The sequence below is a fragment of the Tenrec ecaudatus genome, chromosome 18 (assembly GCF_050624435.1).
Source record: "Tenrec ecaudatus isolate mTenEca1 chromosome 18, mTenEca1.hap1, whole genome shotgun sequence".
Lineage (NCBI taxonomy): Eukaryota > Metazoa > Chordata > Mammalia > Afrosoricida > Tenrecidae > Tenrec > Tenrec ecaudatus.
The window spans coordinates 18,847,612-18,985,440 of record NC_134547.1 but is presented as its reverse complement, the minus strand read 5'-3'; the positions used below and the strand labels follow the sequence as shown (position 1 = coordinate 18,985,440).

At 58.0% G+C, this 137,829-nt stretch overlaps 6 protein-coding genes and 1 non-coding gene across 11 annotated transcripts; 2 read left to right on the top strand and 5 right to left on the bottom strand.

The window, feature by feature from the left end:
- Nucleotides 1–427: 427 nt before the first annotated feature.
- On the bottom strand, nt 428–41,312 carry AKT2 (AKT serine/threonine kinase 2). 2 transcript variants are annotated; one of them, XM_075537944.1, is made up of 14 exons: nt 41,153–41,312; nt 19,820–19,952; nt 16,416–16,544; nt 15,099–15,210; nt 6,961–7,114; nt 6,561–6,692; nt 5,337–5,402; nt 4,563–4,631; nt 3,830–3,952; nt 3,376–3,504; nt 3,046–3,260; nt 2,669–2,756; nt 2,480–2,582; nt 428–1,785 (listed from the first exon to the last, which is right to left on the bottom strand). In XM_075537944.1, the coding sequence occupies exons 2-14, from the start codon at nt 19,863–19,865 to the stop codon at nt 1,706–1,708; spliced, it is 1,446 nt and encodes a 481-aa protein (XP_075394059.1). In that variant the 5' UTR covers nt 19,866–19,952; nt 41,153–41,312; the 3' UTR covers nt 428–1,705. The 2 variants fall into 2 exon arrangements, with proteins under 2 accessions (XP_075394059.1, XP_075394060.1); XM_075537945.1 differs by lacking the exon at nt 41,153–41,312 and adding an exon at nt 31,639–31,786.
- On the top strand, nt 39,010–39,139 carry LOC142432948 (small Cajal body-specific RNA 24). Its single transcript, XR_012781025.1, has one exon.
- Nucleotides 41,313–54,659: 13,347 nt separating the features above from the next.
- C18H19orf47 (chromosome 18 C19orf47 homolog) lies at nt 54,660–72,594 on the bottom strand. 2 transcript variants are annotated; one of them, XM_075537296.1, is made up of 10 exons: nt 72,508–72,594; nt 68,069–68,120; nt 66,407–66,494; nt 66,192–66,306; nt 64,617–64,698; nt 61,118–61,255; nt 59,456–59,608; nt 57,470–57,540; nt 55,412–55,751; nt 54,660–54,918 (listed from the first exon to the last, which is right to left on the bottom strand). In XM_075537296.1, the coding sequence occupies exons 2-10, from the start codon at nt 68,085–68,087 to the stop codon at nt 54,821–54,823; spliced, it is 1,104 nt and encodes a 367-aa protein (XP_075393411.1). In that variant the 5' UTR covers nt 68,088–68,120; nt 72,508–72,594; the 3' UTR covers nt 54,660–54,820. The 2 variants fall into 2 exon arrangements, with proteins under 2 accessions (XP_075393411.1, XP_075393410.1); XM_075537295.1 differs by having other exon boundaries at nt 54,660–55,751.
- Nucleotides 72,595–72,888: 294 nt separating this feature from the next.
- PLD3 (phospholipase D family member 3) lies at nt 72,889–95,721 on the top strand. Of its 2 annotated transcripts, none has more exons than XM_075536785.1 (12): nt 72,889–72,907; nt 83,728–83,854; nt 83,952–84,026; nt 84,102–84,244; nt 85,189–85,372; nt 87,346–87,466; nt 87,557–87,684; nt 90,566–90,766; nt 93,604–93,743; nt 94,333–94,498; nt 95,035–95,134; nt 95,245–95,721. In XM_075536785.1, the coding sequence occupies exons 2-12, from the start codon at nt 83,825–83,827 to the stop codon at nt 95,430–95,432; spliced, it is 1,476 nt and encodes a 491-aa protein (XP_075392900.1). In that variant the 5' UTR covers nt 72,889–72,907; nt 83,728–83,824; the 3' UTR covers nt 95,433–95,721. The 2 variants fall into 2 exon arrangements, with proteins under 2 accessions (XP_075392900.1, XP_075392899.1); XM_075536784.1 differs by lacking the exon at nt 72,889–72,907 and adding an exon at nt 83,123–83,226.
- A 975-nt stretch (nt 95,722–96,696) lies between these two features.
- On the bottom strand, nt 96,697–103,427 carry HIPK4 (homeodomain interacting protein kinase 4). Its single transcript, XM_075537947.1, has 4 exons — nt 102,963–103,427; nt 100,497–100,853; nt 98,001–98,858; nt 96,697–96,858 (listed from the first exon to the last, which is right to left on the bottom strand). Exons 1-4 carry the CDS (start codon nt 103,425–103,427, stop codon nt 96,697–96,699), a joined length of 1,842 nt encoding a protein of 613 aa, XP_075394062.1.
- A 2,942-nt stretch (nt 103,428–106,369) lies between these two features.
- On the bottom strand, nt 106,370–123,725 carry PRX (periaxin). Its single transcript, XM_075537241.1, has 7 exons — nt 123,683–123,725; nt 117,466–117,509; nt 117,272–117,370; nt 117,062–117,187; nt 113,795–113,951; nt 110,711–110,907; nt 106,370–110,153 (listed from the first exon to the last, which is right to left on the bottom strand). The coding sequence occupies exons 1-7, from the start codon at nt 123,723–123,725 to the stop codon at nt 106,503–106,505; spliced, it is 4,317 nt and encodes a 1,438-aa protein (XP_075393356.1). The 3' UTR covers nt 106,370–106,502.
- SERTAD1 (SERTA domain containing 1) lies at nt 117,304–137,592 on the bottom strand. Of its 2 annotated transcripts, XR_012780868.1 has the most exons (4): nt 137,454–137,592; nt 134,462–135,519; nt 117,466–117,509; nt 117,304–117,370 (listed from the first exon to the last, which is right to left on the bottom strand). XR_012780868.1 is itself a non-coding variant. In XM_075537242.1 (2 exons), exon 2 carries the CDS (start codon nt 135,517–135,519, stop codon nt 134,806–134,808), a length of 714 nt encoding a protein of 237 aa, XP_075393357.1. In that variant the 5' UTR covers nt 137,454–137,592; the 3' UTR covers nt 134,458–134,805. The 2 variants fall into 2 exon arrangements, 1 of the variants encoding a protein (XP_075393357.1); XM_075537242.1 differs by lacking the exons at nt 117,304–117,370; nt 117,466–117,509 and having other exon boundaries at nt 134,458–135,519.
- Nucleotides 137,593–137,829: the final 237 nt, after the last annotated feature.

Sequence of the window (137,829 nt, the reverse complement as noted above, 5' to 3'; positions counted from 1 at the left end):
TGCTGCAGCACCACACACAACCGCGCCCATCAATAGGCGACGGGCTAGGCGAAGCGCTGAGCATACGCCACTCGCCGGATGCCACGCAACCTGGACGACAGCACGCAGTCTGAGCGGGGCTGCAAGATGAATGGCCGGAACACCAGTCTGCCGGACGTATTTTTGCAAAATTAATCCCAAACTGTCGGGTTTCCCTCGCTGAAACAGACAGGCAAAGGCCGCGGCAGCGATGCTCACAGTCTGAGCGGTTCCCGGGGGCCGGAGGGAGTGGGACCTCCCTGGGAAGTAGTCACGTTTGGATCACGTGATGGGAAAATTAGCACCAGCTTGACTCATGCCGCTATCGTCACTAGGCTGTACCCCCCAAAGCCGCCCAGGTCCAGAGGCCCACCCCCACACCCCCTCCCCGCCCCCAGCAGACGGGAGGAGCTGTGCGCAGGGACTGGGCCCTGGTCTTTATTGCTTGTACCGTACAAATACAAGAGGAAATGCAGAAAGGCCAGAGGGCAGGGGAGGTGTCCGAGAGAAGACACACGCAGAAAGGGCAAAGACCCCACCCCACCCAGCCCATGCCCACCTCATGATGGCCTCTGTGAGTGGGTGGTACAGGAGGGGGTGGGTAGATCCACAGAAATGAAATTCCACACACCTGGCCAGGTTGGGTGAGCGGGGAAGCCAAAGAAGGGGAGTTGTGGGTGTGGTGGGCGTGGCTCCTCCCACTCGGTCAGCACCTCCCCACCCGCCACCCCACGGGATGAAATGCTTGGGCCAGGGATGGGGGCCCAAACACACACACTCACACACATACACACACTCGAAGGCCTGGGCACACTTGTACACACGTGTCCCTGACACGCACTCTGGGCACCATGTGCCCTTGGAACAGCAGCGCACACGCACGCACTTTCGCTCACCTTAAGGCTGCAGGACGTGGGGCCCGGGAGAGGGGGCATGGCAGATCACCTGTCCCAGCCCAGCCCCTGCCTGCCCCTCATCCTGCCTACTAGGCCCAATACTGTCTTGGTGGGAGATGTGTAACAGCCAAGGCAGGCACCCCCAACCCTGCCCTCGGATGGGGCCAGGGCCGGGCCCAGGTCCAGGGTTCAGCAGGAAGGCAGGCCCCCTGGAAGTAAGGCACAGGTGTGGGTGGAGGCAGCCCCAGAATGTTCTTCCTGTCTCATCCCCAAAGTCAGGATAACAGGTGGAGGGGCTGGGGGAGCCCTCAAAGGCAGGCCTGGAAGCAGTGCCCTGGAGGCATAGCTAGGGACACAGTGGCATCCACCTGAGGGAGCCCTAAGCCCTCACACCCCAGAGTCCCAGGCCCCTGTGGGCTCAGCCATTATTGCTTTTCTGACCCTGGGGGCACAGCGTGGCACAGGCCGGGTGTCCTCTGTCGAGCAGCAGCGCACAGGCGGGTGGCTGCACTGCACGCACACCCCTCGTCCGTCCGAGCTTGTGTGGATTAAAACCATCGCCTCTGGCTGCCCTGAGGACAGGCCAGGAGTGAGAGTCTCCCAGTACTAGTCTGGGCACACGGGTGGGGAGAGGTACTCCCTGGAGGCCAGGGCGGCTGGGAATGAGGAGGGGGAGGGGGTGTTGAAGAGAGCTGGGCATGGGGCTAGGAGGTGAGGGGTGGGAACACAAACAAACAAGCCAAATGACACCGCTGTAAACAGCCACCAGTGCGTGCCTCCTGCCAGGCCGCTCACTCCCGGATGCTGGCCGAGTAGGAGAACTGCGGGAAGTGCGTTCGCTGGTCCAGCTCTAGAGAGCCCAGGCGGTCGTCTGTGGGGTGTAGAGATGGGTTGGGGGGCCAGCCTTCAGAGGGCCCGGGCTCAGGAAGGGCTGCAGGCTGGCAGTGCCAGGGGAACGGGTCCACCTCATGTGGACCCTCCCCCAATAATGCTGCTGCTCTGCCCTGGCCTCTGGCTACTTGAATCCACCCCCACAGGGCAGCGTCCTCTGCGCACAGCCCTCCAGGAGCTAAGGAAATGGTCCCCCATCTCACAGTGGTGCTCAGCTCCTGCCTCTGACCCCCAATTTGGGGCACTGCACCTCTGCATCGCCAGGGACCTCCAGTCCCCAGGCTGGACCAGGTATTTCTCCTGCAGAATATCGGGCCCTGGAGAGTGGGGTGCCTATCCAGAGGCTGACAGGGTACATGCAGGCCCCTCACCCATGTGGGGTGAGGGCCCACCAGACAGACCTAGGCGGCCATGGTGGTCACTGCTACCGCCATCACTGGGTCAGTCCCACCCTGGGGACCTAGGCACTTGAGGACAACAGGAACTTGTCACCTGCAGCCATGCCTCAAGCAGTCTCCCACCTCCCCAACCTGACACCTCCTGGGTCCCACCAGCCCTCACCCACCACGTCGAGGACCAATGAAAGGCCACTTGAGCTGACTCAGGACAGAACACAAAGCACAGGTGAGGCCAAAAGCCTCCAGCCCAGCCACCAAGCCAGGGGTGACACTCACAGCGGTCCGGGGGTGTGATTGTGATGGACTGGGCCGTGAACTCGTCATCGAAGTACCTTGTGTCAATCTCAGATGTGACCTGAGGTTTGAAGGGTGGCAGGAGCTACGGAGCAGAGAAGGGCAGCCTCAGAGCCCAGTGCAGGGAGGGCTGGGCCCAGGTCCCCTGGAGCAGGTCAGGCCTGGGCTCACCTTCTTCTGTACCACGTCCTGCCAGTTGATGCTGATGAAGAACCTGTGCTCCATCACCTCCTGGGCATCGCTGGGCCCCCCACCAAGCCTGGGCAGAGACGGCATCAGTGCCCACTCTAGGAGAGCCGGGTTCTGGAGACAGCCCTCGGAGCAGCCTTTCCGGAACCCGTCCGGCCACCTCCACCCCATCACAGAAAAGGACACCAGGGCCGGGGGAGGGGCGCTCACATGCCCGGAGGCAGAGCAGGAAGCCAGCTCCCCAGCCCAGGCCAGAGTCCAGGATGGGGTGGGGCATGCTTCGCTCTAACACCCCCAAGAGGGGCCTACCCGGGACTCGAACTTGGCTGAAGGCTGTGTGGGCGCGAACCGGCCCTCACCTCTGCTTGGGGTCCTTCTTGAGCAGACCGGCGAGCAGGGACTTGGCCTCGGGGCCGAGCGTGCGAGGGAAGCGGATCTCTTCCATGAGAATGAGCTCAAAGAGGCGCTCGTGGTCCTGGTTGTAGAAGGGCAGGCGGCCACACATCATCTCGTACATGACCACGCCCAGCCCCCACCAGTCCACGGCACGCCCGTAGTCATTGTCCTCCAGCACCTGAGGTGGGTGGGTGGGCAGCAGTGGATGGTGAGGTCCAAGCAGGGCTGGCCTGGGGCCACCGTTCTGCCCTGGGCAGCCCTGGCCTGCCCCACCCGGCCCGCAGCCCAGACACCTCGGGCGCCAGGTACTCCGGAGTCCCACAGAAGGTCTTCATGGTGGCCCCGTCGCTGACGCCCTCTTTGCACAGGCCGAAGTCGGTGATCTTGATGTGGCCATCTTTGTCCAGCATGAGGTTTTCCAGCTACAGCAAAGGCGAGGGGTTGAGGCATGTCCCTCCAGGGCTTCCTGCCACCCTCCAAGACCTCACCCCCTGAAGGGCCAGTCACCATCAGCTCCCCTGTGCAGCCGCAGCCCAGGGAAGCCAAGCAGGGAGTGAGCCAGGGAAGCAGCTTCCCCACTGACCAGCTCCCCAACTGGACCAGAGGAGCACCACCTTGCACTAGACAAACACAGTCCTTCAACAAAGGCTGGGGTTAGAGGGCCCTCTGCGAGGCCCCGAGGACCCTGGTCACAGTCGTTCACCAGTCTTCCAACCTCTGCTTCGGCGCCTGCGTCTCCGGGCTCACCTTGATGTCGCGGTACACCACGTCTCGAGAGTGCAGGTACTCGAGGGCTGAGACGATCTCGGCGCCGTAGAAGCGGGCCCGCTCTTCCGTGAAGACCCGCTCTCGGGACAGGTGGAAGAAGAGCTGGGGGCAGAAGGGGGGGTGGGGTGCAGGAGGTCAGGCCTCCAGCTCACCCACCTGCCTCCCCTTCCAGGCACTGGCACCCAGCCTGGTGCCCCCAAGAGCTGCTTCAGAAACCAGCAAGTGCCAGCGGGCGGGACAGAGGGTGGGGGCACAGGGAAGGGCTCACCTGAGGGGTAGAAAGAGGCGACGGGAGGGGCACTAGGAGGGACAAGAGGAGATGACAACCAAGCAAAGAGGAACAGAACGTATGAGCTAGTGGCAGTGAACGGAGAGCTCGGCCCATGAGTCCCATCTGAGGACACAGCGGGGGTGGGGGGCCTGTTGGGCAAGCGAGAGAGACTCTGTCTGACAGGGCGTGTCAATTACCTGTGCAGGACGACCCGGGAGACCAGAGCCCGGAGAGCTTCCAGACTGTGTGCTTTCTCTGGGACCTATACAAGCTACCTGTCAGCTACCCTCTCTCCCTACTGGCTCCTCCCACCCCGGGACCTGGGCTGACGGGGCCCCAGCATGTGCCTGGGAAGGAGGCAGTGAGATGACAGCCAGCAAGTCTCAACTCCTCCTGGACCCCCACCCACCACAGTCCTCTCTCGCCCCTCGGCTGGCTGACCTCACCACCGTTGGCGTACTCCATCACAAAGCACAGGCGGTCGTGGGTCTGGAAGGCATACTTCAGCGCCTGCAGCAGGGACAGGGAGAGGGGAGGCTTCTGTCGAGGCCAGCAGTGGTGGGGGCTGACTGCAACACCCCCACACTGGCCTCACCGTGGGGCAGAGGGGTGGCTGGGCGGGGAAGACGCTGTGGGTTGTCGAGATCCCCTCCCTCTTGTGCTCAAGCAATGAGATGCAGTGCTGCCACGCACGCATGACACGTGGCGATGGCCCCACAGGAGGGCAGACAAGCTCCCAGTCCTCAGGCCACTCCAAGGAACTTGAGGCAGCAACTCAGGTGACCTGCCCACCAAGGACACCCCACCGACACCCATAGCAAGGGAGGTTCTGGGGAGCCCCGCCTGAAGTAAGGGCTGTGGCTCCAACACAAGGGGCGACCCCATCGTCAGCCTGGGCCACCGAGGTGTCTGTCCACTTGGCCTGAGTGGCATGCCCAGTGAAGGCCCAGCTGCTGCTCATATCTGACCTTAAAACCGGTTCCCATCGAGCCCGGCCATGTGCTCAGTGGGCCCCTTGCCAGAGCACTGTCTCTGAGGAGGCTGTTCCCGGGGGTGGGGGTGGTGATGTGTGTGTGTGTGTGTGTGTGTGTGTGTGTGTGTGTGTGTGTGTGTGTGTCTGTGTGTCCTGCAGCCCACTGTGCTTGACAACGGCTGGGGTTCCGCTCCATCCCGGGTCTGATGCAGACCCCCGGCAGGGGCGTGGGGCTCGCTCACCGTGAGGAAGGGGTGCCTGGTGTTCTGGAGGACTCGGCTCTCGGTCACCGTGTGGGCGACTTCATCCTGCAGCCAGAGGGGGAGAGGCCCAGATGCAGACCCGATTCATGGACTCCCCAGCAAGGGGCTCCCAGTCCCAGGAGGTCGAAAGCCAGTGGGAGTTTGACAAACAAGGACCAGACTGCCACCACCTGATTCCAGAGACTGATCGTAACAACCCTCTGAGGGGGCCCAGGGCATGGGGATGACCACCACCTGCAAAGTGTCCCCTCAAGGACCAAGACATACAGTCCCCACACCTGCAGCCTTGACTTTGCCTGAGAATGTGTGGGCCTACCACTCCAACTCAATGATATCCACGGGGGGGGGGGGGGGGTTGGCAGGTCTCCCACTGAGGGGGTTCAGCCCTGTCCGCCATTGATGCCCACTGGGGGGGCCCAGCCCTGTCTCCCATACCCTCCAAATGATGTGGGCTAACATCTGATCACACACCCGAGGCTCAGACCCTTGGCTCCTCTCCATTGGGGTGGCCCTGGCCCTGTGGGTCAACATCTGTGATGGTCACCATGGGGGAGGGATGTGAGCAGAGGCCACAGTGTGCCGAGGTCGAGATGCCCTGAGCAGGCCCTGGGTATCGGGGTGGCTGCTAACTGGGTCTGAAAACCAATTAACTAAGCAATTGCCAACAACTCGATTCTGACACGCACGCACGCACGCACACACGCACGCGGGGACCCCGAATCTCAGTGCAGAGCTGGGCTCTCAGGGTTACTGGCAGCTAGAGTCAAGCAGAGGCAGACTGCCAGGTCTTTCTTCCAAGTGCAGCCGAGTGTCATGAATATTTGCAGCCCCAGGACTCGGGGGCTCATGATCTAAGTACACAGGGGTGAAATTATATGATGTCCACACTATGCTGTAAGAACACCTTTTTAAGGTGGGGGTGAGGAGGGGTTGGGGTGGAGCTAACAAACAAAAGTGGCCAAATGTTGGTGATTACTAAAACTGGACGATAATTACGTGGGAAATTCCTTGTGCTTAGTTTTTGTTTTACTCTTTTGGTCTAAGTCTGGAGTTTTCCACTATAAGGAAAGAAAACAATAGAACTCCATCCCCAGCGCAGGCCTCCTGGGACGCACAGGGCTGAGCCCGAGCCTCCTTTATTATCTGGGAGGCCTCCTGGAGGGCAGCTCGGAGGCTGAGTTGAGGAGGTGCGGGGCGCCCCACCTTGGCGATGATGACCTCCTTCCGCAGGATCTTCATGGCGTAGTAGCAGCCAGTGGCCTTCTCGCGCACCAGGATGACTTTGCCGAAAGTGCCCTTGCCCAGGAGTTTGAGATAGTCGAAGTCACTCATGGTCTGCCCGGAGGGAGAGGCAGGGGGGCAGGGTCAGCACTTGGTACGGCTGAGGGAGGCCTCTGGGCAGCACGTGTGTCCTGAGTGGCTGTCAGCCCTGGCCTCAGTGCTGCCCACATGGCGACCTGCCAGGGTGGGCCTGGAGCTGAGGCAGAGGGCTGGGCAGGGCTGGGCAGTGGCTCCATGGACTGCCGGGCAGCCCCCAGGGTCTCTGCGCTGGGCCACAGGATGCTCTGTATGGGGGCGCACCTCCGCAAGCCCCAACACTTACCACCTTGGCCCGCGCCTTGCTGACGGCCACCTCCATCTCCTCAGTCACGGAGGAGTCGCTGGGGGAGCCGCACTTGTAGTCCATGGAGTCCTGGCCCGAGCCCCGCTGCTTGAGGCTGTTGGCCACCATCTGGATGGCCTGCATCCATTCCTCCCTGAGGGGACACATGTGCGCACAGGCCCTGAGTGCCGAGGTCAAACAAAGCCTAGTCCGGTCCTCGGGACGAGCCCCCCAGCCACCATCCCCCAGGCTTCCTGAGGCAGAGAGCCAGGCTGCGATGGGCAGGAAGGGCCAAAGCAGCAGACGAAAGCCACCCACCACACACACACACCACCATCACCACCTCCCCAAGCTGGCCCTCCCCAGAGTTTCCCCCACAATCAGCAACCACAGGCCTGTAAACCCCACGTTTAAGAAAGCAAGCCAGGAACAAGCGTGGTTCGTGACCACAGTTGCCAACGAGCTCCTCTCCTGAGGCTGAGCTGGCTGCCAGGTTCCTCTCAAGGCTGGTACCAGGAGGGGAGGTGGGGGGGGCAGGGTCCTGGGGGCAAAGGGGGGGCTGGTCTGAAGAACTGTTCCTGGGTCAGACGTGACTTGAGCATGGCCGCTCGTGGCACTGGCAGAGACAAGACGACAAGTGCCAGTGTACCTACCGTCCCTGCGCTGGGCCTGGCACACAGCGTGTCTAGGTGGGTCTACTCACTCCGGCTGACTTCCCAGAGCCATTATCTTTTGTCTAAAGGACCCTACCACTACATGAGCAGTGGGGAAAACACACAGCTCTCTCCAATGAGGGCTGTGAGGCACCCTGCCACCCCACCCCTCGACCAACCCTATCACGATGGAGCCATGGAGCCTCAAGGCCCCAGAGACCGGTATCCTGGGTTCTGGTCTTCGTGAGGCAGCTGACACCTCTCCCCGAGGCTGCAAGGGGCACTCGGAAAGGACTGAGCCTGGAGCATTTGTGAAGCTGTCATCTGGGCGGAGCCACAGCCACAGCTGTCTCTTGGGGAGAGACTGGTGGGCTGGAACCGCCAGCCTTTTGGTGATCAGCCGAGTGCCTAAGCCTCTGTGCCAGCAAGGAACCAAAACTCCAAAAGGAAACGCGTAGCTACCAGGTTGCTCCTGATGGAGCTGCTCCGCACACACAGCTGCCCTCTGCCTGGGCACAGGTGCAGCCAGGCCCTCGGAAGGTGTGGTCATGCAGCCAGGCTGGGGGCCAGGACAGCCCGCTCCCTTTGGATCGGGCCCACCCTCACCCCAGCTCCAACAGAACTCAAGATTCCTGCTTCTCCAAGAGAAAGGCTCACATGAGAGCCTTTACCAGCCTCTCCGGTCCTTGCAGACCTTTGGGGCTCAGAGGGGTCAACACTCCCCCCACACCCCCAAAAAAAACACACAGCCACTGGGTCAGTTCTGACTGGCAGTGACCCTCGGGGGTGGAGCGGAGCAGAACTGCTCCCAACAGGTGCAGACAGCCTCGTCTCTCTTCCGGGGAGGGGGGCCGGCGGGTGGGTTTAACGGTCCAGCACTGAACGCACTGTGCCACCAGAATTCCTCAGAGAAACCGTGGGTCTCCCTGAAGGTACGGCGACCAGCGCATTAAAGAGAGAAAGTGGGGACGACGCTACGGGCTGTTGGGACGAGAGGTCTTGTGTGATTGTCCCGAGAGACAGAGGCGCTCCCGGCCACAGGAGGATGGCGAGGGAAGGGCATGCACTGCTCACCCAGAGGCCTGCCCGGTCAACGAGGGCCTGTCCCCATGTGCAGCGCATAGGGCCACGCCGCAGGGGACCAGCACGGGCCTGGCTCACCCACCAGGACACAGGAGGAGGTGCACAGGCCTAACCGGGGCTGGCTCTTGGCCTCCTTACAGCCCCTGGACCCTGTTCCGACTGGACCGGGGTTGCCGGGTTGCAGCACTTGGCTTCCAGAGGAAAAGCCGGGACCTCTGTGTAGGCCACGCAGGGTTGGCGCCAGGGTATCTAGGGCACAGGGGACAGAGGCTGCGGCCGAAGGGCCTACAAACCTCCAAAGGAACACCCTCGGGGCGTCAGCCTTGAGACATGCTCTTCCAGCACCCAGCTGTGGAAACTGAGGCACATGGAGGTGGGGTCACCTGTAAGAGACGCGGCCAGGCCGTGGTGGAGCTGAGACGCACTTCCAGGGACATGCTGCTCTTCCTAGGCACCCAGGCGGGCTGAGGCAGAGCCCAGGGAAGCAAAGGCTTCCACGCCCATTCCCAGACCAGGCCCAGGAAGGTCAAGCAGGACACTCTCTCAGGACACAAAGGACACCTGGCTCGGGAGCCCTGGAGCAGTCTGCTGTCCTGGACCACCCTTCAGGGAGGGATGCCCCACCATCTTCTGCATGACATCCTCCTCCTCCACTACTACCACCACCGCCACCACCACCACCGTGCCCCGCCCCCCAATGGGAGGGAACTCTAGGGGATGCAGAAACTACTAGGCCAAAGTGAATGGTTCAAGTCCAAGTAGCGAGCCTGGTGATCTGCTGCCCAAAGTTCACAGTCGTGCTCTGAGAGTTGGAACTCACACAGAACTGACCACTCACAGGGGCTTGTCCAATTCAGCGCTCTGTGAAGGATCTCCTTCAAGCTGACCCCCACCTAGTGAGGTAGGTGCTTGTCTGTACGTGGGCCAGGCACTGGGGGCCAGACACCTGCCCATTACAGTCAGCTGGCAGAAGCTCAGATGCAAACTCAAGTCTCCTTCTGTACCTCAAAGGCATTACCTGGGGGGACTGGCTTTCATAAACCTTCCCATCCCTCACCTGGGTTCAAGGGCAAGGCATGGAGGTGACATGGCTGCCTGAGTCCCCCAAGTAGGGCACTGGGCCCCAGGAAGGATAAGCCAGGAGCACTGGGAATTGCCTGCACTGTGGGATGCCCCTCACTGATCTCCGCTCCTCAGGCCTGCCTCCCACATGGCTGAGTGGGCAACACTGGGCAAGCACTTGACTGCCCTGAGCCTCAGACAAGAGGCTCACACTTAGTGGGTCAAGCAAGGGGGGTGGGGAGAGAAGGGAGACAAGGAACTTGAAATACAGCACTGAGAGCAGGACCCGGCTCAGCAAGCGCCCCAGAGGGCTTCTGTTGGAATCCACTCACCCACTCCTACCCACCCATGCCCCCACCCCTGTTCCCGCAGTAAGGAAGTGTGAGAGCCTCTGGCTGCTAGTCCTGCATGGACACTGGCAAGCAGGAGGGACACGCACCACGGTGCCCCTCACAGCCTGATAGAGAAGGCAGCTGAGCAAGCCCACAGCCAGGAGCACAGCAGACACTGGGCTCAGAGGGCCACCAGGGAGGCCTAGGTGGGACATGTCACTGAACTGGGGGCCATGCTGGCACCGGTCTAGGAAACGATCAACGGTCCTATGGAGCCCAAGAGCAGGATGTGGGCGGGCCGCACAGAGGCAGCCTGCAGCCCCCCTCTGGGATGCGAGGAGCCAGGAGGGAGCTGGGTCCTAATCCTGATATCATGGGTGAGGTTTGCTGTGGGGCGGAGGGGAAGAATCCGTGAGTGCTATATGGGGCACAGATTGGGGTGGCAAGAGGGCACAAGAGAGCAGTCAGGGGTACCCTGCAGACCTCCAGGCATGAGGTGTGGGCAGGGTGGGGCCGAGGCACCAGCATCGCCTCTGCTTCCCCAAGACCACTCAGGAGGCAACCCCTCACCCCTCAGGCTCCAGACACTGTACCCCAACTGGAAAGTGGTAGCCCTCATTCACTAAGGCAAGAAAGGCCAACAGTAGTTGCCCAGAGTCCACCAGACTCCAAGAGCTGATGGCAGAGACGGGCACAGCGGCGTTCCCACGCCACTTTCCTACCGCCCGGCACCAGCAACGCCAGACGGCCTGATGAGCCTACAAACAGGGCATCCCTCAACCTCAAGAGGCCGTGTTCCTGCGCAAGCTTGGACCTGGGTGGGCCCTGCAAACACCATGTGGGGGGAGATGGCCAGTCACCGGGGACCAATGCCACACTCGCCCAAGGGAAGAGGCAGGCTGGGGTACCCCGGGTGCTTTCTTGCTTTCTTTCCAAGGGCTTCCTGGGGGTACCAGGTGCAGGCAGGATCGGAGTCCCAGCCAGACACAGGGTGTCTGTGAATGGAAAGGCCTGTCACTGAAGGGCACGTCCTCCAAGCACGGCGGACTTGGCCAATATCGTGTCAGGAGTGAAGGGGCTCCTGAAAGTTCCAAGAGAAACGGAATGGCGTTTCCCACCCCCTTTCTGAGGCGCGCGCGCGCGCGCGTGTGTGTGTGTCCCACACAGAGCAACGAACTCCAAGCATTCAGGCCGCGACCAGAGCCAGGAGGCGTTTCCTTCCCTGTAACTGCAGGACAACAAATGCGGCTGGCTCTGCAGGCGACTAGGGCTCGGTGGCAGGGATCCAGCCCCGCAGGGCAGGGGGAGCAGGGGCACACAATTCAGCTGGCGGCTTCCCTCCTGTTTCCGGAAAGCAGGCACCCTGGGCGGGCCGCGGGAACAAAGCGAAGGTCACCATGAGACAGCCATGTGACAGGCCGGGGACCAGAGCCCCAGCCAAGCTCCTCCGGGGAGAGAGAAGGCAACTCCAACAAGGACGGAGCCCCCGTTCCCAGGCAAGTTCAGAGGCGGCAAGAACAAGGGTGGGAAGAGACCAGGGGACAGACGTGGGAAACGGTGTTTGGTGCCAGAGTCGGTTCCGCCTGGCCCACATCACCCTCACCATCGCCATCCTGGGCGCCCCTGTTCAGCCACAGGGGCCATTCACCTCCTGGAGCACCGACTTCCCACGACCCAGCACCCATACTCGGTCTCTACCCTGGAGAGGTAGGAATAGAGACCCCCATGCTGCCGTGTTCACAGCACACACACACGGACACCATCAGGCAGCCAGCCCGGCCACGGCAGGACGATGAGCACCAGCATATCCAACGTTAAAGACCCAGGGGAGCTGCCAAACACGGCAGGGCCGGGGTGCAGCTGGAAGGCATTTTGTGGGGTGACACTGGTCTGCCACCAAAGGACAACCACGGAATGAGACTGCGACTGCAGAAAGTCCAGGAGACCCTTTCCATGGTACACGAGGAGTTGCGGGGACTCGTGTTCCCTTGGGTGAAGGCTCTATGAAATACGTGAACCAGCCACACGTACAGCAACATACCACACGAGGGAGGGACTGCTGGAGGCAGGGAAGCCACGGAGAGGTGTGCAAGAGTGAAGGCAGCCAAGGCACAGCTGTGACACACACCAGCCTGTGACGAGCGTGCTCTGCTAGTGGCTACATGCAGAGCCACGCAGGTGGAACGGGGCTGGGATGGAACGTGGGTGTGGCCTACCGGGGTGAATGTATGGAAACACCGTAGTCAGAACCAAACACCTGGAGGGAATGAGTCGCTGGGCTTAGTCTCAGGGGACACCAAGGCCGATGGCCTTCCACAGTCCACAGAAACAATGGTCTCAGAAGCCCGTCAACAACCCTGTAGGGATCAACTGTCGGTCTCTCCCCGTGCAGAGCGAAGAACAGTAATGCAAATCAAAGACACGTGGGACCACGTGAACATCACATCAGACGGCTGCCTAGTCTCGGGTGCAAACGCCTCCCTGGGGTGAGGGTCCATCTCCTGGAGACCAGGGAAGCAGGCAGTGTGCAGCTACCACGACCAACTGCCCTGGTGGGATGACATCAAAGGTCTTGAGCAGCAGGAGAGACACACGGACAATTGACAGTCATAAGAGAGAGCCAGCGTACTGGTCAGGCAGAGTCAGGTCTGGAGCTGAACCCGCCGAGCACAGGGAAGAACAACGCACGGCTGGGGCCCCTAGAATGATCAGCCTTGGAGATGGGGAGGATGAAGGTCAGAAATTAGGAGGAGGAGGGACGGAAACAGGAAACACAGGGAGGATGTGGGATAAGCACAGGAGGGCGATGGCAATTGATGACATGGGAAACAGATCTGCCCTGCACCCCATCACCAGATTCACAGAAGGGTGAAAAGCAAGCACTGGGAGGACAGCAGGGGAACTTCAGGTGAGTGAGCAGACACTGTAATCATCTCAGGTGTGACCCAGTCTGTCAGAGCAAGTCTTGATGCTCAAGAGCCGCCCGCTGAGGCAGGAGGACAGGTGACAAGAAGCCCCCGAGGTGCAGCAGAAGGTCAGCTCTGAGGCACGAGGCATTCAAGGGCTTGCACACTGGACTCGTCTTTCAACATTTCTGAACAAGTTGGTGGGGTGGGCACAGGGCACAGGCAGGTGGCACTGTGGCATCCAGGCCCTGGCCAAAATCACCATCTCCCCCGACCCAGGCTCTGGAGCAGCCAGAGACCAGGCTGGGGGACCTGATGACAGCACTGGGCAGTCATAGCACAATGGCCACCCCTCAGCTAGGTTCCTGGTTGACATCTGGGGCGGGGTGGGGAGGGGAGGGGGGCAGTGAGGGCAGGAGCCTGGGGCAGGCTTATAAAGTGGGAAGGGGCTCTCCAGCCCTCCTCCACATGAATGAGGGACAATCCTTCCCACGCTGACGAGCACAGCACTAGATGGGCAGGCTCCCGGGTTCCCACTGGCCCCCTTTCAGACTGTGAACCGACAGGCTGCCAGGTACTGGGAAGCAGGCTTCCTGTTTATCAGCCCCGGAATCTCCAAGCAACTCTGTGACAACCCCGACTTATTATCTGCCTGCCAAGCCCTGTGGGAATCGCCATCTGGAGCCCAAGGCCTCCCTGGGCTCCCAGCTCCTCCTCGGTGGCCCCTCCCCCAGGACCCTGCACCCCATGTCTCCCCCCAGCCGCAGACACAGCTCCTTCAAACTGTATTCAATCTGTTTTCATGATGCAGGTCTTCCTGGGGGCTGCTTGCTTTTCCCACCTGGGGGCCGCCTACTCCCGCTGCAAAACTCAGCCGAGCACTGGCCCTGGTACCCCCATCCCCGAATCGCGGGCCCCAGGGCTGTCAGAGAGGGTGGATTTATTTCTTCAGCAGACCACTACCAGGCCTTCTTGCAAGGTTCCCCTGGGGGGGATGTGAACATCTCAAGCGGGACTGTCTGCAATGCCCAGGGACTCCCTGTGCACCCACCAGGCTTCCGAGTGCTCCCACTGAGGCAGGGGAGTCTGTTCCCCTGGGTGGAAGGTGTGAAACAACTAGAGTACAGGTGCTGTAACAAGTGTTGTCCTCGGGGCGTGGTGACGTCAGCTCATCACTGAGGATGGAAACGCCTGCTCCTTGGTCCCACGAGCCACACTTCAAGTGCTCGGCAGCCCACGAGGCTAGGGCCACTATGGGGGCCGGCACCGATCTAGGGCGTTTCCACCACACAAAGTCCCCTGGATGACACTGCTCTTCCTGCTGCAGGGTCAGCTGAAGTCCTGGCCCATGTGCCCACAGTGACCCCAACAGGGCAAAGTGGGGGACACTGGTCACTCGTCTCCAGGGCTTCTCCTCTTGCAAGGGGGCATCAAAAAGTGGGGGAAATTCCATGATTCTGGAACTTTTGTTTTTCTACTTTTTACTGTGAATTAGGTGAAGGCTTACAGGGGAAAAATATCATTTTTGTACCTGGCAACCTATCAAACCTCCCAGCGGGTGGTCATGTTTTTATCATTTTTTGCCCATTTCTCGTTGGGTGTTATTTTTTTTCTCTGTCTCCCAAGTTAATCACCGCCAACCCTCAGCCTGTGACCTCTCCTGCCCTCCAGGAACTTTGTGAAGGCCCCTCATACACAGAGTCCCCAAAAACAAGAGCGCACGCCACTCCATAGGAAAAGAGACAAATCTCTCTCTCTCACACACACCCTCCCCCTCTTTCAACCATTTGATTTGTTAACTAGGCAGACATAGATCCACTCCAAACAATAATTCCCCCACACTCAAGCCAGATCTCTGGGCCTCCACCACCAGCCCTCACCCTCCGAGCACTCAGATGACCAGGACCTGGCTCGGGGTCGAGGCTGTCCTGCTGACAACTCCTCAGAGGGCCTGAGAACGTGGAGCACCCTGCATCTTCCGACTCGGCACCCACCCAGCTCTTCTCAACTCTAGCCGGGGTGACACTCTGATGGAAAACCCTGTGAGGGGTCATCCCAGCAGGCCTGGCTTTCTCCCTGGATGGCCCGAGGGCCGGGCTCACCTCTCATCTGGAGAGTCAACATGGAAGGTCCTCTCGATGACCGTAGTCCACTGCAGGCAGCGGATGACAAATGTGTTGGGCCGGGGTCTCTCCCTCTTCATGAGCTGGCATTCTGGGGCAGAAGGATGAGGGGCAGTGTGAGCCACAACCCAGCCAGCCTGCAACCTAACTCCCCTGACTCCCCCAGGTGTCCCACACTCCCCACACCTCTCCTAGGTGTCCAGTCCAGCCCTGAGCCAGCTCAGGGTGTGGACCCTTCAGTGATGGAGACAGCCCTCATGGAGCCTGAGGTCAGGGAGCAAGCAGACCTGTCACCTGGGGGTAGGGAGGGCTTCCTGGAGGAAGGAGTGTGCCTGAACTGAGCCCTGAGGAAAAGGTCCTCCTGGGAAAGTGGGACAGCGGGGCACGGAGCACAGAGGTCTAGAGGGGTGGGCTCCTCGGGCGGAGGGAGAGCCGGCCCAGGCTGGCCTCAGGAAGGCAGTGTGGAGCCCGGGCTTTGTCCAAGGGCAGCAGGAGCTATGGAGGGGCATGGACAATGTCGACAGATCTCTCTGCCTGCCACGGAGCTGCTGAGATGGTAACCTGGGAGCCCAAGAGCCCGGGGAAGAGGCTGGGACAGGGACCCAGCAAGAGAGGGTGGGGCAGGGCCAGCAGTGGCCACAGGACAGAAGGGGAGGCAGATAGGCCACAGGGGAGGTCTCTGATCTGGAGCTGGGCAGGGAAGGAGGGACTAGAGATGGGGAGGAAGAGAAGGTTGGGGGAGGCCAGTTTAACCACAAGGTCAGCAGTTTGAATCCACCAGCTGTTCCTGGCGAGAAAAGTGAGGATTTTTACTCCCATGGAGTGCTATGGTCTGGGAAACCCATGGGAGCAATCCTGTCCCGCCCTATGGGGTCGCCGTAACTGAGTTGGGTTCAGGACTTGTGGAGAGTAGCTGAGTGGGAAGCCCAGACACAGCAGACACTCACTGGGAGTTGCCCAGGCAGAGGGCATGCTGCACCAGAGGGCAGCTTGAGTGGGCACCAGGGAGAGGGTCCCAGAGTCTAGGAGCCGGAGGCATGTGCCACCAGCTAGAGCCATGGAGGCAGGCTGGAAGAATCTGCTGCCACGGGATGTTGAGGAGAAACCTGTCTTTCCCCTTTCCAATCACAGAGCCCAGTGGGGCCCCAGGGCCGAGCAAGGCAAGAACTGAGGGCAAGGGCAGACAAGTCCTGGACGGGCCCCCGACTCTTCAAGACTGGTCGAGTCCCGGAACCGCTACATCTGCCAGGCCATTCTCTGAGCACCCGACCTCGCCGCCCTTGTCCTGAGACATACCTGCAACTGAGAAGTTGTTTAAGGGTGGTAAGGACTGGTCGGGGGCCTCGGGCCTCTCCTTGTACCCGATGAAGGAGCCATCACTCTTCAGCAGGAAGTAGCGGGGTCTCCAGGTCTTGATGTACTCGCCTGGAACCGGTGCAAGGGGACAGAGTCAGGTTGAGGCTGGACTGGGCCCCAGGTGGACAGGTTGCCGAGGGTGACACAGATTCTGAGGGGATCAGGGTAGGAGGGTGGGCCAGACAGCACCTTTCCCAGAACACCCTCAAGGCAGCCCCTGCGGGTGCAGGGCCCCAGATCTCAGGAGGTGGCCAGCAGGAAGCTGTCCTTGCCAGCACATGGCCCAGTCCCCAGGGAGGGCCAGGCTTCCAAACACACACACCCTGTGACCCTGTCAAAGTAAACCCTGGGGCGGGGAGCAGACGGGAAGCTGAGGAGACCAGAAAAGCTCGGGCCGGGATTCAGACACTCAGTTCCTAACTAGGTGTCCCAGTGCCAAGCCTCACAGCAGGGCCGGCCTATAGGGCGCAGCTGTGCAGGAACTCAAATGTCAGGACACTGAGTGCCAGGCCAGGCCCTCCCTGGACCAGCAGGCCACCAGGATGGAAGCAGTGTCACTCTGAGCACACATGTATTGGGGGAGCAGGGTGGCACGCATGCATGCACACACACTGTACATTGCCCCACACCTCAAAGTGCTGTTAAGGGTTAAAACAAAGTGGTCAAACTACTGGTCTCCACTCACACGAAGCAGGAGAGAACAGAGGAAATCGAGCCTGGTCCAGAGGCCGCAGAGCGCGCACAGACAAACTGCAGCCTTCTCTACCTGAACCTATAAGAGCCGATGGTGCCCAGCCACCCGAGCGACCACTCTAGCCAGGGACCCAAAAGAAGGTCCTGGGCAGAGTGGGACATAAAAATATGGAACAAACTCAAATTCCGAAAAAAGGCCAGCCCTACTGGACTGAGAGAGACCAGAGGATTCCCTGAAACCATCCCCCTCAGAGAGGTGTTGACCTTGGAATTGAAGCCATCCAGCTTCTCAGCCAAATTAGAAGAGAGGGGCTCACAAACCACACGGCGTCCATCCCCCGGGATTAAACCTGAGACCCCACTTACTCAGAGGCCGAGACGGCAAGAGGGCAAGGGGAGCTCGGCTGACAGCAACGGAACCACGGGGCGTGCAGCCAGGCGGGCACCTGGTGAAAACCACAACCAGGGTGCCGGGCCATCTGGAGATACACTGTTAAAGGACCCTAATCTGCTGTGTAAACTCACCTAAAATCCAATCGGGTTTGGGGGCTTTGTTTAATGAGGTGAATCATGCAACTCAAACCCTTGGACCTCAACACCCCCAGATTTGTCATGTGAGACACCCAATTTTTGTGGGGTGTTCAAACAAGGCCAGCCCATGGGGACAGAATGGAGATTAATGGTTGCTTAGTGCTGAGGGAGATGGGGGGACGGGGTGGGGCTGGGGTTGCAGGGTTTCTTTGAGGGGGAACGACAGTGAAATGGTCACAACTCTGCGATACTGAAAACCATGGAATGAACCATCCATTTCCAATGAACTGTGCGCTCGGTGACTCTTATCTCCATAGAGAGAGACGGTGACAAAGGTCCCAGAAGCAGACAGCTCCCTCATGATGCAGAATGTAATGATGCCACTGAGCCACCTGTGCAGTGGTCACCCTGGCCACAGACGGAGGTGGCATGCCCTGGCTTGGCCACTCCACAGCCCAGGCCATCCTCATCTGAATCCCTGAGAGGGCTGAGACCCATCCCACACCATCTGCTAGGCTCACCTGGAGAGCAAGCCTGGCCTGGTGACCCAGGGGTCTTGGGGAATGCCGGGGGAGGGCCTGGAACCTAGGGACCTTGTAACCCCAACACCATCCGCCCACCCAATCCTGCTCCCTCATTCCACCAGCCTCTGTGGAGTCAAGCCCTTTTCCAGGCCCTGGGCAACACAGTGAACAAGCCAGTCGACAGCTTCTCCTGATGGCAGCACTGCGAGAAGTCTGCCGGGTACAACCATCCTACAGCTGGGAACCCGGATACTAGGCCTCTGGGGTGATAGGGTGCGCCGGGGGAAACCAAGGCAGAGCCAGGACTCCACTGACAGCCCCTGGTCCCAAGGAGTCACTCCCCCACCCCTTTGTTGCTACTGGGGATGTTCTGGGTGGGCAGGACCCTGAGTGCTCCCCCAGTTATCCTTTGCTTTCTTCGGAGCCTCCTCAGTGAAGGTTCGGACACCCACATTTGATATTGGCCCCCTGCCCCCACTCCTCAGGCTGACTGGTCTCCATAGCACCCCACTGGCACCCCCCTCCCAGTGAGAGTTCTCTGCCCTCCCTGCCAGGACACAAGGGCAACTGGGGGCTCCTGTCTGGGTCACCGCTGTGTCCCCAAGGCCCAGAGAGCCCAGAGCCCCCGAGGCGCTCCTTCAGTGTTGCTGGATGAATGGAAGGGTACAGAGTGGCCCCCTCCACCTAGGGGGAAGGGCCCGGAAGCCAGCAGGCACAATGCCGGCTGTCAGCCCAGGCTCCTGCTATCTGCCTACTGACGTCACCTTCGAGGGACAGGCTGCCCTGGGGCTTTGAACCTCTTCCTGGGATCTGAATTTCCTCCTCCATGCAATCAAACACGTCACAGCCTGGTTGGTGGCGTCCCCGGGCTGCACTACACACAGAGCATCAGAGCCAGGGTCCTTTGGGGCCTGTAGGACATGGCCCAGGGGATGCCCCTGTGTGGCCCTCGCAGCCTTGCCCTCCTCTTGCCCTCGTTCACTCTGCAACTTGCCATTCCTGGAGTACGCGTGGCACCCTCCCACAGCGGGTCCTTTGTCCTTGCTGTCCCTTCTCCCGAGGACGGCCTTGCCCAGCCATCTGGCTGGCTGGCTCCCTCACCTGCTCCAGGCCTCTGCTCAATGTCACCTCCCCTGACCCCCCTTTCTCCTCAGCTCTGATCTGCCCACCCAATGTCCTGTCTCCCTCTTTATCTCGGGGTCCCCTCCATCCTCTCAGGGCACTGCTGGGTTCTCAGCACCGCAGCAGGCCTGACCCACCACCCACCCTCTCTCAGTGACTTCTGGGTCTGCACCTGGATCTCTATCTAGCCTGGGGTCCTGAGTTCGCTCATGTGGAAGCAAGACCTACAGTCTGGTCTCAGGGGAGGGGGTGCAGACACAGCTCCCCTGCCCTGGGGTCTCAGAAAGGTCCCAGGAAATAGGCTGACCATGAGCTACCAGCCTGAGGGCATCCAGAGGGGCTGCCGTATGCCCATCTCATGAGCCCACTGGCACAGTCACTTCATCTCACGGCCGATGAAGCTCCCGCAACCCTGCCTCTTAGACCACCGGCGGGAGAACCGGGGTGGAGGGGTGGGACAAAGCAGCCCCTTACCACGCTTGTGAAGCCAGCCTTCTTTGATGACAGACACTTCGTTCATCGTGGCAGCGTGACACGCTGGCACCTAGCTCAGGACAGCTCGGGGCAGAAGGACATGCAGGAAGCGTCGTGGACAGAGCAGCAGGGTCTGCAAGAGAGGAGAGGAGGCCATCAGAGTGGGAGAGGGGCCCCCTGCCTACACAGAGCGATGTCAGTGAAGGTGGGGGGAAGCACTGCTCCTTGGGGGATGTGCAGGCCAGGCCCTGAAATGCTGGTGGTATGGTGGGGGATGGTCCCTCCACGCACCCCATTTCCTACTGAGTGGGCATCAAGGTGGCTCCGGCCCCGCCCCCTGCGTCATTCACTCCCATGCCCCAGCGCTGAGGTAACCAGGATGAATCAGACAGCCTGGGGCACCCAAGGGAGGTGCTGAGAGATACCCACATCTACTTACTGTTGTGCCCCCTGCCCCCAACCTTTTCTCTTTCCCAGACCAGGGAAAGCAGCCCATCTGCCACCTTTAACAAATGGAGGCCCCTCCCAGGTCACTCCCGCAGCCAGCTCCCTCCTCTCGCCCCACCAGATGACAGCAGAGACGCGTGCCTGGGGCGAGCACACGGGCATCCGGCCAGAAATCAACCTACTGTGTACGCACTGGTCTGAGGCCTAGTCACCAGTCCTGGGGGCTCCCCCACTGCCCGGCCCTTCCATGAAACCTCTGCTTCCGTCCTCGGGGACCAGCAACTGACTGACGGACGCCAAGGCCGAGGCTTCGTCTCAGGTTCCCGGATCGGGGAGAGAAGGACACCAGGCAACTGCCAGCTGGGCCCCCACCTGGAGCCACAGGCCTGGCTGGTGGCCAAGGAGCCCAGGGCACCCTGGGCTGCCCGGCTCTGGGTTATTTGCAGACAGCAGGTCAGGAGCCCCACTGGCCCCCAGAGAAGCGGCAGCTGGCTCCAGGGACACTGTGGGCATCAGCTTTCTCTCGTGCCCCAGGGGAGCTGGTGGGCCGGACACGCTACTGCCTGGCATGTGATGGTGGCAAGCTGCCCGGCTGGGCAGAGGGAAGGGAGGTAAGTGGGAGGAAGTGGGAGGGAAGACAAGATGGACAGTGCTGGGAAGTCACTGGACTGAGAGCTAGCAGTGACTGTGCCAGGGTCCCCTACCATCAGAACCCTGGATCCAAAACAGTCAGCCTCCCGAACCCAGGGAGCACACACACACACACACACACCATTCCTGTCTGGCCTGCCTGCTTCTGCTACCTACACACACACACACACACACACACACACACACACACACACACACACCATATTCCTGTCTGGCCTGCCTGCTTCTGCTACCTACACACACACACACACACACACACACACACACACACACACACACACACACACACACACACCATATTCCTGTCTGGCCTGCCTGCTTCTGCTCCTTCCCCACAGCTGATGGCTCAATGTCCCTCTGGGGCTGGCTCTGCTGATCTTCCCGCAGGCCTTCTCCAGCAACCTCTGGCCTGGTCACCCTGCACTGCCCTTTTCCCGTCTGACCCCATCTTAGACGGCCAGCCTCTGCCCCACCTCTCTGGTCTACATCTTAATCTAGCCCATCCTTACTGGTCAAGTCCCTTCCAGGGTCCCCCACCCAGAGCTCTTGCAGCACAGAATCAAGCCCTTCCTGCTGCCCAGGGGCTGAGTGGGGCCACACACCGAACAGCAAAGCTTGTGGCTTCCAGAAACCCCCGCCCCATAATAAGCCCTTTAGGCAGGAGGCCACCCCTACTGCCTGTGCTTCTGTGGCCCCTCCTCTCTTGCCCTGGGGTCGCTGCTGAACCAGCCACCTCTCAGGGAGCCTTCCTGACCAGAGGCTACAAGGGCATGCCCTCCCCAGGCATGCTCCCCACACCCCACCTTCCAATGCAGATTCAGTGGGCTGATTCCATGACTTCCATGACCCGGGAGGTGGGGGGCAGGGGAGTTTCTGCTGAGGACAGGAAGGCCACCCAGGTGCCCAGCTCAGGAGCAGGCGCAGCAGCCACAGAAACCTAGCTTTCCCGGGGCTCCAGGCCCTGTCATGGGTGCAGGGGCCGAGCGGCCACCAGGACACAGCCCCAGCCTGCCAGAAGCTCCCCTCCGGCCGTGAGGGCAACAAGACACCAGTCCCACCGGGTCACGTCAGGTGGAAAGGGACTGAGAAGAAAATGAAGCAGGGGAAGAGATGGCCGAGAGGGGGCGCCTGCTATAGTCCAGTTGTCTGGGGGCATCTGAGCAGTCCAGTGGGTAGGAATTGGGTGGGGAGGGGCCTGCAGCCATGTGGGGAAGCAGATTCTAGTCAGACGTCCAATGCAAAGATCCTAAGGCAGGAAGGACCTGGCGAGTCACGGTCGCAGAGTCCAGTGTGGATCCTGGGATCGGGAGAGGGGCTAGGGGACAGGAGTGAGGGGACTCCTCCTCAGACATAGCAGCTGACACCAAGGTCGCCCCGGATTTCAGAGGAGCGCTAGGCCTTCGAGGTCCATCAGCCCAGGGCATACGGAAGTTGGAACAGCTCAGTGAGGCTGGTCGTCCGTCACATGCTTGTCTTACAAGATCCAAGCCCACTACCATCTAGTCGATTTCAGCTCCTCGTGGCCCTACAGGACACAGCAGCACTAGCCCTGAGTTTCCAACGCTGTCAATCTTGACAGGAGTAGAAAGCCTCGTTTCCTCCAGTGGAGCAACTTGTGGGTCTGAACTGCTGCCCTTGTGATCAGCCGCCCAATGCATACCCCACCACGCCACCTGGGCCCCTAGCGCTGCTCGGAAGACACGGTGGACCATGTAAAGCATTAAAGAAGCACTCACGGAAAAAAAAAATTTAAAAAAAGAAGCACTCACGGGTACACTAATACGTCTGCAACGTAGCCACGATCAGAACGTGCTGAGATGCCTTGAAAGTACCAGGCACCAGGAGGTTCTGACAGACTGGGTTTGCTTGCTAATTCTGGGTTGTGCGGGTCTGCCTGTGCTTCTCCAAGGGCAGGGAGGAGCCAGGTATGGAGCCGGAATGGAGCAGAGCCTGGTGTCCACCCAGCCCACCCACCCCTCACTGGCCCAGTAGTTATCACCCCCGACTCTTGGGCTTTGCGTGGCACCAGAACTATCAGCAGTGCCTAGCTGCACACCGTGAGCATAGGGCTCGGCCTTAGACCTGGCACCAGGTAACACCTACTGCTATCATCACAGACACAGGACGGCACAGTGTGGTTGAGAGCAGTCACGGCTCCAGAGACAGGAGACCCGGGCTAGCTGGGCGGCCTCAAGCAGCGTGCTGTTTGCCCCAGTTCCCCATTCCCTCCTACGGGTGGCTCCCCGCCCCTCCAGAGAAACACTGGCTCAGAGAGGGGCAGCTGTTTACCTGGGGTTGCCCGGCTGGGGTGTGGCGGAAGCCTGACCACAGCAGCTGGAAGCACCGGGGTTACTTTTTACGCTCGGGTCAACGACAGACTGGCCAGCGGCAGCTGAACAGAGGGCAGGAGGAGGAACTTGAAGATGCCCATGTCCCGCCTGGATCCAGCCCTGTCCTCCCTGAGGGTGGCGCCTCTGACGAGGTGGCTGTGACGCAGTCCTAGGATGAGGAAACAGCAGCACTACAGCCAAGAGGCGGCTGCCCCAGGGAGCAGCCTCTGGAGCCTGGGCGCCAGCCTGCAAGCCTGTCCCTGGGGCAGTGCTGAGGCAGCCAGGCCCGTGTGCAGAGGGCCCCCAGCCTGGGCTGCACCTGGGGGCAAGGACGCAGCCACCTGACCGGATTCCTCACCCTACTGCCCTCCAGCTGACTCTGCAGGGCACATGGACGTTCCCCGAGGAGTAGGGCTGCTGGGTCTGGACCACTGTACTCCAGGTAATGCACATTCAACCAGCCAACCAAGAGTGTAAGCAGAAAGCAAGCCTCGGAGCGGCTGGGGAACTTGAATTGCTGACCTTGAGGGTAGCAGCCCAACATGTTACCCACGACGCCACCAGGGCTCCCTCACAGGTATGGCTAAATTTTCAAACAGACAATGCCATGTGTTGACAAGGACAAGAAAGAAGGAAGCAGCACTGTTATCCTGGGGGCAGCAGTATCAGTAGTCACGCTGACCGGGAACGAAAGCCACCACTCTCGGAACCACAAGTGGGAATGACCTCTAGCCCACCAGAAACCTGAACATCTGTCTACCAGGAGACACATGCCAGGATGGCCACCAGGCGGCAGACAACAAGGCCAAGCAAGAAAGAAACAGGGTGAATGGATGGGGTAAACGAACTGTGCTGAACCCCCAAAGCACAATGCTCCTCAGCCCAAAAGGACAGAACACGTGAGGGGCGGGGGCGGGTGAGAGCCAGAGCAGGACTTGCGAGAATGCAGCCAATGTGAAGTAACAGGTGAAAGACGCATCTGCCTGTGGGCACGGTCAGGTGGGTGGTGAAATTTGGGAGGGAGTGCTGAGGGGCCCTCAGAGGGGCAGGTGCTACTGGGGCTGACCTCTTCTAGCCTGTGTCTCCAGCGGTGGCTGTCCACGGCTTGGCTTTATCACCAGCTAGTTGATACAAAATAGATGGGCTTCTCCGTGTTTTATGAGAGAAGGAAAATCGAAACCCACCAAGATCATGTCGACTCCCACCCCTAACACCCAAGAAACCCCCTGCCACCGAGTCAATGCTGACTCAAAGCAACCCTGCTGGCCAGAGGGGCACTGCTCCGCAGGTGTCTGATGTGTATGCCTTGACAGGGGCAGAGCCCCTCGTCGTTCTGCCCGAGAGGCTGGCGAGACTGACTGCGGACCTCCCGGCGCAGCCCAGCATCACCCTACAGGACCGAGGAAAAGCCCTTCCTTCACAGGGTTTCCGAGATTGAAAACTCTGAAGGGCAGCTATGAGCTTGAGCACCCACCTCGCAGTCAGCAGCCTAACTCCTGGCACCCAGAAAACGAAAACCCCAAACAGCACAGACGAAAGGTTGCTCCAATGCGCTTGGCATTGGGGACTTCCTGTGAATGTCCTTGCTGACTGGCCCACTGTCTACCACTCGCCCACTAGAGCAGGGACTACTCATCTGTCCTGGTCACGGGTGGATCTCCAGTCTTGAACACCACCCAGGTATATAGCAGGGGCTTACTAATAAGCAGCTGTGAATAAATGTGTAAATGGAGCAGCTGGGCCCAGATTCGAGGTCCTATCCCAGCCACCCGCTCCCAGTACCCTGGTCCCCACATAGACAGAGCGGGTGAGGAGGGGGTCAGGTGGAGCAGGGGACCGGAAGAGGGTGGGGCTTCCTTCCTGGAACAGCTGAGGTGCACCAAGGTGGTGGCAGGAACCTCTTACCCTGCCCTTTACTCCCTGCCTCCCAGAGAAGCAGCTGTTCAGGAATCTCTTGTGGGCCCAGGGCCCACTGATGGGGACTTGAAGAGCAGAGTGGAGGGGCCTGCGGCCCTCCCTGCCCAGTGCTTTCCCAACTTGAGCCTTGCAACCAGGGAGGAGAGGGGCACTGGTGCCCTCCCTCTAAGAAGGCCCCAACGCTGGGCTGGCTCAACCAGGCAGCTGGCCCCAGTCCTTGCTGTGAGCAGGGCTTCTTGCTGGCTTAGCCACTGCTGTGGCAGTGACAGCAGGAAAGATGCGTCTTTGTAAATGAGGGTGTGCTGGGATGGTGACTGGGGGGGAGAAGCCCTCCACTGGGAGACTCGCTCGCAGGGGCCTGGTGAGCCCTCTGCAGAGTCTGACGTGAGACTGGGGTCGGGGACTGTGGCTCGTCACCTGAGGGCCTGGCACCGTGCTTTCTGACTGCCCTGTGGACAGGCTGGGTTGCAATGCAACACTTGTGTCATGTCCCACATCCAGTTACCCTTCTGACACTCCGCTCAAAGCGAGGCACATTCTGGCTTTGCTTGGCTCTGCTTCATAGGATAAGACGTCTAGCAGTCTCCCCGGTCTTTCCCCCATGAAAGTCAGCACCCCCCTCCCACACGCCCCTGTCCACAATGTGACCATCAAAATTGTCTTTAGATGTCACCAAATGCTCCCAGAAGGGGGTAAGAGCCACGGTTCTAAGGATATCATTGCTGAACTACTGAAAAACCTGACACACACAATATCCCCCCAGGGGTCTGCATTATAATAACGGTTAGTTTGGGTTGAAGGTTCAAGTCCATCCAGAAGTGCCTCAGAACAAAGGGCTGGTGATACACATGCAAATAATGAATCCCCAAAGCACCTAGGGAGCAGTTCCACCTGACACACTAGTCAGTGCGTTAGAATCCACAGCTGCTGGCAGTGCTGCCGGGGAGATAAGGATTACAGGACAAAGGGAGAATCTTATGCGGTTTAGCCTCAGAGCACTCTCATGAGGAAGGTGTCTTATTTACATTCTAAAGATGAGGACATAGGGTTAGGGTTAGGGTTAGGAGAAAAAAAAAAGATGAGGACACTGAGGCACAGGAAATTAAACGACTTGCCCATCATGTGGGCAGGAGAGGTATAGCTTTGGGGATCTGACTTTAGGGGCTGGCTTCCCCACCACACTGTGCTGGCCAGCTTGGACCTGGGTGCCAGCTCCCCCATTTCCCCACTGCCCTACACCTCGGTTTTCTTCTTTCTGGGTAACGGAGACTTGAGCAGCATCTCCACTGAGAGGCTCATATGTATGAGGGCCTCAGCCCAGCGCCCCCTACACCCCCAGTGCAGACGATCCCCAGTCAATAGAACACACAGCACCCGAAGCACAAAAGTCAAAGAGCCATCATCCTGAGGCCATGCCCACATGCTGACAAAGGTGTCCGGCACAGCAGAACACACCATACAGGCCTGGCTGTGAAGCACCAATTGTGCCACCTCCCATCTGTGTTTGGTTTCTGCACGGTGAAAACACTGAACTTGACCTGCCTCTGACAACCCATGTGTGACTGGGATGGACTGTGTCCTTTCCGGAAACCAGTTACACAACCGATAAGGGGGATAGAGAGGAACAGGGCCTTGGACTGGAGAGCTTAGAGAGGTACACAAACACAAACTCCCTGATGCTGGGGCCATAGTGTCTCAGAGCGATCCTACAGGGCAGGGTAGAGCTCTTTAAGGGAGTAGGCTGTAGACTACACTAGTCTAGTAGACTATAACTATGGAGTAGGGTGTACACTAGTCTAGTAGACTGCAGCTCTTTATGGGAGTTGCCTGTAGACTAGACCACAGTCTAACAGAGCATAACTCTTTATGGGAGTAGCCTGTAGACTAGACTACAGTCTAACAGACCATAACTCTTTATGGGAGTAGACTGTAGACTAGACCACAGTCTAATAGACCATAACTCTTTATGGGAGTAGACTATAGACTAGACTACAGTCTAACAGACCATAACTCTTTATGGGCGTAGACTGTAGACTAGACCACAGTCTAATAGACCATAACTCTTTATGGGAGTAGACTATAGACTAGACCACAGTCTAACAGACCATAACTCTTTATGGGAGTAGACTGTAGACTAGACCACAGTCTAATAGACCATAACTCTTTATGGGAGTAGACTGTAGACTAGACCACAGTCTAATAGACCATAACTCTTTATGGGAGTAGACTGTAGACTAGACCACAGTCTAATAGACCATAACTCTTTATGGGAGTAGACTATAGACTAGACTACAGTCTAACAGACCATAACTCTTTATGGGCGTAGACTGTAGACTAGACCACAGTCTAATAGACCATAACTCTTTATGGGAGTAGACTATAGACTAGACTACAGTCTAACAGACCATAACTCTTTATGGGAGTAGACTATAGACTAGACTACAGTCTAATAGACCATAACTCTTTATGGGAGTAGACTACAGACTAGACTACAGTCTAATAGACCATAACTCTTTATGGGAGTAGACTACAGACTAGACTACAGTCTAATAGACCATAACTCTTTATGGGAGTAGCCTGTAGACTAGACCACAGTCCAATAGACCATAACTCTTTATTGGAGTAGACTATAGACTAGACCACAGCCTAGTACACCTGAACTCTTTATGGCAGTAAAAAGCCTCGACTTTCTCACTCGGAGCCACAGGTGGTTTGAACTGACCTTGCAGATTGCAGGTCTGACGAGCCCTGGAAAAACAACAAACAAACAAACAGAAGGCATGATGTCAAAGAGCTGTATGAAGCATGGCAGTGGTGCTAGAGCCAAGTGGCCTTGGGAGCCAAATGTCAAGCTTGCTATGCCAGCTCTGCCACGTGTGGCCATGACCCTGACCCTTCTTGGCCTTAGTTTCCTCATCTGCTGTGGGGCTGGTAGCATTATGGCCGAATTAGAGGTTACTGTCATGTGCACCTCTCCCTCGTCCACCGTCTGTGTCTGGGAATGGCATGTCCCCTCAAATGCCCCCACTCCAGTTCACCTGGAGCAGGTCGGGCAGCAGGCCAGCTGAAGACAGCAGCTACAAAAGCAGCCAGGACAAGGATAAGCACAGGACAGATTTCCTCCTCCTCCCTGCACCCTCCACCACCCTCTCAGGGCCTGCTGGTACCCACTGAAAGGACACCAAACATGGTGTCTGGTGGCCAATGGGGCCCACATGCGCGAGTGCACCACACCTCGGCAGAGGAACACTGCCCTCCCGCCCAAACAAAGCTCTGCTCTAGACCCTGCCCCCAGGATTACAGCCAAGGCCCCTCCCTGGCCTCCTGCCTATGCCCACCCCCCTGCAGGCCTCTGCACAGGTTGCGTCCCAACTTGGTGTCACTCCCCATACGCCCTCCTCAGGTTCCAGCAAAACTGGCAGTCTTCCCTGGCTGTCCCTCCCCATGAGGAGACCAAGGAAACCAGCTTTAAAATCAATAGGCAAGGGAGGGGGGTACCGATCGCAATGAATGGCAAATAACCACACACCCCCATCCAGAGGGAAGAGCAACAGAAACCAGAGGGGAAGGGAGATAGCTGTCGGTATGTGATTTGAAAATAATTAACAATCTACAATATATCAAGGGGCCATAAGGGTTGGGGGAGAAGGGGGGGGGGAAGAGGAGCTGATCCCAAGAGCTCAAGAGAAATTAAATGTCTAGAAAAGAACGATGGTATATACGTACAAGTATGTTGAACCCAATTGATGTATGGATTGTAACAAGAGTTGTAAGAGCCCCCAATAAAATGATTATTAAAAAACAAACCGAATAGACACGTGGAACCCCTCTCTCAAGCTGACACCTGGCACAGGGGGTCAGGCCTGTGGGAAAGGGGGAGCGGAGAAGGGATTCCCTGAGTTGGTGACATCAGAGCCAACCCTGAAAGGGGGCCCTGGGGTGGGGAGAAGGTTCCAGGGGAGGGCTGAGCCCGGCCATGAGTGGCCATAGAGGAAGCAGGTGGCCTGGCTGAAGCAGTGTGGGGACAACGAGTGTGGGGCTGAGGGAGACCAATCAGCATGGCTGCCTCTGCCTCAACTGAGGGCAGTCAGGATGAGCTGCTTCAGGAGGTGTCCCCCACAGCCGGCACGCTCATCATCTGACTCACTTGGGAACCACCCTGGTGTGAGCTGGTGTTGAGTCAGCACCATGCCCCCTACCCTGCCCCAACTCATGGGGTCCCTGCACACACAGAACATAATAGTGCCCAGTCCTGCACTGGCCCCATCATCTGTTATGGTTCAGATCATTAGGACCTATAGGGCTGTCACTAGCCAGGCCTTTCTTACTTGTCTCTCAGAGTCTGGAAGCTCCCCTGAAATCTATCCAACATCCCAGCAGCAGGCAAGCGTCCATGGACATCCGCATGAGATGTGTCAGCCAGGAAGAGGACTCAGGCTCTCTCCTTGGAACGGCAGCAAGACCCCGCTCACAGGGACCCAACAGGACAAAGAACCGCACTGCCTCACCAGACACCCAAGACTGTACCCACCTTTCCCTTGCGAAGCGGTTGGGGGTGTTTAGTAGCCTCGGTGCTAAACCCACTGTACCACCAGGGTCCTTTCCTGGCACGATGAGGAGCCTTAATTGACAGATGGTGAATGCAAGGAGGAAGCAGAGGGTTCAGAGGGCACCAGGCGGCATAAGCCCTGAGCCTCTTCTACCCTCTGTCCTTGTTCTGAGAGACAAGGCCACCTCCCTTCTGAAGGTTAGACCAGCCCTGGGCTGGGAGGCCCACATCCACACCTTAGGCCGGTCAGGGGTGCGGGGTCAACTCCAATCCTGCCTCTACCATTTCCAGGTGCCCCTGGGCAGCTCTGTGCCTCTGCCTCCTCCCCAGACAGTGGGCCCTTGGTACCAACCTGGCAGGGTGAGGGGTAGGGGAGCTGGAGACTGATTGATTTGGACCACGCAGGCTGTGTGGGGGCCCTATGAAAGTGCTTGGCCCCCAGCTGAGGGTGAGGCTGGCAGCGAAGGAGCCACGCGCTCCCAGGATGGCAGCCATGCTGTGGGCATGAAGGAACCGACTGACCGACTCACCACCTAAGTGCCTGTGTGAACACACAGCTACAGAGAAGCAGACCGCCTCACCGCTACCCCAGGCCTGCAGGCAGCAGTCTGAGGGAGCCCTTCCCCCTGGCCCCAGCCCCACACATGTGCCACCCCCAGCTCACAGGCCTGCCATGTGGCCCTGCCTGGCCTAGTCCTTCCCATGCTCTTCTCCCCAGGGGCTCTCTGCAGGCCTCGGCCCTGGGCCTGCCCCGAGCTGCACTCTGTTTTCTCCAATAACCGCGTGCCCTGTGTCGCATCCACAAGGCCCAAAGCAGGCCCTCAGGAAGCCCATGGAGCACCCCACGGACAAAACCAGCCAAGGACAGGCTGCGGGGTGGCAGTGCCTTCCACCCTCAGGCCTTCACCCCTCCTCAGGGAAGGGGAGAGGCCAGCCACAGCCCGGGCTCCATCAGGGATAAGGAGAGGCTGCTGCACCCCACCTCAAGTGAGTGGAGCTGATCCGTGCAGCCCTTCCTGGGCCGACCTTGTCCCAGCTGTCTAGAACAGACAGTGAGAAAGAAATCAGTACAGCAGCCATGACGACTGCAGTCACGGTGGCTGCGGTAGTAGTCAGTCAGGAGAGCCCGCCTTAAAATGGCAGAGTGCAGCCCTGATGGGGCTGGGTCCGAACTCCATCCCTGTCATGAACACTGACTCTGGGCAGATCGTGCACTCCCAACCCCCACTCCCGGGCCTCTGTCCCCTCAGCTGGAGGCCATGCGGGTCAGTGTAAGGATTGACGCTGGGAGCAGGGCCTGGTGCGGGGAGCCACTGTGCGTGCGAGCAAGCAGGAGCCCAGTGCTCCCAGGTCAGATGCCAGGGCCTCACAAAGACGCTGGGGTTTTTCATTAACTTTTTTAATTCCCTCATATCGGTTTCTGTGTCTCTTTCGTACCTACGAAAGGGGGGTGATGGACGAGTGACTGCTCATGAGTGCTCTGGGATGGAAGTAACTGACATCACTCCTGTCCAGAGAGCCCTGGAATTGCAGCTCGCTGGCCTGCCACCCACCCAGGTCCTGGCCCCAGAGCGAGCCCCCGCTCTGCTCTCAAGGACCCAGCATGCCCCAGTCCGACCGTAGCTCACAGGAAGGCCCTGTGCTAAGCACTTTCTAGCACGTCCGCTCCGTGAAGGAGTGCTCCCATTTTCAGCTGAGCAAACTGCACGTCAGCGGGACAAAATCAATACACAAAGCCAGGAACCCACAGCAACTGAGGGAGGAGCCCACCTTGGCTGCCCCCCCCCACGGCCAGGAGGGGTAAGCAGTGGCGGCCTGACCCCATCCGGCTGGGTGAGGGGAGACCATCCGACCCCCCCACACCCGGTGAGGCCCTTGAGGCCCGGCTGGGAGGGGCGGGAGGTGGCTTGGATCTCTGGCCTCACCCTTGCAAGCATGCGCAGATGGTGTCCCAGGCAGGACGGCTGCAAGGAGCTCTTGGCCGGCCCCGGCTGGCTGACCAGGTCTTCGAGCACCCAGCTCTCCGGGGGCCCTGCTGTGGGTGCAGAGTTGGCAGTGGGTCCTGCCCCAAGGGGGACCGGCTATGATCCCACCCCGCTGGCCCTCCCACACTCCTCCCTCCCTCCTGGTCCTGCTCCCCCAGCTGGGCCTCTCGCTGCTTGGCTGGCTGTCCAGAAGAGCCTGCCACGGAACCACCCCACCCCACCGTGCAGCCCAGAGGCCTGGTGGCTACGCGCCTTCCGCTGAGAGCTCTGGGAAGCCGAGGGTGAGGCCCTGGGAGGGGTGTCCCTGGGTCTCCTGGAGGCGTGGAGACCAACCCAGACAGACACTTCTTCCCATTTGCCCCCCACCGGGGGACTTCTGGAGAGCTTATGGTTGTTCTAAGGGGGCCGGCCCCCTCTAGGAGGATGCCCCAGAATGTGCCTTGAGTTAGAAAGAGCTAAGGGGCAAGGGGCTCAGTGGATGAGTGGGATGGGAAGGCAGCCAAGCCGGCAGGCCCAAGTGCCTTTGGGCATGGGACCTCCACAGACCTGTCCCCTAGCCCAGACCACTGAACCTCTGCTAGAGCAAGGGGATCAGAGCCGATGATCCCAACCCATCTCCCTGAAGGTAGCAGCCAGGGGAAAAAGGCCCAGGTAGGACACCATGGTATGAAGGGTCTTAGGGGGTCCCTGTGTGGTTCTGAGGCAGCAATTGTCACTCAAGGCAGGGTGGGGGACATGTGAAACTCCATGACCACTTCCAGAGAATCTCGGGACCCCCCCTGGTAGCTAGCCGTCTCAAACCCTCAAACTGTCCAGGTTGCTGGTGCAAAGACCCCAACTCATGGCCAGCCTGGGTCAGAGCAGACTGTGTTCCAGGCCTTTCTCTCGGGTACTCCCCACCCAGCCCCCTGCCTGGTCATTCCTGCTCAAAACCGGCACACTGCTCCAAGGGTACAGCAGGGTCAGGAGGCTGGGGTCACTTGCTGCCCTCTCTGCTCCCTGCAGCCCCCATGACCAGCTCTAAGGCACCGGCTCAGAAGCCTTCCCTCCTGCTGCCCCTTGAGATGAACCCAGGAGGTCTCCACCACCTACCACCTCCCTGTCCTGCTGCTTATCCTTGTATTTATGGGCTGCCTTCCCCTAGCCCCTTGCTGAGAACATCGCTGGGAGCCAGGCCAGGCCAGGCACACAGGAAGGGCTTAGCAGTGGCGATGGGTGAGGAGAACCACTTACTTACCTCCAGGATGCTGCGAGAGCAAACTCAAACTCCCCATGCAGGTCCACAGGGCCCAGCACGCCCAGGTTCTACTGACTCCCAGCCTGCGCTGTGGGAATGTCTTGATGGGAGGGCTCAGAGGCAGCAAGGTGGGAGGGGGGTAGAGGGCTCACTGGAAGCTGCATTTGGCTTGCTAGTTTTTACTTGACTGTAGGCCTGTCTGCCCCTCCGCCTCTGAAGCCGTCTCCTCATCTAGAGAATGGAGACGGGACTCGGCTTTGCTCTCCTCCTGAGGGTATCTGACAAGAGCTTGGTAACTGCCAGGACCCCACCAACGTCCTAGCAGACACAGACCACTTCTTTACCGTGGCTGATATACGCTGATGCTCCGGGTCTGAAACTGAACAGGGAAGGGACACACAGTCACTGTACCAAAAAGAGTTGGTGCTCAAATCCCTTCAGGAGGGAGCAGATGATCGCGAACCAGTGATAGTGCATCTGCAAGGACAAGCAACTGGACTAACAGTCTCTTAGGGTCATGACAGGGAGGTTGGAGGAAAGAGGGGAGTACAAGGAGACGAAAATGTGGTAAAATTGATTATGGCAATGATTAAACAACTTTTTAAAATGTGTTTAAACCATTAAATTATATGACATGTTAAAACAGAACAAAAAGAACCAATGGTGCTTATAGAAAAAGTCCAAGTAGATGGGTCAGTCAGGGTGCGATGTAGTACCGATGAAGAACACAGCTTTCCCCCAGATCCTGGATGCTTCCTCCCCACAACTACCATGATCCGAATTCTACCTTGCAGGACTGGATAGGGCAGAGGTTGTACACTGGTGCATATGGGAGCTGGAGGCACAGGGAATCCAGGATGGACAATACCTTCAGGACCAGGGGTGTGAGGGACAATGCTGGGAGAGTGGAGGGTGAGTGGGTTGGAAAGGGGGAACTGATTACAAGGATCCACATGTGACCTCCTCCCTGGGAGATGGACGGCAGAGAAGGGGGGGAAGGGAGACTCCGGATAGGGCAAGATATGACAAAATAATAATCTATAAATTATCAAGGGCTCATGAGGGAGGGGGGAGCGGGGAGGGAGGGGAAAAAAAAGGACCTGATGCAAAGGGTTTAAGTGGAGAGCAAATGCTTTGAGAATGATTAGGGAAAGGAATGTGTGAATGCGCTTTATACAATTGATGTATGGATTGTGATAACAGTTGCATGAGCCCCTAATAAAATGTAAAAAAGAAAAAGTCCAGGTGGCACTGAAGGCACAAGTGAGAAACAAAGCTGCAGGAAGCAACAGAGCTGTGATCAAAGTGTCCCAAGGAATGGATCCACCGCTGGAAACACTCATCTGTGCTTACCTGGCCAACAGACTAGAAAACATTCGTCCAGGTGTCTATGCTAAAGAAAGGTGACCCAATGGAAATTAACACCAGTAATGTCACACACATGTAAAACTGTGCTGAAGCTACTTCAGCAAGCACGGCAGCAGAACATCAACGGGCACTGCCAGATGTCAGGCCAGATTCAAGAGGAAGTGGGATGGGGGTCATCGGTGCTTGGATCAGGTGCATCTTGGCTGAAAACGGGGAGTATCAGTGTTAGGGATTGAGGGGTGGTCCCAAAATATGTGTGGTCAACCTCTAGGCCCCTGGTCACAGTCCCACTGGGGATGAGTTGTCCTTGTGGCATTAAAGGATTGGTGGAGGGTACGTCTTAGAGGCAATCTCTTTTGAGTCATGAGATTAAAGAGGCAGAGATGGGCACACCTCCAAATACACACGTGTTTCCCAGGAGCGATTTCTACACATGTATTTATTTACCTGTGCTGCAAATACAGCACGGTGAAGCATACAAAAAAGCAAGTTATGAAAATGCCTCAGCTCTTGGGCCTGGGGCCCGAGAACAAGGTCAGTTGGCAGAAACCGCCCACGGGACAATGCTGCACTCCCTCCTTTGGAGCGTAGGAAGCCCTCGTGGTGCAGTGGCTGCGAGCTAGGCTGCAATCTGCCTATTTCGGTGAATAGCCCCTGGGGTCTTCGGATCTTGAGGACGGCCATCTACATGCACCCCTCGGTTTCTCCCCATTTGAAGCGAAAAACAGTGTGGAGCCCAGAGACATGTGGAAGCAATTAGTCCACAGGGTCAAAGGGCCACAAAACCCAGACTCCATGACCCTGAGCCCAAAAGATGTAGATGGTGCCCAGCTTCCACAGTTGACCGCTGTGAAGGGGTTCACCACAGGGGGTCTCAGATGGATCAGGAGGGAAATGGGCAACAATGCTTAGTCAGTAAAAGAGCAGGCCTTTAGTCTGGAAATGAACTCATCCCAAGACTCAATTTCCAGCCAAATGAGAGACGGTCTATAAAGTGAGCAACACCACCAAGGAGGTGAGGACTCATTAGAGCAATCAACAATATAAGGACTGACTCATTAGCACAATCAACCACACACATCAAACGGGCAGGCTCTGCCCAGGTACAGCTCAGCAGGCAGGGGGTACAGGAAAAGAGGCACAGAGGACATGGGAAGGGTGCTGTGCCACCAATGGGCGGGAACAGTTCGCTGCAAACCCACGTGTTCTCTACACTGCCACCCAGGTCACACGATGTGAAGGGGGTAGGTGAGGACAAGGAAGGAGAGGGAAGACAGAGGCCAAGACGCAAGGAGATCTCCGAGGAATCAGGAAATAAGCTGAAGGGACTAGGAGCTTCCTCAAGAGACAACAGAGCACGCGAGGGCCTTCGCCCAGAGCCAGGGCCCTGTCCCACTTCCACCCCCTCGGCTGTGAAAATATCCGTGTGTGTGTGTGTGTGTGTGTGTGTGTGTGTGAGAGAGAGAGAGAGAGAGAGAGAGAGAGAGAGAGAGAGAGAGAGAGAGAGAGAGAGAGAGAGACGGGTCTAATTACCGCGACTTTACCGACTCTGCAAAGGCATTTGTGACTGTGTGGAGCCTAACAAATCGCAGATAACATTCCAATGAATGGGGATTCCAGAGCACTTAGTCACGTGCACGAGGAAGCTAGGTGTGTGATCCACAGGATGAGGGGACGCCGCACAGGTGAACACTGGGAAAGGCAGACAACAGGGTTGTATCTGGTCACCACGGCTACTCAGACTGTACGCTGAGCAAACGTTCTGAGACACTGACTCTAGGAAGAAGCCCGTGACGCCAGGGCTGGACAAAGACTCATTAACCTGAGACACGCAGCAGACACAACCTCGCCTGCTGACCATGAAGAGGACTTGAAGCATTGGCTGGTGAGGTACCAGGGACAGCCTTCAGTACAGACTACACCTGAATATAGAAATATCAAACATCCTCATCGTGGGACCCATAAGCAGCATCATGATGAAAATAATATAACACACCCACTGCCTTCCAGCTGATTCCAACTCATCGTCAGAAGAACTCCAGGGAGGCAGGGGCTCATAAGCACAATCAGCCCATCACAGTGGCCCGATGACCGGTCAGCGCAGAAGTGCCCACAGGGTCTCTAAGGCGGTCATACTGGAGGAAGACTACTGCACTTGTCTACTGTGGAGCAGCTGACGGGGTCCAACCACTGACCTTTCTGTGCGTGGGGGTGGGGAGCCTTGCAGCTGAGGGCTCCTCCCACCACCATAAGGGAGAAAATACTCAAGTGGGGAAGGCTTTTTGTGTTGTTGTTGAACTTGGAACAACAGTTAAATAATCAAACTCTGCCTGTCGCACTAAGAAGATCTGCAAAGACCTTTAAAATGTTAAAAACATCCAGCCGACCAAAAACACTCCACAAAAGATGTAGCTCTGAAGACTGCGGTGCGCCTGATCCAAGCCTGGTATTTTCCACTGTCTCATGGACGTGTAAGAACTGACACGACTAAGAGGGAAGGACTGATGCCGCTGCTTTCCGGCACTGGTGAGGGACGCTGCACACTCACCTGGCCGGCTGCTGAACAAGCCACCCTGTGTGGGAAGAAGGATGGCCGGAGCGCCCCTTAGAAAGAGGGATGGCGAGGCCTTGTCTCGCGACTTTGGGCACATCACCTAAAGGAACCGGTTCCTGGAGGGCACCGTGCTTGGTAGAGAGGAGGAGGGTCAGGGAAAGAGAGGAAGGCGCTCAGTGACATGGACTGATCCAGTGGCTCTGACAGTGGGTGCCAACACAGCAACGACAGTGAGGCTGGCACAGCACTGGGGGCAGTTTTGTTCGCAAGTAACAGACCCGATAGCACAAAGTTAGCAGTTTGAAACCATGAGCCGCTCCATGAGAGAAAGACGAGGTTTTCTACTTCCATAAAGACATACGGTCTTGGAAACCCACAGGGGCTGTTCTACTCTGTCCTACAGGACCGTCCTGCGGGGTCCCTGGGAGTCGAACTTGACTGAAAGGCAGTTGAGTCTGACTGGTTTGGAACCATACCAAGCCCTCTCCTTAACCAGACTACAGGAATCACGTCCCCTGCAGATGTCCATTTACCATAACCCCGTCTCAGCATCCTCAGGACACAGGTGCTAAGAGGAGCTCAGACAGATCAAGGAACCTGCTTGTCTTGGCCACGGTTAGCCCCAGGGAGGGCGGCATTTGAGCCCTGTGCTCCTTGTCACTCCAGTGCAGTTCTGTACAGAGGCTGGAGAGCAGGACCCCTGAGAGGGGTCCTACGATGCTCTCATCCCGCCCACTGACTGGGCACTGGCCCAGCACCAGTCACACCCCAGGGGGAGCTTCTCCTGGATTGGCTCATTGAAGTCTCACAGCTAAAGAGCTGCCCCTCAGAGCCCACCGGGCAGAGGTGAGTACTGTCACCCAAGATCAAACCCCCAGGCCAGCACATATGCCCCCGCCCACACACGTACCACTCTGCCCTCGCCCAATCCCCAGCCCTGTGCCCTCTCTTAAAAGGTCTCTCTGGCTGTCTCCTGCCTGCTCCCAGCACAGTCCTGGCCAGGGCTACAGGAGGGGCTGGCTCCATCCTGCCTAGCCCTACCGAGGGGCATTTCACCCTGGCTGCAGTGGAGATGCTTGCCTCAGGGGACACGCCAAGGGTGGAGTTGGTGGGGCCCAGGGCAGAAGCTTCAAGGTAGTGAGACCCACTGGTCTGGTCAGCATAGTCCGACCTGAGTTCAAACTTCATAATAGCACCTGTGGGTCGGAGAGACGCAGAGCCTCCATATCTGACTCGGCAAATGTACCGAGGGCAACTCACTGGCTGGGCAGACTCTCACAGAGAGCCGTCACCATGGCAGTTACTCGTTAACAAGAGGTGTGCTTTGAGGTGAAGCCAGGCCGGGGGTCACAGCCCAACACACCCTGCTCCAGCTTCCCCTGGCCAGTGGCTTCACTTCAAAGGGACGGTCTCCTCTCCATGCCGCAGACCAGGCTCCGAGGGTCATGTCAGAGGTGGGCTGGGCTCTGCCATGTGTCTGTGTGAGTGGGTTGGCCAGGCCTTTCTTCCAAGGAGCCTCCCAGTCGTCTTGAACCTCAGATGTTCTGTGATGCCCTGGGGATCACTGTACCTAACCCACGCTGTGTTTCCCTAGGCGGCCTAAGGTGATCTCCTAAAATGGTTTGCTGCTCACTTGACCCAGAAAACCCCACAAAATCATGCGAATCTAGAGGGTCAAATCTCTGGTGCCCAGGTCTCAAGGGGATGCACATGCAGAAATATGTGAAAGATGTCCCTGTGCAAAAGCAGTGTGCGCCATTCTCCAGTGACAGTGGTGGAGGGGTAGGTGTGGCCAGGCCCAACAGTGGGGCTGGACTCTGGGTTCTGTGTGCTGCACGTGTTTACAAAGGCAGGGTCATGCTGAACTGCAGGGTTTACAGGTGGATTCTCTGGTCACTGAGCACATCTAGGTGAACAAAGCCCCCCAAATGTGCCACCAGACGTGCAAAGCTCATGGTCAGATCAACCCATCCATGACCTCCCCAAGCCACACTGAAATGGTCCTTCCTGAAAAGGGACAAACTGTCCCTAAACTAGAAGAAGAGGGTGCACGGAAGAAAAGCCTATCCCCGAAGAAACTGAAGACGCAAACACTTTATGGCTCAGAAGAAAATTAAGTTTAAAATAAAAGCTAATAAAAATGTTAAAATCGGGGACATTTATTCTTATTCAGGTTCTTCTCAAAGTGAAGAGAACTCTTTATAAATGTCCTAGAGAAATACAGTAGCTTTCTGTTCACCCTTTGCAAGTACAAAGGGTGGATCATTCCACTACTGACACACACACACAAAGTTACAATCATGTCTGCAAAGAGTCTGTCGTGTGTGGTTCTGGATGGAATGCTCACAGCGTGGGTGAGCCACTACCTGTGGAAATACCTGGTTTCGCAGTGCCTCAGTTTCCCTGCTGAAATGAAGCGCATGACAACAGTGCCCACCTTTCTTGGGTGTGGCGTGTTCCAACAGTGTATGTGCACACCAAGTGGGCTCAACAAATGCCGGCCGAGGTTTTCACAAGACGCACCCTGGAAAAGCTGGGAGGCGACGGAAACAGAGGCACGGAGCCCCAAACCACCTGCCATGGAGTCTGTGCCGACTCACAGCAACCCGACTAGGCAGAGAAGAACTACGCCTTAGGGCTGCGGAGGCTGTACATCTTTATTGAAACAATCAGTCTCATCTTTAGCCCTGGGAGCGACAGGTGGGGGTCAAACTGCTGACTTTGCAGTCTGGAGCCCAACCCTGAGCAACCCCCCAGTGGAGTTCCTCAGGGCCACCCCAGCCTCACAGTTCTAAGAGCCGCAACCCAAGGAAGCCAGGGAGTTTGGAAGCTACTGCTGGGGCTCAGAAGCAACCACGTGCACGCCCCTTCCCTGCCTGACCCCATCACCAGTTCTCCGGGAACTCCTGACCAGGGGCAAAGGTTACCTAGTAAGCCAAGGGCAAAAGCTGGCCCAGGAGCAGGGTGGTGGCCACAGCTCAGGGAGAAACCCTATCAGTGGAGGTTCACTCTATCCCAAGCCCTGCCAAGTGGCCTTCCTCCCAGAGCCAGAGCTGGACCAGGGGCAGCAGCCCTGCCCCCAAGTCTCCTGGGCCTATGAAGAGAGGAACAGCTGGGAAAACCGCTAGTGGGATGGCCAACTGTTCTCTCCTGGTGGGAAGCATGAACCCAACGGGTTGCCTGGGAGCCTCTGAGGGACCTCGGGGCTTGGCTCGGGGTGGCAGGCTCTGCAGTGGTCTGGGTCCATGCCGCACCCCTTCACACACACCACCGATGTGAGCCAGGCCGGCTCTGAGCATGGGTGCTTCTCTGGTCAGGGAGGAGTAAAAACCAACCCACTGAGGGCCGGAGCACTCTAACCAGGCCTAGTGAGCCCCCAACCCTTCTCCTAAGGACAGGAAGACCCCCCCCCAAGGCTCAAGACACCCCCTAACACCCTCCCAAGATTTAACAAGTCAGTCTAGAGGCAGAGCCCCTCAAATCCAAGCCTTCCCAGGCCTAACAGGGTACAGCACGGAGACAAAAGTTCAGCAAAGCTCTGACAGGGGCCCGCAGCTTCCAAGGAGGGAAAGAACTTGCCAAAAGGGGTGTCTCTCGGACCCTAAAATACAGTGAAATCAGCGGAGGGTTCTGGGGTGAATAGGAGGCAACATTATGGTTCAAAGCACCCCAGGATCCATCTCAGTTCCATCACGGGGTGAGCCTCCCCAACAACTCAGCCCTCTCCCCAAACCTCCCCGACCCGGAGAAAATGACACTGGGCAAAACAACCTGCCCCCACCCAACACCACAGCCCCAGGGCGCAGGAGGACGCCCCCCCCACTCCAGCGCCTCGGTGGTACAACCCACGCGGCATTCCCCCCTCTCCCCTCTAAACAACATCTGAGCACGACGCCCACACCGCCCCCCTAAAGTGCAGCCCCCTCCACGGCGTGCCCCCCACACCCCAAACACGACCTCCCCGCGCCCTGCTGGCTCAGTCCCCGGCCCACAAGCTGGCTCTGAACCCGGAGGCTCCGAACCCGGGGTTCGGTCCGCTCGCAGTTGGAAAGGTCCCCTCAGCCGCCGCGATGCTACAGCTCGCCGCCCCCGCCCCGCGCCGTCCCTCAAGGCCAGCCCGCCCGCCCCCGCGCAGGCACCCCACTAAGTCTCGGAAAAAGGACGTGGGGGGGGGGGGCCGAGGCCCGAGATCCCCGCCCGGCGGGCCGGGTGGTACGGCCCAGCGCGGCCCCGCGGGGGACCCGGACGCGACCATCCCGGAAGGGGGGCTCAGGGACACGCGCTGGCGCACTCACCTGTCACCGGCGGCCGCCCAGCCTCTCCGGCGGGGCTCCACTCGCGCCCATCGCCACGCGGCGCGGGCTCCCGCTCCTCGGGTGGCGCGGCGGCGGCGGCGGCGGAGGCGACGCTTGCTCGGAGCCAGGCCCAACGGCTCGCGCGGCACGGCCCCCCCGCCCCCTCCCCCCGTCCCGCTCACCGCCCCCTCCCACCCTCGGGTCGGAAATACCGCCTTCTCCCGCCACAAACAGGAAGTGACGTGCGCACGAGCTCGGCGCGGCGGGGGCGGGAGGGCGCAGGCGCGCAGAGAGAAAACAAGGGGCCGAAGAGCAGCGCCGCGCGCATGCGCAGGGCCAACGGACGCGCTGGGGCGGCGCAGGCGCAGTGGGACGCCCTCGCCGGCTCGCCTGGGGACTTTTCGTCCATCTCATTCACAAACGCTGTGGCCTGAGTTTGCGCCTCCTGTCCGGCGTTTGCTCACGGTATCCAGACTCTCGAAGAGCCCGAGCTTTGGCGCGGGGACCCTTTTGTTTGTCCCTAACCCGGTTAGCTCAGACTCTGCAGACAGACACGCTCAGGTTTTCATGTCCTTGTTAGTGTTTCGCGTGGACTATTGGCCATTTTTCATGCCCCGGTTCCCACCTCTGCGTGGTGGGAATAATCGTGTCCTTGTCACCGGGCTGCTGGACTGTTTTATATGGATGGAACAATGTTTGTCAGTTAGGCATGACACCTAAACACTCAATGCTCTTACTTGACGTACACTCACCAGCAACACGCTATGGGAGGCCGCTTGTTCTTGTGGTGGAATCTGTCCCAACTCAAAACCTATGTACAAGGCTCAGGGCCTGAGCCTGCCATCCTCATCGTTGCTCCTGCAGTTGAGCCCATTACTCAGCTCTGTCTCATTGGCTGTCTTCTTCCTGTTTGTTTTACCAAATATAGAGTCATTCTCCGGGGACTCGGTTGGCATGTCCAAAGCGCAGATGAGCTCTCCGCCATCCTTCTAAGGAATATTCTGGTTGTACCTCTTTTCAACACAGATTTGCTCGTCCTGGCAATGTGTGCTATGTTTAACCTTCTTCGCCAACACTTTTAATTCAAAGGGATCAATTCTTCATCTGTCTTCCTTGTTCATTGCTCGGTGTGATAGTCTGGGTAGACTAGAGAAACAAATTCAGACATTCATGTGTGTGACAAAGAACTTTATACCAAAGAGCAATTATACACTAAGAATATATCCCAGCCCAGATCATGCCCGTAAGTCTGATAAGCCCATACATCAATACTATTCCATAAATTCCTCTTTATAGACTCATGCAGTATAGGCAATGATGCAGAATGCAGGAAGATCACAAGCCAGTGGGTGGAAGGCCTTGTGGATCCAGTGGTGGTGGGAGCGTCTCAGTGTTTGCATGGGTCTCCATGTGGCTGCCCCAGCTCCAGGGCTCTGGTTCTACCTGTGAAGCTCCATGTGGCCTGTCAACAGAAATGTCTCCCAGGGAGAGTGTGTATCTGACCTTCAGTGAGTTATCTCCTTCATGTCTCCAAATAAGGTCATCAAGCTGCGGCCTGAATGACAGGCTAGACTCCACCCCTTCACAAATTGACAGATTATTTAACTGCCACACTCAGTTTTCCCACACACTCAAGGCAATTGAAAATACCTTCCTTGGTTCAGGCACACTTTATCTTCAAACTGGCATCTTGGCTTTTTAACACTTTAAAGAGATCTTTTGCAACAGATTTGCCCAATGCACTTAGGATGTCTGATTCCTTGACTGGGGCTTCCTTGGGCATTGATGTGCAGTCAAAGTAAAATGACATCTTTGACAACTTCAACCTCTTCTCTCTTCAAGGTAATGTTGCTGATTGGTCCAGTTGTGAAGAGCATCTTCTCCTTAGATCGTGGTACCATCCATACTGAAGGCTTTGATCTTCATCGATAAATGTTTCAAGTCCTCTTCACTTTCAACAAGGTAGGCTGCACCATCTGCTTATCAAGTGTTCCCCATCCTGGGGCTGCATCCGGTTTCAGATACTAGCTGATTCAGTGTGGTGGTTTCATTATCTGGTGGCAATTTGGGATTTGAGAGGATTAAGCGTGAAGAGGTGGAGTCTAGTCGTAGCCAATGAGCTCTCTGTGTAGACATGGCCTTCTCCTGAGGATTCTGGGAACTCCTGGATTTCCTCCTTGGAGACGGGAGACTCTCTGCTGACTCCGAGAAGACACATGGACCTGCCCTGATGCAGCCCTGGAAGCTGGAGAAGCCATAAGGAGACCCCTGCCAGCACTGAGATGCTTATGCCACTGGACCCAGACTTTCTACCCACTGGTCTGTGATCATCCTGCACTTGGCGTCATTGTATGCGTTTGAGTCTGAAGAGCACTTTATAGATTGGTATCGGATTTATAGGCTTGATCTGGACTGAGCTGGGACATTTTCTCAATATTCAACTGCTCTTGCATATAAAATTATTTCTTATACACATATGCATGCTTGTGAATTTGTTCCTCTCATCTACCCCGACTAACACACTCGGCATGCTGAGTGATGTTGCTGTTGTTAGGTTGTGGCTGACTCCATGTACAACAGAAGGAAGCCCTGCCTGGGCCATCCTCACGATGTTCTTATGCCTGAGCACATTGCTGCAGCCACTGGGTCAGTCCATCTTGACGGTCTTCCTCTTTTACCCTGCCCTTCGGCTCTGCCAAGTATGGCGTCCTTCTCGAGGGACTGGTCTCTCCTGCCGACATGTCCAAAGTGCATGAGATGTAGTCTGTCGTTGCTTCTAGGGAGCATTCTGGCTGTATTGCTTCCAAGACGGAATGAATATAGTGAAAGGCTACAACCCTGGGACACAGCTTTCCTCATCTCTAAACCCCACCATCTTCCCTTAGTCGGCTTTAATGACCATCTTGCAATCTTTGGGCAGGTTCCACATGAGCACAATGAAGTATTCTGGAAGTCCCTTCCTTCACAATGTTATCCATCTGAGACAGTTAACGTTTATTGTGCCAACGTGGCCAACGAACACACGTGGGATTGACTGAAGGGCGAAGAGATGAATGGCTCGGTGAGCCTTGCCTTTCTTGTCTCTCGCTCTTTGATCATCAGACCAGTGTGCAGCTGCCTTGCTTGTTCTTTGCCTCAATTTGTGAGCTACGCTACCTGTGAGACAACTAACCTATGGACTGTCGCTGTAATTTGAGGTTCCTTCAAGACCTGCTTTGCCACACCATTGGAACTTAACATCTCTTGAGCTGGGGACCATCGGACCCTGTCATCTGGCTATTGGTGACCTGCCTTGCTGTTTGCTGCCTGTCCCCGGATAACTTGCATTACTTTACAGAGGACTACCTGGCGGCCCTCAGACTTGAAGGACTGCCAGGGTCCCACAACTGTCTCCCAGGAGTGAGCTACATTGAGCCATTTATATTGCTTTATAATTTAATCAACTGTTTATTTCTTATGTTCTTTTTTTATTTCTTATGTTCTATCTGTATAAATATATATACAATTACTAGCACGCACCCTCCCCCACTCTCACGATCCCAATTCTACCTTACAAATCTGGCTAGACCAGAGGAAGTACACTGGTGCAGATAGGAACTGGAAACAGGGAATCCAGGGAGAATCCCTTCAGGACCACTGGTGAGAGTGACTATACCGGGAGGGTGGAGAGGAAAGGGGGAACTGATTACAAGGATCTATCTACATATAACCTCCTCCCTGGGGGATGGACAACAGAAAAGTGGGTGAAGGGAGATGTCAGTGTAAGATCTGACAAAATAATTTTTAAATTATCAAGGGTTCATGAGGGAGGGGGGAATGGGAAGAGAGGGGAGAAAATGAAGAGCTGATGCCAGGACCTTAAGTGGAGAGCAAATGTTTTGAGAATGAGGGCAATGAATGTACAAATATGCTTTACACAATTAATGTATGTATGGATTATGATGAGTTATATGAGCCCCTAATAAAATGATTAAAAATATATGTTAGCGTTCTGGTTGTTTCTCTAGAGAACCCTAACACACCCCCACTTGTTATCACCCACACCAGGGGTCCTGAAACTTTTTAAACTGGGAGCCAGTTCACTGTCCATCAGACCCGTTGGAGGGCCGGACTATATTTAAAAAAAAAAAACTATGAACAAATTCCTATGCACACTGCACATATCTTATTTTGAAGTAAAAAAAAAAACAGGCTATCCCTGGGAAGCCGGAAGAACTGTAGGAAATCATGCTAAGCGAGGTACGTCAGGCACAAAAGGACAAGTACAACATGAGCCCGCTGATGTAAGTATTAAAATAAATTTTTTTTTAAATAAAATTTTTTTAATTAAAAAAAATTTTAACTTTTTTTTTAAATGCAAAAATGGCATAGGGGAAAAAGCTACTGTATACAAACATTTCTGGGGTGAAGACTGTGTAGTATGGCAGAGACCAGATCAAAACCAGGGATGCACATGGTAGACAACGGTGGAGGAGGTGGGGAAAGGAAAATAAAAGGATGAATGTAAGGAAGAAAAGGGAAGTGGGGGCATGGGGCACTAACCCACCCAAGGGGAGGGTACTGTTTATATCTACATAGGGAAAGTGGGACCAGACTTCAACCCAGTGCCGCAAGGTGTGAATGCAACATCCCGGCGTGGAGTAGGGCCCAGCACCAAAAATTAAGTGGATTCCTGCCCCTCCCCCGAAAAGAATTTGTTTCAAAGGATGACATTGATTCTGCAGCTCCGGGAGATGGACATGTCTGATCAGAGCACACGGGAGCAGATGAAGGGGTAGGAGGAGACAGTGGAACACAGCCTGGCCCACGAGGCCATGAGGATGATGTTCCTGAGTAGAGCAGCCAGTCCACAGAGAGAACAACATGGCTGGCCCTACTATGAGACATGATGCCCCTCAGTGACTAAGGGCAATACAGGGGACAGCACCGGAGACACAGTGTGGGAATTGCACCTGACCTGATCCCACCACACCAAGGCAAAGCAATGGGGGAGTGCAGCGGAGCAGCAAGGGAATGGAGTGGCAAGGTCCCCAGGGAATGCTGAAAGTGGACTTTGGGGCCAGGGCATTGTGTCCCAACAGACTGGACTGGAAAACACTCCTAAGGGCCAGCAAACGATCCTTGAACTAACTACAAGCTTTTCTCTTGTGAAGTGTTTTGTTTTGTTCTTTGTCAGTGGTTTGTTTTTGTTGTCTTATTGTCTGGTTGTATACTGTTGCTTTGTTTTCCTCTGTCTTGTTTTCATGCATGTTAGTGTCTCCACAGGTCTGTCTAAATAGGACAGGCTGGATGAACTATCTGGAGGAAAAACAATAGGACAGACAGTTCCGGGGGGACAGACAGATCCGGGTGGGAGAGGGGGTGGAGGGTAAGGAAGTGGTGTTAATAAACACAGGGACAAGGGAACAACATGGGACCCAAAATGGTAGTGAGGGGGGAGTGACAGGCCTGATGGGGAACGATCAAGGGTAAGGTTGTGTAGAGAAGAGGTATAGCTGTAGCCCAGGTGGGGACGGAGCATGGTGTTGGGGCAGGAGGAAAGTCAAGGGAGAGGGAGGAAGGAGCTTGGAGTCAAGGGACATTTATGGAGGTCTAGACAAAGACGTGTACATGCAAACATACATACGAGGATGGGGAAATAGATCTAATTGTCTACATTTATAGGTTCAATATTAAGGTGGCAGAAGGACCTTGGGCCTCTACTCAAGCACTCCCTAAATGCATGAATACTTTCGTTTATTAAATTGGTACTCTATGATGCTCACTCTCCCGACACAACTGCTGAAGCCAAAGTGGGTGAACAAGTAAATGTGGTGAAGAAAGCTGATGGTGCCCGGCTATCAAAAGAGATAGTGACTGGGGTCTTAAAGGCTTGAAGATAAACAAGCGGCCATCTAGCTCAGAAGCAACAAAGCCCACATGGAAGAACACACCAGCCTGTGTGAGCGAGTGATCCCAAAGGGATCAGTTATCAGGCATCAAAGAACAAAAAATCATCATATCATTGGCTGCACACCTCCATGATAGGATCGCTGAAGACAAATGGGTGCATAAGCAAATGTGGCGAAGAAAGCGGATGGTGCCCGGCTATCAAAAGAGATAGTGTCTGGGGTCTTAAAGGCTTGAAGATAAACAAGCGGCCATCTAGCTCAGAAGCAACAAAGCCCACATGGAAGAACACACCAGCCTGAGTGAGTGAGTGATCCCAAAGGGATCAGTTATCAGAGGCATCAAAGAACAAAAAATCATCAAATCATTGGCTGCACACCTCCATGATAGGATCGCTGAAGACAAATGGGTGCATGAGCAAATGTGGCAAAGAAAGCGGATGGTGCCCGGCTATCAAAAGAGATAGTGTCTGGGGTCTTAAAGGCTTGAAGGTGAACAAGCGGCCATCTAGCTCAGAAGCTAAAAAGCCCACATGGAAGAAGCACACCAGCCAGTGCGATCACGAGGTGCCAAAGGGACCAGGTATAAGGCATCATGCAAAAAAAAAAAAAAAGATATGTATGTATATATTTATATATATACCACATTGAATGAAGGGGGAAGTGCAGAGTGGAGACCCAAGGCCCAAGTGTCGGCCACTGGGGATCCCCTCATAGAGGGGCTTAGGAGAGATGGGTCAGTCAGGGTGCAAGGTAGTACCGACGAAGAGCACAGCTTTCCCCCAGATCCTGGATGCTTCCTCCCCCCAACTACCATGATCCGAATTCTACCTTGCAGGGCTGGATAGGGCAGAGGTTGTACACTGGTACATATGAGGGCTGGAGGCACAGGGAATCCAGGGTGGATGATACCTTCAGGACCAAGGGTGTGAGGGGCGATGCTGGGAGAGCGTAGGGTGAGTGGGTTGGAAAGGGGGAACTGATTACAGGGATCCACATGTGACCTCCTCCCTGGGAGAGGGACGACAGAGAAGGGGGGGAAGGGAAACTCCGGATAGAGCAAGATATGACAAGATAACGATGTATAAATTACAAAGGGCACATGAGGGAGGGGGGAGCGGGTAGGGAGGGGAAAGAAAAAGAGGACCTGATGCAAAGGGCTTAAGTGGAGAGCAAATGCCTTGAGAATGATTGGGGCAGGGAATGTATGGATGTGCTTTATACAATTGATGTATGTATATGTGTGGATTGTGATAAGAGTTGTATGAGTCCCTAATAAAATGTAAAAAAAGAAAAGGGAAAAGAAAGAAAAGAAAATGATTAGGGCAAAGAATGTACAGATGTGCTTTATACAATTGATGTATGTATATGTATGGACTGTGATAAGAGTTGTATGAGCCCCTAATAAAACGTTTAAAAAAAAAACGGGGCAAAAACACCTGGCAGGCCGGATAAATGTCCTCGGCGGGCCGCATGTGGCCCGCGGGCCGTAGTTTAAGGACGCCTGACCCACACCACTGAATGCCTTTGCAGAGTCAATAAAACACAGGTAAACATTGCAGGGGCAGTGAATTATTGACAGTGGCTCTTCTAGCCAAGTCACTAACTCCCACCAAATTACCTTTCCCTGCCTGGGTCTGGTAAGGTGGGGGAAACATACTGACAGGATTCTGAATCAGTCACTGGAGTTCCTGGAGGGCCAGTCTGCTGCTTATAAAATGAACCCGCTGAGAAACAGGAGCAGCAACCTCATTGCCAGCAAAAGCCCAGAGTGGAGCGCGTGCTCCGGACCCAAGAATCCTGTGCAGTGAACCTCCTGGATCAGATGACAGCTGTACCCTCAGCAGCAGCAGCAACACCAAGAGCCAGAGCACGGGATGGCGAGGCACTTCCCAAATCAAGATGCAAGTGCAAGAGGCTGCTGGTGGGGGAGTGTGCCCCTGGGCACATAGTTGGGCTTGCTGAACCAGAGAAGCAGAGCTGAGTGCCTTCCAGCTGAGGCTTGCTGGAGTGGGGTACCCTTGGGCATTTCATTCCGAGAGCTAGACTGACTAACCCTGGAAGCTAGAGCTGAATGTCTTAGGGCTGAGGCTTACAGCAGTGGGATGCCCTTCCGGCCTTGATTAGCGGAGCTGCATAACTTTGTAACATGTTCTGATAAACACACCTCAACCCTGAGAAGGCCTCACTAGAATTCCAACTGGTGAACTTCCCTAATAGACCCTTTAACCATGAATGTTGCCGGTGATTTCTTTGTCGGCATTGCAATGGGTACTAGGACAGCACAAACATCTTTCTGGTAGTGTGTGCATTCAGCCAAGAGCCATGTGTTATCAGCAATGTTATCGCTTGTGCCATGTCACTTGAGTCCTGTTGGCTGTCAACGTACTGCTGCAGCCAGCCATTTGACAATGCTCCTCGGCAAACCTCTCGTTGCGTGTGTTACTGATACTGTCCAATAAGCTCCACATTCTGTTGGATCACGGCTCTTTGGAATAGACATGCAGATGGAGCTCTTCTGGTCCGTTGGCCAGCTAACTGACTGCCTTCCAAGCTTCTTGGCATGGATGAGAGAGCACTTCCACCATTGTTATCCACTTGTGGAAACATTGGTCAGTTGGTCTTCTGATGATTCCTGGAGCCTTGCCTTGCACCAAGGAGCTCTGGTAGCGCAGTGCTTGTGCTGTAGGCTGCTACTCGCAAGGTCAGAGGTTTGAAACCTCTCCATGGGAGAAAGATGGGCTCTCTACTCCTGTAGTTTCAGAAACTCAGAGGCAGTTCTGCCCTGTCCAATAGGATTGCTGAGTCGGCATCGACTGGATGGCAGAGTTTTGAGGGTTTTTTGGTGTTGCCTTTAGGGGTGTCTTCAAGGCAGCTTGGCCGTCTTGCTCACATGCTGCCTCTTCTGAAACTGCTGAGTCAACCAGTTCTTTCTCATCATCCTAAACTTTGCCTTTTCTGGGGAGAAAGTTGATCCAATTCTGACAGATGCCCCAAACCATTTTTTTAACAGTAGCCTGTACTTAAAACATAGTTCCCTACGTTATGAAGAAATGTTAAAAGTCTCTTGGATTTACCAGCTCAGCTTGGATGCTACTGTTGGGCAGAAGTCTAAGCAAAGAGACGCCCCGGGGACTCTGTACAAGTTGGTCCCAATTTCCTTTTACAAACACATTTCTAACTCATCCCAAGTTACAATAGAAGGCACCAAGCATGTTCAACTTGTATAATACGCCAGAGATTCCCCAAGCGTGTAAATGGCCGTGCTAACTTGGTGCACTTCTCTTTTTTTTTAAAAAAAAAAACAACTTTCGTGTGAACGGGGTGAAAGTTTGCAGAGCACACATTGGGTTTCCATTTAACGATGCAGCCCGTTTAGCTGGTGACATAGACCTGAGTACGGTGTGGAGCTGCTCCAGGGAGGGCAGTGGGGTTCGCTGGGGGAACTGTCACCTTCCACACGGAGACCCGGCTCAGTTCCGTCAGTGGGGGCTTAGTCATGGTTACGATGTTGGGCACTTCCAGACTCAGAGCCAACAAAGCCCTGTGGCTCACGATGGCCCAATTCAAAAGGAGGTGGTGAGGAGGGAGCAGGGAGAGGCAGTTTTTCACTCCATTGTGCGTGTGTTGTGAATTGACAGCAGCTGTAAAGAGTTAGAGTCCTGGAAACCGCAGGGTAGCTCCACGGCGTCCTATAGGGTTGCTATGCGTCAGCATCAACTCCACGGTGGTGACCACGGCAGGCCTTATGTCCTGGGCCCCCAGAATCCTGCCAGCAGTTGCCCCAGTGAGGCCAAGATCCCAAAGCCAAAAAATGGTCGTGGCACTCAGATCCATTCCCAAAGACACCTCGTGCCAAGCCTTACTTACTTGTATGCGTCCAAATGTGAGACCTGATGAGTTAAAGTAATGTGGAGTTGAAACAGTGGCCTATTTAAAACATAGCTGCCTACATTATTAAGTGTAATTGAGAAACTCACATGAATATCATTAACTTAAAAGAAAAACAAACGGCAATGAAAAGGGAACAATGAATTTCACAGGCGGCCAGCAGGGTGATTTAACGCCACGCATTATCCTGCCACAAGATGGCGCCACGCGAACTGGCCATTCTTGCTGACCATGGCTAAGGGCGGCAGGCTTCAAGCCTTCCTTGAGAATGTTGGGAGGCCTTTGTGAGGTTACTGCAGGAGCCCTAGCGGCACCATGATTATACATTGGGCTGCTCCCTCTGGGGTCAACCGTTCAAAACCACCGAGGGGGAAAGATGAGCTCTTCACTCCCGTCTAGATTAGCAATCTTGAAAACCCACAGGGGCAGTCCTGCTCTGTCCGATTGGCATCGCTGAGTCAGAATTGACTCGATGGCGGTGGGAACGAAACTGGAGGTTTTCTTGCTCCTGATGAGGCCTAGTGGCACTGTCGGGTAAGCGCTGGGCTGCGAACTACAGGTTAATGGCTCAAACCACACAGCTGCTCCGTGGGAGAGAGAGGAGGCCACACCTGCTCTTGTGAAGGTTTCCAGCCACAGTCATGTGGCTGAGTCAGTCAACAGCTGACGATCATGGCCCACCACAACGGCCCCAAAGGGGAACCCCTGGGGTCTACCGTTCCCATGTGTTTTATACTCTTGATCTGGGCGGAATCCACCAAGACACTGAGTGACTAACAGTGAATATGCATGGCTGTTAACTCAAAGGCTGGCAGTTCAAGTCTACCCAGAGGTGGACTGGGAAGAAAGGCGTGGGACCCACTCCCGAGAACTCAGCCCCAAAAACCTCAGCAGAGCACAAGTCTATTTAGACGCACATGGGCTCTCCGTGAGTACAGATGGACTCGTCAGACCAATCGTTGGTTTTAACGGGCCGATACTGGTTTGTTACTTGTGACAGATTGCCAGTCCCTGGGGAAGGCTAGCCGGCTTGAAGTGAGGAAGACCTTTAAGAGTCAGAGGAACTTGGTGACTGCCACGGTGGGTTCACACGTAACCGCCGGGGGGCTGCTGTGGGGCTTTGCTCTGTTGGACAGTCAGGACTGCTGTGAGCCAAAACCACCTGAACAGCCCCTCACTGCTACAGTTGCTGGGGCAGGGTGGGGGGGCAGGAACTCTGTGCTTTCCTGGACATGACAGTACTAACGACAGTCCTTCTAGAATGAGGGAGGGAGGATGGCTGGATGAAGCCCTGGGCTCGAGTTTACACAGCAGGAACAAACCTCCTCTCCAGCGCTGCCAGGATTTCCACGGGGTGGGATTCACCAGCACATCAGCTGGGGCCCCCAAAGGAAGGGCGAAGCTGCTCTGCTGGACCCTCTCAGGGGCATCTGGCTTGGGCACCAGAGGAAGAGGGTCCCTGGCTGCCTGCATCCCCATTTTGTCTAGTCCACTGGGAAGTGCCAATGGATGGATGGATGGATGGAACCAGAGGCGACCTTAGCCAAGACCACGGTCCAGATAGAAGCATCTGCTGGCCTGGGTCAGAGCTGCTCTGCACCTTCATGTCCACACCTGTCCGAGATGAGCACGGTGACCCATCAATTCAGCACAGCTGTTGAGGACTCCCTGGCACATAGGTGGTGGGCAGTCACGGTAGACCCGGCTGCTTTTCTTCCTGTCTGGTATGGGGTGGCAAACGGACCCTTACGCACATCTCTCAGAGAACACCAACCACCTAGGGGGGCTGGGGGCAGGGCTTATTCCAATTTGGTGTTGATCCATTTGCTCGGTATGTGCACTAGAACGTAGTTTTGCAAATTCACCCATTTGGGTCCCCTGCGTGGGAACAAGGTTATTCATGGCAATGCTGCCTGTGATGGGTGATTAGAAACCACCCATAACCCTTCCAAAGGGGGGCGGCTCAATAGGGGGTTAAGGTGGCTGTGCCCTTGTGTGCACACGCACACGAGTACTCAGGCACACGTTCTTCTGCACACACGCACAACACGGACAGATCTCTGGGAGGACTGCACTTGGAGTGGGGCCGGGGAGCTAGCAGACCAGGGGAGAGACAGCCCTGTCCAGCCCTATGTGTTTCTTAAACCTTGAGAAGGAATTCTTGCTCCGACACACCTATGGGAGTTAGTTCTTGGGGGGAGGGTCTGGGAAGGGGAGGAGACATCGGCTCTGGTCTGCCTGGAGGATGAAGGAGACAGGGCATGGCCCTTAAAGGGCCTGTGATTGCCCAGCACAGCACAAGCTTCCTGGGATGGCTTGATGAGCTGGTGGCAGCCACAACTTGGGAGACCAGAACCTTGCCTCCAGGGACACTGCCTGCCCCCCCGCGCCCCCTCCACACACACTTTCTCCTTTTTCAGAGGGCTGTGTCCAGTCTGCCATGGAGGGGCCCTGGAACTGGGGTCCGGAGGTCAGCCCTAGTCCTGCCACCTGCTGGGAGTAACTCTCCCATGTCATGAGGGAATGCAGCTGGTGCGCTCAGCCTGCTGTGGGAAGGGTGTTGTTTCCATAAATCAAGGTATGAGCAGCTATCTTAAATTTAGCACCTATGGTGAGACACGGTGGAAATCACTAGAAAACAAAGGGGGGCAGAGGGGGCACCTGAGTGTCCCTCCTGAGACCCTGCAGACTCGTCATTTGCTGTCCTTCGAGGGCAGATCTCTAGGAGGCCTGGCCTGGGCCCTCTCACCACTCCACTGAGCTCCGACACCCCAGGCCCAGAGCCAGGGACTGCCGGGCAACACGAAGAGAAACACAGAAAACAGACGGCTGATATACAGAGCCCTTCCTGTCAGATGCATGTCCTGGGAGTGGGGAGAGGGCTGCCTTCCCCCGGGGTCCTCCCCAGCTCTATGCTGCTCCTCTCACCCTGGGGTGCAGCTGCACCCAGAGCCCTGAGGTCTGCTCACAAGTGGAGCTGGGACTACACATTCTACTCCGAACCCCCACCTCACCCCATTCCCCGGATGTTCAATCCCAAAGACCACAAAGCCCACCTTTCCTGGCCCCAGCCATCAATCATTGCTTGCCCAGACGCCTCTGCGCTGTCATCCTCTGGGTTCCAGCCCCCTTGCTGCCTTTGGCACAGCCAGTGCCGGCTTTCTGGAGGGTGACCCTGATCTCGGGGCTGGGCCCTCTGCTCTTCTCTCAGGATGGCGCCCAGAAGGCTCCCTGAGACCACAGGCCACCCTGGGTGGGCCTGAGTGCTCGTGTCCCTCGCACGCACCACGTCTGCAGGTCCCGGGGTCCTCCCCACCCACGTCTCCAATGCTGTGGTGCCCTTGCCACTTTGGCACAGAGCGCCCGCCTAGAGAGAGGAGTCATGCAGGCAGGACCTGACTGTCTTGCTCACTGACAGCCTGGCTGTGGGGCCAGGACTGGGAGCGATCCCAGATCCCAGACAGGCTCACGCAGCCATGTGTCCACCGTCAAAAGCCCCTCCCCAAGGAGATGCACTGCCTCACAAAGGGCATTGGGGAAGCTGGAAAGGGAAGGGAGTATAGGGTGGGTGGAGTGACAACCCCCACCCTCCCCTCCCCTGTGGCTCCCCGAGCACCACCTCTGACCTGAGGCAGGGCCATGGCCATGCTTGGGTACATTCCACTTGTCCTCCAGCCAGCACCCCATAGCGTGCTCCCTCCCCCTTACGGAGGGGAGAAAAACCATCGGAAAGTCACAAAAATATATTAAAACCACCGTCATCTGTTCTCCTTGGGCCCACCTTCCCGGTGCCCCACATCACCCAGCATGGACTTTCCGAGACAGAGATGCCCAGGGCAGGGAGGGCCCGGGTCTCGGGAGTGCCCCTCCAGCTTGGGAGCGGAGGCAGCTAACAGTCTCTGTCAGCTCGACGCCACCGACGACGAGGGGCCCGCTGGGAGGCCGGAGGTGCAGGCGGGCTGGGCAGGATGCGGCGGACAGTCGGGCCTTGCCACAGGGACAGAAAACAGAAGAGAGGTGAGCAGCAAAGACCGGGGAGGCAGAGACATCAAAAGCGCAGAAGTTGAGGGAGGGTGGGGGGGCAGCAGGTTGGAGGTCACAGGACGTCCGTGAGCAAGCCCCACGGAGGGGCAGAAGCTGCTGAGCGGGGAGGAGGGTGGCAGGATGTAGCCCCTAGGAAAGGTCCCACCAGTGCCACCACAAGGAGAGGACAGAGGGCTGAGAGTGGGAAGTGGCAAGGCCAGGCCGCAGTGACCACCCAGGGGGCCCAGCGTGCTGGCCTCAGGGAGACCTGCGGTGTCATCCAGAAGCTGGCCGAGCCAGGCTCTCGGGGGCTAGGTGGTCCTGTGGCCCAGTCGCTTGAACACGCTCACGGTGCCTGCGTGGTCCATCTGGGCTCCCAGGCCCTCGCTGGAGCCGCTTCCCCGGGGCCCCACCAGAGTTCTCTGAATGATGACCTTGACCTCAGATGAGGACTTACTCTTGGTGCTCGTGACCTGGCTGTCCTGGGCCTCGGGCACAAGGGCGGCCTTGCCCAGTCTCTGGGTGATGCTGACTTTGGATGGGGGCTCCGGCTTCTTCTCCTGCCCGGGGTGTCGGGGGAGCGCCAGGCGCCGCAGTGTCGGGGGAGCAGCGGGGGGCGTCCCCGAGCTGGTGGCCTTGGCTCTGACAGTCACTGCTGGCTGGAGGCTGGCCTTGGCCGGAGCCCGGCCCAGCCTCTTTAGGACGCCGGCATACTGGAGGACAGAGCTGCTGCTGTCATTGTCGCTGCCCTCATCCGTCTCCGGCGTGGCCCCCAGGCGGCTGAAGACCCCTGTGGGCTGGGGAGTCAGAGGCAGGGTCAGGAAGTCGTTTGGTTGCCCCCCCCACACCTATATCTAGCGGCCCCTCTATGCCTGGCCTCAAGGCTGAGGACATAGCAGTGACTGAGACAGGCCTCCTAGAACCCATCGGTGTCACCCCAGAAAGTGGTCAGCGCTCTGCGGGGTGAGGAAGAAGTTGAGCTGGGCCGGGACTCTGGGGAAGGCTCCGGGAGGAGGGGACACGGAGATGAGACCAGAGGGCCGCAGGGAAGCCGGTTTCAGTGGAGAGGAAGGAGAAAGCGCTCGAGTCAGGCCGAGGAAGCAGCATCTGCAAAGGTCCAGGGGTAGACCTGGGGCCCGGTGGCACTGTGGTGAGGTGACCTAGCTAACCGCAAGGTCAGTGGTTCACACCCACAAGTAGAAAGACAACCCTGTCTGCTCCCATCAAGATTGACACTCTGGTTTGGTGTGGGTGTAAAGGTGGGTATGGGTGAAAAGATTAACCTGGTCCTTTCTTGGTCCATAAATAGCTCCTGAGTAGCTGGCCCCGTGATGACGGAACTAGGGCTGGGCCCGGGGCCTGTGACTCCCAGTCTTGGGCGGGGGGGATGGGGGGATTAACACACCAACCTGCCACTAGAATGGTGACAGTGGTGCTTTCTGTGAAGGACGACAGAGGGCTGGAAGCCTCGCCTCCTCTCGGGGACCAGGGTGCTGGCTCTGGGGCGCCGGCTTTTCAGCGAGGCCCCGAAGGGTGAGTAGGCAGAAAGCAGCAAGAGATGGGCGGCAGGCCAGGGGACGGGAAAAGTGACCACGGAGCCCGAGGCAGCAACAGACAGCACCGGGAGGCACACACGCTGTCATGAGCCACGGGGCCTCCACGGGCAGAGTGCAGGAGGGGTGGAGGAGGGAGCGGGGAGGCCACCTGGTGGGAATGCAGTTGGTGCGACGGCACAACATGGGCGAGTTGTTGCCTAGAAGACGAACCATCGACTCTGCACAAAAACATTGTTCGTTGCTAAAAAGGAAACACTGAAACTTCTTTTGGACTGGGGAGGAGGGGGCGGGGGGCGGAGAGAGATAATGGAACTTCCCCACCGCCCGTCTGGCTCAGACTGGGCCACCCTTTCTGCGAGGGCGCACGGTCCTGGGCCTTCCTGTCCGAGTCCAGGAGTGAGAAGGGTCTGGAGCGGCTTGGGGCTCAGCCTGGTGCATCACGGGCACGGGCATGGGCACGCTGGCGTTCCTGGACGAGGAAACAGAGGTGGCCAGGGCAGCTACTTTACCTCTGGGGCCTGGGCCTGGGCCACTGGCAGGCCAAAACAATCAGGGTAGACTTGAACTCAGGTGTGGGAGGGCTTTCCAAGGAGAGGGTGGACAGAGCTAGAGTAGCACGGTGGTTCATGTTGCACCAGGGGGTGGAGGGAGACAACAAGGAGAACAGTTAGTTCCCAGTGGCTGGAACGGATTGGGGACAGCGGGGCATCCCTGAGATGAGGCCCGAGAGAGGGGTGGGCCTGGGGAAAGACGCTGCGACCAGTCTGGGATGCCAGTGTCCAGCATCAGGAAGTGGGGAGAGAGCCAGGGCAGAAGATGACTGGAAGGTGGCTGGCGTAGAGATAGGCGCTGAGCCGAGCCAGCTCTAAGGGCCTGGGGCTGGGGGAGTGCCGTGGGAGCAAGGGCAGGCCAGAAGCGATTCCAGTAACACCCTGCACTGCGTGCTGTCTCCAACTCACCTTGCTCCGCATTGTCTTGTCTGTCTTGGTCTCTGCGCCCAGGCGGTCAAACACTGACATCCTGTGGAGACCTGGGAGGACAACGGGCAGTCAGTTGAGTGGCCCAGGGGCCAGGTCAGGCCCAGCTGAGGCAGGGTTCTCTTGTAGATTCCCGGCTGCCACTGGCCTTTACCCAGATGCCTCGCTCGTGCCGTGTCTGGGAAGCATCCCCTACAGCAGGCGCGCGCGGCATGGAGGGGTGTGTGTGTGTGTGTGTGCAGGGGCGTTCTGACCCCACTTGCTCTCTGAGGAGCTGATGGAGATCCGCAGGGGGATGCTTAAGAAAATAAGGGATTCAGCCATTCTGAAAAGTTACACAGTCATTATCCAGCATGCCTGGGTCCCTGGTGGCGCGGTGGGTTAGGCGCTGGGCTGCTAATTGCAAGATCAGCAGTTCAAACTCACCAGCCGCTCCAAGGCAGCGGGCAGAGAAGCATGAAGGAGGAGTGCCACCCTGGCAGACGCTGTGTGCCCGGGCGCCTTCACTATTCTAGACCACCCAGCACCCACAGCTGACGGTTAAACACCTCTCACGGGCACACTGCAGCCAGAGTCCACTCGCCGGGAAGTGGTGTGGGACAGTAGCCCTGAGGGGAATATGACGGACGAGGACGCTATTCCCTAACGTATCACGGAGGGAATCCGGAAAGCTAGTATTCCACGGAAGGAAAGCTCCACTGCTAAGTTAGAGGTAAAGTCCAAGTCCATGATCCTGCTTTAAACATCGTTCCCACAGATTCTCCCCTAACAGCTGTGCTACCGTAAAGTGAGCACCTGGTTGATTCTGTCTCCCTACAAAAGCACACATCCTGGTTATCAACTCCCGCCTTGGCACCCATCCCCCCTTGTGCCTTCCCCCAGTGCAGGTATTAGGTTTCCTCACCTATGAGCTCAGGGACTTAACTGTAGTTACCACCCACCTGTGACATATGTAACTACTGAATATGCATGTCTGTGGCTACCTATAAATGTCCCAAGATAGTAAAGACTCCCTGTCTCCTCTCCCACCTCCACATGGACCACCAAGAGGGGCTGAGGTGAGCCCGCTACATGAGATGTATCTCTCCCATCGCTCCTATCTTCTAGGACGTCACTATAAGCTGTACATATTACTGCTGTACAATTGCACCGACGGACCCCTCGGCTGTTAGGGGCTGGTTTCCTCTGACAAAATCGTTTGGGATGTCAAATCATCAAAAAACAAAAAAGAGGGAATAAGGCGGGCCTGTGTGCACCCCATGAAAAGAGGGTACTGTGCTGACTGCGTCAGTGACCACACACCAATGCCTACGGGCAGATGGCATCTGTGTAAGGGATGAAAGCTGAGTCCACACGTCCTCAGGCCCCTGTGTGTGGGCGGCCAGGAGCCCTGGGGGCGTAGTGGTTGCACGTCGGGATGTTCACTGCAAGGTGAGCAGTTCAAAGCCATCAGCGGCTCCCAGGGGAAAGGTCTGACTTTCTACTCCCACCCACAGTCAGACTTGGGGGACAGTTAAACCCTCTCCTGGAGGGCCTCTAGGGGTCAGCACCGGCCTGAGGGCAGTGAGCTCGGCATGTGTGGACGTCTGGCCTGCAAAGGTGTGGTCCAGGGGCCGTTGGTGCCATGTCTGCTGGGATGTCATCTGACTGCTTCTCCACAGAAACACAGGCAAAGAGCTGAACCCCAGAGAGTGCAAACCCCAGCCTCGGCCTGGTTCTTGACCCGACCCCTCAGGCTCATAAGGACCATTCCCACTCCTTGGGACTTGCCCTGAGCTGGCTTCGCTGACAGACCTCATGGAATTTCTGTCCCTACCCTTCGGGAGAGAGGGGCTGAGGGAGGCTCTGCATGGTCTGAAAGACAGTGTGCCTGACCCCCGATAGCCCCAGCAATGCCCCCCATTGGCGGGTTCGCGCCCGCGCCTGTAGGCATGCAACAGGAAGGAGACGCAGCCCAGCAGCCCGAACCTTTCGACGCCTGCTGCTGCTCCAGGATCTTGCGGGTCCGGGGGGTGGTCCCTTTGGGCATGTGGATGATGTACTTGCCCTCCATCTCCGCAGTGACCCGGCGCCGCTTGGTGGGACCGGCCAGGCTCTCCTCCTCCCGGCGGGCCAGGGCTGCTGCAGAGAGGGGTGGGAGAGTAGGTCAGCACCCTCTGCGAGGGCCTGTTCTCCTGGGTGGGGGCTGGACCCCATGCCCAGGGCAAGCACCAGCCCTTTCTCACCATGCATCGGCCCGGCTGTAGTCCCTCAGCTTCCCCACCACCGCCTGTCCTGCGTCTGAACCAGAGACGCTCAGAGGCCTGGGGAAGAAGAGGTCACAGAAGATGCCCGGGGGGATCCCCACACTGTGTGGCAGGGCCCCCATGCTCTCTGTGGCTCTGTCCTCGCCTCTGGAGGATTTCCTCACCCTGAGGAAAGGAGCCAGCTGGGCCAGGGGAAGGTTCCAGGGCGCCATGGAAGCGTCGGGGGCGTGCTCACTTTGCCAAAGTTCACTGAGCCGTGCACTTACAAGGTGTGCACCCAGCTGGTTTTCCAAAGAAGCCCCTTGATTGTGCCAAGGCCAGCCCTTCTCTCTGTAATCCTCTACGAGGTACGCCTTCCCTCCTGCTCCCGGCCCCCAGTCCAGCACACCACCAAAGGGAGCCGCGCCCGCCTCAGGGGTACACAGGGCCCAGGCGGGGCAGCTGCAGCTGGCCCTCAGCTTCTACAGAAGCCTGAGGCACACAGTGAGGAGATGGAGCCGACAAAGAGGGAGGGAACAGGCGCGAGCCCCAAGGCTGGCTTCCATGCCCAGCTCTCCCGGTGCAGCCAAGAAAGGACCCCCGGACAGGACAGCCCCTGCACCAGTGGTGGGGCCTCTGACCTCATGAGGGGAAGGAGACAGAATCCACACCAGCCCCTGGCCCCCACACAGAAGGGCGCTGAGTGCCTTCTGGCGGCTGGTGGTGTGGGGAAGCTGTGAGCCTTGCCAGGCAGAGCTAGAAGGAACGGCCTGCAGGCCCGCCCAGGAGGGAGCCAGCCCTGCAGAGGAACGCAGGCAGCCTGCAGGCCCGGCTGAGGAGCTTCGAGCCCTTGTGGATGACAGCTGGCCTAACTGACCACTCTCTCCTGCCACCCGAGTTGTCCGTTACTCCCCCCACTTGAGGATGGATGCTGATCCCACGTGGTTGCCTGTTGTGTCCTTAACAAAGCCTGAGGTCGTGAATGTGCTCTCTCAGTCCCGCAGCCCCATCAAAGGCAGCAGGCAGCAGCGCGTGCAGGGGGAGGAGACAGAGCGGAACAAAGTCTGGCCGCTGCCTCATGGGGGTCAGCTTCCTCTTCGAGGCAGGCAGGGTCAGACTTGGGGCTGTACAGGGTCCCTTTGACCACTGAGAGGAAGTGGGGGCTCGGGCACCACACTCAGGGCCGGGTATGAATGTGGGGCTCAAGGGACATCTGTCTAGAAACACTGGGTCATGGAGTATACAAGAGAGCTCCCAAGTACCCTCTCAGGCAGGGAAGCCCGCCCACAACCCCCGGTCTGCGCAGAGGAGATGCCACTGCAGCGCTCTACCCCCATGGCCTTCAAAACACCTTACGAAGCGGGAGCTTGACCCTCGAGCACCCCGCCAGCCCCTGCCCCTGTACCCGCAGCCTTGGCGCTCTTCGCTGCCATCTTGTTGGACACGGTGACGGAGATCTTGGAGGTGCTGGTGTCTGGGCGCCTGGGTGGGGTGCTGGGCGGGGAGTCTCGGTTCAGGCTATTGGTGATCATCCGAGAGGCGGCTGTGGGGAGGGAAGGGAGGCCCAGTCAGGCAGGGCCCAGGGAGGGAGACCGGGATCCGGAGGGCAGTGTCGATGGCGGGATGAATGGAGAGGGCAGCCCTGAGGCTAAGGTGGGAGGACCACTGGCGTCACCAGCGGAAGTCTGCAGATGGGCTTCCTGGCCTCAAAACTAGCCCACCCCTCCCGCCTTGAGTCTTTCCTAAGCCCTGGTCGAGGTTGGTTCTTGTCACAACTCACCCTGTGCCCAGGCTTCTCAGCCCTGGTCTCTGCTCCAGCTACTCCTCTCTAAGGGTCCTCCACGAGCCCCGCGGGGCACTGGTGCCCACCTCTGGCGGGCATGCATTGCCCTTCCGGAGACGGCTCTGGCTCTCTCTTCACCTGGGCTACTCTCAGATGGCACTTCCTCAGGCGAACTGCCTCTATGCTCTACACTCCTTCCCCTTGGTCCTCAGCACCACTGGACCTATACACAGGACACTTCCTTCCTTCTCGGTGCCTGCCCCACAGGAACAGAAGCTGCTAAGTGCCCACTGCTGAATCGCAAAGCCGAAAACGGTTCCTGACATGTGGTGCCCTGTCAGTGGACATCCACCCACCGGAGACGTGCACAGACAGCATCACTGGGCACACCCAGCGCCCCTCAAGGGCCGGCAAGCCCACTGTACAAATGTGGGACCCAGGGCCAGTGGAGGAGGGGCACTCAGTCCAGCCCAGGAGAAGGGGGCCTGGCAGAACAGGAAAAGAGATGGCACCCCGCTGGGGATGGGTGGGCGGTCACTGAGGAGTGGGAGGAGGGGCCACCTGAGCAGGTGAGGAGCTGTAGCCCCTGGGCGAACTCTGAAGGGCCAACCCTGGTGCAGAAGGAGCTAAGTGTGTCTTGGGGGGGAGGGGGGAGTGGCTGCTTCTACCTTAAGGGAAGGGTATCCTGGGGAGCCCCTGCAGGGGAGGCGTGAGGGGTTACCTCCACACTGCCTTTGCTCGCTTGGCCAGGGCCAGCACCTCCGCAACCTGCCTTTCAGATGTGGGCACACAGGCTAAGTGCTGAGCTGCTCCCCACAAGGTCAGCAGTTTGAAAGCACCAGCTGCTGCTCCCAGGGAGAAAGCCGGGGCTGTCCTCTCCCGGGGCAGTTCCACCCTGTCCTAGAGGGTCCTGAGGAGTCTATGGCAGGGAGTGAGTGTCTGCATCCCGTTACAACCATCTTCCTGTCCCTGCTCCAGACGTCCTCCGAGCGGGGGAAAGCGGGCAGCGCGGAGGCTCTCTCTACCGTGTCCTCCGGAGCCTAACGAAGCGTCGGCCTCAACTCCAAGGCAGTGAGAGAGAGGTGTCCTCTCACGTCCGTATACTGACGCTTGTGTGACATTCCCAGGCTCTCTCACTTCACGCAGCTGGGTTCCTCTCCCAGTCAAACTCCATCGGCCCAGGTGCCCCTGTCCGCCCGGTGCTACGGCCGTGCTCCCGCAGGGCTGGCTCTCTACTCCCACCACGTTCCATGGAAACTCTGGAGGGTGGAGATGACGCCAGCGTCTCTAGGTTGAGGCGTGGCTGGAGGGGCGGGCTCTCTTCTCCCGACCACGAGAGCAGAGAGGGACGTAGAGAAAACCTGCACGTACAATCGCACCTGTGGCGTTGCATAAATCTGCTGCCCAAGACCTCGTTCAAGCATTGAAGAACACGATGTACCTTACGGGCTGAAGTGAGCCTGACCCAAGCCCTGGGTTGTCAATGGCCCCTCCTCATGGGAAAGCCGGACAAGCACACGGGAAGCCCCCACAAGAATCGGAGCACTGGAATGGCGGGCTGCCCACAGAGCAACCACATCTGTCCGGCAGCAGCAACGACAGCCAGCAGGCTCCTGAGAAGCGAGGATGGCGAGACTTTGGGGCACATACTTTGGACATTTCCAGGAGAGACCAGACCCTAGAGGAGGCCCTCGGGCTTGGTGGGGGCCAGCCAAAGGGAGGAAGACGCTCCACGGATGGACTGCCATGGTCGCTGCACCACGGGCCCCAAGGCTGATGCCAAGCTCCGCTCTGCTGGGCACCGACCATGGGAAGGTCTGCTGGGCACCGACCATGGGGAGGTGGAGCGACGTCACAGCACCAAGAACCTCCATCGCCTCCACCTCCACTTCCACCTCCGTCACCATCGCCTCCACCTCCACCATGTCCACCTCCGTCACCATCACCATCACCTCCTCCTCCATTGCCTCATCTCCACCTCCACCTCCATCACCATCGCCTCTACTTCCACCTCCACCGCTACCTCAGCCTCCATCACCTCCACCATCTGCTGCTACCTCCACCTCTGCCTCCATCACCACCTCCGCCACCCAGCAAGTACTCCACCAGGTACCATCCACCCCACCCTAGCCGACTGACACCTGTCAGCCACAGCTGACTCCTGGCGATCCCTCGTAGGGTTTCCCAGGGCCAGGTCTCCCCATCTTTCTCCCGCCAAGGGACTGGTGCGTTGGAAGCACCCACCTTGCTGTTAGCAGCCCGACACGGAAGGCACGGGCAGTGCCCGGGTGAGGACAGGCCACGTTGGGAAGCGCATTTCAGGCTGTCCGTTTTGGGGTCCCTTCCTGTCCATCGGAGCACCAGCACTGTGTACTGCGTACAGACGGTGCTCGAGAGGCGACCTGCTGATGTTTTCCTTCTCAGATGCTAACTCATGCAAGATCCAGCTCAGCACACTGCACCACACACTGCCATCTAGCCAGCCCTGGTGGGACCCCAGTGAGGACGGCGTCAGGGATCTAACTGGACAGAGCTGGGCAGCGTTCAGCAATCTCTGCGCACGACGGATGACAGGCACACGTGGCTGTTATAACCCCGCCGTCATTGCCGACCAGGCCTGGAGCGTGCCCTGATCCAGAGTTGTGAACCACAAGAAGCACTGCTGTCAATCCGAAGCCGAGTCACAAGAGCTTCTCTTCCTGCTGACCCCAACAAGGCAGCCGAGAAAGAATGGGTCCGAGAAGATGGGGCAGCTCGAGACATGTGTGACGATCAAGAGCATGGAGGCCAGCCATCAGGGGCACTAAATCGGAGGACAGCGGCCAACAAAGGACTGTCTTCTCTGACCATCGGGCCGACCACTGAGGACGAGAATAGGGCTGTGGAGCCAGCGAGCGGGAAGACATGGCTGAAACCCATCGTTCTAACCAAGAGGCTGTAAAGCCCAGCGGAGCAGAGGTGCTCAGCCAGCAGCAGAGGGTCAGGGAGTGTCGGCAGAGCAGGCCTCTGGTAGCTTTGCTGCCACCTCTTCCAACTTAAGGAGGGCAGGGCAAAAGGAGCGACCCCTCCCTGTCCAGGAGGCGCAGGGGGAGCAGGATGTAGACCAGCAGCTGACACTCACCGCTGGAGGGGCCACGGCGAATCTCCGCTGGGAGCGGGCTGGGGCTGCAGGACACCGGCTCCGTGGCAGCTTTGCACATGTCCTGCAGGAACAGGCAGCTGTGTCACCAGGAGGTAGGGGCCAGGGCTGGGGTGGAAGAGCAGGGTAGGGGGGAGGAGGAGCTGGAGGAACACGCAGTGCGGCTCCTGCAGTGTGGCTCAGGAAGGAGGTTTCAGAATGTTCCCTCCTCACGGTGAGAGCCCCACGGACACAGCCCAGTTGAGGGACGTGCCAGTGGCCATCCTAATGGTACAAACCCACAAACCCACTGTGATGGGTCACAGGGACTTAAGGAGACGGCACACAAACAAGGCAGTGTGGGTCCCTGGGGCCCCAAAAGGCCACTGTGAGCCTGATGGGAATGTGAAGCTCTCAGCTGGGACCGGGCCCCAGAGCTGCGCCAGGAAGCAGGGCAGGGGCCCAGCAAGGCCAAGCAACCGAGAGAGCAAAGCTTGCAAGCATAAAGAAAAGCCAAAGTTCAGCTCAGTGCCCCCATCTGCTATGATGAGAGGCTGCACTGTGGGCACCGAGGGCAAGCCTAAAGCCGCCAGACTCGCCACCGAAACCCCCTACCAGACCAGGTCCCTGCCAGGGAGCCCATTCTGGCTCAGAGGGACCCAATGTCACTGTGTACAGGAACAGACTTCCCCGCCCTTCTAACGGGGCTCGAACCACCAGTCCTGCCTGCGACTAGCAGCCTGACGCTTAACCCGCTGCATCATCAGGGTGCCTAAGCCAGCACCATGAGTCAGAATCACTTGACTCTGATGCACAGAAATCCTATAGAGCAGTGGTTCTCAACCTGTGGGTCGCGACCACTTTGGGGGGGGGGGGTAGGGGGTAGGTCAAACGACCTTTCACAGGTTGCCCGATTCATGTCAATAGCAAAATGACAGTGATGAAGTAGCAACGAAAATGATTTTGTGGCTGGGGGGGGGGGGTCACCACCACACGAGGAACTGTTTGAAAGGGTCGTGGCCTGAAGAAGGTTGGGAACCACTGTGATAGAGGGTCTCCGAGACTGTCCCATCTTTAGGGGACTTAGCAGGTAGAGGGTCTGAACCACTGACCATGCGGTCAGCAGTCCAAGGTTTACCAGCAGCATTATCAGGGCCCCCACGGGATGGGAGAAACAAGCGGTTCTACTCCCATGGAGAGGTACAGCCTTGGAAACCCAGAGGCGGTGCTACAGTCAGAGCTGACTAAGCCTCAGGCGAGGGCTCACACCCATGGACTCTCGGTGGGAGAAAATCAAGTCTGCCAGCTTCTCCAAAGACAGACAGCCTCAGACACCCACAGGGGCAGGGCTGCTCTGAGTGGGAGTGCTCCCCACGCGGTGGGCTGGGGGAGCTAACACTCAATGTCACCACGCTTTAGCGAACGGAAAGTAGGCTCGTCGGTGGAGGCGAGTTGCCAGATGTGGTTGGACCGGGAAGGCCAGCCTGCTTGTTTTGCTAAGGCCCCTGCTGGCTTTGTGACTGTCCCCATCTCTCTCCCCTCCCCCCAGGGGCACAGGGACCGGGCAGCAGTGCCCACCTGGCGGTGCACCACCTTGGCGTGCTTGAGGATGGCGATGATGTCACCCACCACGGTCACACCCAGCTCGTTCATGATCTCCTTGTTGAGATCCAGCAGCATGCTCTTCTGGATCCTGCAGGGGGCAAGCCGGGGGGGCAGGCTCCCAGTGAGTCTCCCCGCCTCCCCACTCCCAGCCAGCCCCCAGGCCCAGCCCATCCCCTCTGCCGCCTCACCTGTTATCCACAAACATCACTGCATAGTTGACAGCAGGTCCCGGAGGGATGCCGGCTTCCTTAAAGAACTGGATCCACTCGGACGTGGCTGGGGACAGTGCAAGAGAGCGCATCACTCCCAGGATTCTCTTTAGGGCACAGCAACAGCCAACCCCCCTACTGCAGCTGTTCCCACAAACGCAGCGCGTACCCCACTTCCTCATAGGGCACAGGAGGTCTGGTCCTCCTCAAAACTCTACCAGGCATGCTGTGTCAAGACTCAGCCAACAGGCAAACTGGACAGGACACCCAGGACACACGGACGAGCAGAGGCAGCGCCCCCAGGCCTGAGTACTTGACTAATTCTCTGTCTACCCTGCTCAGCCAGAACCCTAACTCACTGACCGTCGCCACACATCACAGCTTAGGCCATGGCTAATTCCCAGGGAGCTGGAGCCCTGCGCCGCTGGCCCAGGCCCACAGGGTGACAGAGTCACAGGCGGATGACAAAGGGGACCTCAAACCCTGACCCCCAAGTCTCAGCAGGCACCAGAGCCTCCCCCATGCCAGAGAAGCTCCCCTGCCTCAGCGTGGAACATCAAATCCCGACTCCGCTGTTTCATGGCTGAGAGACTTAGGGTCACTTGCTCACTGCCCCCTGTACCTCAGTTCCCTCAGCTGTAATCAGAGATCCACTGAGAGGGGCTGCTGAAAGACCATAGGAAAATGGAACAAAAAGATGATGGAATTTTCCCACGAACTTCCTGAAGCCTCCTTCTCCCCCGCCCCCCGTGCCCACCAAGCCTTAACCTAGGCACCGGGGTCACCCTAGGGTCTGGGAGCAGAATCGGGTAGAGAATCCACAGGAGGGGCTTCAGGCGAGCCAAAGCCTGGGCCCTGGTCATCCGGGGTGGGTTACTGCAGACCAGCGAGCCCAGGCCAGTGCCACGCAGCCCCCCTACCAAATAAAGCCGGATGGTTCCCAAGCTTCTCTGGGCTCCTCAGACTGACCCTCTGTGGAACTCCTTGACCCCACAGAGAACGCTTGCTCTCATCACACCCTCGTGGCGCTGAACTCGGCCCCAGCTCACAGGCAAGGGGACGTACAGCTGAAGGGGCAGAGCGGTTTCTTTCCTTTAAAAAATAATAAAACCTCACTCGCTGCTACTGAGTTCTGTCCGCCTCACAGTGACCCCTGTGGGTTCTGAGACCATAACTTGACAGGAGTGGAAAGCCTCGTCTTCCTCCAGCGGTGAAGCTGGCGGTTTCAAACTGCTGCCCTTGAGGTGGGCAGCTCAACACGTCACCACTTTGCCACCAGGACTCCCTGCATGTCTCTGCCTCAGTCATGCCCAAATATAGGGATCAGGCTCCCAAAGGGAGCACCCACACCCGCAGACAGCACCCCGGATCTTCACCTCCCCTGACGCGGCAGCTTCACAGAGGAGAAAACCAGAGGCTGAGAGGCCATGTGGAAGGTGGGCTGGCCTTCACAGTGCGTCCAAGTTCCGCTTGCCTGTCCCCACCATCGGGGGCTGGACACAGGGAGAAGGCAGGGCACTGCCCCACCCCCACATGCCTCAGAGGGCAGCTGTTGCTGTCAGTGACCTGGCCCTTCTCCCCCACCTCCCCTCAAACAGTGCAGTGGGGAGCGGGGGCTCCCAAGGGGGGCCTGAGACTCACCCATAGTCACAGAGACCATTGTCTCCCTGGGCCTGGCGCTGCTCCCCGGAGCCTGGAAGAGAGGAGCAGAGGAGAGGGGCCGCGAGTGGCCACCGGCTCGGAGTGCGCGTCCCATGCCGGCTGCCATTCTGTCCCCAGGCTGGGGGCTCACAGGCCAGGAATAGCCTGGAACAGCTGGCAGGGCGTCAGCCAGAGCAGGGCTGCCACCACAGCGATTGCTTCCGCCCGCGGACGGCAAACGTCCACAGCTCCATCACCACACACCTCAAAATGTCTGGCTTCAATACGGGGAGAGGGAGATAACAAAAGGACACACCGGCCCCGACGGTGGCCATGGCTCCCCTGCATTCACCCCTGCAACGGCTATGCGCTGAGGTCCTGCGGGGGTCAGGCACTGTTTTAGGAGCTGGGGACACAGGTGGTGGCGGGGAAGAAAAACAGCGGCGGAAGCGAGCTGACAGGGTAAACCAGAGTCCAGGGTCCAGAAGACGGTGTCAGACACCTTAGGGTCATGGAGGAAACCAAATCTAGGAGCCGGGGCTGAGGAGGGACTGCCACTGCAAATGGGTGACCGCAGCCGACCTCCCCAACAGGACCTTTCAAGGCCAGGGGGAGGCTGAGCGGCCAGTCACGTGTCCCCGAAGGAGAAGGAAAAGGAGGCTGGCATGGCTGCCACACGGAGGGCGCGTGCAGGGAAGGGGGGGCCTTCAGGAAAGGCTGGTGACGGTGCCAAGGAGGCTCGTCCACCAAGAGGGGCCTGCAACACCCCTTTCCACATGAATAAGATGAGCGGGTGCTGGAAAGGTGACAGAAGCCTGAGTGCTCCAGGGAGAGCCTTCTTCATTGATGTGACTCCCCCAAAACTCACTGCCATCGGGTCAATGCCTAGGGCACAGCACCCCCACAGGGCAGGGAGAACTGCCCTGTTAATAGTCACATTGAATGGTAACCAAAGGAAATCGCTTCTCTATGTAATAAGTCAAGGCTACCCGACTCCAGGTCCACTCTCCTCCATGGTGCCCAGCCTTCTTCCTTCCAACTCAGCCTGGCTCCTCCTCCCTGGTCCAGGCGCACCCTCCTTGCTCTCCATCCTCTCTCCCTTCATTCAGCACCCCACCGATCCGATTCATCTTCTGCGCCCTCCTCTACCTCCTCAGCTCCAGGGCTAGCACTTGACTGGCACACAGTGGGCTCTATCCCAGCCCCATCCTGAAGGTACAACAGAGGCTGAGAACCCAGACTGTCAGATGCAAATCTTGCCCAACCACTTAGTAGCATGGGACCTCAGGAAGTTCCTTCCCCAGATGGGCCCGAGTGACCTCACGTCAAAGGTGGGATGTTACCGCACTGCTGGGCCTTGGAGGACTGCTATAGTACAAGGGGACCGAGCCTGGGTGCCTGTTAATAGATGACAGCCTGGCCTCCACCTCCCCCGCTGTCTTGCTGGCCTCCTGGCACTTCCACAGGAAGTCACCACTGCTTAAGGGGCCTACTCGTGCCCGTGCCCCTGGCAGGCACGCCTCCCCGCCTTCAGACTCTTCTGCACTCCCAGCCAGAGTCTAAGTCTGTGCTCCGATGGCTTCTGCTGCGTCTCTTGCTAACCTCGACCACAAGCACCCCTCCGCCCTGGACTTGACTGGCCAGAGACCACCCAGCAGGCTCTCTCAAAGGCCGAGTCAGCAGCACCCTCTCATACACAAGGCACTAGCTAGCTGTGTGCCCGCACCTGACTCAAGCATTGGGCTGCTGCCTCCCAACACCCTTGTGAGTGGGGACGACAACCAGGCTGATTTTACCTGATGGTGGGGGGTGGGGCACCACCACCACCGAGCCTCAATGAGGTCTCCACCTTGGCAAAGGCTACATCTAGTAAAACTTCCTGGGACAACCCCAAACAAGTTCTGCTGATCCCGAAACTTGCGCAGTGGCTCCTTTTGGGGGCTGACAGCATGCCCCACCAACCGGCCCCGTGTTGAGTCGATTCCAATGCCTAGGCACCCTAAAGAGGGCTCACGGAAGCACACAGCCTCTTCTTTCATCCCCAGAGCAGCTAGTGGGTTTGAACCCTCCACCTTGTGGCTAACAGCCCAGCGCCTCACCTGCAGGGCCACACAGGGCTCCTTAAACTCACTACAGGGCAGGCACCAAGGGACTAGTCATCTCAGGGACTCCTCACAAACACCCCGGGAAAACAAAGGAAGAACAATTCCCATGTTCTAGGTAAGCCACAGTGGCCAAGTCCAAGGTCAACACAGCAAGAAGCGTGGGTGCACTGGCTGTGGTTAGGGTGGATCAAGGGATTCTGAGACTGCTGTGGCCTGCCTTTTCAAGGTTCACGCTTACCGGAATCCCAGAAGTCCTGGTACTCTCCCCCAGGTGCTGCTGAATTCCCTGCCGGTCTCAACTTCCTCTCTCCACTATCTTTTTTTTTTGTTTTCATGGATGGCTTATTGTATTGGTTATCTTTGCCAGTTCAGATTCAACCCAGAGACTTGGGAGGATGCAATAGTGGGGGTGCTGCCCATTGAGGCCAAGAGGGAGACCTGCCCACACTCAGGTCTTCTAAAGAATGGTACAGATAGGAGACACTGGAGCTGACATGGTGGGGGGCTGGATCATGACTTGCTGCAGCATCTGGATGCCTCGCATTTCCATCTCCCGGTGAGGACTTCCCAGAACCCAGCTTCGCAGCCACCACCGTCCACGCCTGGGCCCCACGACAGTGACTCATGTCTGTCCAGAGGCGGTGAAGGCCCGCTCCAGCTGAATGAGGGTGTCAGTCTGTTTCTCTAGATGGCGAAGGTTGGCATCTGAGGAGCCAAAGATTCGCTCCTCCACCTCCTCGTCCACATAAAACGCCATCAGATTCTGGAAGTTTTTGGGCATGGTCCACCACGGCTGCTGTATCTTGGCGCTGATCTTGCCGGTACTCATGATCCTGCTGAGTTCTGACCTGGTCCACAAGAGAGCAAGTTCCCTCTCTCCACTATCTTAAAACCCCAACTCCAGCCCTGAATCTGAGCAGTGAGAAGTATCACAGTGTCATCTCTCTGGAGGGCAGGAAGGCTCAGGAATAGCAGACTCTGTGTCGTGTCTCACCACGTCCCATGACTCCTTCCCCCTGGGTCTGCCTTCATCTACGGAACCTGTTAGGCGCATCAAACAAACCTAGCAATGCCAAGGAAACAAGGCCTGGCGGTGATCCGATTCTGTCGAGAGTGATGCGGCTCAGAAAGCCCCATGGCGCCATTCAACTCTGGGGTCTCCACCTGGGGTCTCCAGGAATCCCAACGGACTCAAAGGCAACGGGCCGGTCGGGTTTGGGGCTACCCTGTGGTTCTGGGCAGGTGGTTTGACTTGTTTTTGACTTCCATCTCCTCCACTGTGAGGTAAAAAAACGATGTGGCTGTGGGCCTGCTCTCAGTGATGAGTGAATTGACACAAAGCCCTTTAAAAACATGCTCAGCTGGTGCAGGGGGCGAGAAGGGGGGGCTGTCCTAAGTGTGTAGGAAAGAAAATGAGGCAACCTTCTGAGCACCAAGGGATGAGGAGTAAGACCCCTGGAGACAGTGCCCTGAGTTCAAAGAGAAAGAGAACTGATTTGGTCCATGGGACCTGAGGAGATGGAATCACAAAGCACAAGTTTCCCTCCTTTCCATTCTCTGTCCAGCTCCATTGACAGTTTAATAGACAGCTCTGTTTCCATTGTATCTCAGAGTAAGTTTTCCTTCCTCTCTCACACAAGTGCTTTTTTTCTGCATCTAGGGCGGCAACGCCGACTTTCCTTCTAAATGAAGTGGCCTGAAGGAATGCGTGTGCATCGTTTTAGAGAAAACCCTTCGTACAGATGAACGGCCAGCCAATCGGACCAAATCCTCAGCAGCAGCAGCAGCAGGCGCTCGATTTGCAGGGACTGCCCCGCCTCATGATTCTACCCAGTCCTCTCGGAGCTTCCCGCCGCTTCTACTTCCTCGAGACCCCCGCTAGCTACACCGACGGCTCTCCGAGTAGTTTCTATGACGGTTCCCCAACTCCTGAGTCCCTCCCGTGCCAGGACGAGCATGCACACCTCCTCAGAACCCTCACGGCCCATTAAGCGCTCGTTGTACACAAGAGGAAACGGAGGTTCCGCGGGGGGTGGGGGAGAAGTCATCGGCCCACGGTTTCACAAGCGCAGACACCCTCACTAAAGCTAGTAACAGAAGCCAGGCGTGCACGGCTTGCCAGGTGCCGAGCCAGGGGCTCCGACGGGCACGAGCTCCACTCCGACCGATCATTGACCCCCCCATTCTACAGAGGAAACTGATGCTCAGAGAAAGAAGTCGCCTGCCCCGAGCGGCACGGAAGAGCCGGGGGGCAGGGTCTCGAGACCCCCGGCCGCCCGCCCGCCCCTCACAGCACGGAGCTCTGTCCCACCGCCCCCCAGGCCCGCGCCTCACCTGGCCCACCGGGCCCGCGCCAACACGCGCAACTCGCCGGCCCGCCCGGCGGCGCCAACTGTCAGACCCTCCTCCCGCCGACCCGGACGGCCCGCCCCGGAAGCCCCGCCCACGCCGCCGGAAGCCGGACGGAGACGCCTGCGGCCGCTCTAGGCTTGCAAACCGCCACCAGCGAGAAGGCAGCCAATGGCGTCACGTGCCCGCCCCGCCCCGCCCCTTGGCTAGCGAGGCGGGCGGCCAATGAGAAAGCGAATCGGCTGCCGCCGGCCCCACCCCCTCCCCCGGACCCCGCCGGGCCCGCAGTACAGCTGGAGTGCGCTTGCGCGGGGCCTGGGCTGGGGAGCCCGCCTGGAAGGTGCGCGCGGGGCTGGGTCCGGGAGTGGGAGACGTGAAGTGCAAGGTACTGTGCGATCGGCGCGCGCGGCGCTTCGGCCGCCCTCCTTGTGTTGTTTCCCCCGACAATACATCCTCTCCTGCCGTCGTCCTCGGTGCCTCTGTGTCGTCATTCCCTCCCTGTGTCTCATTCCACTTCAGTCGTCACCACTCCCCGCTGTCGCCACGGCCCTGCTCTTGTCACCCTCAGCCCCCGTGAATCACTTTCATTATTCCTTTTGCCCCCCCCCCCATTGCCACCAGATGGCGCAACCCCCGCGCCCCACCCCCATCGTCGTCTGTCGCCTGCCCCCCCCCACCCCCCCACCCCCCACCCCCGTCTTCAGGGGTCATTTCACCTCTATGAAACTGTTGCGGTCACAAGTCCCCGTATTCCTACCTCCCTTCCTTGAAGCAGAATCACGCTCCCCTGACTTAAGCCATCATCTCCCTCCCACGTCACCGGGGTTCCTTTGACGGTCGCAGCCCATGCCTCCTGCTTGCAGCGTCATAGGACCTTTCCCTGACTCTGGGTCCCCCGGTTACAGCTCCACCACTGAGATTCGCTGCATTCAGGCCGCTGCTGGCGGCCTGCAAGGTTCGCACCTTGGCCTCCTTCTTACACCTGCCCACTCTCGGCCTCCTCACCCACTTCCTCGAGTTGATGACGGGGCAGCCCGCCAGTTTATGCTTCCGAAAGGTGCAATATGACCATCTCACCTTCTCACCCCCCATCTCCTGCATCCTGCCCAGCAGCCTGGACATCCCACCTCCTCACTGAGTGGCTCCTCCCCCTGGCCAGCCAGGGTCGGCACACTTCCCATATCACCTACATCACCTGTAGGGGTGGCACATTGGCCATCATAGACCTGGCTCGTATAACTGTTTCATCCCTCTCTCTTTATGTGGCTGGATTGAGTGATGCCCACACCACCACCACCACCCCCCAAATTAAAATAAATAAATAAAGGCTATTCTAGCCAGTACCATGGAAATCCAGGTAGGGCTTTGTCCAGGGGGAAGTGGGCAGAGGAGGAGGAGCATGTGGGTCGCTTAGACCCAAACCTTGGCTTTCAGAACTGAAGGTACAAGATGTCCCGATGGAGAGCTAGGTATCTTAACCACTCACTCAGCTGGCCTTAGCAGGGCATTTGCTACCGTCTCTGTGCCACACTTAACTAGCTGCATGACCTTGGGCCTTGGGCAGGTGACGAAATGTCCCATGCCTCAGTTGAGGCATCTGCAAGAAGGACAGTAAACCACAAGTCAATCATCCACCAAGGATTCCTTAAGCACATACTAGTAGTGCCCCCAGGCTGTGGTCAGTAGACACTGGGACCCTAAGCAGGGAGCCAGACAGACAAAAGTCCCCCGCTCCGGTGAACTTGAAGTCAGAGTAAGAGGCAGGAAACAAAAGGTAAATTCATTGTGTGGTGTGTAGGAGCAGGTTGGGGGAGTCTGGGGTGGAGGTTTAAAATAGCGACGCTCTAAATAGTAAAGGCTTCTAGCTAAGGCTGGAAGGAAGGGAGATTGTGGTGCAGATATCTGGGGGGTGGCGGGGGTGGGGGGAGTGGAGAACATTCTGGGCAGAGAGAACTGCACATGCAAAGGCAGGCCTGGGAGAGGAGTGTGCTGGGACTATTTCAGGGAGGATGGAGAGAGGTGGACCAGGGGAGGTCCAAGGAGAGATGGGCCTTGGAGACGACTCTGGCTTTTAATCTGAATGAGATGGGAGCCATGGCAGGATAAGGAACAGACGGGAGCCACCAGCGGGAGCAGAACTTCTACCTGCGATGGGTTAGGAGAGCCAGAAGCTGCTCACACCTGCACTCTCATAGCCTTCCCACTCCGAGAAAGCTGTCCTGTCCAAATACCCCTGGCAGAAAAAGTGGGAGGTGGGGGGAGGCCACTGGTGGATTTTTGAAGAGGTCAAAGGCACCTCTGGGTTCAGCTGCTGTCAGGAAGGGCAGAGAAGTGACTGGGAGGCCCTTATCACTGTCTGCACATGGTACCCAAAGGCAGTGGCCTGGGTTCAAATCCCAGCTCCTCCATTTCCAGGCTGTGTCCATCTGCATCAGTTACTTAACCTGTCTGAATCTTTACTTCCGGCACCTGTAAAGTGAAGGTCTTCAATGTCTTCCTGGTCCCCTGGGCGATCTCTGTGTGCCTTGGCATTCCCCCCCCTCCCCCCAAATCCGTGCTCCTTTTAGCCTGCCTGTCCAGTCTCTTCTATCCCAAAGGAGACAGGCTCAAGACACAGCCTGCACTAATCCTGCCTCCTGACCATCAGGAGGACAACTCATCCCCCAAACGGGATTAGAACCACAGGCATGTTGTTGGTTGGTGCCATCCGGCCAGTTCAGTTCCGGCTCATAGCGGCCCTGTGTACAGAAGGAAACACTGTCCGACTTCTCCCTCGCCCTCCTCGCTACTGTCAGGGTGGATCCCATTGTTACAGCCGCTCTGTTAGCCCAACCACAGGCATGACCCCTTAGAGATTTATAACAAGTTTGGGGGTGACAGTTCAATCCGTAACCAAACCCACTGCCATCGAGTCAATTCCAACTCGCAGTGCCCCTATGGGACGGGGTGGACCTCGGGTTTCCACGACTGCCCATCCTGAGAGCAGCAGACAGCCTCATCTTTCTCCCCAGGAGCGGCTTGTGGATTAGAACCGCTGACCTTTCGGGTAGCAGCTCGATGTTGAACCCACTGCGCGACCAGGGCTCCTAGAAGAGCGGCGTGGGACTTGGCAGATAGGAGTGGCCATGAGAGGAGTGGGGGGAGGGCTTAGGCAGGGGGTGCAGACGGGGGAGGTTTTGGTGGTGAAGATGCGGTTTCAGTTGAAGGAACTGAAAGTTATTTAACTCAGCTGGATCTTAAAGGTTGGTGAGAGAGTAGGTAGCCAAAGAGGTCATTAGGGGAAGCTGACCCAGGGGAGAGGGACAGGTCAAGCTCAGATGGGAGGGGCGATTGGAGACACTGAGAGCGGAAGCCAAAAGCCCAGGCAGGGTGCTGGGGGCCTTAGAAGAGCCTCCTCAGGCCAGGTGGACGGGCTGTGGGGAGGGTTGAAGGCTTGGGGAGAGTCAGGCTTTTGTGGGGAGCTGGTGCATGAATGGAGACCTGGGAGAGACTGATGGCTGTCTGTGAAGGAGAGACCCAGGGAAGAGGTAGGCATGCTGTTTGGGGGCCTGGGGGACACCTGGGGTGGGGGGTGGGGTCTGAGAAGTTGGAAGATCTCCAGAGCTGGGATTCCAGGGAGAGGAACTTTGGGATGACCGAGAGGCACGGAAGCTCTCCCAGTGGAGGCAGGCTCGCGGGGCCTTGTCGCACACAGAAAGAACAGACCTGGGTGCGCAGGGGCTGCTTGCTGGGCTGCGCTCCAAGGTCAGCAGTCGGAAACCCCCAGCCACGCTGAGGAAGAGAGCGTGGCTGCCTGTACCCCTAAAGAGTGACCGTCTTGGAAACCCACGGGGCCAGTTCCACCCTGCCCCGTCGGGCCGCTGCGAGTCGCCATCCACCTGGTTGGATTTTGGCGTGAGGACGTATACGAGGAGCTCTGGTGGCCCAGTAGCTAAAGTGCCTGGCTGTCAACTGACCCATCAGAGGTGCGAGCCCACCAGCCGGTCCACAGGAGAAAGGTGAGACAGGCCGATTCCTACACTGCCCTGCAGGGCCCACCACGAGTCAAAATCCACTTGGGGGCAGTGGTTTGGGGCAGGAGAAGTTTGCCCTCTGCCCTGAGGGCAGCAGGGAGCCATAGAAGGTTTGGGGGTTTATTTGTTTGTTTTGAGGGGGGAAACACCTGTGCTCCACATGGGCTCCTCAGCTGGCTGCTGAATGTCTCTCGGCCTCCTGTTCCCTCTCAGATGGCCTGAGTCAACAGGGTACCCTCTCCCCCTCGTGCCCTCTCCGTCCCCACTCCCAGGCTCTCATGACATTATCTGCCCTGGGCTTAGAACCCGAGCTGGCCACCCCAAATCAAACTCACTGCCATCGAGGCAATGCTTATTCTTAGCGTCCCCCTGGGCGTATCCAGCACTGTAACCGTCTATAGGAGTAGAAAGCCCCGTCTTTCTTCTGTGGAACTGCTGGTGGTTTAGAACTACCGACCACACAGATCGCAGTCCAACACGTAACCACAACACCACCAGGGCTCCTCTCGCTGTGTATAAAACCGGCATCCTGTCCTCTGGCGAGGCGCGGACAGGAGCCTTTTCTCAACCACTTCCCAGCTCTCCTGCTTCCAACCGACGTTTTTTGAGACCTCTGGTGGCGTGGCAGTGTCAGCATTGGGCTGCCGATCACAAGGTTGATGGTTCAAACCCACTAGCCGCTCTGCAGGAATAAAAGATGAGGTTGTCTTCTCTCGTTGGAGCCCTGGTAGCATAAATGGTTACACATTGGGCTGCTAACCACAAGGTCAGTAGTTCGAAACCACCAGATAGCTCCTGGGGAGAAAGATGAGGCAGTCTATTCCAGTAAAGAGTCTCAGGGTTGGAAACCCACAGGAGGAGGTCTACCCTGCCCTATCAGGTTCCAAGAGCCGGCAGTAACTGACCAGCACTGAGTTTGATTTGGTGTCTGGTCTGTTCTCATGGATGTACCTTCCGCCCTGGAAACCCACCGGGGCGGTTCTACACAGCCCTAGCGGGTTGTTAGGAGTCCAAATCGACTCTGTGGCAGGGGATCGGTTATGGTTTTGGAGACATTGTGGGTTAAGCGTTGGCCTGCTGACTGGAAGGTGAGCCGTTCAAACCCACCAGTAGAAAGATCCACAGCTTTGGAAACCCCCAGCTGCAGTTCTCCTGAGTCCTGCAGGGGCGCTGTGGGTCAGAATCCACTCGGTGGCCGAGGCTTCTTTGTGCTGAGCCCTGGGGACAGAGGGATCAATCAGCCGTGGACTTGGTTTCTCTGGGGGACCTGTGGCAGGGTAGGAGGGGACACACGACGTGGAGGCTTGGCTGCACACGGGGCTCTACACCCCCTGCCTTCTGTGGACCGACTCACGAATCCTCGCCATCAAGCACCGAGGTTGGAATCGTCCACCTCCCCATTTTGCAGACCACAAGAGGGAAGGTCAGGGCTGGGGCCTCTTTCCCCAGCTCTGCACAGACCCGGTGAGGGCCTGTACCCACCCCACGAGCGGGCGAAAGATGAGGCCGTTTGCTCCCACAGAGATTGATCGCCGCCCTTGGGTGTCGTGGAGCTGGTTCTGACTCAGCAGCTCAGTCCAGCAGAACGAGACCCCACCTGGACCTGCACCAGTCTCGCAGTTGTTCTGGGTTTGAGCCCTTCATTGCAGCCGCCGTGTCGACGCATCTTGTCCAGAGGCTTCCTCTCCTTCGCTGCCCCTCCACTCTGCTCTGGGACTCGTCTCTCCCGAAAGCAGAGCCCCAAGCATGTCAGACGACGTCGTCCCATCCTTGGCTCTCAGGAGCACGTTCCGGCTGCGCTTTTTCCAAGACAGACTTCGTTTGTCCTTCTAGCAGCTCCTGGCTGGGGCAGTATTCTTCGCCAGCCCCATCATTCAAAAGCATCGATGCTCCGCCCTCGTCCTCATTCAGCGTCCAGCATGGTGCTGGAAACGCCGTGGCTTTAGGTCAGGTGCACCTTAGTCCTAGGAGGAACATCCTTGCTCTTCCACACCTTCCAGATTTACCCGATGCAACGATTTACAGCCTGGAGAGCCCTTGCAGGCAGTTCCACTCCGTCCTCTACCAGTTAGGATCGACTCTACTCGGCTCAACTAGATAGCATTGGGTTTACTCAGACCTGCCTGGGATTGCAACCCAGGGCGGTGGGACTCAGACCCACACGCCTAACCATCATCATCCGTAGTCACCGCCCTCCAAGTGGGTAGAGCAGGACCCCATTTTACCTCTGAGGTTGGCAGGGCTCAGAGAAATGAAGTCTCATGCCGGAGGTCCCTCAACAAGAACAGTAGCGGAGGAAGGATTTGAACCCCGGATGCTCCAACCCAGCGTACCAGCGGTGGAGGAGAAGTCACATCTCCCACCCTCGAGCGGAGTGTTCCGGAGGCTGTGAATGTGGGGTTTCCTTCCTCCTCGTCTGTGGGCTCCAGTATCACAAGGAGGTGGGCAGGGCCACCAGCTCAGGAAAGAGGGTATTCTGCGGGTTTTCCCACCCATAGCAAGGGAAACAGCTCGTGAACAACCCCTGTGGGGTCCTGGGTCCTTGAGGACGTGGGAGCTGAGGTAGAATGCCAACACCTACCAGCCCAGCTCTGCCAAGCTATACTCTCACATCTGGGGGTGGGGGCCCCCATCGCTTCTCCAGCTGAGACCACCATCTTTCTCTCGGGCCTGGGATCTTGGGGGAGAACACACTCAAAGTCGGAGCCTGGCTTAGTTCTCTAGTGAGGTTGTAACAGCAGCACAAGGGCAGGTTGCTTTAAGAGACAGACATTTATTTTCTGACCATTTAGAAGGCTAGAAGTCTGAATCCGGAGTGCCACTTCTCAGGGCAGTCTTTTTCTCTGCGTCAGCTCTGAAGGAAAGGCCCTGTGTCTTGGAGCCGCTGCTCCTGAAGCAATATCATGTGGTTTGGCGGATGTCTTCCTCCCCTCCTCTGGGTTCACTTTTTAAACCTCTTTTATAAAGCAAAAGAGATTGACTCAAAATGCCCCCCAAATCAGCTCCACTAACATATCAAAGGCGGCTCTCCATTCCCAGATGGAATTGTATCCACCACACAGAAGTTAGCATTGGCTACAGAAGTTTGTTTTTGAGGGGGGACACCCAACTCAATTCCTGTAACAGCCTGAACCTCGTGATGATGTCCTATCCGTACATCCCATGTGCGTTATTTGTAATGTCACGGAATCAGTTCTACCTCATGGGCACCTGTAGGGTGGGGCAGAACTGCCCCAGAGGATACCTGTCCAGGTTGCCGGCTTTCATGAATTCGACTGTCACATCTTTCTCCCACGGAGCAGCCGGTGGGTTTGAACCGCCAGCCAATGGGGTTAGCGGCCGGTGCTTAACCGCAGTACCCCAGAATTCCTTAATACTAAGTCAAGACAAAACAATACTCCGTGCCACTGATTTTGAGTTGCAACAACCCTGACCCTATAGAACAGAGCCGAATTGCCCTTGTGGGTTTCTGAGACTCTAAACCTTTACAAGAGGTAAAGCCTCATTTTTCTCTGGAGAAGCAGCTGGCAGATTCGTACTGCTGACCTTGCAGTTAGCAGCCCAATGTGTAACCCACGATGCCAAACAGCTCCTTCAAATGTGAGGAGGCCTACGATAACATGCAACCGTCTTGTGCTTGGTTGTGGGCCGGGACGGGGGAGGCACTTTTGCCCTGGGATGTGCCTGGACACGCGTCCCTCACACAAGGACTGTCCTATGCCCTTTCTGTGTGGTTATTACTGTAGTCTGGGACATGGTTCCCTTCCCCCTGCTCACCACAGTCCGGAGAGGCCTGCACAACCTGCCAGTCACCCCTTTGAATCATCTTCTGACCACTTCCGGGGGCCCACTCCACCCAGTCCAGCCATCCACCTCACTCAGCTCCTACCCCAGGCCCTGATTGCTTCCTCTGCTAGGAACACTCTTCCTCTAGATACCCACATAGCACCCTCTTTCCCCTCCTTGACCCCTCAATCCTTGGACGATTGCAAACCACCCCAGCTTCCCTCCTGAGCCCTCTTCCCCCTTCTTCATCCAAACCCCAAAGCCAAACTCCCTGCCCCCCAGGCCATTCCGACTGGGCCACCCGGGAGCCAGAGGAGAACTGTCAACCTCGGGGGACCAACCTGCATCCCTGATTGATTTGCAGTTAGTGGCTCCACAGGTAGCCCACGAATACTTAAATGACTGCTTTGTCTCTCTCCCTTTGTGTATGCTTTGTAGCAGGTATTCAGCGCGGCTCCCTAGAATTCCTGCAACGCCTTATGAAGCAGGTGCTAAGGCCCTGTGCCCATTTTGCTGAGGGGGAAACAGGAACGGTGGGGCATTGCCACATGTGAGGTCCAGCAGCCAGCTGCAGACTCTTAACAGGCACCTGGCTCCAGAGCCCAGCCTGCTAGTGGCATCACCAATCTCAGCTAATTTAGATGGGTTTTGGTTTTTTTTGGTTCTAAATGCCTTAAGTGGATTGTCTTCTTTAAAAACACAAACAGACAACCAGCAAAGATTAAAATGAAGTTACTGTTACGGCCCACTATACAATTTGAAAGGCCACTGAAAATGCATAAGCAGGTGTGTACCCACCCCCCCCACACACACACACACTACCCCATTAGTGCCACACACCCGTTGCCTGTGCTCTAGACCCACCCTTAGTGTGCCCCCATCCACCTTACCTCCCTATGAGACTGATTCTCATTCATCTTGGCCTCGCGACTTTTTACATCCTCTGCGGTGCAACTCCAGTTCTTGAATGAATTACGCCTCCTCCAGGCCCCTGAATGAAAAGGCGCTCCCTTCCTGCCCCACCGACCAGCCTGCGGTCAGCCACCTTGAAGGCCTCCCTCCAGCTTGGGGGACCTCTGGGCTGCCCAGTAACCCGAATCTGCTTGCTTCCCCTTTGGGGGCTGCATTTTACCCAGCCCTGGCTCTGGGTCACACCCAAGCGAATCCACACTCTCCCTCCTTAGCTCTGGCTGGTCTAAAGGGACCCTTCTGCTAGAAGTGGGCACCCCGGGGCGCCAGATTGCAGAATAACCCCCATGTGTTGCTGGGGCGGGCTTATATATGATCGCTTCTGCTCTGGACTTTATGTCGCAGTGAAGGGAGAACGTACTGCCATTGGTGTCAGTGCTGACCGAGTGGTTGGTGGGTCAAACCCATTAGCCTCTCCAAAGGAGAAAGATGAGGCTGTCTGCTCCCATAGAGACTGACAGCCACCTCATAATCCCTCTGCCCCATAGGCTCACTATGTGCCCATGAGTTTTCTTTTTAAAATCACAATAATTTGGGTCTTTTACATTTTCTTTTGAAGTTGTAAAGCTTGTGACGTGGCAACACGTGAGTCTGCTTCATAATCATTTCTTAGCCTATCCAGAGATGCTTTGCTATAGCTTATGCCTCACTGCCACTGAATCCATTCCGACAGTGGCAGAGTGGGGTAGGAGGTTGTTAACCCCAAGGTCAGCAGTTCAAAACCACCAACTGCTCCGCCAAAGAAAGATGAGGCTTTCGACATACTCACCTGCCTTCGTGTTTGGGAAACCCACAGAGGCAGTTCTACTCTGTCCTCGAGGGTCGCTATGAAGTAGCATAAAACAAGACTGTCCACCATGGATGTGGCCCTGACTCCTGGGGGCCCCACAGGTTACAGGGCAGAACTGCTCCATCGATGTGCTTCCACGCTCATCTTTCCGGAAGCCCATCTCCAGCCAGACCTTTCTTCCGTGACACTGCTGCGTGCGTTCAGGGCACTGACCTTTGGGGCTTGGGGCGGAGAGCAAACCACTGACCATCAGGGGGTCTTTAAAGTAGCTTAGGGTTCCCACTTTAAGAACAGACAGTAAACTAGCAATCCAAAGCACCCCACACACCTCGCTCTCTAGAATGTAACCAGTCACTTCTCCATATGAATCCTTTTCTGCAGGTATGTGTTGACTTCCTCTGTGTGTGGTTTTGGGGGGGGTGTTTTAGGGGGTGGTGTCTGGCTCCCTAGCTCTTTGAGAGGCATTGGGGTGGGGTGGGGTGTACAATTTATTCTTCCAGGGAGATACAGAATGGGAGGAGGAAGACCTCCAACCAGATTGAAAAAAGCATTAAAAAAAAAACTTCTTATCAAAATATCACACTGCTTTAAGAACCCCATTGCAGTGGGACACTGGGGCTCCAGCAGAATACACCCCCCCACCGCGACTGCCTCTCCCTCCCGCCCCGGCGTGGGCGGCCGGGTCTCCGCCTGCCTTTGTCGCTTCACCCCTGCATCTTAGTCAATCTCACGCTCCATCTGCGCTGACAACCCTTTCAAGTGTTTTCTGTCATGTGTGTCCTTTGGGTTGGGAGGTGCGCGTCCGTGATGCCAACATTCACAAGGTCGGGGTTGGAAACGTGGGGGCGGCCCCTTTTGTCTGGGTCTCTGGCCTCTCGGGGTCCCGCACGATGCCCGGGCGTGGGCTGCAGCGAAGCTCGCCCCGACCCTAGTGCACCGCGAGCCTGGGCGGGCGGGGGCTGCGCGATCCGGGGCGCCCTCCTGCTTGCGGGGAGCCGGGCGCCGGCGGGGGCGGCTCGCAGTGCGCAGAATCCCCGCTGCAGTGGGCGGAGCCTCAGGCCCCGCCCCGCCCCGCCCCGCGCCGCCCGGCTCAGCCTGTCGGGCAGAAGCTGGGGCCCCGCCGAGCCTGCAGCTGCCGCCGGTCGCGTAAGGCCGAGGCCCCTGGCCCCTCTGGGATGGGGGGTGGGTGGGCCGTGGGCTGGGGGTCGTGGCTGGAGACCCCCCTGCACTCGGGCTTCTGGCCTGAGCTGTCCGGGCGGCACCTGAAGAGGAGGGCAGCCGAGCCACCTGGAAAATGCCCGCGGGGCGATCCCAGAATTGGGGCATGCCCGGCAGAAGGACCCCATCCAGACCTGTCTTTCGGGGACCGTCTGGAAGCGAGCTCAGAAGAGGGTTAATCGGGGGCAGGCTGGGCTATTGAGGGACCGAGTAGGCACGAGACTGGGGGGGCAGGAGAGCCCCGACACAGGGCTGGGGATAAGCCTCGAGCAGCTGGACCTTGGAAGCGTTCAAAAGCCCTGCTGACCAGCTTCCTCCTTCTGGGGTGGCGGGCGTGCTGCCAGGGGCCCCCGTGACGGCAGGCGTGGAGACCCAGTGCACCCCGAGAGCCCCTACACTGACCTGCCCCCCTGTGGTGCTCCCCCAAAGGCCGGAACGCCCTCCCCAGCCCCGGTGCCCCACTTGGAGACCCTGACACACCCACCTCCCCGCCTCGGCCCTGCGGACCCCCACCCAGCTGTCTAGCATGATGAAGCCAAAGCTCCTGTACCAGGAGGTAGGCGGAGGGGAGCCAGGGCGACGGGCGGGGGCTGGGCACCGTGGAGGGTGGGGGCCCCTCCCCCTAGTCGACCTGCCACCCCACGTTCCCCCAGCTGAAGGTGCCTGCTGAGGAGCCGGCTGGCGAGCTGCCGACTAATGAGATCGAAGCCTGGAAGGCTGCGGAGAAGGTACGAGGCCCGCCATCCCTCGTGGGGGGCTGGTCCCGCCCCCAAGGCCGGCTAACCCCCTTCTCCTGCCCACAGAAAGCCCGCTGGGTCCTGCTGGTCCTCATCCTGGCCGTCGTGGGCTTCGGTGCCCTGATGACTCAGCTGTTTCTATGGGAATACGGAGACTTGCATCTCTTCGGGCCCAACCAGCGCCCCGCTCCCTGCTACGACCCCTGCGAGTGAGTGGGGGGAGGGCCAGCTGTCGAGGGGGAGGGGCCTGCCCGCAGACGCCAGCACTGACACACACACACACACACCAGGGCCTGCACAAAGCCACACCCCTCACGTGGGCACAGTGCCGGGCAGGAGACCCAAGAGTTCACAGTCCCAAGTTCTTCCTACCAAAAGGCCCACCCCCTATGAGCTGTTCCCATGGCAGCCCCAGGGAGGACTTCCATCCGTATTGTTAGGCAGACACAGACACATAGCAATCTTGAAAATCTTTTATCTATGTCTGTGGACAGTTACACACACAATCTTCCATCCGTATCTGTGGACAGACACAAAATCTCCCACCCACATCTGCAAACAGACACAATCTCTTACCAGCATCTGTGGATACACATGTACACAATTTTTTGTCCATTATCTATGGACAAACGGACACACACATACAATCTCCCATTCACATCTGCAAAGACACAGGCACACGTACATTCTCCTTCCACATCTGTGGCCACACACAAACACGTACACACACCATCTCCCCGCACATCTGCGGACCCATGCACCAGGGTCTCCCAGCCACATCTGTAAGGAGCCTGGTGCGTCAGCAGAGTATGCACTGGGCTGCTCACCGCAAGGTCAGCAGTTGGAACCCACCAGATACTCCGCAGGAGAAAGGTGAAGTTTGCAGCTCTTGTCATGATTCCCAACCCTAGAAGCTCCCAGGGCAGATCCACTCTGCCCTGTAGGTCGATAGGAGTCAGAATTGACTCAGTGGCAGTGAGACCTCCAGCGGTGGACAGACAGGCACTCTTGCCCAGACATCATGCCTACCATCTTCCATCCGAGTCTGTGGACCCTCCCTCATCTAAACACACGCTGCTCTGCAGGCACATACATGCACCCAGTCGCTCTTCTCGCCCCTGGGCCCATTATGCACGTGCACCCCTGTCTCCAGGGCCGTGCTGGTGGAGAGCATTCCTGAGGGCCTGGACTTCCCCAACGCCTCTGTGGGCAACCCCTCCACCAGCCAGGCCTGGCTGGGCCTGCTCGCCGGGGCCCACAGCAGCCTGGACATCGCCTCCTTCTACTGGACCCTCACCAACAATGACACCCACACCCAGGAGCCCTCTGCCCAGCAGGTACGTACGGGGCAGCCTGGGCCCTGGCTTGGGGGATGGGGGTAGGGGTGTGTGTGTGTGTGTGTGCGCGCGCTACAGCCCAGGAGACAAATGGGCTGGCTGGACACTGGCGCCTGGCACAGCTGTCCTCACGTGGCCCCCTGGCCCTGGGTGCGTTTGTCACGGCCCTCCGAACGCAGGTCTCTGAATGTCAGGGTGCAGGTTTGGTTACGGGGGATTAGCTTGGCAGCGGTTGTGCGCCCACATGCAACCCTGATCCAGCCCCACAGAGAAACACAGCTCCCTCCTTCTCAGCGGTGTGACCTTGACCTTACCTCCTGGCCTTCACTTTCCTTATCCATCAAATGGAGCTGATCTCTGGCACCCGCCCCTTAGGCCTGTGATAAGGAGGAGATGGATTCACCAGTGTGAATGGTAACCCTGGGTCAGCCCTTCCTAAGCTCCATCCCCTCCGGGAGCCTTAAGTTCCCAGCCACTCCTTGTTTCAGTAACGTGTGGGAGCCAGCCCACATCCAGATGGGTCCGCAGGGATGGTTGTGTCATTGAAGGATAGAGATTACGAAGCAGACAGCTTTTGGGGTGCTCACCTCCTCCATGACATCAGGAACCGGGTCCGAGTGGCAGAGAGAATGCATTCTCTCACCAACTTATATAGTCTTGGGGCATGCAAGCCTCCCCAGCCACAGACACCTACTTTCTTAACAGGGGTGGGGTGGGCAGTATCTTAACCCTTAACAGATCCCTGAGCTCCCTGGGGGAGTAACCTAACACCAATGCTGGGGGCAGGTAAGGGGGCGTGACTGTCACTTAACTAGCCATGTGCCTGTAAGAGGCATCATGAAGTCAGCACTCTGATGGGAGGATCCAGTGGAGATGCTTTTTAATTATGAGAATGTGACTGGGACTCATCTCCAACGCCTAAGTGGGAAGGCCTCCCTCCACCCAGAGCCCTGCGCGCCCCCCCCACGCCCCAGGCTGCCTCAATCATGAGAATAAAGACTGTCCGCAAACACTCCCTTCCTGGTCCTCAGTTTCCCACCACCGTCAAGTGTCAAACATTTGAAAAAGGACCGCTTGGGGGACAGCTCCTCCCTCACTCTGCTGCCTGTCCCTGTGAACAGCAGCGCTTCCACCTTACTGTCGTTTCCCAAAGTTCAAAACCGGTGGACTCCCACAACAGAGGGGCCAGCAGTAACCACTGAGCCTGTGTCCTCACCGGCAGGGGGTGTGGTTTATCATCCAGCCTGCCCCAGTGGGCTGTGATGGGAGGGGGCTTAGGACAGGCCTGGCCCGTGGCAGATCGGTGTCTGAACATTGTCACCTGTCACTGTTGGTGATCAGAGTCCTTATGCCTCACCCCATACCTTCCCAGCCTCCAGCCGGGGCTCTGGCCCCACATCCCACCAAGCGGAGTCCCGGGAGGTTCCCAGGAGATGCAGGAACAGCAGGGAGGCTCTGGGTGTGGACACAGCTGAGATGTGTAAACCAGAGCCTAAGGGGCTTCAAAACGCTCACAGGAAAATGGAAGGAAAGGGGGACGGGATTTGTCCACAAACATTCTGATGCTCCCTCATCTAGAAGGGGCTTCCACAACCAAACACCACCACCGAGTTCGTTGCAAGTCATGGTGGTCCTGTAGGACAGGGCAGAGCTGCCCCCTGTGAATTTCTGAGACAGTGACTCTGGACAGGAGCAGAAAGCCCTGTCTTTCTCCCGCGGGGCAGCTGGTGGTTTCAAACTGCTGACCTTGGGGCTGGCAGCACAATGCGTAACTGCTATGCCACCAGGGTAGAAGGGGCCTTAGGGATCTGCAAAGCTGACCTCAGGTGCACTGGCTCAGTGTACCATCTGGTAACATCTGCTCGCCTTCGGAGGGGTCTCGAAGTTCAAGTTCAGGGCAAGTCCAGGAGGAGGCCATATGGAGCTGGGTGCTGGCCAGGTCCTACAGAAGCTTTCCTTCCCCCACCCCCCAGGGTGAGGAGGTCCTGCGGCAGCTGCAGACCCTGGCACCCCGAGGTGTGAAGGTCCGTATCGCCGTGAGCAAGCCCAACGGGCCCCAGCCACAGGCCAACCTACAGACTCTGTTGCAGAGCGGTGAGCTGGGGGCGCCCTGGGGCTGGGCTTGGCCGGTGCCGGGCCTCTCAGGCCTCTGACCACCACGCTCATGACCTCTGTCGGTTGCAGGCGCCCAGGTCCGCATGGTGGACATGCAGAAGCTGACCCACGGCGTTCTACACACCAAGTTCTGGGTGATAGACCAGACCCATTTCTACCTTGGCAGCGCCAACATGGACTGGCGCTCCCTGACCCAGGTCAGCTTGTGATCTGCCCACTGGCTCTTCCGGCCTGCTCTCTGCCCCCCAAGGCATCCAGTCTCTCACTGTTTCCTCCTTAGTCCCCAGCTCCTGTCTACCCAGTCTCTTTCCTATCTCCTACCCCCAGTCTCTTTCCTATCACCTAAACATCTCTAAATCCATCCCTCTACTGCCCTCCCCCACTCAGGAAGCAGGGGGTCCCTCTCAGAGCCCTCTGGCAGCTGCTACCCTTCCCCAGCCACTCAAGGCCCCACCCACACATTTGACCTTTATTATGCATTCCTGGTGCCTGCACAAGGTCAGCTGCATCCTGGTGATGTCCTGAACATGGCGGTGACTTCCCGAACTCCTGGAACTTCCGGGCCCATGGGAGACAAGGCTGTCACCACACAGGACACCTTCAGAGTGTCAGGCCCGGGGTGGGAGAGGCCCAGGCAGATAGGTTGGGGCTGGGATTAGGGAGGCACAGGAGGGGGTGCATGCATCGGAGTTGGGCTGAGTAGAGGGAGGCATGGGTGGGGGGCTCTGGGCTAGGCTGTGAGGCACAGGCAGAGAATTGAAGACAAGGTCAGGTAAACATAGAAGGCTTGGGAAGCACAGAAGGGGCATCTGACTCCTCCTGGAGTAACAGGGAGTGGTTCTAATCTGATACCTGTTGGATGAAGGAACAGCTTAATGGAGGGTGTAGAATTAGAAAAAAACAACATTCATCCACTTGCTCAACAAACATGGGAGGCTTTGAAAAAGTTCATGGACAAATGGGATTGAAAGATAATGGATTTCCCCCATGAATTCATTGCAATCCTTTCGTATTTCCTAGGCTGAACCAAGCCACTAATCTCACCAGCTGAGGGGAGATACTGAAGGGTCCTTTGTGACTAAGATAGCCCGCATGCCTGACCTCCTGACCTCTGCCCAGTGGGCACAGGGTTGTCACCAGAGTGAGGAGGACGGCTGGTGCAGCCTGGGCAGGCATGGAGTGGGTGGCAGGGGGTTCCTAATGGAATTCCCTGTGTGCAAGCTACACACTCCTTGCTCGGTGACATTGGTTACCATGTTTAGCACACGTCAGCTTTCTCGTTTCCACCCTGTTCTGCTTCCGTTGCTGACCCAGCCTGTCTTCCCCTTCTTGTCTTCTCTTTGCTTCTGGGTAAGTGCTGACTGCTGGGTCTCACCGCGTGACTTGTTTAAGGGAGCCTCATGAGTGATCCTGATTCTTCTGCAAGGCACTGTATGCACCTGCAGAAATAGCTCCAAGTTCAAGTTCAAAGGGCATCTTAGAGCAAGAGTCTCTAGGGTCCCTCTCGTCGGTGGTCCGATAGGTCTGGACGTTTTCAAGTCCATCTCTTTCCTCTTGTATTTTCCTCTAGGCAGCAAGGAGACGCCCTGCAGCCCCTTTAAGCTCTTGCTCGGAGATCCCAGACAGCTGTTCAGCTCATTTCTCCCACGTCGTGCCTTCTAGCAAACGTGCAGGCATAGTTCAGACAAGCCATTTGCCACTGCATGTGAAGCATCACCCTCCCTCCATTGTCTAATCGAGTCCATCCTTTTAAAGGCTCACCAGGAGCACGTAGAACCTCCGAGCTTCTAGCAGCGTTCTGTAGCTCCTGCCTTCATACGCTCGCAGGCAGTAGACACCTTCTCTACGATTCTCACTTCCTTCTGAGCCCTCCCCAGAACTGTGGTTGGTATGCACAGGTCTACCCACGGTCTGTTCCAGGCACCCTAGGCTTTTACTGTTAAAATCCCACTGCCGGCAAGTGGACCTGACTCTGCGACCCTGTAGAATCAGGGAACACTGCCCTGTAGGGTTACGAAGGCCATCATCTTGACAGAACCATGGTCGCCTCCTCCTTCTCCCGTGCAGCATCTTGTAGGTTCAAACTGCCAACCTTTTAGTTAGCAGCCAAGTACTTGACACCGAGCCACCAGGCCCCCTTCAAACTCCTCCAGTGTCTACTGGGTACCCACTTCCAAAACTGCGAGAGCAGCACCCCACTCCCAGTACCAAGTTCTTAGTTCTGTCGCGTTGCCACAGCAGGTGACCTGACCCAGCAGAGATGCGTTTTCTCGCGGATTAGGAAGCTAGACGGCTGAGTTCAGGGCACCAGCTCCATGGTAAGACTGTCTCTCTCTCTTTCAGCTCTAGCAGAAGGTCCCTGTCCTGGGATCCTCTGGTGCTGGATGATCCTGTGTCCCTCTGTCCCTTGGCATCTCTCATTCCTCACACTGGCTTCTTTCCCTTGCTGGATTAACCTCCTTTACATCTCAAAGGAGATGAACTCCAGGCACACCCTACATTAATCACGCCTCATTAACTTAACAGAGGACACCTTCATGATGAGATTAGAGCCACAGGCCTGGAGGTTCAGCTTTTTGACATACTTTTTGAGGGGGAAACAATTCAATCTGTAGCTGGGGAGAGTGAGGGATGTTGGAAGACTGAGGCAGAACAAGGTTGGGGGACTAAGGGACAGAGCAGTGGGGAGCCAAGAGTTTGAGCAGAAGGAGACAGAGGAGCCGAGAAGCAGGGAGACAGTGCAGGGACCTAAGCTACCATATTAGACAGTGTGAGTGTTGACCATTCCCGTCATGGCAGAGAGCTCGATTGAGCAGTACCCGCTGCTGCCCACACAGATACAGAGCACTCTAGACATGGAACTGCGGTTGAGAAGACTGCCGCTCTTGGAGTGGGCAGCCTGGATACCCCCCGGGCCCCACCAGACCTCACCCTGCATGGAAGGTTGAAAATGTAGCTGAAAACCCAAATCCAGGAGCAACTTGGACTGAGTTGCAGAGAGATCAGGGGATGGGGGTGCCTCTTGTCATCGGTGGGCCACCAGGCCACTACACCCTGGCTGGGCTCTGCCCTCCGCAGGTCAAGGAGCTGGGAGTGGTCATGTACAACTGCAGCTGCCTGGCTCGAGACCTGACCAAGATCTTCGAGGCCTACTGGTTCCTGGGCCAGGCAGGCAGCTCCATCCCGTCCACCTGGCCAAGGGCCTATGACACACGCTACAACCAAGAGACACCAATGGAGATCTGCCTCAATGGGACCCCTGCCCTGGCCTACCTGGCGGTGAGTCTGGGGAGGGGGCGTGGCCACCCTCCATTCATTGCTCATGGCCTCATTTGGCCTGAGTGACCTGGGCGGGTGGCGGGGTGGGGGCAGAACCCTGACCGCTAACTGTCACCCCCTAGTCCTGTGTTTGATCAGGGCTCTGGACAATGAATGCCCCAGCCTCCTTGGGTTGCGGTTTCAACTAGAAAGCAGGTCTCTCGTGGTCACAACTTTCTGGGCTTGCTGCATGGGGTCAGCTAGGTTCATGGCCATCCGTGGAGTCACTGGTCTGGCTCAGCGCCGCCCAGCATGACAGACTCTCAGTTCAAGCACTGGATTTCATTTGCATGCTAGAAGATGGAAGCATTCAGTTCTTCACACCGACCCCTTGGGGTAATCAACCAGTTGAGCTCCAAAGGACAGCGATCATCCAAGGTCAAGGTTCAGAAGGGCTAGGGACAGAGGAAAGGAAACAGGAAATAGGCAGGGAAGAGGATAAAAACCAGTTCCTCATCGATTTACATCAGCCACTTTTCATGTGACTCAGTGCAGCACACTGCCATCGATGTAGAAAGTGCCCCACTGTCGATGGCGGCAGAGACCGAGGAGGGTAGATGGGGAAGTACCGGTGGGAGCTGGGAATATTTTCAAAGTTGTGGTGGGCAGCTTGGGTACCTCTTGGTCCCCAGGACGCTGGACCTCATCCTGGGTGGAAGGCTGATAGAATAAATAAGAGCCCAGATAGAGAGTTTGCATTCTAGCGCTGCCGTGCGTCAGCTGTGACTGACGTGGGCCAGGTGACTTCCGTTGGCCTCTGGGGAGCCCCATAGAGTATCAGCGGCATAGTGGTTCTGCGTGGGGCTGCTAACTGCAAGGTCAGCAGTTCGAAACACCCCCAGCTGCTCTTTGGGAGAATGATGGGACTTGCTTCTCCCGAAAAGAGTAACAGGCTCAGAAACCCACAGGGAGAATTCTACCCTGTCCTAGAGGGTCATTATGAGTCGGCATCAGCCCCATGGCAGTGGGTTTTGAGAAACTTCCCCACCCAACTACAGAACAATAACTATATACATATATACAGTCAACTCCACCCAGTCCAGTCCAGTGCATGGTGACCCACGCGTGTCCAAGGTGAACTCTTCTCATAGGTTTCTCAATGGCTGGGTTTCAGAGGTCGATCACCAGGCCTTTCTTCTGCCATATCTCCGAGTAGATTCAAACTCTCAGCCTTTTGGTTAGCTCCCGGTCACACTAACCCCAGACAGGGCTTGTTAAATGCATTGTGAAAATAACCCACAGTGGCCAATACGTGCCTAGCTGCCCTTTTGCCTTTTGGTAAAATAAGGTTAACATCATAACTAGGTTAGGTAATGTAATAACCGGGATCATTGAGCACCCACCTGGGTGCGCTGTACAAGGTAACCTGTTCACTTAACAGCCCTGGTCGGTAGAGCTGTGGTGGTAATCATTTACACCTAAGGAGACAGATACAGAGGATCCATGATCCAGCTAAGCAGGTGGCAGAGATGGGAGCAGTACCTGAGCCACACTTGCTGACTGGGTTTCTTCCCAACCTCTCCCATGGCCCAAAGTCACACTCCATCCCCCTGGGCGGGAATGGGAGAGGCAGCAGAGAAGAGAGCAAGCCCAAATTTCCCGACGGCATTCCCTGAAAGTAGACGTGTGAAGAATGGAGGTTCATGTATCAGGTAGTTGTTGCATTACAGTAAATCGACCCGGGACGTGCTGGCTTAGGACAAAAGTGACGTCCTTTGCTCCCGGTTCTGTGGGTCAACCATTTGGGCTAGGTTCAGCAGGGCGGTTCTTCAGCTCCCACTTGGGTCAGTCATGTGGTTGTAGGCCTCTGTCCACAGCAGGCGGCTGTTTGCATGTGAGGGGCAGGCAGTGCTTACTGTGGTCGTTCGTGTTCTGAAGTCGGGTGGGGGAACTGCCTGGCTCGTCTGACAGGGCCTCACTCACGAGCCCAGGACTGGGGCTGGCTGCTGGCGGAGCCGCACATCTCCAGCAGGCTCGCGCTGGCTATTTCATGTGACAGCTGAGTGCCAACAACGCCTACGCCAATGCACATGTTTTTCAAGCCTCTGCTTGTAGCACACCCACTTGCTGACACCCATTGGCCAGAGCTAGTCCCATGGCCAGGCCCAGCATCCTGGTGGAAGGCCCCCAGCACCAAAGTGTGAGAGCATGGGGAAGCATGACTCACCAGGGACTGCACTAGAGTAATCCCAGCACCACAGGGAAGAGCCCAAGACCACTTCCTTGTCAGAGTTTCTGTTTCCTCCTCTGAGAAGAGGGACCGGCAGCAATGTCCCTTTAGGGACGGAGGGACCTGGAGAAGGGGCTTGGCACTGATGGGCACCTGAGGCATGCCCAGTGAAGGGGACGGGCTTTGAGCCATTGGGGAAGCAAAGTAAAGCCAGATTTGAGTGTGCCTTAGTGAATCACCCAATTAACACCCAAGAAGGAGTGTGGTGAGGCCCAATAATTTGCATTTCAAACAAGTTCCCAGGTCAGGCTACTGCTGCGGCTGCTGGACTCGGGCCATGTGTCGGGAACCTGCTTAGTCAGGCCTCAGCGACTGGAACCTGCCAGCCCGGGTTTCATCCCGGCTCCCTTCACCGGCTTGTGACCTGAGGCTTACCTCACTGAAACCTTCCTTGTCTTGGGCCATCGGCCACATGCGGTAGCTGTCCCTCCCCTTCATGGGGCCTGACGATGCGATGCTGAGATCCCGGGGACCCAGCTCCAGACGGGGGCCGTCCCAATCCGGGACCCCGGGGGTAGGTAGCGTCCTTGTCAGGGCACGTGCCTTGACCGCACCCCCTTGCCCCCAGAGTGCGCCCCCCCCACTTTGTCCAAGTGGCCGCACCTCAGACCTGAAGGCTCTACTCAACGTGGTGGACAGTGCCCGGAGTTTCATCTACATCGCGGTCATGAACTACCTGCCCACCATGGAGTTCTCCCGCCCACGCAGGTGCGGGGGCGGGCCTTGGGGCGGAGAGGGAGGGAGAGGAGGAATGAGGCTCAGGAAGCAGGGGAGGCGAAGGGACAGGTGGAGGGGAGGCCCAGGAAGAGGCCAAGGAGGCCAGGGGTGGAGCTGGATCCGGGGTGGAGGTCCTGGGCGATTGATGGCTTCGTGGGGCATTCAGAGGAGAGGCTGCTATTTTGGGAGCTGGGGGGTTTCCAGAACTGGCGGAAAGCAGGAGCCTCGTGCCTGGAGGACAAGATGGGCCAAGAGTATGGGGGTTGGGGAATTTCCCATCGGGATAGAGAGAAGGGCTGGGGGCTAGGGAGGAGGAGGCGGAGGGTGGCTTTGGGAGACTGCAGGACATGTAGGGCAGTGAGCAAGACAGAGGGAGGGGCAAGATGATGAAGATGGAAGTGGTGTGGGTGGAAGGTAGGATTGAAGGCTCTGGAAGCTGGGAACTGGAGATGGCGGGGGTCGGGGGGGGGGGCCTTGGGGACTCTCAGAAGCTGAGCAGGGCCCAACCTCAGCTGAGAGGGTGAAGGGGGCACTGTGGACAAAGCCACCCCCACTCCACCCACCCCATCCGCCGCTCCAGGTTCTGGCCGGCCATCGACGATGGACTGAGGCGGGCCTCCTACGAGCATGGTGTCAAGGTCCGCCTGCTGGTCAGCTGCTGGGGCCACTCGGATCCGTCCATGCGGGCGTTCCTGCTCTCCCTGGCCGCCCTGCGGGACAACCACACCCACTCCGACATCCAAGTGGTAAGCACCACCCTCAGCCCCTGCGGGGGCAGCATCAAACACTGCTGGCAGGGACCCAGCAAGCCTGATTGCTTGGTCGCCAAGGGGCAGAGGGAATTGGAGAGTTGACTGCCCTCAAGTCGGGGCTGATTCACAGCGACCCTGTGGGACAGGGTAGCACTGCCCCTGTGAGTTCCCGGGAGAGAACACAAAGCCTCGACTTTCTCCCTCAGAGCAGCTGGTGGTTTCGAACTGCTGACCTGGTGGTTGGCAATCCAGCACGTTACCACTATGTCACCAGAGGGCTGTGGGCAGTGACCCGACCGAGGTGCCCAAAGAACTCACCTGCCCGAGCCTGAGAAGGTGTGAGGTGCAGGGCCTGCGGCAAACAGGAGCCGCTGCTAAGGGCGAGGGGTCCCCGCTGTCAGCCAGTGGCTCCCGGGGACCCTCCGCCAGGCTGTCCTATGGGCCAGCAGCCAAGTCCCCCACTACCTTGACTCTGGGGCGTCTCCCGAGCCACCCAGGGGCTCACACTCCTTCCCTTCCACCCACCCCAGAAACTCTTTGTGGTCCCAGCGAATCAGACCCAGGCCCGCATCCCGTATGCCCGGGTCAACCACAACAAGTACATGGTGACTGAACGTGCCGCCTACATCGGTGAGTGACCCTCGGACTGGCCAGGGCAGAGGGGGACAGAGCGAGGGCTCTGGACGCTCCGCCTGGGTGCCCCCATGGGCCCTGACCTTGCCCCATCCCCTGCCCCATAGGAACTTCCAACTGGTCCGGAAGCTACTTCCTAGATACGGCCGGAACCTCGCTGCTGGTGACCCAGAACGGACGGGGGTGCCTCCGGAGCCAGCTGGAGGCTGTGTTCATGCGGGACTGGGACTCCCCTTACAGCCATGACCTGGACACGTCTGCCGATGGTGTGGGCAACGCCTGCCGCCTGCTCTGAGGCCTGGGCCGGTGGACAAGCTGAAGCTATCATGGCCTTTGTGGACCCAAGTCCCTGTCCCCATGCCCCCGCTTCTGTCTGCCCCTTTGTGGCCCCTGCAGGCTCCCCCCTGCTGCCCCACCTCTACCTCCGCTCCTGCTGGCCGACGCTGTGGCCCTGGGACCCAGCAGAGCTCGGGGAGGGATCAGACCCCAAAGAAGTGGGGATGCATGCTGGGCCCAGCCCCTGGCCCACCCCCTTTCCAGGGCGAGGACGGTCCCTGGTTATAATATTAAATAACTTGTCTGTACAGCGGGGCCTGAGTGTGTGGTGGTGACCGGCAGGGGCCAGGGGAGACAGCTGAGTGTGCCTTGGATGTGGCCGGGTGGGCTGACCCATGCTGGGCCCTAAACACACAGCCCATATGGCCCGGCATGTGCTAATCCTTCAACATTTGATCCACACAGCCTGCCATGAGCCTGTCGTGTGCGAAGACCTCCACACCTGTCCCACATGCGTGTGCTCAACCTTCAGCATCTAGGTTAAGCCGCTGCGTGTGATCCGCGTGGCCTGGTGCGTGTGGAGCCAGGGATGGGGACCCACATGGAGGGTGTTCTCGCGAGGTAGCCAGTGTAGGTCAGCGAGGCCCGGGCCATATCCTGGGGTGGGCTGCTGGTGTGTGCTGAATGTGGAGCATGCACCAGGCATGCTTGTGAGCTTGTCACCCTGTGTCTGCGCACAAGTGATTGCCCAGCAAGCCCCCGGCATGGAACACAGATGATATGCCCGACACCAGGTCCGAGCCACGGGCACGTACTGCGTCCTGCCGGAGTGACTCTGGCCTAGACACGGATCGAGGAGAATGGCCAGTGTGTGCTGAGCTTAGTCTCGGCTTTCAGTGTCATCGACGACAGGCCAGTGGTGCCAGGGCCCTGGACGCCCAGGACAGGGCAGGGAGGACGCGATGAGGTAGGACTGCTAAACAGCTCTTTATTGAAATAGGCAGAGGCAGCCCGGCAAGGGCCTGCTTGGGGCAAGCAGGGGCAGCCTCCTCCCTGCGTCCCTCTGGCCGAAGAGGCCACAGGCCTGACCCGAGGCCTTCCGGAGTGGCGGGGGATGTGGAGGCACGTGCCGTGGGCAAGAGGCACAGGGCGTTTCTGGATAACAAACTTTCTGGAAGAATAATTTGTGGGTTCTGGGGGTGACTCTGAGGACAGTGTGGGTTGAGAGGGGAATGCTGCCCCAGCCAGTGCCGCCCCCGTGATGGGCAGGGGTGGGGTCACCCTCAGTGGTGCCCGCCAACGTGCTGCAGAAAGCTGGTTGTCCGGGGGTGGCGGGCTGGCAGGCCCTGAGCCCGTGGTACCCTGACACCCTCCAGGCTCCAGTCCGGGTCACTCAGCCACTCCTCAGGACAGCTGCTGGCATCAAAGAGCTCTGCGACCGGCCTCTGGGGAGGAGAAGGGAGGTGATCAGCTCCCCTTCCCCGCCAACTCTGGGTCGTCTCCTGAGGATGGTTTTGTAGGTTTGAAGCCCTCATTGCCTCCTGGGGTGAACTAGTGTGTGCTGAGACTGGAATGTGTCCTGGGGGTTGGTGAGTATGTGCTGAGCCTTGTCATATCCTTATAGTGTTGTTGTGTGCTGAGCCTTAGTCCTGAGTATGGGATCGTTTGTGCTGAGCCTTATTCCTGAATGGGAAAGTATGTGTTTAGCCTTAGTCCTGAGTGTGGGATCATGTGTGCTGAGTCTTATTCCTGAGTGGGATAGTGTGTACTGAGTCTTATTCCTGAGTAGGATAGTGTGTGCTGAGTCTTATTCCTGAGTGTGGGATCGTATGTGCTGAGTCTTATGCCTGAGTGGGATAGTGTGTGCTGAGCCTTAGTCCTGAGTGTGGAATTGTGTGTGCTGACTCATTCCTGAGTGGGATAGTGTGTGATTAGCCTTAGTCCTGAGTGGGATAGTGTGTACTGAGCCTTAGTCCTGAGTATGGGATCATGTGTACTGAGTCTTATTCTGAGTGGGATCGTGTGTGCTGAGCCTTAGTCCTGAATGGGATAGTATGTGCTGAGCCTTTAGTCCTGAGTGTGGGATAGTGTGTGCTTAGCCTTAGTCCTGAGTGTGGGATTGTGTGTGCTGAGTCATTCCTGAGTGGGATAGTGTGTACTGAGCCTTAGTCCTGAGTTTGGGATCGTGTATGCTAAGTCTTATTCTGAGTGGGATTGTGTGGTGTGTGCTGAGCTTTAGTCCTGAGTGTGGGGTAGTGTGTGCTGAGTCTTATTCCTGAGTGGGATAGTGTGTGCTGAGACTTAATTCTAAGTGGAATAGTGTGTGCTGAGCCTTAGTCCTGAGCATGGGATAGTGTGTGCTGACCCTTAGTCCTGAGTGTGGGATAGTGTATACTTAGCCTCAGTCCTTAGAGGGGCTTAGTATGAGCTGAGTCTCTGCACACCCTGAATATGGGTTAGTGTGTTAGCCCTGAGCCAGCAGCTAGTCAATGGAGGTGAGAGACAAGGCCTAGTTAATGATGTCCCCCTTCCTGGGACACTGAGGGAGACCCCCGGCTGAGAACACCCTGCTGGCCACCTGGTATACCTCAGCGTCCATGGCCAGCTCCTTGATGGTGGGCCCGTCGCCGTCCCGCTGCAGGATGGCGGGTGGCTCAGCGGAGGTCCCTCGGTGCTCACCTTCCTCCCAGCCGCCGCCCCGGCAGGGCGCCTCGTCCTCAGGCGAGGCGTGGCTCAGCCGAATGAGGTTGCTGAAGTTAGAGTCAGACTTGGAGCCTGCGGGCAGCTTGCGGGCCTTGTGGCGGCCTGCCAGCCGGCTGCCATAAAATGCCAGGATGGGCTCAGGCCCTGAGTCGGGCACCCGCCGCCCAGGGCCAGCTGCCTTGAGCGGGGCCAGCACATCAGAGACCACATCCACTCGGCTCTCGCCCCACAGCCCCCGGCCGGGCTCCTGCAGGCTCAGGTCGTCCAGCTGATCGATGGCCCTTTGCACGCCCGGCGCCTTCTCTTCACAGAAGAAGGGCCCGCTGCCGGACGCGCTGCCCAGGCCCACGGCCGCAGCCGCCTCCTCCTCCTCGGCCAGCGGGTAGAAGGGGGGCCCTTCAGCCCCGGCGGCCCCAGCGGGAGCCGGCAGCTTGCCCTCCACCTGCAGCGAGAGCCGGTAGCTGCGCAGCGAGAGCTGGTAGTAGCGCGTGGCCTCGTGGGCGCTGCGCAGCTGCTGCATGGACACGAAGGGGTGGCACAGGGCTGCGCTGGGGCTGATGCGTTCGTGTGACTCCCACGTCAGCATGCGCTTGATCAGCTCCACCATGCTCTTGAGGTCCGCGTGCTCCGCCAGCACCTCCCGGTCCGGGAAAGTCAGCCGGCTGGCCGCCATGCCGCCGTTCACCGTCTCGATCTGGTCCAGCGACTTCAGCATGTATTTGCGGCGTTCCAGCGGGCGCACCTGACAGGGAACAGGAGAGCCCGGGATTGCCGCCTCCTCCCTTCCTGCTGGGGTCCCCCACAGGGGACCCCCTGGCCACCACACCACACTGGACCCTAAGCTCTTTTGCCATCATGAAGCCTGTGTACTTAGGCCTGGGTTACACCCTGGTCTGCACACCACTAGGTCAGCAGTTCAAAACCACCAATCGCTTCACAGGGAAAAGAGGAGGCTTGCACTCCTGTAGAGAGTCGGTCTTGGAAACCTACAGGGGCGATCCTATAGGGTCGTTCTGAGTTGGCCTCCATTCAGTGGCAGTGAGCCTGGTGTTTTGGTGGGCTAGCCCAAGGAGCCCTGGTGGCGTAGTGGGTTACACGTTGGGCTGCTAGCCACAAGGTCAGCTGTTCTAAACCACCAGCCGCTCGTTAGGAGAAAGAGGAGGCTTCCTGCTCCTGGAAAGATTGACCACCTTGGAAACGCACAGGGAGCGTTCTACTCGGCCGGTAGGAAGTGTGGTTTCAGTTAGCGCTCCCTTGTTGGGACAGAGCCCACACACCTGATCCCTGACTTCCGGTCCTGCCCTGGATCTGCCTTGGAGCTTGCTTGCTGCTGGGAGGGCCATGCCTCTCTAGTCTAAGCCGAAGCGCCCCTGCTGCAGGAAGCAGGAGCGCGCGTGGGGGTGTTTTTCAGCCCTTCAGGGGTGTCTCCCAGGCCTGCCTCTCACTGGCCTCTCACCAGACCAGCCCTCCCCAGAGCCCCTGCCAGGATGAGTGGAGGGGCTGTCTGAAAGCCCGGAGTCCACTCCAGATCCCTTTGGTCTACGGTGGCCCTGATCCCAGAGCTCCCAGACCTGGGCCTGAGGCCACACTCAGACCCTTGTCGCTGTGCTCGACTTGAGTGTGACACGGCCCAGCCGTGGGGCTACAGAGCGGCCTCCAGCCCCACCCCACCCGCCAGTCTTCCCTGCTGTCTAACTCAGAGCCCTCCTGCTGCATATGTTTGATGACCACAGCCATGATGGTAGCAGAAATGATGCCTTAAACCTCCACTCCCATCTGGGGTCTCATTCGGATCCCTGTTTCCATGGCAGCTCTCCTACTCAGCCTGCGCCCGCACTGTTTCTCTGGGGTGAGACCCAGATCCCTCTGGATGCCAGGTCCAAAACGCCCACTGCCATCGAGTCCGCTTAGACTCAGCCACCTCTAGTGTTGTCGACGTGGCATTTCTTTCTGGGAACAGATAGCCTCGCCTCTCTCCCGAGGAGCGGCTGGTGGGTTTGAACCACTGACCTACAGTTACCAGTCTGCTTTCCTGACGGCTCCCGGCTACGGTGGTCCCTATGGGGGAGGTCCCTGAAGTCTCATTCAGATCTGTCTTGCTAAAACAGACCCTGGGTTGAGCGTCCAATCCCCAGCTCCTCTTGCCATCCCACCTAGCTCTCTGCAACCCACAGGGGCAGGTCCACCCTGTCCTGTAGGGTCGCTATGGGTCAGCATCGCCTCGATGGCAGGGAGGGAGTGAGCAGGCTCTCTCTGGCTGTGACGGCCCCATACTGCTGCCCTCTACCCACCGCACCCCCAGTCTCCCGTCCTCCCGGAAGCTTTTCTCCGGGTGGCGGCCCCCCATGCTGACTGCCCTCACCCCCACCTTCCTCCCTACCTTGGTCTCTGCCAGGTAGTCGGCCGAGGACTTGAGCTGCCAGGGGCTGGTGGCGTCGGGGTGGGGATTGCGCTTGAAGAAGTGGTGGGCCTTTCGGGCGGCGTGCAGCAGATGGGCCTTGGGCAGGCCCTGGGTCTCACAGATGTAGCGCACCTGGTCGTACTCGTTGTTGCCGGGATAGAGGGGCCAGCCGAGGTGCAGCTCGGCCATCACACAGCCTAGGGACCACACGTCCACCTTCTCGCAGAAGGGCAGCCCCAGCAGGATCTCGGGGGCCCGGTAGAAGCGGGACTGGATGTAGGGCTCTTTCACGTAGCGCACCTCACTGAAGATGCTGGCCGAGCCAAAATCGATCACCTGTGGGTGGGCAGTGGGGCAGTCAGGCATCGGGGCCTCCCCGCTCTCTCTCACCAATGTCCTCCTTCATATGCTGGAGGGCTGTCTGGTTCTGAGTCTCTGCCTCCTCTGACCTCTGTCTTGTGTCTTGTGCCTCACGCCCTGTCTGCCCATCCACAAATCTGACTGGCCCCTGTTGGCGCCTCACCTAGCCCACAGCTCTGGTTCCTGCCCTGGGAGGTCTCCTCCCCACACTAATGGGAGGGGACGGTCTCCCCGCCCCCAGTCTATTCTGTGCACACAACTGGACTGAGCTCGCGTGCCCTCGCAGCTCAGCCCCTCCCATGACTTTAAGCACCTCTGGCGGTCAACACCAAGGGCCCTGGTGGCGCTGCAGGTTAGGCACTGAGCAGTCAGTTCCAGGATCGCTGCTCAGACATAAGGATGGACTGCTTGGAAGCCCTCTAGAGGGCAGGGACTCGATGGCAGTGGGTGGGGTGGTGACTTAAGCCAAGGCCCCACCCCTTCCCTGCCCCACCAGAGTTGGAGCCTGGGGAACTGCCAATCAGAACGCATAAATGATCATCGAGCCAAAGGCAAGCGCAGGGGCCTGCAGTTGCTTCTGACTCCTCGCGGCCCTCCAGGGAGTTTCTGAGACGAAACATCTAACGGGCAGCAAACAGCCTCATCTTTCTCTCCACGGAGCAGCTGGTGGGTTTGAACCGCCAACCTCTCGGTTAGCGGCCTGATGCTTAACCTACAACGCCCCTGGGCTCCTTCCTCTAGCCATAACGTTCCCAACAGAAGAAACCGTGCGGGCGCATCTCAGGGATGGAGTGATGCGCTCACTCGTGGGGTGCGGAGGGTGGATCCTTGTGGATCTTCTTGCTCACTGGCAGACAGCGAGCTCTCCATCTCCACCCTCTAGACGGCTCGGTGCCCTGGAAGCCCAGGTCCCTTCTGTCCTCACTGCCCAGTTGGGGGTCACTTGAGTGATGGGAAGCCTTTATGCCTCCCTCCCTCTCCAGCTCTGTGCTGGTCCCCATCTCCTCTTTCCATCCAGCCTCCCTCCCTCCCCATCCACTTGTGGGAGGCAGTAGCATGGACTCTGAGGCCGGACTTCTGTGGCCGCAGTCCAGGGGGGCACTGAGTGACCCCCCAGGTGCCCAGCGTTTGCTCTTCCCATAAACGCAGTATCAGGCGCCATGGCTCAGCCCTGTCTCCTCTGTCTCCCGGACAGATGTCTCTGTCTCTGTCCCTGACAGATGTCCAGGCTGCACTGACTGTAGGCCCACACAGGGAGGTATCAGGGGTGTGACAATGCCCCAGACAGCTGCCCACCACCCCCCAGCCTGCCCTCAGGATGCTCCTAGTTCACACCAGCAGCCCCCGCCCCCTGTGGACGACGACACAGACCTGTCAGCGGAAGGAGGGTCCCGGCAGAACCAGGAGAGACGTGGGGTGACTGGAAAGAGGGCCCACCGTGGGTGGGGGCAGACGGGGAGGTCTTGTGGAGGAGGTGGTCTTTGAGGAAGGTCCTGGGGGAGGGGGCGTGGGCAGCAGGAGCAGGCTGCCTAGCAAAGACCCTGCGGTGGAAGCAGAGGGACCTGACTATCCCACCCCCTCCTCTTTCCCTGCTGCATCCTCTCCTTACACAGCCAGAGCTCACTGCCCTCCAGTCGATTCTGACTCACGGTGACCCTATCAGACCACCTGGAGCGGCCCTTGTGGGCTTCTGAGACTGTCGATCTTTATAGGAACAGACAGCCTCCTCTTGCTCCTGAGCAGCGGCGGGGGGTTCAGACGGCTGACCTCGTGTGGCTCCCAGCACAGCGTGTCACCACTGCACCCCGGGGCTCCTCTCCCACGTCACAGCAGATGCCTTCCTCTTGGGAACTCTGGACTGTCAGTCCCATGGGGAAGACTAGACCAGAGGGGCTGAGACAGGACGGGGACAAGGACAGAAAGGCCTGGGGGCCAGGGCAGGGCGCAACGGGGGTGACGGAAGATGAGGAGAGTTGGTGAGACCTGGAGTTGGGGCAAGGAAGTCCCCTCCCCCCTGCCCCCCATCCCTGTGCCAGGAGATGGCCAAGAGTGGGCAGCCAGGAGGGGCCCGGAGGAGGGGCTCACCTTGACCCTGAAGGGACAGCGCGTCTGGTCCACCAACATGATGTTCTCGGGCTTGAGGTCGGCGTGGATGATGGCCAGCTCCTTGAGGCGGGCCAGGGCTCGGAGCACCTGCAGGGTGACGGTCCGGATGTGGCGGGCAGGGAGGGGCGCGAAGTTGTTTTCCTTCTGGAACTCGAAGAGGTTCTGCTCCAGCAGCTCGAAGACCAGGTAGAACTTGAGCGCGTCATGGAAGAACTCCAGGAAGCGGATGACGTGGGCCTCCTCGGGGTCCAGGCCCCGCATGCAGCCCAGCAGCTTCAGCTCGTTCTTGATGATGCGGTTGCGGTAAGCGTCGTTCTTCAGGATCTTGATGGCCACCATCTCGCCCGTGCTCCGGCGCCAGCCCTTGGCCACCTCCCCGAAGGTGCCCTTGCCCAGGACCTCGATGATGTCGTAGCAGTCGGTCTCGGACTGTATGGTGGCCATGGTGCCCTGGGGGCCGGCCCCTGCCCTGCCGCTGAGCCCCCACAACGGGCTCTGTCGCTTAGGCCTCCCGCCCCGTTGCCCCCGCTGCCGCCGCCGCCACCGCTGCCGCAGCTGGCCCCAAGGCCCCCCCAGTGGGGGGAATAGAACAGCGCTCGTGCCTCCTCGTGGGAAGTTCGCCCCCACCTCCCTGGCAGCCCCCTACCCCCTCGGCCACACGGCGAGTCTGACAGAGGCCACACCCCTCCCCCGAAGCCCTGGCTTGGGACGAGGGGGCCTGGACACCCCCCCCCCCTGAATGGGCTCCAGCGTTGCTGAGTGGCCCTGGTTCTGTTGTCGGAGACCTGGCTGGAATGGGGGGCGGGGTGCTGGACCGAGGTCCCCTCCCCCACCCAGTGGCGGAACCCTGGGGAGGCTACCAGGGGAAGGGGTCCATGGGGAGAGGTAGCCAGTTGCAGACCGTGGGCATACAGGTAACGGGGATTGCCTGCTGCCAAGTGAGGACAGGCAGGTTTTCCTGGCTAGTGAGGTGCAGGGACAGAGGCGGGGGGAGCATCTCAGTGTGTTGGTTTATGTCCCAAAGACACCTGCCGCAGCTAGTGGCCACCATGGTGAGTCTGGGGGGCAGGGCCAGGCTATGCAAGGCCTTACGTGCCAGGCAGAGGCGTCTGGGCTTTATTCCGAGGGCACTGGGGAGTCATGGGAGGGCTCAGAGGGAGGGAGGGCGGGTCAGAAAACCACTCTCTGAAGAAGGGAAAGTGGCAGGGGATGAGAATGTGGAGCCTGAGGCTGTGAAGGAGGCTGGGGTGGGAGCATGTGGATAAGACATTAGCATACAGGCTGCAGGGACTGGGGGCTTGCGGGGGGTGGGTGCCATCAGGATGAGGTGCAGGGCTCCAGTTTGTGTGAAGATGAGTTGGTCCGTGATGCTGAGCACCTGGACAAGGCCCATGTGCAGCCTTGGGAAGAAGATGCTGAGATGGGAGTAGGGAATGGAACACCGATACATTTAACCATACGTCGAACGTGGCCCCAACCAAACTCAGCTTCCACGGAGCCCATTCCGACTCGTCGCGAGCCTGTGGGACAGAACAGAACTGCTCCGGTGGGTTTCCGAGACTGTACATCTCTAGGAGAGCAGAAAGCCTCATCTCTCTTCCGTGGGGCGGCTGGTAGATTCAAACCACTGACCTTGCAGTTAGCAGCCCAGACTCCCGTGGTGCTTCACAATGCATTACCTAATCCTTCCACCCCCAAAACCAACCCCGCCACCGCTGTCAGCATGACTGATTCGTGTCGGGTCCTTCTTTACGGGAGCAGACGGCCTCTCCTTTCTGCCTCGGAGGCCCTGGTGGATTTGAACCGCAGACACTGCAGCCAGCAGACCAGCGCTTACCAGACAGCGCCAGCAGGCCACTAATCCTCCCAAACCCAAAGCCACGAGGACAGAGTAGAACTTCCCTGGTGGGCTTCCGAGACAGGAACGGTTCATGGGAGTAGAAAGCCTTGTTTTGCAGCTTATGCAGTAAGTAGGAACCAGAAGGGCCTCCTCAGGTTGGCTAATCTTAATAGTTCCGTGTTATGGAGTGGAGCGTCACTCAGGGAACGTTTTCTCGCGCTCCAAAGGAGCCATGGTGGTGCTGTGGGTGAGGCACTGGGCTGCAAGGCCAGCCATTCAAACCCACCAGCAGGCACAGAGGAGAAAGGTGAGGCTGTGTACGGTTCAAAGCTAGTTTTAGAAGCCCTGCAAAGGCAGGGCCATCAAGAGTCTCCATCTGAATTGTCTCGGTGGCTGTGGGCGGGGTTTTCCTATGGTCACCCTGTCCTGAGCCTAAAAATTAGACCCCCACCGAGCCTGACCGGCCACTTCGGCAGCGATTGTCCCCAAGTAAGCCCCATGGAGCAGTTCCATCCTGAAGCACACGGGGGTGCCGTGGAGCCGGCAGCGACTCTGGCCCGGGACCTCCCAGGTGGACTGGGGAGTTGGAAGCTGTCAGAGGTGACTAGTGGAGGCCCTGGGAGGGAGGGGTGTGGCCGTGGAGGGTAGGACGGAAACAGGAAAGGGAGGCAGGAGAGATTTTTCTGGAAAAGGGATGGGTCCTGAGAAGTCAAGACAGGAGTACGGGGGCCCCAGAGTGGTCTCAGGGGACCCCACCCACCCAGCGCTGGGGCACCTGGAAGGGGTGCTTCATTAGCGGTGATAAGGCTGACTGTTTGGTGGGGACGGAGAGAAAATGTGCTGGGGCAGAGACCGGGGTCCTAAGTGGAAGGGCAGGCTGAGTGGGTGTTGGGGTAGGGGGAGGTAGGGGGCTGGAGGTGGCCCTCATTCCCAGGGATGGAAGAAGCCGTGAGTGAGGACAGAGATTTGAAGACAGTGGGAAGGGCAGATGTACGGACCTGGGGAAATGGGTGTGGCTTGGCTCTGACCGGGCCTGAGGGCCCCAGTAACAAAATCACATGGCAGGAGGCAGCTCTTAGCGGGACAGCGGGACCTTCCTGGGCGGGGCCTGAAATGGGCACCCAAACCAGCCAGACTGGAAGGGGAGGGGCAGGCTGCACCCTTGCTGGTGGTGGGGAGGCACCAGGATGAGGCCGTGGATGGGGAAGACCGTCCCCAAGACAGTAAGCCTCTCCTGGACAGGTGGATCCCCCACCAGGGGGAAGGGTCCCACAGGGGCTAGGACAGGTCCACCACACCTGTGCCTGCCTCCAAAGTCTCCTCAAATCTCAGGCCAAAGGTGGCCCATGCTTCCCTTGCCCTGGAGGCTCCCCTCTAGCCAGCCTTGACTTCGCCTTCCCCTTCCCCTCTGGGTTTCCACCCTCCTTGTCCATCGCACATGCACGCCCACACGTACACACACAGAGGAGAGGCCATGACATGAGCTACTATTTCTAGAATTACTTTATTCACGAGGCGAGGCTAAGCTGCAGCACGCATGCCCCTCCCGGCCCGGCCCTGGTCAGTCGCCCCACCTCCCGCCCTGGTCAGGGTTAGTGCTAGTTATTTCACATAGAAGACAGGTTGGGGGATGGGGTGGGAGTGGGGAGAAACGAGGTGGGTTTCCTCTGCCAGGAGCTTCAGACGGCCGCAGCCTGGGCCCCCTCCATCCGGGCAGGGCCTGGAGCCCCCGTCTCTGAGAACCCCACACTGGGCAGGCGGACTCTGAAGCCACCCTCCTCCTGGTCCTGGCTCTGGGCCTTGGGGCCGAGGGACACCCGGGGGAAGCGGAACTTGGGTGACTTCTCTCCGCCAGGGGACTTGAGCGAGGCCTCACCCTCCTGTGCTCTGGATGGCTTGGAGGGGCCGGCCAGGCCCACCCTGGGCAGGCGGACCCGGACTCGGCCTCGGCGGCCTGAGGCCCCCTCCCCACCACCCTCTTCCTCCTCCTCATCCTCCTCAGGGCTTGGGGAGCCCTCCCTGGCGGCTGCCTCACCCTGGCTGAAGCCCACGCGGGGCAGCCTGAGTTTGGGGCTCTTGACCCTGACACCCTCCTCGCCAGCCTCCTTGCCTCGGGCCAAGCCAAACCGGGGCAGTCGCACCTTGAGTTTGTGCCCGGCGTCACCCTCGCCCTCTGCCACCTGGTACTCGGCGTGGCTGCCCACGGCGGGCGGTGAGAGCTCCACTTCAGGCAAGGAGAGGCGGAAGGAGTGCTCCGCCCCTGCAGAGTGCTCCTCTACCCCCTCAGCCCCCAGCCCAGCGCCAGCCCCCAATGTGGGCATTTTCAGCCTCAGCCCGCCCTCACCTGAGGCCACCTCACCCATCTGGGCCTCTCGGTTCAGCCCCACGTCCAGCTCTAGCTGGGGTACGGTCACAGAGGGCATCTTGAACACGCCCTCGCCTACAAACAACTCACCACTGGCCATCTGAGCGCCAGGCAGGGACAGGGCCACCTGCGGTACCTGCACCCTGTAGCCTGCTGTGCCCTCTGCCTCCTCGATCTGCTGCCCCGAAGGGGCACTCAGTCCCGCCTCTCCAAAGCCAGTCAGCTCCACCTGGGGCAGGGAGATGCTCAGCGGGGACATCCTAAGTGCCCCCTCCTGGCCCTCTGTGACCACCTGCCTGCTGGTGGAGACCTGCAGGCCAGAGAGCCTTACCCCACTCACTGCTGCTGCCCCCTCGCCGTGACCTTCCCCCTCTGCCCCCAGGGAGACCAACTCCACCTCCGGGAGCTTAAGTTGCCTAGCAGTGGCCTCCGGCTTATCCCCTGGGCTGACCCGCCCACTCTGAACATCTGCCTCCTTCCCCCGAGCCAGCCCAAAGGAGGGCATTTTCAACTTGGGCATCTTCATCTTCCCATCCCAAGCCCAGCCCTTGGCCTCCAGCTCCGCCGGCCCGGGCACTAGTTCTCCAGCCTCCACATCACGGCCTCTGACCCCAAACTTGGGCAGGGCGAACCTGGGACCCTTGAGCTTGACATCGACATCGGCCCCTTCGACCTTGACCGAGGGAAGGTGGGCATCCAGACTGAGCTGGGGGAGGGACAGATCGAGGGCAGGCAGCAGGCCCACCTCTCCTGCCCCTTTGGCCTCGGCCTCCATCCCAGCTCGAGCCTTGGGGAGGGAGATGGCAAACTTGGACGTTTTGACCTTAGTGGCTAGTGCAGCCCCCTCCGCCTCCCCCTTAGCCACCTTGGGCCCCGAGAGTCCAAACTTGGGCAGGGAGAACTTGGAGGAGGACTTTCCTTTGGTCTCTGCCACCTCTCGCTGTGCTTCGTCCACTGTCTCTGCTGTGGGCAGCTGGGGAGTGATGATCTCAACTGAGGGCATCTGGAAGCCCACCTGCCCCATCCCGGGTGCCACACCAGGGCCCTGGGTCACCTCCACTTTCTGTACGGCGCCTGCTGGGACCTGGCCCTCCAAGCTGAGGGCTCCTGGCAGGTCTATCTCCACCGAGGGCAGTGTGAGGGATGGGGCAGCCCCCCGGACCTTGCCGCTCACTTCTGGCTGCAGACAGGGAAGGGTCACCAACTTCCCAGAGACCTCAGCTCCTGTCTCTACTGCCTTGCCTTGTGGTGGGGAGCCCGGCTTCAACAGCTTGGGCATGGTCATCTTGGGCATTTTAAAGCCAAATTCGGCCGGCTCGGCCGCAGCCGCTTTGAGCTGCACCTCAGGAGCCTTGGGCAGCTTCACCTCCGCGGCCTTGGGGAGCCGCACATCCGGGACCTTGGGGACTTGCACTTCTGGCAGCCGCATCTCCGACACCTTCGGCACCTGCACTTCCAGGAGGGGCACGTCAGGCATGGCCATCTCGGGCATCTTGGGGAGCTTCATCTCCGGGAGTTTCATGTCTGGAACCTTCGGCAACTGCACCGCTGGGAGGCGCACATCCGGCACGGCCATCTCAGGCAGCTTCATCTCGGGGACTTTGGGCAGCTGCACCTCCAGGAGGGGCACGTCGGGCAAGGCCATCTCGGGCATCTTGGGGAGCTTCATCTCGGGCATCTTCATTTCTGGAACCTTTGGCAGCTGCACCTCTGGGAGGCGCACGTCGGGCACGGCCATCTCGGGCATCTTGGGGAGCTTCATCTCCGGCAGCTTCATCTCCGGGACTTTGGGCAGCTGCACGGCTGGGAGGTGCATGTCCGGCAAGGCCATCTCGGGCACTTTGGGGAGCTTCATTTCTGGAGCCTTCGGCAGCTGCACCTCTGGCAGTGGCACATCAGGCATGGCCATCTCGGGCACTTTGATTTCGGACACTTTGGGGAGCTGCACCTGCGGGAGCTGCACGCCAGGTAGGGTCGCCTCGGGTAATTTGGGCACTTTGGGGAGCTTCACTTCCGGAGCCTTGGGCACCTTGACCTCAGGCCCTGACACCCCAATGCCAAAGGAGGGCATCTTGATGGTGGGCAGCTTCAACTTGCTCTCCACTTCAGGGGCAGCAGGCCGGGACTCCAGGAGAGAGAGCCCAAAGGTGGGCATTCGAAGTCTGGGCCCCTTGGCTCTGGCTTCGGGGCTCCCCTTGGCCGCCTTGCCTTCAGCAACCTCTTTGGCCCGAGCCCCGAATCGGGGAAAAGTGAGACGGGGCATCTTAAGAGCCACCTCGGGTGCCTCGCCCCGGGCCTCCACTTCTGTGCCGGGCAAGGCCAGGTCCACCCCCACTGTGGGCACTGCCACATCCAGTGTGGGCACCGTCACTGCCACGGCACCTTCTCGGCTCTCCAGGCAGGGGAGGGTGGGCAGCGAAGGGAGCGAAGGCAAGGTGGGCAGCTCCACTTGAGGGACCGAGACCCCCACAGCTGTGGGTTCCACAGCAGGTGCAGCTGGGGCCGCCAGCCTGAGGGTTGGCAGATGGAGGGCAAAGCCGCCAGCTGCCTCCACTGAGGGGGCTGCCTCCGTGGGCGCCTTGGGGGCCAAGACCTGGAGGAGCCCCACCTCTGCTCCTGGTAGCCGGGGCCCAATGAGCTCCACCTGGGGGGCTGTGAAGAGGGCTCCGGCTGCCACATCTGCCTCCGCCTTAACCTTTCTGCGGGGAGGGGCAGCAGCAGCCAGCCGGGCAACCTGGGTCTCCTCAGTCACTTCGCGTACCCGGAGCCGGGGCAGCTGCAGGCGGTGGCGGGCGGGGGCAGCTGTGACCGGACCCTGGACAGTCTCAGCTTTGAGGCCCCGGCGGAGGCGCGAGAACTTAGGGAAGGAGAATTCGACGTCAACTGGGGCCAGGTCAGCGGGGACCCCCAGGGACCCAGGCATGGCCAGCTTCTTCTTCTTCAGAGGGGACAGACTCTGGATGTTCTGGGGAGAGAGGAGAGAGGCGGGAGGCGGTGGGACACTGGGAGGCCACAGGGGACACCAGGAGCCCCACCTGGCTGGCCCCAGGATGGAGATGTGCTACCGCCCTAAGACCACACCCCCGTTCCCCTGCCTGTGGCATCACTGATACGGTCTCGGAGGGCAAAGACATTCCGTTAGCAATGGGCACCCAAGACTGGCAGGTCCTGACCCAGGCTTTTCTGCAGCACCCTCATCCTAGAGATGGGGAAACTGAGGCACGGAGCTGGAAAGAAGTGTGCCATTGGGTCACTTGACAGCAAGTGACCTTCAAGCTGGCCCTCGGGATCCTAATCCTCCATCCAGGTCAGGCCTGGGGATTGCCCAGGTGTGTGCTTGGGCTGGAGTGAGTGGGGTCCCCACCCGGGGAAGAGATCAGGGAAAAAGGAAGGGGCCAGAGAGGGGAGGTTAGCGGTAGGATTAGTATCGAGCATGGCCCGTGCTCTCTGGGGCCGGGCTCACGGCGCGGAGCTGGGGTCGCCGGGGCAGTCCAGGGCCGGGCCCGGGCTCAGCACGCGTACCAGCTTGGCCACTTTGGCCCGCGGGCCCTTGATCTCGTAGCCAGCCACGGTCCCGGGCCGCAGTGCCAGGTCCCCGGTGGGCACAGTGCGCTTGAGGCAGAAGGAGACTTTGTAGGGCTCCGCGCATTGCAGCAGGCGGAGCGCATCCTCGTATTTGAAGTTGTCGAAGAACACGCGTGCGCTGAGCAGCTGGTCCCCTGCAGGCAGGGCAGGGCAGGGCAGGGGTGGGGGAGCAGGGCGTGAGCATCCCCGGCTCCGCCCCCGTCGGGAGCCAGCGCGCCCCGCCCACCCAGAGCGGAAGTGGAGTCACACAACTCTCCGCCCAGTTTGGGGTTGCTCGGCGCAGGGTCACGCCCACGATGGCCGCACCCTGTCACCGTCCCCATCCTCAACTTTAAGTTGATCTTGTTTCCATGACTAGCGACAACAGACTCAGAAAAGAACTTCTAGAAGGTTCCCTCCATCTGCCCAGGCTCCCAGACTCTTGTGGCGGCTCACTGTACTCTCTCCTTGGCCCTCTTGTCCCCAATCCCAGTTAAGGTCTGTCGGCTCACCTTCACAGCAAAATGCATTGAGTGGACCACTGGCCCCGTTTCTCGTGAGCTTGCTCCAGTCATATCTCTAGCTCCTCCTTGCTACCCACCAACAAACACCAGGACAGCTCCAGGCTGGGACCTCTGCTGCTGACTTAAATCTGATGGCCAAGCCTTCAGCATGGGACCTCCTCTCGCCATCATTCGCTAGCTTCCAGGAGGCCACCCTCTGCTTCCTGCTGGATCTCCACGCAGCGGACCTGACCTCTTAAAGGGGTCCAGTCCTTTGGAAGTCAGGTTGTCCACTTGCAGGCTGCCTCCCCATGCTCTAGAGACCCATCAAGATGCTGACCACACCCTAGTGTCCCTCTCCAGCCCAACTCTCCCCCCCCACACACACACACTCCGCTCCCTTAGAAGGTTCCTCTACAACACTGCTTGAGTATCCAGGAGACAGCAGATCTAAACTGCGTTTCTGGACTCTCCAATCCAACTCCTACCCATGTTTCACCTTTGTACACAACCAACTCCATTTTCAGGCCAGAAACCCCCCTCTCTCCATCCCACCACAGATCCACTTTGGAAGACTCTGCCTTCACCTACGTTCCCCTTTCCAAAGCCGATTCTTCACCTCCATGCACACCAGCCTGAGCATCACCCTCTCAGTCTCGTACCATCACAATTGTCTCCTGGTTGGCCTTCCTGCTTCCGGCACGTGACTGTTGTCACAGCATTTCCATACGGTCCATTCCTGTCCCTCCTCTCCTCACACCCCTTCCAGAACAAAACCCAAGCTCTTCACGCACCAGGACCCCAAAACACAACATCTAAACTCAACTGCCATGTGTCCGTTCTGACTCATGAAGACCCTATAGGCCAGGGCAGAACTGTGCTCCGTGTTTCTGAGACTAACTTTCCAAGTGGAAAGTCTCATCTTTCTCCTGAGGAGCGGCTGGTGTGTAACCACTACGCCACCAGAGCTATAAAGTCCTCCAGATATGTCCTTCCCTTATCCCTTTTTGTTCCCCTAATAATTTTCTTAAACAGTGAACCTTTATAATTTGCCATACATCTCAATGTAAGACCACATAGAATGTAGATCCATCCAAATTCTTATTACATTCTGCTTGGGTTTTCTAGCCTACCTGGTGGTGGTGTGGAGGACTAACCGCAAGGCCAGCAGTTGGAAACCACCAGCCTCTCTGTAGTCCTCCCTCAAAACTCACTGCCACCAAGTGGATTTTGACTCCTGGTGACCTTATAGGACAGGGTGTAGCTACCTCTGTGGGTTTCCCAGACCAACTCTTTACATGAGTAGAAAGCCTCATCTTTCTCCCACGGAGTAGCTGGTGGATTCAAACTACTGATCTTGTGGTTGGCTACCAGCCCACCGCATAGCTGTCACACCACCCATGCTCCTCGTCTACACTTATTTGTCTTTTGTCACTGCTGCAGCCCAAGCACCTAGAACAGTGTCTCATAATAACCTCAGAACCAAACACTGACATGAAGTGATTCTGACTCATAGCTAGAACTGCCCCAGCAGGTTTCCAAGGCTGTAAATCTTTTCAGAATCAAAAAAAAAAAAAATCTTGTCTTTCCCCTTCGGGGCAACAGGTGGATTTGAACTGCTGACCTTGTCCTTAGCAGCCCCATGAGTAACCCACTACGCCACCAGGGCTCCTCGGTCTGGAAATAGAAGGTGCTTAATAAATAATTGTTGCATGCATGAATGCCACGGCCTCATCTGTTTTCTAAGTCCTGGCTCACTCTCTGAGCTCCCCTCCCAACCTCATCCAAGCTGTTAACTTCACCCCTTCCCCCTGACGGGCAAGTACAGAAACAGCTAAAAGGTCCGGCCGATCTGTCGCGGGAGAAGTACGGCCAGAGCGTTGCTCAGAGACAAAGGTGTTGAGACTTCGTTTGACATACTTTGGACACGGTTCCAGGGAAGACCAGTCCTTGGAGAAGGACATCACGCTTGGTAAAGTGGAGGGGCAGTGAAAAGGAACAAGATGGATTGACCCAGTGGCTGCAGCAACGGGGCTCAAACATTGTACTACTGAGGCTAGCGCAGGACAGGGCAGTGTTTCATTCTGTTGTCCGTCCATAGGGTCTCCGTGGGTCAGAAGCGACGGCGCCTCCCACCACCGCCACCTCGTGCTGACTTTACCGCGAACCGCTTAGCTATGTGTTTTCAAATACTGACTCAGAATAACTGGCAGAAGTACGTACCAGAATGATTGCCATTTCAGAGATTGAAAAAGAAGTAGGCAGAAAAAAGATCATGAGCTAGTCCATGGGGCATCTGGGGCTGGACTCCACTAGAAACCTCGATTGGCACATCCGCACAATCGCCAAGCAAAGGAGAAAGAAGCTCAAAACCCGCTTCCAGCCCTTACGGGTTAAAGCTTAACCCAACCCCGCCTCCTGGCCGCCGGCCACGCCCACACACCCCTCAGCCAGTCACCGCCCACCGGCCCTCCTAGCCACGCCCCCAGGCGGGAAGTCACGCCCATCGGAAACGCCCCCACCCACAGGCCCCGCCCACCTTCCTGCAGGCTGAGGCTCCGCGCCGCCGGGGAGTCCTCGCGCAGTTCGCGCACGAAGATGCCCTCCTTGCCGCCGCCGGCGACGTTGATGCCGCTGACCCCGGTCTGCGCCTCGGTCTCCACGATGATCTCCACCAGTTCCGCCCGCCTCAGCTCCTGTGGAGGGCCCGAGGGGTCGCCATGGGTCGCTGGGGCCGGGGCGCGCGCCGTCCGAGCCCGCCCCCGTGGCTGCAAAGCGACTGTCGCGGGCAAGCGGCCGGGTGCGCGCCGAGGTTCGCGCACCCCTGGGGGCTCAGGTCGGAATGGCCGGGGTGATGGGGCGCGGTCAAGGTCCGCTAAGGAACCTTGGTCTGCGCCACGGCAAGGCAATGGGGTCAGTTCTGCTCTGTCCTAGGGGCCCCGCGAGTCGGAGAGATATCAGAGCTGTGGAGTCGGTGCGGACTCTTAGCGACCCTGCAGGACAGGCCTGAGCTGGCCCCTGTGAGTTTCCGAGACTGACACTCTGTGGGAGTTAAAAGCCTCATCTTCCAGTTGGAGGTTTTGAACTGCTGACCTGGCGGATCGCAGCCCAACCCTTAATTAACCACTATGCCACCAGGACTCGCACTGGCGACGGGAAGTGACGAGACCCAGGGGCAGGGCCAGTTGGGGAGGATGGGGCTGGAGAAGCAGGCCCCTGACTGTAATGGAGAAAGCTATTGAGACTCTGGGCGCTCCTGTGTGTGCAGGGGCCAGACCATCGCCCCTGTCTTCAGAGGAACCACCCGTGGGCTTCAACCTTCCAACTTGTGTGACCCAAACGGGGTGGCAGAGATGTGTGGAGGAGGCCAGGACGTGCAGGGCCAGGAGGGAGGGGACAGACTCAAAACTCAGTGCCATCCAGTCGATGCTGACTCAGAGCGACCAGCGACCTTATAGGACAGGACAGAACTGCCACGGTGGGTTACAGAGTCTGTCACTGTTAAGCAGAGTAGAAAGCTCTTTCTTTCTCCCGTGGAGCTGCTGGTGGTTCCCAACTGCTGACCTTGCAGACCCTAGCCCAACGTGTAAGCATTGTGCCACCAGGGCTCCTAGGAAGGTGCCAGGGGGCTTTAGAAAGCCCGTGGGAACATGGAATGCAGTTAATCTCATTTTCCCACAGACATTTTTTGAAGCACACCCTCAAATAGTCTACAGGCAGGGCTGAGCCTTGGGGAGTGCACAAGGGGTGGGGTGGGAATAGGATTCTGAAGAAAGCACTTTTGGGGTTCGGGATGGGGTGTGAGGGGGAGACTGGCCTCCCTGGAGGCCTGATGGATGTGAAACCGCCCCATTGTGGACTCAGTGACCTTGAGGCCTGCCCAACGCCCACCAGAGAGGGAATCCAGTGAAGTGGGGAGGATGCGTGGGTAGTGAATGGTGGCCCAGCAGACGTGGCATTTCAGGCATTTGCTGTAAATGGTGCCGCCCTGGCCCAGGCCCAGCAGCACTGTGGGGTCCACACCAGAGCTTCCCAGAAGTGGCAGTGAGAGACCTGGCTTCCTCATCTATTGGGGTTCACAGTCTGCTGTGTGTCCCTAGGGGGGAACCTTGCCCTCTCTGGGCCAATTGCCTTGCTGTCCGATTGGATGACCTGAGCATACTGGATTGTAAACTGACACCTGCTGGAGGCTGACTCCGGGGGTGGGGGGGATGGGGGGGAGGGGAGGGATCAGGTCTGGACTAAACAGATGCACCACAGTAGTGGCTCCAGGGGGACAGGGACAAAGTTGGAAGGGAAAGAGGAGTAATGGAGAGCGCAGCAGAGAGCACACAGTAGGACCACCATCACCGCCTCCCTTTGCTCAGCAAGCCCTGGGCTAAGCACTTGGAGTGTGGCCTCTCCTAGCATCCTTGCCACGGTCTTAACTGGCCAGAGAGGAGGACGTTGAGGCCTAGAGACGTGACTTGCCCACTTGTGACATTATGGCCACACAGCAAGTAAAGCATCTGGCTGCCACCACAGGATTTTGGTCCCAGACCCCCGTAAGCCATCTTGTAAGCAGTGGCCTTGAGTTTTTGCCCTAGCCCCCTGCCCCTCCACCTCCCCTGCCTCAGCTTGGCTCCTGTCCAAAGCTGAGCACTCGGGGCCTGGCCGACATAGAATAGAACCAGCCCGTGCCACTGCCTGGTCTGCCACGGTGCCGGCAGTACATGTTCCAGGAGGCTGCCCAGGTCTAAGAGTGAGTCACACACAGCCTCCCCGGTGGGGGAAGGTTGCCCCATTTCACCCACAGGAAAACTGAGGCTCAGAGAGGCAAACTCACTTGCCCAGGGCTGCCTGGTGAAGTGGCATGGCTGGGATTGTGCCCTGAAGCTCGGGTGCATAATGCATTAGGTGTTAGGCTGCTAATCAGGTCTTTCCTTTTGTTTTGTTTCCTCCCCCCACCCCCCCCCCACAGAACCAAAACCAAAACACCAAACCTGCTGCCAATGAGTCAGTTCAGACTCATATCAGAATCACTGCCACCGAGTCCAGGCCAACTCCTAGTGACCCTGTAGGACGAGGTAGACCTGCCCCTGTGGGTTTCCGAGACTGCAGCTCTTTACTGGTGTAGAAAGTCTCATCTTTTTCCCTAGGAGTGACTGGTGGTTTCGAACTGCTGACCTTGTGGTTCAGCCCAACATGTAACCACTACACCAACACTCCTGGTTGAGTCCATTTACTCACTGCCATCAAGCTGATCCTAACTCATCGTGAACCAGTAGGACAGAGTAGAACTGCCCTTGTGGGTTTCCCAGGCTGTAACTCTTTAGGGCAATGGTTCTCAACCATTATGGTGACACCCCCCCCCCCAAACCCTAAAATGATTTTCGTTGCTACTTCTTCACTGTGATTTTGCTACTGTGATGAAAGGGTCATTCATCCCCATAGGGGTCACGACCCACAGGTTGAGAACCGCTGCTTTAGGGGACTAGAAAGCCTCATCTTTCTCCCTTGAGGGTAGTTTCAAACTGCTGACCTTGTGGTTAGCCGCCACCAGGCCTCCTCCTCCTGCCTCCTATTGGGTCCCTGAGACTGGATCTGTATAGGAGCAGACAGCCTCATCTTTCTCCTCCAGACTGGCTAGTGGATTTGAACCGCCGACCCTGGAGGTAGCAGCCCCATGGCTAGCCCACAGCGCCACCATAAAATAGACCCATGTGCTAGTGCCATTTCGCAGATGAGGAGACGGAGGCACAGAGAAGCCAAGACCGGTCTCCTGGCTGCTTTGGTCAGCACCCTCCACCCCCCAGAGAGCACTCACCTCAGCACTCCGGCTCCTGCCTTCCATGGCTCCTCTGGAAGTCTCCTGGGCCCCAGGCTCCCACCGCTGCTGCTCCTTCTGCTGTAGGACCAGCTTCAGCTCTGCATGGAGCAGCTGCCTCTGAGCCTGGGGGGCACAGAGACGGGGCTTGAGGCCAGGAGGGGATGGCCACTGATTAGGAGGTGGGACAGGGTAGGTGTGTGTTCTCACCTCGGCCTGGGCACAGGCACCCCCTCCTAGCAGGACCCCCGCCTGGGGCGCCGCACAGATGTCCACAGGGTGTGCGCCCTTCCCCTGGGATCTTGCTGCCTGTCAAGGAGACACCAGGGCATGAGGCTCCTCCGTGCAGGCCAGGCGATGGGCAGAGGAGGCAGGTGGGGCGTGGGGCGCCAGTCAGGACTCACCTTGGGCTCTCTGCTGGCAATTTGGGCCTCCCGGGTCCGGGGCTCTAAGAAGGATAACGGAGAGTCTCATCAGCTCTAAGGAGCCCTGGTGGCGTGGGGGTTATGCCATGGGAAACCACCGGCCACTCCTCAGGAAAAAGAGGGGCTCCCCACTTCCCCGAAGAGTTACAGTCTCGTAAACCCACAGGGGAAGTTCCACCCTGTCCTATAGAGCCACTCAGAATCAGCGTCCACTCGATGGCAGGGAGTGTCCCTGTTTGATGTTGATCATCCCTAGCACACTCCCACCGACTGTGTCCTGGGACCAGCTTTGGTCACGCCCCTCCGACCCTACCCTAGCACCATATACAGGTTGGGGAACCGAGTCTGGGAAGACCTTTGTCCCAGGTAGGGAAGCAGTTGGACGGCTCACAGGAAAGCCAGACTGAGTGGCTGACCCAGGCGCCCAAACCCATGATTTCATGACAGGCCCACTCAGATGGATGCCCCGTCTCACAGCATCAGGTCCCTGGTCTGCAGCCCGGGAAGGAAAGCCCCGTCGGTCTCCCGGGGGCGCCAGGACGGTTACATGAGTTTGCATCGAGGACAGGGGCCTGGCCCATGGTAACCACTTGATAACCATTCCTACCCTTGGTCTTGCTAAGAACAGCCTAAGGGCCTGCAAGGTCCGCAGTTGGAGACCACCAGCCACCGCATGGGAGAAAGAAGAGACTGTCTACTCCCGTAAAGAGCTACAGCCTTGGGGACCCACAGGGACAGTTCTACCCTGTCCTATGGGGCACCGTGAGCCCTTGGCCAGGAATAATAGCCCATTGGAGGAATTGAGTGTGGACTTTTTTTGTTCCTGCCTCACGAGGGACGGTCTGATCCCAGTCAGAACAGATTCAGAGAGGCCAAGCCACCTGTCTGGAGGTGACTTTCTGAGAAGGAAGTCACAAACAGATTTGCTCTGGGTCTAGGGCACTGCTGCCAGCCTGCCCCGCCCCGCTGACTCCCTGACTCAGGGCTGGCTGGGGCCCACCTGACATGCCAGCCTGTCCACCCCCACTGCACATCGAAAGGTCAGGCCTCACGAGGCACATTCCCACAAACAATGGGCCATCTGCTATGCCCAGCCGCATTCCGCCCTGCCCACCCACCCCCCAGCTGCACAATAGCCCTTCATAGCCCACCCTCAGCGACCAGGACAGAGAACACAGGGACCCCCCCACACACACACACAGCCTTCTGCCTGCCGCACCCACTCTCCTGCTGCCCTCCCACCCAAGGGTCCTCTCTCACATTCTCAGAGGGTCCTGGTCTCTGTGTCCTTCCCAGCCCCTCCCAGCAGGCAGCTAGAGCTCCCAGGGGGTCGGCTCCCATGTCTTGGGGGTGCTCCCTTCCCAACTGGATCCTGTGCTGGGTCCCATAGGCTTCAGAACCACCCCGATGTTGTGGTGGTTCCAGGGGTGGAAACTGAGGCTCAGAGAGGGCAGGGATTTGCCCAGGGAGCAGAGGACAGAGCCATAGTTGGTTCCTTGGCTCCTGTCCTACTCTGTAACTTGCACCGGGGGTCCTGAGCACTCTGGGGTGTAGGGTGGAGCCCAGTGAGGCTTCTGGGTTTGGGGAGGAGGGGCTAGGGGCATCCCCCAAACAGGCATCTCTGAGAGGGGTCTCATCAAGGTCAGCCCTGGCCTGGGCAAATACTTTGCAAGCATGGCCTCCTGGGATTTTCTGAAAGAGACGAGAGCTCCAAACCCAAACCAGGCCCACTGCCACCAAGTCGATGCCGATTTGTCCAGAACCTACAGGTTCCCCAGACTGTAACTCTTTACAGGAGTAGAAAGCCTCATCTCTCTCCCTCTGAGCGGCTGGTGGGTTTGAACCGCTGGCCTTATGGTTAGCACCCCACTATGTCACCACAGTGTCACCTACATGACAGCTCAGGGTCCTAGCAACTGAGCCGAGACTTGAGCCCAAGTCTGAAAAGCTCACCCAACTAGCACCACCCCACCCCATAGCGCCACGATCTGGGGGCAAGGCGAAGCCTCTTGTTTATTGGTGTGTGTGAGTGGGGCGTGTCGGTGGATGGAGGGGGTCTCCTGGGCCACAAGCTCCTAGGCCAGGCAGCTAGGATCCCACCCACCCCGGGGCCTGGCACCGGAAAGAGCCAGGGCGGGGACAAGACACACTGTCCTCCTTGCGTAGCCCTGCCTGGGACAGCTGCCCAACCCCAGTTATATTTAGCTCCAGGGTGCCCTTCCTGAACCACGTACCCAGATCCTGGGGTGGAGTGGGGGCGGCTTCGGAAGGAAGCCCACCCCGCCCCAGGCACTCCGTTCCCAGCTTTGCCCATCCCTCTGAGTACTGCTGGGGGGAAGGGTCCCTGCTGGTGTATGGGACGCCCCTGGTGACTCCAGGCCAGACGGTCCGTCCAGATGTCCATGGTGTAGCCACACTGGGGCGCTGCCCTGAGCTTCCAGATTCCATCCTCGCAGTGTCTGTTTCTTAAGCTCTCGCTACGTGAGCTAAGCCTTGTCCCGGCCTCTGCCCTCATTAAGTCTCACGGCACTGCTTGCTTAAGGAGCCGTCCACTGGCCTTCCGAGGGGCCACTGGTAAGGTTGGGGGTGTGTAGGAGAGACCTGGATCGGGGTCCCTGCTGAGGAGCCCCCAGGCCTTGCCCTCTGCCCACCAGGGCTGCTGCCTTCCATAATGGGAGCTGTTGAGGGGAGGGGCTTTCGCTGGACTTCCCCAAGCCCCTGGATGCTATCTGAGGCCATAAACTGATGGGGAGGGGATGAAGGGCATGGGCTGGGGCTGCCTCCATTCAAATCCCTGCTCCAGCACTTCTAAGGGATGAGTCGGTGGGCAAAGTCATTGCATCACAGGGCCTCAGTTTCCTCGTCTGTAAAATGGGCTCAGTCCCCTCGTCTGTACACGAGAGGGGCTGTCAGGATGCACGAGCACACAGCGGACACAGGGAAGCGGGAACGTCCCCAGCACACAGCTCAGGAATGCAGACCAGTCCCTGGCAAGAGCCCCCTCCCAGGTGGTTATGAGTTGGGCGGCTAACAGCGAGGTCAGCAGTTTGAAACCAATAGCCTCTCCGAGGGAGAAAGAGGAGGTTGTGTGCTCCCAGAAAGGATTACCATCTTGGAGACCCACAGAGGCAGCTCTACCCATTCCCACGGGATTGCTAGCAGTTGGAATGGCCCGACAGCAGGGAGTTAGAGTCCCTAGCTGGGGCAATGGCTCCCCTAACAGGGAGATTTGCAGCCAGCCCTTCCACAAAGGAAGACGCAGCAGTCCGGGTACTGTGAGGCCAGCGGCCCTGGCACCCGGAGGTCCCATGGGTCAGTAGGAGTCTCATCGTACTCACTGCCATCGCATCAACTCAGAGCTCCTACAGGACAGGGCAGAGCAGCCGCATGAGTTTCTGTAACTCTCTGTGGAAGTAGAAAGCCCCATCTTTCTCCAAGGAACGGCCAGTGGTTTCCAACTGCCGACCTTGTGGTTAGCGGCCCAACACATAAGCACTGTGTCACCAGGCCCCTGTCTCGGAGAGCATCAGGTGCATAGAGGGGCCAGTGGCTGCATCTCTGCCTCCCACCCAGCCATTGCCCCCCAGGAGACCCCCTGCTAGAGAGCATGGCCCAGGCCCCAGAAACCTGCCCCAGCTCAGTAATTCATGTCATCTCACACCAGCGTATGTGAAAGCCTTCGTAACCCTCCGCCCGCCACCCCACCCACCCTCGTACAAAGTAGAACTGCTCCCTGGGACTCACAAGGCTGTGTATCTCTACAGAAGCAGACAGCCTCATCTTTCACCCGCAGTGCTGCTGGGGGGTTTGAACTCCTGACTCTGTGATGATCAGGCCACCAGGGTTCCTTGAGCCCATTTTAGAGCTAGGAAAGCCAAGGCACAAAGGGTGTAGTATCTTGCCCGAGGCTGCGGAACCAGAAAGAGGGAGGGCATGCGGGTCTGGCTCCGGAGCCCCAGGCACCCTCCCAGCACCTCCCGACCCCGGGCCTCATTTCCCACCATGCCTCAGCCTGGCCCGGAGCAGGCCGATGGCTGAGTCCTTACCGCAGGGCCTCCAGACTCCCCCGAAGCTCCCGTCTGTCTGCTCAGTCCCAGCCCCAGGCTGGGGGGAAAAGGGACGGGAAGGGGGAGGAGTGAAGACCCCGCCATTGGCTGCCGGGGCATGAAGTCACAGGAGGGTGGGTGGCAGAGAAACAAACATCACCCTCTGCCAACTGCCTCCATCCTCTGGTGGGGGGAGCCGGGAGACGGCCTTGGCCCCAAGCCTGGACTCAGAGGGCAGCCAGGAGCCCCTCACCAGGGCTTTGCACATTGCTGCCTCCACTTGGAGGAGTCCTGGGGAAGTTCTGCATTGGGCTGCTAACGGTGAGGTCAGCAGTTTGGAACCCCCAGCCGCTCTGTATAAGAAAGAGGAGGCTCTCTGCTCCTGTCAAGAGTTACCGTCTCAGAGACAAGACTCACGGGGGCAGTTCCACCCTGTCCTCTAAGGAGGTGGTAATGGCACTTGGACCCCCCCACTTGGAGATGCAGCATCCATTACCACCCTGTCCTGGCTCCCTGGCCCAGACATGACCCCACTGGTGCCTGGCGTCCCTGAGATCAGCTCCCTCCACTCTTCTCTCCCAGTCAATGTCAGGTTAACACCCGTTTGGCCACTTCTGGCTGTGTGACCGTGGGCGGGCCTAGGCATGTGTGCGGAGCACCATTGCTTCACCCGTCAGCAGGTGAAGAAGGCCCACCTCGTGGGGTTTTGAGAACTCCACAAGTTAAGAGAGGGGAAGCGCCTTTACACAGAAAGAACGACTATAGTGTCGTGGTGGTCCAGCGTTGGGCTGCTAACTGCCAAGTCAGCAGTTCAAAGTCTCCACCTGCTTCGTGGGAGAGAGACGGGGCTTTCTACTCGGGTAACTAGTTAGTCTCAGAAACCCACAGGAGCCATTCTACGCTGTCCTATGGGGGCTCTGAGCAGTGAGGCAGGGTTTTATTTCTGGGTATGGGTTTGGTTTTGCCTATCTTGTTACTCTCAAGCACATGTGGGGACCTGAATGGGGTGGGACTTTTAGGGGGTGTTGGGCCTGAATGAGACCTGGCCTGGGGAGCCCCACTTCTCCGTTGAATGGAGCTGCTATTTGGGGGGCCGGCCCGCTCTATGTGCCCTGGGAATTCTGGTGGCGCAGCGGGGCAAGTGCTGGGCCAGGCTAGTCCTGGTGGTCAGGGGACGTAGGGGGGTGATCGATGGAGGAATTTCTCGGCGAGGTAAATGCCCTAAAACAGAAGCCTAGATCTGTGGATGTCAAAGTGGATTCCAACTTCTGGGTACTGAACGAACCCTCCACCCACCCCACTGTGTCACAGAGGAGGATTGTCCCGCTTTCTTCCTCATAGACAGGGGTCCTGGTGGCCCGGTGGGCTGAGTGAAGGGCTGCTAACCACAAGGTCATCAGTTCAAAGCCTCCAGCCATGCCGAAGAGGCCATGTGCTGCTGTTAGGGATTCATGCAGTCTGGGACACCCCCCCCCCCCGCCGCCCACACACACACACACACACCCCAGAGCAGTCCCCTGCCCCCACGCACAAGCTCACTGCCATCAGGTCAGGCTGATCCTGAATCCTCGTGACCTTTCAGAGACTGTAAGCCTTTCTAGGACTAGAAAGCCTTGTCTTTCTCCCTTGGAGAAGCTGGTGGTCTTGAACTGCTGACCCGGCAGCTAGCAGCCCAACTCGTAACCACTACGCCACGGGGGCTCCTTTCCTTGAAGTTGCTAGGAGTTGAAAGAAACCCAGCAGCTGCGGGTTGTTAATTTCTCCTTTTAAAAAAATCATGTCCCAAATGTGAGGAGGCTTGGAAAAATGGAGTTATAAGATAATAGAATTTCTCCACCCACCTTTGGAAGCCCCCTGGTGCTACTCTGGCTGGTTGTTGCCCGCCTCCGGCCCCCAGGGATCAGGGTAGGCAGCTTGGACCCAGGTCACAGCAACACTGCCAGGATGCTCCCGCTGCCGGGGCTGAGACCCAGACCCCTAAAACCTGCTTCTCCTCTGCCCACTCTGTTTCAGTTAAGGAGGCTCTGAGTGCCAAGCTGACTCACCCCAGGCCACCCGCATCCGGATTCGAACCCAGACCTGTCCAGCTTCCCAAGCCAAGGCCACACATCTTCCGCTGACCCCCTGGCCCCCAGGCTGACCCCACTCACCAGACCCCAGAGCATGGCAGAAAGAACACAAGTAGCCCCACATATCCCCGCACCCTCCCGGCTGCTGCCGGGGCTGCACAGAGCACTCTGAGCCCAGGCCTGCAGCGGGCACTGGGGGAGGCCCAGGGATTACCTCCAGAGCCCCAGTCAGCAGCTTTGGGCCCCATTGTCCAGTGGGGCTCAGGCCCCAGGCCTCTGCCTCAGCTAGCAGCCCTCCCCTTGCCCATCTCTCTGACCCTCCTCTGGCCTGTCCCTCACCCCTTACCTAGGGTAGGGGGCCTACTCCCTGAGACCTAGGGGATCAGGAATGGATTGGCAGGCTCTTGGAATGCTGGGGGCTCCCCTCCCCTTCTCCCTGAAATCCCCCCACCCCCCACCCACTCATGGACAGGAATGTGCTGACTGTCCGGAATGCCTTCAGTCCCGGCAGCCTCCAGGAGTGGGGGGGTGGGGCTGACACCCACCCCACATGAACCCTCCTCACTGAGAGGCCGAAGGGCTGGTGTGTCCAGGGGCTGCCAGGGAGCCAGAGGAGACCCTGCCTCCATTGCAGGCTTTCTGCAGCTAGGGTTCTCATCCACTGAGTCATTCAAACGTTTCTCTGTTCCTGGATTCAGTCAACAAACACAGGTTGGCCGGGGGACACCACTGACCTAGATGCACCCTGAGAGGCCGGCTCAGGGAAGGGTGTCTGGAGAAGGCGACAACTGAGCTGAATCAACCCTGAAGGTTGAAGAGGAGGGAGCCATCTCTCGCCCACTGCCAGCCAACATCGTGTGGGTACCAGGTTTGTGCCCAGCCCTGGACTGGATGGTGCTGGGGACCCAGTGGGACTGACTGAAACAGCCCGGGCCTGCGTTCATGGGGTGGACAATCCAGCCAATGTCAACAGTCTGGTGAGTGGTCTAGGTCAGGCCCGGAAAGGCACAAACCAAAGAGCGTGATGGGGGAGCCCCGAGGAGGTACCCGGCCCAGCCTAGGAAGGGGTGTCTGCGAGGGCTTCCTGGAGGAGGGGACAGCTGAGCTGAGACTTGAAGGACTCGGGAGAGCTAGGGAAGAGAAGAAGCAAGGGGAAATCAGGTTATAGGCAGAAGGATCGTTTTGTGAAAACAACCTGACTCAGGAGGCCGAGCCCTCAAGTCGATTCCAACTCCGCGACCCCGTAGGGCACAGTTGAGCTGCCCCGATGGTCTCCCAGGCTGCTGCCAAGCTGTACACGACAAGACGGCCGCGTGTCTCTCTCTCTCTCTCTCTCTCTCTCTCTCTCTCTCTCTCTCTCTCTCTCTCTCTCTCTCGATGTGTTTGGCCGCGTGGTTAGCGCCGACGCGTAGCCGACCGCAGCACCAGAGCTCTGTGAACCTGGAGGCAGCTAGACATTTTGTTGGAAATGTCTGGGAGCCGAAGAACCTCTTCTGCTCAAAAGAGGGGAAATGCGGGACAGAGTTTCAAATTCCCGAAGAATCCAGACTTTCTGGAATCACGAAGGCCCAGGGGGGGTGCTCCAAAGCTGTGGCTCTGGTAGCATCTCGATACCTGAAGTCTTCATCAAGCCTAAAGGTCATTTAACTTAAACGCTCCTTGCCGTCCAACTGGTGCCGACTCCTAGCGACCAGATAAGACAGGGTAGAACTGCCGCTGTTGGTTTCTGAGACTGTAAGTGTGGATGGAGCAGAAAGCCCCGTCTCCCTCCTGCAGAGCGGCTGGTGGTTTCAAACTGCTGACCTAGCTCAGCCGTACTCACCGTGCCACCAGGGCTCCTGGCGTAGCCTCGTTCATAAACGATGCCTGTTTATATGCTCTTTTAATTATTGCTATTATTTTGATAGCTTAATATATCCAGGCTGGTTTTTTTAAACTATTCAAGTCAGATTTATGCCTTTGATTTTTAAAAATCATTTTATTAGGGGCTCATACAACCCTTATCACAATCCATACATCCATCCATTGTGGAAAGCACATCTGTACATTCATTGCCCTCATCATTCTCAAAACATTTGCTCTCCACTTAAGCCCCTGGCATCAGCTCCTCATTTTCCTCTCCCTCCCTGCTCCCCCCGCCTTGAACCCTTAATAATTTACAAATTATTATTTTGCCATATCTCACACTGTCCGATGTCTCCCTTCACCCACTTTTCTGTTATCTGTCCCCCAGGGAGGAGGTTGTATGTAGATCTTTGTAATCAGTTCCCCCTTCCTACCCTCCCTCTCCAGACCATTTAAGAGCGAGTGTCATGGCTCTCTAAGGCCAGAGGAATAAGAGCACTCTGTGAGGAGGAGAGTGACACAGCAGGAAGAGCAGGGGAGGGGAGGCCTGTCACCACTAGGTGAGACACGCCCAGGGGCGGCCGAGTCCTCTCACGGGGAGGGTGCTGGGGCTTCTGATGGGCGGTCTTTACACAACCGAACGTCATCACCTGCTCATTCTGCGCCAAACACAGCACTCTCTGTTTGACAAGTTCGGTTTCACCCTGGTCTCTGTTCATCTATGTACCCCCGAGGAACATGACCAAAACACACAGGGGCGACCCAGCGTACACCCCAATGAAGCACCGCGCCCTCCTCGTGGTCGGTGTCACGGCGGGGCCCAGGGCTGCCGGCTCCGTGCCCATCCATCTCCCCAAAGGGCTTGCTCTTTCTCACCAAGCAGGATGTCCTTGGCCGGGGTCTGGTCTCTCCTGGCAACAAGTCCCCAGTAGGTGAGATGAAGTCTCTCGCCATCCTGGCTTCGAAGGAGCATTCCGGCTGTACCTCTTCCAAGCAGGTGTGTGGATTCATCGGGCAGCCTGTGGCACTTTCAATACTTCACAGGTTACGTGCATGTTGACCCGTACGTGCAAGCGCTATGGGCCGACTCAGGCGCCATCTGCGTGGGAGCACACAGACAGCAGCCGCGGGGAGATCGGCTGGGAAACGTGGAGTTTCTGGAAACTGGGAAATAGCAAGTTCCTGTCCACGGGGGAGGACCAACTGAGGACCCCTGGAATCTCTGGCACTGCCAGGGGCACCTGGAAGGGCTTCCCAGAGGAGGTGACATTGGATCTCATATGAGACAACTAGCAATGGGTGGAGGACAGGGTGCGTGGAGCAGGGGGAAGAACCAGAGCAAAGGTCCTGGGTGGGGGAGTCCACTTGAGAAACTGGCTTCTTTGAGGGTGTGGTGGGAAGCTGAGAGGCCCGGGGGAGCAGCACTATAAGGAGGGGCTAAGGCTTTGTCCCAAGGGCCTTCAGGAGCCACACAAAGAAGCCCAAAGTCACTGCCTCGAGTCAGTGCTGACTCAGAGGCCCCACAGCGGCGGTTCTCAACCTGTGGGTCTCCACCCCTTTGGGGGGCGTTAATGACTCTTTCACGGGGATCGCCTGATTCACAACAGTAGTAAAACGACAGTGATGAAGTAGCAATGAAAATAATGTTATGTTTGGGGCTCACCACCACATGAGGAGCTGTATTAAAGGGTCGTGGTGTGAGGAAGGTTGAGAGCCACTGCCCTGGAGGACAGGGTAGAACTGCCCCCTGTGGGGTTTCTAAAACTGTAACTCTTTATGCCCCATCTTTCTCCATCTTAAGCCCCATCTTTCTCCCTCAGAGCTGCCGGTGGTTTCGAACGGCTGACCTTCCAGATGTAAACCCAGCAAGACCCACCAGGGCTCCTGGGGCGGGGGGGATACAGAAGGGGTGAAGTTAGAACTGAGTGGTCAAGGACGGGCAGGGGTGGGTGGAGGGTCTGAGCTGCAGACCAGGGCTGGAGCCCACCAAACCCCCTCCTCCCCGGCTCAGGGTCTAACAGAAAAGGGAGACTAGTACCCTACCACCCTTCCCTCTCCCTCAGAGCCTTGCCTGGGCCCGGCCCTAGGGGGAAATCCCCGGCCTTAGGTCTCCTCATGAGCAGGCAGAAGCCGGACAAGGAAGAATCCTGGTGCTGAAGCATGGACTGGCGGGAGAAGGAACAAAGGAGGCTGGGGTGAAGAAGAAGCAGAGTCCCCTCTGTGGTGACCGTGAGACACAAGGCTTTGTCTCATGGACTTCCCACAGGTCATCAGGAGGGGCCAGTCCCTGGAGGAGGACGGAGTGCAGGGTCAGTGGAGAAGCAGAGCCCCCACGGGATGGGTGGACACAGTGCCTACAGCCAGGAGCTCAAACCCGACGAGGGTCCAGGACCGGGCAGCACTGGGCTCTTCCCGGAGTGGTGATAGGTCAGAGTTAGCCGGAAGGCATCCTACCACCAACAGTGGTAGCGGGAAGATCTTTGCAGATGCCCTTCACCGGGGCAAGGTGCCCTGGGGGCGTGGCAGTGACCCGTTGGGCTGCCAGTCAACAGCGGTTCAAAAGCACTGGCCGCCCCAAGGGAGAAAGACCAGGCTTTCTATTCCCATGGAGTTGTTCTTAGGGGCGATGGAGTCGCTTCCGACTCATAGTGACCTTAAGCACAACAGAACCAAACACTGCTGAGCCCTGAGCCGTCCTCATGTTGTGCGAACCCATCGTAGCCACCGTGCCAGTCCATCTCATTGAGGACGCCCCTTCCTCTGCTTCACCCAACATGATGCCTGTGTGAGCTAGATAAACAAATTCTAGACACTCGTGTGTATAAGGAAGAGCTTCATATAAAGAGCAATTGTATATTGAGAAAACATCCCAGCCCAGTCCAGATCAAGTCCTTAAGTCCAATATTAGGCCATATGTCCGATACCAATCTATAAAGTTCTCTTCAGACTCACGCAACACATGCAATGATACTGAGTGCAGGAAGATCACAAGCCAGTGGGTGGGAAGTCTTGTGGATCCAGTGGCGTTGTAAGCATCTCAGCGCTGGCAGGGGTCTCCACGTGACTCCTCCAGCTTTCCAGGGCTCTGGCTTCATCAATGAAGCTCCATGTGTCTGGTCACCAGGAAGAGAAAACAGAGAGTGAGTCTGTGTGTCCGGCTTCCAGGGAAGAAGACAGGAGTTCCCAGAATCCTCAGGTGAAGGCCAGGCCCACACAGAGGCCTCATTGGCTGTGGCCTGATTGAGAGGCCAGACTCCAGCCCTCTGCAAGTTGACAGATTATGTAACGGCCACAATGTCCTTCTCTAAAGACTGGTCTCTCCTGACAACATGTCCAAAGTATGTTAGATGACGTCTTGCCATCCTGACCTCAAAGGACCACTCTGGCCAGAGTCCTTCCAAGACAGATCGGTCCATGGTACTTTCAATATTCTTCGCCAGCACTGCAATTCAAATGCACCGGTTCCTCTTCATTCAAGGTCTAAACTTCACACGCATCTAAGACAATTAAAAATACCCTGTCAAAAAAAAATACCCTGTCTTGGGTCAGGCACACTTTGGTCATCAGAGTAACACCTGTGCTTTGTCGTACTCTAAGGAGGTCTTGTACAGCAGACTTACCTAATGCGACCCGTCTTTTAATCCATCTCTTCACTGCTGCTCCCATGAGCATTGATTGTGGATCCCAGCAAGACAAAGATCCGTGACGACTTCAATCTTTCCTTCATTCACCCGGAGACTTCCAGCCTCACAGGGGCAGCTCCACCCAACCCGAGTCAGCATTGACTCGACGGCAGTGAGTTTGGTGTGTGCAGTCAGGCGAAGAATTGCCTTCCTGGTCAGCTGTGAACTTTATGGTGAATGAATGATTTCTTATTCGCTGTCTCTGTGCCTTCTGTCTTGGTCTCATCCTCTCTGTGGTGCCTTGTCCCTCTCTTCCCCTCTCTCCCCCTCGCTCTCTATGATTATGTCTCTCTCTCTTCCTCTCTATATGCCTACATCTCTGTCTTGCTTGCCTTCACCAAGGGGGTGTAGCCAGGGAAGTCCAGTTTAGAAGGTGGCACCAGGTCTTACTTCCGGCCAAGGCCACCTCAGTAAACACAGGACATCCTGCCGGGCGAGGGAAAAGCAAAGCGGCTCCCCTGGACCACGCTCTTTGGGCCCAGTCTGCACCAAGCAGGGGCTTCAGCCTCCCCTGCCCTGCCCAGCTGCCAGGGCCCTCCCCCAGCCAGCAAGGGAACCCGATGTCCCCTCCCCACCGCTCTGCCCTTTATTCTCCATGCCCCTTTTAAACCCAGCCTCCCAGGTGCCCTCCCCTGGTGATCTGCACCCAATGTGTCCCTGGCTTGCCTGGGTCAGTCCCAGACCTGCTTCTCCTGCTGGTTCCTGGGCCTTGTCCTGGGCCCCTCCTCCATCTTGGCCCAACAGTGCCCTTCCCTTCCTCTTCCCAGTGCCCTCAGAGTTCAGTGTCCAGCCACACCCTACAACCCCATCCTTTCCCACCTTCTCCCTCCTGCCGCCCACACCAGGCTGCTCAAGGCCCTGAGAGGGAGAGGGGGAGATGGGCCTTCCTCCTCCAGCCCTCTGCTGCCCTGGCTCCCTCCTAACTCCCAAGTCCTCTGGGCCTGGATAAAAGCCCTCCCCAGGCTGCCCCAGCCCCCAATTAGAGGATTTTAGAGCACAGGGCCACCCCTTTGAGAATTCCTGGCTGTGGCCATTCAATGAGACTTAGGGAACTGTTCAATAAGGAGCCCTGGGGCACTGTGAGTTAGGCTTTGGGCTGCTAACTGCGGGTCCCATCAACTGCAGGTCCTGTCAGGCTTCACAGTCTCAGAAATCCTACACGGAGCGTCTGTGAGCCACTCCGTATCTCGCGGGTGACAGTGAGTGTGTCGGGGTGATCACGAGGTGCCGAAGGGATCAGGTATCAGGCATCAGAAGACCCAGAACAATCATGGTGATGTGAAGGGTTGGGGAGTAGAAATCCAAAGCCCATCTGTAGACAATTGGACATCCCTCACAGAAGGGTCACAGGAAGGGACAAGCCAGTCAGGGCGCGGGATAGCACCGAAGAAACCTACAACATTCCTCTAGGTTTTGTTTTTTTTCCATTTCTCTAGTTCTTTAATGCTCCCTCCCCACTCACTATCATGACCCCAATTCTACCTTACAAATCAAGCTAGACCAGAGCACATACACTAGTAGAGATAAGAACTCGCAACACAGGGAATTCAGGACAGATGAACCCCTCAAGAACAATCATGGGAGTAGCGATACCAGGAGGGTAAGGGGAAGGTAGGGGGAGAAAGAGGGAACCGATCACAATGATCGACGTATAACCCCCTGCAGGGGTACAAACAGCAGAAAAGTGGATGAAGGGAGACAAGTGGTTGGTGTAAGACATGAAAATATGAATAATTTATAACTTATCAAGGGTTCGTGAGGGAAGGAGAGTACGGGAAGGAGGGAAAACAATGAGGAGCTGACACCAAGGGCTCAAGTAGAAAGAAAATGTTTTGAAAAGGATGACGGCAACATATGTACAAATGTGCTTGATACAATTGGATGTTTGGATTGTGATAAGGGCTGTAAGAGCCCCCAATAAAACGATTAAAAATTTTTTAAAAGGAATAGTCAACATGCATGATGTGTTCTTGTTTCTCAGGACAGCGGACCCTGGTGGTGGATACGGTTACTGTTCCATTTCCCCCGTGAGGCCCAGAGGGGTAGAGTGCTTTGCCCAGGGCTACACAGCAACCAGAAGGTCCTGCTGAGGTTCTAGTCAGGTGTTCTGGCTGCTACACAGTTCCCTGCTCCAGTCATTTCTCTGAGCCCCATTCCATTTCCTTGCACCCACCAGAATGCTCGGTAAATGCCCGGGGCCCCGGCTGAGCGGGTCAGGGTTGGAAAGTGAGTGTAGGGAGGCCCGGGTACAGAACTCAGACGACTGGGGTGGATTTTCGGGACCCATGAGATGGATTGACGCAGGGGCTGCCCTGAGGAGCTCAAACAGAACCATTGAGGCTGGTGCAGGGCCGGGAAGTGTCTCCTGGGGTTGCTATGAGTCAGATCCAAATGGACAGCACCTGACAACCACAACATGACAGGCAGGGGACATACGACCGGCATACAGTTGCCCCTGATAAATCTTCGCTGAGGGAGTGAAGGGAGGTGGGGAGGACTTCAAAGGAGACCAGCTGATCTCTAGCTCTAAGGGCTGGAGGAGAGGCAAGGGCAGCAAGGGGCCCCTGGGAGAGCCCACCTAGCGGGGCTGGTCTGGGGGGGCAGGTGTGAGACTGCACTCCCCCCTGAAAAGGGTTCAGCCAGCAGGGCTGTGGGTTCTGTAACCTGCTGGCTGAAGTGACCAATGATGTGGGTTTCTGGAGTTCAGAGGAACACGTCAGAGCCGGGGGACCTGCACTCAGACACGGGGAGAGTGGGGCAGGTCCTTCGGCATGAGCTGTCTCCTAAACCTGGGGGCATCAGAGGGTAGGGTCCAGGGATGATCGATTCCCAAATCGATGGCCCTTCTTCCAGGTATCTGCTAGAACACCGGCCTAATCGAGCTGTAAAAGAATTTCGGCTGCCCTGAAATACAGACCCTGTGTGGGGCTTGCACACAGAGGAAGATGAAGCACCTAGGACAGAGGAGCAGGCTGCCCGTTACCATGGATACCACGGCCCATCCAGCTGGTCTCCGACACAAGCAAGCCCCAGGAAGGCCTTGCTGACCCATGTGCAGGGTGGCATGCCCTTCCTGGCTGGCTGGGTCCTCCCTCCCTGCCGGACACTGTGCATTTGAAACAAGGCTTTGATCGTGTTGGAAGGGGCTGGGGGGCGGCTGGGACAGAGATGAATGCCAGCCAGACGGAGAAGCCGAATCACGGATGTGGTGGGAACCGGTGCCACTGTCCGCTATGGATTAGCAAGGAAGCACCCGGAAGCCCTTGCTGACCTTGAGTGTTGGGTAACTAACTGGACCCTGTCCCAGGGAGCCCTGGTGGTATCATGGATTCAGTGGCAGGCTGCTAACCAAGCGTTCAGTGGTTTGAACCCACCAATGCTCAGGAGATACGCCGCTTCCTTAACGGTTTACCACCCTGGCGACCCCATGCGGGCAGTTCTAGTCCTCCTGCAGGACTCAGAATTGAAATCCACTGGGTAGCAGTGAGTTGGGGTATGCTGGGGGTCGGACACCGCCCGAGATCACTGGTAGGCACCCTGGTGGCACAGTGGTTACACGTTGCGCTGCTAACTGCACCATCAGCAGTTCGAAACCACCAGCCGCTCCTGAAGGAGAAGAGGCTTTCCACGCCTGTCAAGAGTCAGTCTCAGACTCCCGGGAGCAGTTCTCTATAGGTCGCTATCGGGTTACCTAGGGTCACTATGAGTTGGCACCGACTCGATGGCAGTGAGTTTTATTTAGTTTGGGGGATTTTTCCAGACCACGGGGCAGATGCCAATTTCCAGAGAACCCCAGACGGTGGCAGGAGTCTCCAGCGCAGCAGTTCGATGCCAGTAGCCACGTCTCGGGAGAAAGATGAGGCTTTACCATCTCCCAAACCCACGGGGGCAGTTTTACCTGGCCCGAGACGGGAGCGGGTGGGGGTGGGGGGGTGGCATCGCCGATTCCCAAACCGGGCACGAGGCGGCACTGCTGCGCGCTCAGCCTCCTGGCCCGACGCCTGGATGGGGCCACACTGGGCACCCAGCCCCACGCGCAGAGTGGGAGCCTCGGGGCTGGCTCCCCGCGGGCTCGTGCCTGTCCAGAAATGGGCATAACTTCCTCCGCGGGCCCAGGAAGCTGGGCTCTGCCCGCCCCTTCCCGCCCCGCCCGAGGGGCCGGCCCGGAGCGCCCGCCTGCCCAGCTCCACCCTGCCTGCTCGGCCTCCCGGAGGCTTCCGGCTGGAGGGGAGGCAGGGGCCCCCGCAATTTTGATCCCCACCCGCCTCCGGTCATCCTCTTCTCCACTTCAGGGTCTGCCCGCCCTTCTGGCCACCGTGGCCCCCTCCCCACCCGCCCCTAGCTGTCCCCGCGCCCCTGCGCCCCGGGCGCTGCCCTGCCCCCACCGCCGCCAGGAAGGACGCGCCCTCAGCCCGTGCCAGGCCTCTGAGTGTGCGCCCCTCCCAGCCGGGCCAGGAATGCGGCTGGACCGCGGGGGCGGGCAGACACCCGGCGCTGCTCTGGCCAGCGAGCTACCGGCCCGCAGGCAGGCAGGCAGGTGGGCCCGGCTCGCCTGGGCCTGGCTGGGCTTCTTGCCCAAGGGCAGCGCCACTGCTTGCCCGGCCACTGTCCAGCCGCTGAGCCTGGTGGCACTTTTCCAGAAATCGTGCCCCAGCCACCCGCCCTGTCCCCTGTCCATGGGGAGAAGGCTATGCCATGCTGAGTGGACCTGAGCTTTCCGAACCGGACCGTCTCCTTGGCTGCTGAGCAGTGGGAGGTTCTACCCAGCCTTTCTGGGCCATTCCAAGGTTCTACTCAGCGGTCCAAAGACACAGGTAAACTTCTGGGCTCAGACTGGAGTTCATTTTTTAAAGTGGCCTGGTCAGCCCAGTCCCCATTACACGCACTCAGAGGCACAGGCAGGAAACCTGGCGCAGAGTTCTGGGGGCTGTGAAGAAGTAAAGAGGCAGCTAGCTAACCACAAGGTGAGCCATTCGAAACCACCAGCTGATCTGATAAGAGAAAGCAGGCCTTCTACTCCCCCAAAGAGAGAGTTACTGTCTCAGGGTCGCTGCTGTTTGTCAGGACGGGCTCAATGTTGGTGAACTGTTTTGTTTGAAAGCAGTAAAATGCATGGTTTTAAACCTACCTCCTCACGGGACGACCTCCTGGGCCCCAAGTCAGTAAATTGGATACTGTCCATCTTATGGGATTATTAGGATGCAGACCTCCAAATTGTACCAGGTATGCCGAACGTGCTCAGTCAACTTTAGCCCAATGAGCTCACCCTTACACGAGCTTAGAAACAACTTTAAGAACACAAAAACAAAACCCCAAAACAGCGCAGACTTACATAATCGATTTCTCAGGGCTGGTTTTAATTTCAAAACTGGATTCAGTTCTTTTCCCGCATCGAGGAAGAAGAAGACCAGGCAGTTCAGTCCAGCCCTGGGCCTGGCCCACGGGCATGCCGGGCCCCAGACCCTGTACACAGCCTGTCGCTGGGTCCAATCCCAGACTCCCCCGCCCACCTGTAACAAGAGCAGTGCTGTGAAGTTGCCCAAGTCTGGGTTCCGGGTGACCAGAAGGGCCCACACCCCTCTCTCTGGACCAGATGCCAGCTCTGCTCTTCTGTGGAGAGCTGGCCCGCCCATTAGCTCAGGTCCACTGGCAGTCCACACTTGCCAGTCCTGTGGGTCAGCGCCCCGGGCCTGGTGGCCGTTCTAGTGTCTGTGTGCCCACCAGCACGTCCATGAGGTAGTCCAGCTCGGCCTCGTCCAGCTCTGGAGTGGTCTCTTCCTTGCCTGGCCCCTCCACAGGGCCGGGCTTGAGGCTCTCGGAGGCAGGGGCCCAGAGTTCACTGTCATACATGGAGGTGTCAATGTCCTCAAAGAGGCCCTCCAGGCTGTCGTCCAGCAGACAGCCAGTGGCCGGGCCCAGCAGATCCAGGGCACCCAGGCTGGGGGGTGCCCCTCCAGTGGGGCGGCCCAGGGGCCCCTCGTCCACCAGGGGCTGGGGGGCCTGGCTCAGGCCCTCAATGTGGCTGAGGTCCTCCAGGAGGCTGGCCATGGAGGCAGAGAGGGCGGCGTCCGAGCTGGCCAGCAGGCTGTCAGCCACTCCGGGGGCAGGGGGCGGACTGGGAACGGGTGGCAGGGTGGCGACGGGTGCCATGGAGGCCTGGATGCGCCGCAGTGTGTTCACGACCAGCACCAGGTGCCGCAAGTCTGGCTCGCTCTGCCGCAGGCTGTGATGGAGTTTGAGCACCGAGAGGTCAAAGAGGGAGCTGGAGGCGGCAGTGGCCGTCGGGGCCTGTGTTACGGCTGGGTGACCAGGATCCAGCCACCAGGTGTCCACTGCCAGCCCTTCCTCCTCCTCCTCCCGCTTGCGCTTCAGGCCCTTGCCCAGCATCATCTGTGGGCAGGAAGGTCATTCCATTAAGGGAAGCACATGTGTTCAAATCCCGGCTCTGCACTCTGCTGTGTGTGTGGCCCAGGGCGAGGCACTTACCCTCTCTGAATATAGGTGTCCTAAAAAGCCAAACACCAAACCCACCGCCAGGGCATTGATTCCAACCCATAAAAGCTTAAGAACTCACTGCCATCAAGTCGTTTCCCACTCACAACAACGAGCGATCCTGGAGGGCAGGGCAGAACTGACCCTTTGAGTTTTTGAGACTTCGCTAGAAAGCCTTCTCTTTTCTCCTTTGGAGAAAGCTGGTGGGTTTGACCAGCTCGCCTTGTGGGAATCACCTTCAATGCATCCATCCATCTATCTATCTATCTATCTATCTATCTATCTATCTATCTATCTATCTATCTATCTATCTATCTATCTGAGCTCCATCTCTCTATCGGTAATTCCCAGAGCTCCATCTATCTATCTATCTATAATTCCCAAGACATGGCCAATTCACAGAGCGCGGTCTAGTATTTTCTGAAGAACATCTACTAGGAGTCAGACAACAAACACGGGTAACTGATAGCTAGTACTGGGAAGGCACTTGAAGTTTTAAGGTGAGGGGATGGTCAGGAGAGATTTCTCCAACAAGGTGTAACCCAGGGCTCTCTGGGAAGCAGGTAAAGCAGCAAACATGTAGAAAGGCCCCCCAGCTGACTAGACTGGGCTTAGATTTAGAGACCTGGTAGAAAAAGGCCCGGTCCAGGGGGCCTCAGAGTCTGGATTTCATTGTGGGGAGAAGTCACTGATGGATTTTTTTTGTGGGGGGAGGGTGTTCTTGTGAATGGATTTGGTTTTCATAAGCAGATCCTCCTTAGCAGTGTTATGTGCTGTCCCCAAGAGTCACAGGAGGCTGCTGTCCTCCTGGGGACAAAGGGTGATTGATAGCAAGCTGGTGGTGGTCACGGAAGGAGGGTGGCCAGCTCTGGATGTATTTGAGATACCGAATAGACAAGAGGTGCTGGAAAATCCTGACTGGAACTGGGCAGTTTGCGAATCCAGGCACTCCGGGACCAGGTGGGAAGCAGGTCCCTGGAATTATGGAAAGCATTAGAGAGCTCTCCCCGAAAGGTGGGCAGTTTGAACCCACCGACCTCTTGGCGGGGAAAGATGAGGCCGACTTCTTCCATAAAGATTTACAACTTGGAAGAAAAGGGGAAAAAAGGCAGAGATTTACAACTTGGAAAGCTTCTGGGGCTCTTCTACTGGGTCCTAAAAGGTTGCTCTGAGTCGGAATCGATTGAACGGCAGTGAGTTGGCGCCCGAACTGCTTCCAGATCCATCCCTGGAGTCTCGGCGGAGAAGGGCATGGAAAGTGACCGCTCCATCCAACTACCCTGTCCCTGGCCGGGTCCTCCGTCCCCTTCCTCTGGACCCTGGAGTCCGGAACCACAGGAATTTAGGCCCCGCCCCAGACTCCGCCCCCGGAGCGCCTGCGCCCCCTGGCGGCGGCCCGGCCGGCCTTCCCCCGGGGATTCCGGCCCCTCAGGCTCCCGGCCCCTTGACACAGGCCAGCGTCCCGGCTCTCACTCGGCCGGCCGCCCGGCCCGTGCCGGCGGGAGCCGGGCAGCCACTTCTCCCTCCCGGCCTCCCGCTTGCTTCCGGAAGGCACTGGAGGCAGAGCCTCCCGAAGCGGCGGCGGCGGCGGCGGGGGCGGGTGAGTCACGCAGCCGGAGCCAGGGAGCCGGCGCCTCCGCCCCCTTTCCGGGCTGCGGCGTGATTCACCCGGCCGGGCCGGGCGGGCGACAGTACCCGCCCGTGGATGTCGATCCCGGGCAGCCCCGGTGCGCACCTGCCGGACGCGGGCTTCGGGCCTCCCCCACCCCGCCCCCCAGACCCGGCAGCCGGTACCCCTTCCTCAGTCAAGACCCTCTCCTTCATTTACATACCCAGTTCGCTAGCTGCCAATCAGAACGCAGGTTGAGCGACACTCAGCCAATCGAGAAGCGGCAGCGGCACCATCGCTGGCTCGCTCCCCTCCGGCAACCGGCGCCTAAGCGGTGAGACGCCGTTCTGACTCCAGCGCACAACTCCAGACTCTTAAGACTTCCCTTAGCTCCCGCCTACTCGCGTGTGGCCACACCCCCTGCCTCTCCGATTGGCCTCTGACGGCGGTGGGCGGGGCCCGGAAGGCACGGGCTGGGGAAGGGAGGTTAGCTTCAGCGCGCATGCCCGAGCGGCGGCGGCGGCGGGCGGAAAGGCGGGGCGGCTGTGTGCTCGGAGGGACAGTGGCGGGGCGGGGCTTCTTGGTTTGCAAGGGCAGGT

Excerpts from the sequence above, each read along its gene's own strand:
- AKT2 (XM_075537944.1), bottom strand. The coding sequence starts at position 19,865 with ATGAACGAAGTGTCTGTCATCAAAGAAGGCTGGCTTCACAAGCGTG. Across the intron at positions 15,211-16,415 it reads AAACAACTTCTCAGTTGCAG|AATGCCAGCTCATGAAGAGG; the intron begins GTATGTCTCAGG and ends CTTCTGCCCCAG. Across the intron at positions 3,505-3,829 it reads TGGTGTACCGCGACATCAAG|CTGGAAAACCTCATGCTGGA; the intron begins GTGAGCCCGGAG and ends CCTTTGCTGTAG.
- C18H19orf47 (XM_075537295.1), bottom strand. Across the intron at positions 59,609-61,117 it reads GAAGAGCGCCAAGGCTGCGG|CAGCCCTGGCCCGCCGGGAG; the intron begins GTACAGGGGCAG and ends CCCTCTCTGCAG. Across the intron at positions 57,541-59,455 it reads GCAGCAGCAGGCGTCGAAAG|GTCTCCACAGGATGTCAGTG; the intron begins GTTCGGGCTGCT and ends TTGTCCTCCCAG.
- PLD3 (XM_075536785.1), top strand. The coding sequence starts at position 83,825 with ATGATGAAGCCAAAGCTCCTGTACCAGGAG. Across the intron at positions 87,685-90,565 it reads ACTGGCGCTCCCTGACCCAG|GTCAAGGAGCTGGGAGTGGT; the intron begins GTCAGCTTGTGA and ends TGCCCTCCGCAG. Across the intron at positions 95,135-95,244 it reads TGAACGTGCCGCCTACATCG|GAACTTCCAACTGGTCCGGA; the intron begins GTGAGTGACCCT and ends CCTGCCCCATAG.
- HIPK4 (XM_075537947.1), bottom strand. The coding sequence starts at position 103,427 with ATGGCCACCATACAGTCCGAGACCGACTGCTACGACATCATCGAGGTC. Across the intron at positions 98,859-100,496 it reads ACTACCTGGCAGAGACCAAG|GTGCGCCCGCTGGAACGCCG; the intron begins GTAGGGAGGAAG and ends GTTCCCTGTCAG. Across the intron at positions 96,859-98,000 it reads AGCTGGCCATGGACGCTGAG|AGGCCGGTCGCAGAGCTCTT; the intron begins GTATACCAGGTG and ends TCTCCTCCCCAG.
- PRX (XM_075537241.1), bottom strand. The coding sequence starts at position 123,725 with ATGTGGGGCTACTTGTGTTCTTTCTGCCATGCTCTGGGGTCTG. Across the intron at positions 110,908-113,794 it reads GAGCCTCAGCCTGCAGGAAG|GGGACCAGCTGCTCAGCGCA; the intron begins GTGGGCGGGGCC and ends CCCTGCCTGCAG. Across the intron at positions 110,154-110,710 it reads GGGCCAAAGTGGCCAAGCTG|AACATCCAGAGTCTGTCCCC; the intron begins GTACGCGTGCTG and ends CTCTCTCCCCAG.
- SERTAD1 (XM_075537242.1), bottom strand. The coding sequence starts at position 135,519 with ATGATGCTGGGCAAGGGCCTGAAGCGCAAGCGGGAGGAGGAGGAGGAA.